A 126439-nucleotide genomic window follows, 5' to 3' on the forward strand; every position below is an offset into this window, starting at 1 on the left:
TGGCTCGCCATATGTATTTTAATGCTACTAGGCATCACTGCTTTGTGCTTGGGCCCTTCCTTTCCACACCTTTCGGGGTGGGGGTTGCAGGCTTTGGGACTACATTTGAAACCTGGTAATTGTCTTTGCCCCATAGAATAAATGCATCAGCTATAGTAGTGTCTAAGGCACTAGACTTAATGGGAGTGAACTGGGCTTCAGACCTCTTCACTGTCATAAAGTAGGGAAGTCGTCTCTCATCTCACCTACTACACAGAGTGTAAAGCTAAAATGCTACTCTATGGTCTTTAAAGTAAAGCTGTGAAACCAATGTAAAATGAGACCAAACTAGTGACTCTATTTTTTGTGAAGAATTAGCACGGGGGCCACATAATGCTGTAGGTGGGAGTTACCTTATTCTGAGCCAGCTGATTGATGCATCTAGTTAAGCTCTGTTGGCCTTGACTAGCAACAAGTTTCCAGGGCCTCTGGTCTCTCCCAGCCCTAGATTTATTTAGTTGAAGATGCCAGGCGTTGCAGCTAGGGCCCTCTTTTTGGTAAAAGGAGTTTGGGTGCACACATTCATCCTAACTCTAGCCTTAAATTGTAGGTGAATGAAAAGAAATGGCAAGATCCTGAGCAGTGGTGGTGTTCTTATGCGCTGTGTTAAGCCGCTTAAGAACGTACAAAGATCCCTGCTGGTTCAGACCAGTGGCCTGTCTAGTGGCCTGTTTCACACAGTCCCCTCCAAATAGGGTATAGAGGCTAAAGTCCTCTCCATCTGTTGTTTGCCAGCAACTGTATTCAGAGGTTTGCTGCCCTGGAATAGGGAAGTTCCTTGTTCTGGTCCTTGTTAGAGATAGGGTACCAAGTTACAAGGAGCATTGTCCTGCCTCAAGACAAGGGCTTGTTCACATAATATGCTTTTGTTCTCCTTGTGAGTAATTTCAACTGTCCCATTTTCAAGTCTGTCTTTGAAAACTTAACAACTCAACTCAGCCCATCATTTTGCAAAGCAGAAAAAATGCCATAAAGAGTCAAACTCCAGAGAATCCAATAGGACAAATGTCCTGTTGACTTGATAGTGATTCTGGCATAATAGTTAGCCAATAAAATGTGATACATTGTACTGCAACATCAGGCTACTTTTATGTTTCTCCAGTTCACCCTACCACTAATATATTGCCCGGGGATTTACCTTGTGTGGCGTTTTACTTCCTTCATGAGACCTGTATTATGCTGCCACTCTTACTTCTTTAGTGTTCCCAAAAGATTTTGCTGCAAGCAAAGGCTCTCGCCTTAGTTCTCTCTTGGTTTGACTTATAGTATAGGAAGGCTTAATTACAAGTGATAGAATAACAGAATGGTGAGCTCATGGGGCTGGCTGTAAAGTGAAAAGGGATCCTTTATTCTAGATAAAACATCTCTCAAGCATAAATAGAGTTGATATTGATGAAGATATGCGTAATGGTTTCAGAGTAATTGAACAGCATCATTCATTCGATTTTTTTCCCACTCTCCCCATGGCAGACTCAGAGTGGAGTAACAACCAGGTTAAAACACATTAAAACATACATAAAACACATAAAATCATACAATGATAAAACTCAGTTCATACAATAAAACTCAAGATGGTGGTTTCCAAAATACAATACCCTCCCCCCCACCCCAGACAGGAGGCTAGCGGGGAGGCACCCTACACCTCAGTCTCAACTATATGCCTGACGGAACAACTGTCTTACAGGCCTGACAAAAGGATAATATGTATGATTGGGCCCAAATTTCCGCAGACAGAATAAGAGTACTAGTTGCACGATAGGTACATGACTACTTCTAATTTACTAAACGGACTTCGTCACAAAGATATAATTTCCCTCAGTTGCCACTTAGGCTAATACAATCCACAAAAAATGAACACGCATACTTCTTTTAGAGCACAGCACTCCATGACTTCTGTCTGTTCCCTCTAAACTCTAAACTGCAGTTCCCTCTGCCCCCTACGGTACAGCTGCCATCCAATTATATCATTCTTCACTCACCCATCGAGTCTCTCTCTCTCTTCCCTTAGAGGCCTGCATTTTAAACCATAGCAAACAGACACTCAAAACCCCACATTAACTAGCAGAAATAAAAAAATATTTACAATGGCAACACATTACATCTTGGTTCAGCATGGCTGGAGTTAATCTTGAAATGGCTGGAGTCTTGAAATCAAAAAGTTAATCTTGAAATGGCTGGAGTCTTGAAATCAAAAAGCAGAGTTGGCTATCAGTCTAACCCTCACCCATCTATGGACTTTGAAGAAGTGTCTTTGGGCATGTGTGGGAAGAGGATGGCAGCAGATTTTCCAGGAAAGGAAGGGACAGTGCAGGATAGGAACAGGTAGCAAAGCTGGACCATCTAAAATAGTTCTGTCATGATTACCTTAGTAGGACAGAAGAAAATGCACATGCTTTCCAGAAAACAACCATAAAATATTTCATGGTCGGTTACAGTAAACCAAAAAATTCTTCCTTGTTTAGCACATTTTTATCTCACCCTTCCTTCAAGAGGCTCGGAGGTGATTCCCATGTCCCCATTTTATCCTCATGACAACCTTGTGAGGTAAGTGAAGTTGGCAGTATGGCTGGTCCAAGGTCACCCAGCAAGCTTCATGGCTGAGTGAGGATTTGAACTCAGGTCTCCAAGATCCTAGTACAACAGTCTGTGCTATGCTGCACTGTATTTCTAAATCCACAGTAAACACAGGGAAAGGGAAACAAAATTTAAAATGCACTGAATAAAGCAAGTTAATTTTATTGTAGCAGTAATTCTGGTCAAATTCTTACATATCTCTACAGTGTTTAGGGTTCTGAGCAGGCACTGGTGTGGTTTCTCTAGGAACCAGAGGCAAGAGTGATATAAGCTGCAGGGAGGGGTGCATACCTTAGAGTTGCAGCACACTGTAAAGTCCGCACTTGGTATAAAACCAAAACAAATGTGTATGACCTCTTAAATGCGAACATTTGTTATGGCATAAACTTTCATGGATTAGAGCACACGTCATCAGATGCATGAAGCATATCTTCATTTGGCAGAGAGTCACAGGTATGAAGAAACTAAACTCTGGAGTTAAAAGCCAGTAAATGCAAGAGGTTTATATATATATATATACATATATACATATATACATATATACATATATACATACATACATATATATATATATATATATATATATATATATATATATATATATATATATATATATATATATATATATATATATATATATATATATATATATATATATAAGGTAAGCATGATAACTATTCATAAAGCATTTAACATGATAATGCAATCCTGTGGAATCTGTAGGGTCTCATCTAGAAAATGTTTGGTAGGGTGACAATCATTCTCTGGGGAATCTGATAATGTGATGTCTACTACTGCTATCATGTATAAACTTTCTTCAACCCAAGCTTAGTAGCATCCAAAGAACCAGGCATGAATGCTACCTGATTTTGTTCATGGGGCAAAGTGTGTTCTTTGGCTTGCCACTGATTTCCCTTGCGGCCATAGAGCAAGCCCTTTGACTTCATGCTTTCCCTGCTCTTGATGGTCTTGTTGCCATGAAGTCAGCCAGGTCTCCCAGGAAAGATGAATATAGTATAGAAGGGCACCCCCCCCCCACACACACACACGCCTCTTTACTGCCACTTTAAAAATCCTTGTGCCTTTTCTTCCTGCCCCCCTTCCCTGTCCCCTGACGAATGATCCATGAAAGCCAGTCCAACTACCTGGCATTTCTCTTTCCTAGCACTAATTCATGGGGGTGGCAGCAGGTCATGCCGACCCAGAGTGTAGCAAAGCACAGGGCTCAACATACCTGCCCAGTGCCTTGGGAAGTCTCCTCCTTTGCCTGCGTTAATCATAAATCCACCCATCTCCTTGGTGACCCAAGCACTTGACTTTGTTTCTTATTCCATGGGACATCACCGAGGTGAGAATCCTTGTTTAGTAGATTGAGAACTGGACTCGTTTGGGGGAATCTGCCTGCCTGCCTGCCTGCCTGCCTTGGAGTGCTGAAGCTGCTGTAGGCAGTGAGGGCCTTGAATTTCAGGAAGGGAGGAGAGCTACTAGAGGGAGCTTTGCTGCTCTTGCAAATGGCCTCACACCTTTTTTTTTCAGCTGCCGAATTCCCTTAGAAATAATAAACAGCTGTCACCTAATCCATGCGCCTTCCACACTCCGCCCATTTTACTTGTAACTTGACTCTCCTGTGGGCCTAAGGTTATTAATAACCTTCCATTGACCTGTATTCTTGATTATTATACTTTAAACCTTACCAGCACAAGGATAAGAGGCACTGAATTATCTGAAATTTCTGATCCACTGGAATAGGGTAAGACCCACTTTCTAGCCTTCGTATCAGGGAGCATTTCCCCAGTTTCCTCTTTTGTTCCTACACTGCACCTGGATCAAACAAGAGCGGGGCAGCTTCCCTGATTAAGGTAAGTGTTTTCCTGGCAACCTCCCCAAAACGTGGAGTTTGCAGACGGAGTGTGCCATGCTTGCCCTGGGTGGGAGGTGCTAGAAAGACTACTCTCAGCCCATTTAATTCTGGGACCACAAATCCTGTTTTTTAGCTTCAAAACCAGAAGATAGCTTTGGATGTTGGACCTGAACAGTGGAAGCAGAAATACTGGTGGGTGGGGAGAAGTAACTTTTAAAGGCATTTTTAAAATCTGAAATAGGCTTCAACTGGGAGAGTAGAAGAAACTACCTGAAATTTACTAAACGCCCCACTGCTCCCCAAAACAGGCATGGGAATCCCCCCCTTTTACCCAGTGGGTGTGACAAGATGGTTAAAGGGACTTTAGATAGTAATGAGTGTGGATTAAGGGATTTTGAATGTGTACGTTTAGGCGCCGTGTGTGCATGGTAGGCTCTAAGCAAAATTCTTGGGATTTCATTCCCAAATCTGGAAAGAGAAATGATGTCATTTGGGTTCAGACCAAACAGGGATAGTTCTAATCCAAGTTCTCAGTTTTTGTATCATTCCACTTGGGAAAACAGTACCAGAAAGCAAGTGTCTCCAAGGAGCGGTGAGACCCAGTAACAGCCATTCCTTCATGTTTTTTGGCTCTGGTTATTCCTTCCCTCCTTTCCCATGGTGGACCTAAAGAAGAGCTACAGTTTTACATTGGAATTGGAAACCATGCATGGGAACTACCTGCGAATTGGCTGCCTGTGGAGACCGTGTTTTCTGCCGCTGCTGCTGCTGCTTGGTCATTGGGGGTGCCCTGGAACAGGTAATGCCCAAACTGCTGGAGTGTGACTACTCCAGGCTCTTAATCCTGTGTGAGGGAGCTGATAAAGCTCATGGAGGGGTGCTGTTTGGGGTGGACTGTAGAGAGAAGACATCTGGTTTGACATCCCATGTGAATTATTTCCTAGAATTGCCTAGAACTCTGACATGCTCACCAGTTCAAAACACAGTGACACTTGCTATAAACAATTAAATGGGTCACATACTAAGAATGCAGGCCAAAGCCATAAAATCTTGTTGCTTTAAAAGTGTGTGTGAGCGAGAGAGGGAGAGAGAGAGAGACTGTTCTGTGTAAATTAAAGCTAGTTTGAAAGCTATAGTCAAGGAAATAATCACAACAAATACTCTGCAGCCTGGAATGTATCCAAGAGCAAGCTTTTGCTGACAAACTCCTCCTCCTCCTCCCAAATCTGAAATTTATCCTCCTAAACTGACTTTTCTTGCCATGCAGAACAATATGTGGTGACGTTATCAGAAGGTTAAAATGCTTTAAAATAAGAATTAAAGGGGGATATCTTTATTCCAATGAACGCTGTTGACAGTTTTGACAGGTAACAGAGTGATACTTTTATCTAGTTTTGCTTGAATCACACTGACAACAGGCAAAATTGAGCTAGGCAAACCATTCCTTGTTTTCATATGTTCCTTGGTAGTCAGTGTGCTTATCACCAGCTCTGTACTAAATATTTTCTTATTACTGTAGGGCGGAAGAAAAGTTAGCGTATAGGATTTCCCTTAGCGGCTGTGTGATGCAGGAGTCATCTTCTGAACTCATTGCCAGCAGACAGCAGTTCACTTCCGTCGAAAGAGAAGGATCTTGGGCTCCAGGGTTGCCTAGCAGAAGTTATAGCTCCAGATCTGACTGAGGAAGAAAAGGTTGAGATGCATTTCTGCTATTCCTTCACATATTCAAAAACCAAACAAGCATCTTGTTGAAGGTTCTGGAGACCTACTTCAATGACCAGGAGAGCATTCTATTCCCTTGCCATGGCTGCTAATGCAACCAAGGCACATTTGAGCTGGGTCCTATCCTAGCACTCACAGGGAGCATTGTTTGTGTAAGCAAATGTTCTTGCCTCTCCTTCCCACTTCAGGTGCGGGGATCACATTTCTAATGCTCTCCGTGTGTGTGTGTTTTTTTAAACCTTCCTGCAGCTATTCCTCAAGAGAACAAACAGTGCTTGATTCCTGTGCAAACATCAGGTGCCTGCTCTTGGAAATATTCCAGGTTGCAAAGTATTAGTTGTGATTATTTTCTTGTCAATTTCATATCATCTATAGTCTACACAGAACCTTCTCTATCACACTGTGCTTGGTAAAACTTCAATTTCTACAAGCAAAAGATACGAACATAGACACAAGGGAAAGCTACTGGGTGAAAATGTAGAAAGAAAGGCACTGCAGTTACATACTAAACCCCCTCACACCCTCTTCAGTTCAGACTACAAACTGTGCTAGGACCACCTATTCCTGTCAAACTGCACTGAAATAGAACAATTAAGTTGAAGTTCTCATTATTTTTTGAAGCCTGTATCCAGAAATATACTCTGTACCAATAGTTTTATTCCAATTTTCTCTCCTTATGCTTGTAATAGGTAAATTTCCCTTACATTTACATTCTCATATTTTAACAGTGTTAAGGAACTAGGACTTTCATCTAAAATCACGACCTTAAGTCTAGAACAAGGCTTAGACTGCAATACAAGATGTTTTAATCCCTCTTCATACTGATGTTGTTTTAAGCCCTTTTTCTTTCTAGTACTCTTTTGTCAGTGGACCCAGAAACAGAATCACAGAGTTGGAAGGGGCCATACAGACCTTCTAGCCCAACCCCCTGCCCAATGCAGGATGAGCCTAAAGCATCCCTGACAAATATTCATTCAGCCTCTTCTTGAAAACTGCCAGTGCAGGGGAGCTCACCACCTCCCTAGGCAGCTGATTCCACCTTTGAACTACTCTGACCGTCCAGCCGGTACCTTTCTGCATGTAATTTAAGCTCGTTGCTTCGAGTCCTACCCTCTGCTGCCAACTGGAACAGCTCCTTGCCGTCCTCCAAATGACAGCCTTTCAAATATTTAAAGAGAGCAATCATGTCCCCCCTCAATCTCCTTTTCTCCAAACTAAACATTCCCAAGGCCCTCAGCCCTTCCTTGTAGGACTCAGTTTCCAGAATCCTGATCATTTTCCTCGCTCTCTTCTGCACCCTCTCGATTTTGTCCACATCCTTTTTGAAGTGGGGCCTCCAGAACTGCACACAATACTCCAGGCGCAGCCTGACCAAGGCAGTATAGAGAGAGACTATGACTTCCTGCGATTCCAATGCAATGGCCCTTTTGATATAACCCAAGACTGAGTTTGCCTTTTTTGCCACCGCATCACACTGACTGCTCATGTTTTGTTTACAGTCCACTCATCCCAAGATCTCTTTCACATACACTACTACCCAGAAGTGTATCCCCTATCCTATATTTGTTCTTCACATTTTTGTGGCCCAGATGTAATACTGTGCACTTATCTATGTTGAATTGCATCCTATTCACAACCACCTGCTTCTCCAGAGTATTCAGGTCTTGTTGAATTTTAACTCTATCTTCTTGGGTGTTTGCCACTCCTTCCAATTTGGTATCATCAACAAATTGAATGAGTTTACCCCTTCATCCAGATCATTGATAAAAATACTGAAAAGTACCGGGCCCAAAACCAAGCCCTGTGGCACCTCACTTGGACACCTTCCTCCAATGTGATGAAACGCCATTGACGACCTCTATTTGGGTGCGGTCCTCTAACCAGTCCTATAGTCCTGTCCACAGTCTTCCAGTTCATCTATTAGAATGTCACAGGGAACCTTATCAAAAGCTTTACTGAAATCCAGGTAAATCATGTCGACAGAGTTCCCACAATCCAGTAAGCTCGTCACTCAATCAAAGAAGGAAACCAGGTTGATCTAAGAAGATCTGTTGGGGACAAAACCATGTTGACTTCCCCGGATCACTAAGCGGTCCTTCAGATGCTTACAGATTGATCCCTTTAAAATCTGCTCTAATATCTTCTCAGCAACAGAAGTCAGACTGACTGGCCTGTAGTTTCCCAGGTCATCCTTCTTCCCTTTCTTAAAGATTGGGATAACATTTGCTCTTCTCCAATCTTGTGGCACATCCTCAGTCCTCCAGGAGGCCTCGAAGATGGTGGACAGAGGCTCTGCAAGTTCTCTAGAAAGTTCTTAGAGCACTCTTGGGTGCACACCATCCGGCCCAGGGAATTTGTATTCGTCCAGTGCAGCCAGGTGCCTCTCCACAACCTGTCTGTCAATGTCAACTAGTCACTCAGGTGTCCTGTCATGTCTTCTACCATCTCTAGATGGGCTCGAGTTCTTCAGGGAGAAAACAGAGGCAAAAAAGTCATTAAGCCTGTCTGCTTAATGACATTATATGGTGCCAGAAGAAGAGAATGGGGTGTGCATGAGATTCTACTGAAAGTAATTTCCTTGCTGTACAGCTAAAATGAAAAGACAAGCCATGAGAGTTACACCCAAAAAAAGTCCAGAAGGGCAGGGTATGGGACTGAGGGGGAGTGGGTAGGGGACTGAAATGGCCTTGGTCACCTAGTGGGATGACCTCCACCAGCGTATGAACAGAGCAAGTGCAACTCTGTGGATTCTCCTGGACATCTCAGTCGCTTTGAGTACCATCAATCATAGTGTTCTTCTGGATGTCTTTCCAGGCGGGAATTGGGAGGCACCATTATGCAGTGGTTCCAGTCCTACCTGGAGAGTATGTTTCAGAAGGTGGTGCTGGGAGACTGCTGCTCTGCCCTTCAACCTGCAGGGTCCCATGAGGCTCTGTTTTAACATCTACATGAAACAGCTGGGTGAAGTCATCTGGAGATTTGGCCTGGGTTGTCACCAATATGCAGATGACACAGCTCTATCTTGTGCTTCCAGCCAATCCCAAGGAGGCTGTCGAAACCCTGAACCAGTGCCTGGAGGCAGTTTTGGAGTGGATGCAGGCTAGTAAACTGAAGCTTAATCCTGACAAGATGATAGTGCTACTGGTGGTGACTGAAAGGCCTGACCTGGGATTTAGGGTGTCATGCATTCTGGCTGGTGGTGTGCTCCTCTTGAAGGAACAGGTCAATCATCTGGGGGTGCTCTAGGACCTAGGCCTGCTGCTGGATAAGCAGGTGGCAGCTGTAAACAATGCAAGTTAAGTAAAGCAGAGCTGTACAGTTAGCACAGCTGTGTGTTTGTGCGCATGCGTGCTGATGAGACAAACTCATGCAGAGTCCACTTACTTTAGTAAAGAAAATTCGTCCAGTGCAGCCAGGTGCCTATCAAAGGGATAGCAGCATCAGATAGAGCAGTATAATGAGTCTTCCTCTCTATAGTAAGCCTCTCTGTAACCTGAGACCAGGAATAAAGGACAGCCTACAAGTCCTTCACTTTTTACAGTAGCTGTGGCCAGGAGTGTCTTCTAGCAGCTTCAACTATATTTCGCGTTTTCCCCGGCATGATCCACAACGTTGCGCCATGGCCCGGCTTCAGGTAAGCCGTGCGGAAACGGCCCTGGTTAGCCAGTTGTGGCCTTTCCTGGACAGCTCTGGTGTACATGCCGTTTTACTGCAATGCACTGTACATTGGGCTGTACTTGAAAAGTGTTTGGAAACATAAATTGGTGCAGAAGGCTGTAGCCAGGATGTTGACTGGAATGGGTCATAGGGACAGCAGCGTAGCATGGGCTAGGGACACCCAGGGCGGGCAGTGGTGCCCCTGACCCCGTGTGTGCATGCACACAAGCTTCAGGCCTGCCAATGATGTCACTTCCAGGAAGTGATGTCATCATGCAGGGGCGTTCCCCCCCCCCAGAGTGCTTCTGCGATTCAGGCCGCTCACCACCCCTTACCACTTCGCCACAGCTGCCTGTGCCGCCACTGGGCACTGAGCTGATGGCAGCTACAAAGAGGTAAGGGGAAGGGGAGGTGAGGGGCCTGAACCACAGGAGCAGGGAGGGGTGAGGAGGCAGGCCACCTGCCACACTGCCAGGGTGCCTGGCTTGCTGGGCACTGAGCTGGCAGCAGCAACGCGGGCAGCTGTGGCGAAGGGGCAGGAAGGTGAGCAGGGAGGGGGGTGGGGAGGCAGGCTGGGAGTGCTCCTGGGGGAGCCATGGACATGGCACCCCCTCAAAATTTTGCACCAAGGGCGGCCGCTCCCCTGGTCCCTCCCCACACTACACCACTGCATAAGGACCATATCCTGGCCTATTTATACTGGTTCCTCATCTGTTTCTAGGCACAATTCATGATTCCGGTGTTGACTTTTAAAGCGCTGTATGGTTTGGGACCAGCATACTCCCTTATGAACCTACTAAACTATTGTGCTGTTCTTCCAAAGGCCTATTTTGAGTGCTCCTGCCTTCCCATATTAGAAAGATGGCAACACAGGAGAAGGCCATCTCAGATGTGACACTGAAACTCTGAAAATCTCTCCCCAGGGAGTCCCATCTCTCTCCTTGTATTGCTGTCTTCTACCAGCGGGTGAAAATTTGTTTCAGTTGGTATTCCCACAGTAATTGCTCCTTTCTGCCCAGTGTTTTAATCATTGTTTTGAAGTTTCTGTATGTGTGCTTTAGCACAAGTATTGTTTTAATGATATGTTTTTGTTAGTTTTAATCATTTTTAAGATGCTATTTTATTTATGTTTTTAAATTGTTAGTGGCGTAGGTGACCCTTATGAAGGCAGAAAGATGAGATACAAAGTTTTAAAAATAAACAAAATAAATATTCCAAGACCATGACCTGGTTCTGTTGTCCCAATCACGTCTTCCCATATAATTTGCTCTTTGCTTTCCCTGCCTACTATCACCTAGGCCACTGTAAAATGTTCCATATTCTTTGGAAATCTGAATCTTGGAAGAAAAGTGCACTGATACATAATTTTGAGTTCACAAACGTAACTGCTCTGGCACAGAATCTGTATTGGGGAAGGCAAGGATGCAGCTTCAGAAAATATATCACTTAAGTCTCTAGTGGTCCAATTCTGCTCTTGTTTCCCTTCAGCTCCTCGGCATCATCCCAGTTGTCTCCCCATGTCTGCATCCATGCCCCGTCCTGTGTTGGGCTTCTGGGAACTACAACGAAGGGGCACAGGATGCACAAGCCGGGAGCATTCTACCCTGGGGCAGGAAGTGCACGTCATAAGCCTGCGTGGGGGAGTGCCAGCAAATGCCCAGGTAGGGGGTGCTTTTGGGATGCACTGTCTGTAGCCCCTTGACCTCATAGCCCCTCCTCTGAATGGATGTATGAGGCAGTTGTTCACCTAGAGCTCTGCTGGAGACCCAGGCTACCTAGTTAATAGTGCACCAAGCAGATGGCATAAGGCCAGGCTCTTCTGTGCCAGGAGAACAATAACACTGGCCTTGCATTGCACTTTCGTATCATAGAGGGACGAGGAGAAATGTTCTTCTAAATCATGTAGCATAGTGGTTGAGTTGCAAATCAGCACTCTGCTGCTTCAAATCCCACTACTACCGTGAGCTCAGTAGGTGACCTTGGGTAAGCCACTCCTCTCAGTCCCAGCTCCCCAGCTGTATTACGGAGATAATAACAACACTGACTTGGTTCACCACTCTGTGCGGGGCACTAATCTGTCTAGAGCAGTATATAAAGACAGTTATTATTATATTAACCAAATTAAGAAGAGCACCCTGGACACCGCTTTGTATTACCACAAGCTCTCAATACCCAGAAGCTGTTTACTGGCTGATTTTACTGCACACCCTAGATCAATGCCCAAGGTAGCTATACTATGCCCCTGGAGTCTAGTCCCTAAACCTCATCCACCATTCATGGAGAAAAGAGTAACACCTTAACAAGGACCCTCTACTTGAACCTATGGATGACTTTCAAATGTGAGGCCAGATGTAGTGGGCAAGGTGCTTTGAAGTGTGCATCCCCCACATCCAGTCGTGTGACCCCTGCCCATCATGGCTCATTGTATCTGAGCTGGCTGACTGGGTCCAGGAGGTAACAGAGACCTCTCTGCAGGAGAGTGCCGTTCTGACCATTTTGAAAAAGGCTGTTGTGAGACCTCTCCTGAAGGAGACTCCCCTGCACCCAAATGATCTAAACAACTACCTCCCAATGGCTGATATTCTGCTCTTGGGCAAGGTGCTTGAGTGGGTGGTGGCTACATAGATTCAGGCAGTCTCAGAGCAGAGAGTTTATCTAGACTCATTTGGATTTGGATACAGGCCTAGCTTTGAGGCAGAAATTGCCTTGGTCCCCCCAACCTTCGCTGGGAGAGTGACAGGGGGAGTTCATCCCTGTGGATTCTCCTAGACCTCTCAGCAGCTTTCGATACCATCAACCATGGTATCCTTCTGGGGAGGCTGCTTGGAAGTAGAGGGCACCAGACATCAGTGGTTCCACTCTTACTTGATCAACCAGTTCCAGAAAGTGGTGCTGGAGTCTGCTGCTCAGCCCTGTGGCATTTATGCTGTGGGGTCTCACAGGCCCCACAGCATAAATCTTACTCCTAGTTTTGGAGACTGTTAATTCATAGGATTGCCATAAATTGGAAGTGACTTGATGACATATAACACAAACACACACTTTTTAACATCTACATGAAACCCCTGGGAAAGGTCATCCGGGGGTTTAGAGTAAAGTGCCACCAATTTGCAGATGACAACCAGTTCTATTTCTTCTTATCAGCTTGGGCTGGTGGAAGTCCTGAACAGGTGCCTGGAGAAGGTAGTGGAATGTATCAGGGTCGTTCCAGACAAGACTGAGGTGGAACTGGTCATTGGGCCAGCCGCTCAGGGACTGTGGAGCCAGTTGGTTTCCAGGCACAGTTCAGAGTACTGGTTCTTACTTTTAAGGTCCTAAGTGGCTTGAGACCTGAAGGACTATCTCCTCCCACCCTCTCCAACCCCCACCAGTTAAGGTCTGCATGTCAAGCCCTGATCCCTGTGCCTCTGCCTTCAAAGGTGAAGTGGGTAGCAACTGGAGACAGAGTATTTTCTGTGGTGGCTCCTCCCAGCTGGAATGCCTTCCCCCTTCTGGCTCCAACTTTACTTTCTTTTTAGCCACTAGGCTAAACGACATCTTTTTACCCAGGCTTTTAATTAAGGGTGTGTCCCCCCCCCCCCAGCTTTTTAATGGCCTGCTTCTGTTTTATGGATCGTTTTTATGCTGGTTACGTCTAATGACTTGTATGTTTTTTTTAATATGGTTGATGCTAGGCGGTGCCCCTCCCCAGTCGGCGTGTGTGTGTGGGGGATAAACTATATGCCCTCCCATGCAGTGTCACCATCCATCTTTCACGTATTGTTCTGGGGGGGGGGAAACTGCTTTATGGAGCATCTAAACTAAATTATGTGCTGCTTTGTTTCCTTGCTCTATATGTATGTATGTATGTATGTATGTATGTATGTAATTTTTAATGATAACATGTAGTATTTTATAATTTTAATGATAGCTAAATGTGTTTTAAGTTGTGTTGTGATCTGCCCTGAGCCCGCTGATTTGGGGAGGGCGGAGTATAAATCCAATAAATTAAATTAAATTAAATTAAATTAATGGCTTGTGGTTTTTAATTGTAAGCTGCCTTGAGCAGGACTTGGAAGAGATAGCATAGAAATATTCTAAATAAAATGTTTCAGGTAACCCTGATTTTGGATTCAGATCCCCTGCACAGAGCTCCCATCTTTGTGCTGCACTCCCAGGAGCCTCTGCATTGGATGCTGCCGTCTCCGCCTGGAAAAAATTGGACCTTTCAGGTGAGGAAGAGAAAGAGGACAGAAGAGTGTGTAAAGAGGGTTGTAGGGTCAGATACTCCTAAGGGATCCCTGCTTATCCCAACGAAGAGGATGGCAACAGTGATGCTGGAGAAAACTGATGCACTGCATAACTGTGCAAATTGTGGTTTGCAGTTTAATCTTGTTTGCCCTCAGGACACTATCATTCCCATTTCGCTGTTGTGGGGGTGAACTGGGGGAGCTGAGAGTCTGTGGGTGTGGTGGCACTTGAACCCAGATCTCCCAGGTCAAAATGCAATGCTATTTATTCTTTGTGCTGCTAGGCCTGAGGGGTCAGAGAAGGATTAGGTCCTCCAGGCTACTCTCTTTATATTCTTCCTTCCTATAGGTTTCCCCTGGTTCCCATGTGTCAGCACTTGGGCCTGTGGCTTCTGCTGAGATCACCTTCCCAGAGACATCAAGGAGTCTGCTGCAATGGGCAAGAAGGGAGCACGGAGGTGTCACCTCATTGGCTGAATACCACGGAGTCAACACCATATACACACACTTAGGAGCTGGTATGGGTTAGAGTTGCAAGTTCCTCACTGGGGGCAGGGGATCTCCCGCTCTCACCCTCCACCCCCTGCTCCCAATTACCTGGCTGGTGGGGGAGATGGCGGGAGAACACACCTCCTGGGGTGCGCTCTCAGGTGGTGCAGTGCGCACCCGTGCTCCACAGCATGCCAAATTGGACCTGTTTGGGTCTAAATTGGCCCTCAGTGAAGCACAGAAGCTCTCCAGGGCCCTCACGGCAGTACTCCTGCGCTCCATAGTGGGCTGATTTTGGCCCCAAACAGGCCGAAATCAGCTTGCTGTGGAGAGCGGTAGCGCTCCCAGGGGTGGCACAAGGCCGTGCATGATGGTGTCACTTCCTGGAAGTGACATCTTCGCACAGCCCAGGACCACACATGCATAGCATGTACACAAAGACATCTAGAAAAGTGAGTGCCAGGTCTCCCGCCTCCCACCCAGAGGGCAAGGGGACCTGGCAACCCTAGTATAGGTGGTGGTGGTTGTTACTAGTCTACCTTTCTCATTGAGGTACAACTGAAAATACACTAGCTAAAACATTCACTGAGCAAAGCACAACAATGAACAACGGTTAAGACATCTACCTTCATTCATACAATGAGGGTACATGTGTGCTCACAGAGAGGAAGTCTGGCCATGGGGTGGTGTGGCAAGATGCTGGCTCTGTAGGAAGAAGGTACGTGTAGTATTTTGCAGTTTCCAGGAGTAAGGAAGAGCTGGCAAAGGGAAGGCTTTTACAGCGAACTAGGCCTAGACTCACTCGGTGTCAGCACAAAAGGGCAAGTAGCACTTTGCTATTGAGGGCAGCCCCCCACCCCACCCCGCCCCGCCCCACCCCGCCCCACCCCGCCTAATGTTTGAAAATGAGCAGATGAGACTAATCTCCGTGTTTGTTTCTGGGCTGCCCCTGTTCCAGTCACTACATACATTTCTCATTCTGCTGTCTTTCCCAGATGGGACTGCACCAACAAGCTGCAAGCTGCGTAGGAATTTTGTAAAGTCTGCACATTTTGCCTCCGAGCGCCGACTCCAACCTCTGCAAATTTGCCTGAATCCTAACCCTCCTCAAGACGTCGAAGTTCACATTATCTTCTCTAAGGGAGCTGCTTCCAGGTGTGCCAGTGCATTGACTTGTGTGTTGAGAGTGTGGTTGAATGATTGAGAAACAGGTTTTAACAGAAGGGAACTTTTGTGAAAGATGGGAGTGGATATTGTAGTGCTGAAGGGAAACTGGGGGCTGGGACTCGGCAGCAGGGGCAGTCTTATCTGTGCAGCAGCCTGGGCAATTGCTTGGGGCCTGGTAACCAAGGTTGCCAGTCTCCAGGTGGGGCCAGGAGATCTCCTGGAATTACAACTGATCTCTAGGCAACAGAGATCAGTTCCCCTGGTGGAAAATGGTGGCTTCGGAGGGTGGACTCTATGGCATTATAACCGGCTGAGCTCTAGCTCTTCCCCAAACCCTGCCCTTCCCAGGCTCCACCCCCAAATCTCCAAGTATTTCCCAACCCAGAGTTTGAAACCTACCAGTAGCTAATGGAGGGGAGGTGTTGGAAGGATAAAGTCAAAATGCAAATTGTTACACATTGTAACAAGTAGGCACTTTGTTCAGAGGTGGCTGCTCTGAACAAAGTATGAGCTGGGGCCCAAGACCCCAGAGTCACTAAGACCCACCACTGTTTAGGACACTAAAAATGGGGATTAAACCCCCTCCTCTCTTTTCATATGAAACTATATAAGCACCTTTTAAAACTGACTCTTGTGCTTTTCTTCAGGCTTCTGAAATCTATTTTGAAAGTTTGAGGGCCAATGTCAGAGCTTTGGGGTTCAAGAAAGCCTGGCAAACAGGAACTCAAGTGCTGGCACAGGCAAGATTACAAGTAAAAACTGAAAGGGATTCGGAGCCAAGCTACAAGTGATGCCTGACACAGGTTGGACACTTGTCAGCTTCCCTCAAGTTCTGATGGGAAATGTAGGCGTCCTTGTCTTGCACCTTGGCTCTCCATTTAATTGAAGTTTACAGAGCAGCAGTCTATGGGAGGGAGAACATGCAGTCGGGAGGGGAGTGCAGGCATCAGGCTCTCACTGGGCGCCCCCCTTCCCCTCCGCTGTGTGTGTGTGTGCGGGGGGGGGGGTTCTGTAAACTTCAATTAAATGGAAAGCCAAGCTGTAAGAGCAGGACGCCTACATTTCCCATCAAAACTTGAGGGAAGCTGACAAATGTCCAACCTCTGTCAGGCGTCACTTGTAGCTTGGCTCTCACTAATGAGGGAATACTAGGCCTTTAATGCTGAGGAAGAAGTCTCTCTGTATTGGGACTGAGGAGCAATGCTTGGGCTGCACAGCTGCCTTTGCTTCTGTGAGTTTTAGTCCTGTGATCTGTGTGAATGAGAATATGTTTTCTCCTAGGGGACTGGCCCATTTGACTGTGGAGCTTCATGCCCTTAGAAGAGCCCCACGTCGGGGTTTGTTCTTGATACTGAAAAGCGAAGGAATTGCCCAATGGATGGTTCATGCACACCATCTCACTGGCCAGCTGCACGTATGGGTATGGACAAGATCTCCTGCTGCAATATGTTTAAACACTCAAAGTCAGGGGCAGATTGGCCTTTAAACTTACAATAAAAGTTCCTGGTGGGTCACTGCCCTTGAGGAGGGCCTCTGGTAGCCAGTAGCCAGGGTCGTAGGGGCCACCCAGCTCAGTCTAGGCCAACAATGCCAAAGATTAGTGTTGGCTGCTTTCACATGCTCAGAATAATGCACTTTCAACCCACTTTCAATGTACTTCAGCAATCATTTGAAAGTGGAATTCCTGTTTCACTCAGGCCATTTCTGCCCGGCCTTAAAGGGACGGCCCACTCACCGAACATGGGCGGCTTTTCTGTTTTTTCAGCGCCTTTTCTGGGAATGCTCTTTCCCATAGTGCCAGAAAAAGTGCTGAAAAATGGAAGCCAAACATCTTGCAGCTGTTTTGAAAATGTAGATGTCTGGAGTGAAGTGGAAAAAGTGCCTGAATTCGATGAGTGGGGCATCCCTTTAAGAACGTGTAGCAATGGCCTCAGTAAAATCAAGCTTCGAATTGCATTCAAAGTGGACTGTTCAGTGTTTGTGAAAATCGCCCCTTTGAGTCACCTACTTCCACTGACAGTAGAGAAGGAAGACTTGAGTATGCAGACATCCATTGCTGCTGGCCAGGACTCAGCAGCCCCCGTGACAACTCAGCCGGGCTTCCTCCTGGGTCTTTTTAATATCCCACTCTGCCCCTGCTTCAGGCCAGCTCATACTGTCTCCCCAGCCAAGAGTGGCTAGTATCTGGAAGGGAACATACACAAGCAGGCAGTGTCCTCCAGCCATCTTCTGTAACATGAACAAATAGCTCCCCTGGTACCAGCTGCTATTTCTTTGGCCTGGTTTCTAGCTGCAGTTTCTAGCTTGCTTTCCACGTTTGCTCAACTGAACAAAAGGAACCCTGGTTATTTGTTCTCGCCCCTTCATCCCACAAGGTTGTCATTCACCTCTCCTCCAGCAATGGAGTTGTATTTATAGGAGTCTGTCTGGATGCTGCTATACTGCTCCTGGAGCATCTTTCCTTTGAGGTGTCTGACCTTCTCCATTTCTGGAAACATAATAGAAATAGCTCTGCTGGATCAGACCAGTGGCCCATCTAATCCAGCATTCTGTCTCACACAACGACCAACCAGTTGCCCCAGAGAGTCAACAAACAGCATAGAGGCCAAGGCCCCCCCCTGATGTTACCTCCTAGCCCCAAGTTTCAGAGGTTTACTGTTTCTAGATAAGGAGGCTCCCTTTACTCACCACATACGTGTCATTTGAGCTTCTTTCCAGGCTTCGCACAAAGTTGTAGTGAGCAGTACAGAAATGGATCTGTCCTTGACTGTGACTCAGCGGACATCCTCTGGGCTGGCTCGTGTCACAGATCCTTTACAGTGGGTGGCAAGGCAGAAGCTACCTGGTTTCACATCCTACACTGAGGCTGAGCATGTGAACAGATTTCTTCTGATTGCTGGGTTGAATGGTAAGTGACGTACAAAGATTCTGAATGGAAATAGGTGGGAAAACTTCACCTGAAGTTCCAAAAGCAGCCACTAATGATTGGTGGCATTGTAGAGCTGTCCTGGGAATTTATACCTCAGCTCCTGCATCATCAAACCTGTTTTCCGTCGTTCTGGCAAAGTTGTGGTCCAATTCAAATGTGCAGGGCAAAAAAATGATTCTTCAAGAGGGCCCAAATAGTCCCTGAAATCTCCTACCACTTTGTGTGTGTGTGTGTTACCCAATATACTGTTGCCCTTAATCTGTTACCCAAACAGGTCTCCTTAATTAGTTGGCGAAATTAGCATCAAAGGAGATGCAATGAGATGAGTTAACTAGGAATCTCCACCTACATATGCCAGGATTGATCCCATAGAGAACTCTCAAGTAAACAGGCATCACAGTTGACCATCTGTTCCTTCCTTGCAGGTGCTGCATCAGACCCTAAGCCATTTGGGCCCATGTTTCTGCCTCCTACCAGATTCACTGAAACTCAGCAGCGCTTACCAGAGGCTGTAACACTGGGCTGGGCGAGGAGGCAGGAATTCTTGGCAGAGGACAGCACTTCGCTTCTCCTACTACCCACAGCCAAAACTGGTACAGAAGGAATGGAATCCATACTGTGTCCTGGGGAACAGAAACCCAGTCATGAGAACAAGGATATTCAGAGTGTGAGTAACTGAACCAAGTACCTCCAGATTGTAGGCCATAAGCTTTCCTTGCTAGTGCAATTTTTGAAGGTTGTAGGGATGGAGGAACAGGGGTGGGGGCAGACATCTAGTCTGTGCAATTAGGGTTACCAATATCTAGGTGGGGCCTGGAGATCTCCCAGAATTACAAACGATCTCCAGACTACAGAAATCAGTTCCCTGGAGAAAACGGCTGTTTTAAAAGGCGGACTCTATGAGCCAAGCTACAAGTGAGGAATGACACTTGCCTGGCAAATGAACAGACTGACGTGTATTCCTCCCTGTGCACTTGCCACTCACTTGCTCTCCACTTGATCAAGTAGAGCGCAAGTGAATGGCAAGTGAACAGGGAGGAGGAATACACGTCAGTCTGTTCATTTGCCAGGCAAGTGTCATTCCTCACTTGTAGCTTGGCTCTATGGCATTATACCCTGCTAAGCTACCTTCTTTCACCAAACTCTCTCCCGTGTTCTAACCCCAGATCCCCAGGAATTTCCCAACCTGGAGTCAGCAGCCTCGCATGCAATCCTACCGTAAGAGGTTGTATAGAGGTATGAAGCTGCTTTGTGTATAGTCAAACCATGGATCTCTCCAGTCCACTACTGCCTACTCTGAGGCAGTAGCAGTGGCTCTCTAATATATCGGGAAAGGGTCTTCCTGAGATCCTTTTTCACTGGAGGTAACAGTAGCATTGAACAGGGTTCTCCCTCTTGGCAGAATTCGGCAAATAAGATTCTTGTCTTCTTCTTCCTGCCCAGACACTTGCCCTTCCTGAGCTAAGTTTGTAAACATTACTTTTTCTTAAGGCAGCGTTCAAGAAATTTTGAGTCAACTGATGGTTACTTTTCTTGATTCTCAGCACTGGGAAGTTCTGCTCAGCAGCCGGTCTCTGATCAAGATCCCCCAAAGCTCTATTCCTAAAGGCCCTCCAAAGGCCTTGCACTTCATCAGTGTCACAGTACAGGCCTCGCCTCTCTCCTGCAGGTTTCCTGTGTCTCACCCTCCTCAACTACTCAGGCATCTCTCCCAGAAGCTACTATGGCCTTCCAGGACCTTCCCTTTCACCTTGGCAATGTCCTGCTCAGCCTTGAGGTCTACAACTCTGAGGCCTTTGCCAAGCAGCCAGGACCCTGTGTGGTCTCAGCTAACAGCCGGGTCTTTGTGGAGGTAAAACTGATGTCGAATCTGCAGGGATTGTCTTCTGATGCAGCTGTTAGGCTCCCCAAATGATCTTGCCGGGAGGAGCATGGGGCCTCAAACCAGGGGATTTGGTGCCTGTGTTGGTCATCGTATCATTCTGTCCTGTTTTAACTGCAGCACACCTCACTGCCACAGTAGATAACTTAGCAATTGTGGTCAAAGGACAGACTGCTAGGATCAGTTTTAGATGGTGTTTAACAAGTGTGTTGGAAGGGTTTGGTTGATGAGCGTGCAGGAATTTGCAAAAATCTGGGGATGGCCGATCTTGAGCATTAGGGTTCCTGTATCTTTCATAGTCTATACCTTTCATAGTCTTGTAGGCAGGGCTTTTTTCTGGGAAAAGAGGTGGTGGAACTCAGTGGGTTGCCCTTGGAGAAAATGGTCACATGGCTGGTAGCCCCAGCCCCTGATCTCCAGACAGAGGGGAGTTGAGATTGCCCTCCGCGCTGCTTGGCGGCACGGAGGGCAATCTCAACTCCCCTCTGTCTGGAGATCAGGGGGTGGGGCTACCAGCCATGTGACCATTTTCAAGAGGTTCCGGAACTCCGTTCCCCAGAGTTCCCCCTGAAAAAAAGCCCTGCTTGTAGGTAAGGGAGTGCTGGGAGATGTATACAATTAGATGACAGGTTGGAACGGCAACCTTCCCTGATCTATTAGCTATGAAAGATGCTGTTCGAAGTTGAGTCATCCCTGCTCTATGCCCTTATTCTAACAAAGGACCTTTCTGCTTCTCAGTCCACTCCTAAACAATGAAACATCCAGTTGTTCAAGAATTCCATGGAAGGCAAGATGGTCCTGAAACATCAGGACAAAACAGATATTGCCACCAGCAAATGGAAGCAAATTATGAACATAAAATCCATACATATAACTGATATATTTAAAAATTAAGCTATCAAAAGAACCTTCTGCTTGTGAGTAATCTAAATAATGAACAACGCACGCTGCCAGGAGGGTGTGTGCTGTGATTCTGTAAGAACAGTATGTGATATTGCTTCAATGGCCAAATTGACTACCTACTTACAAAACAGACCGATAACCAAGTTCTGAGAAAAATGGAAGGATTTCTTCGATTACTTAGGCTAAACTGTAAAGAGTCCACTAGCACCTTTAAATCTAACCAACTTTACTGTAGCATAAGCTTTCGAGAACTGTGGTTCTTGAAAGCTTATGCTACAGTAAAGTTGGTTAGTCTTAAAGGTGCTACTGGACTCTTTACTATTTTGCTACTATAGACTAACATGGCTAACTCCTCTGGATCTTAGGCTAAACTAATTGACACAGAAGCTTAGAGGGAGGGAGGGAAGGAAAAGAAAAGGAGAAATGTTACGTATTTAGGCTTAGGGAAAATAAATATGTTTTGTTTATCAGGCTAAGGAAATTTAAATGTATTGCTTGTTCTACACTCAAAGATGAAAGAATTTACTGAGCGGTATCTATAAGACTTCTGCAGAACTTGGCTTTACAGCCAATGTTAACTTTCGTTTTCAGCTCACTTTTCCTCAATAGCAGCTTCTCTAAACACTGTAGCTATCTTTGCTCATTTTTTCTGTTTCCCTTTCCCTGCTGATTGAGATAGGTAGATATGAGAAAGCGCATGTGGTATACCTTTGATGAATTTGTATTTGACACTCTTTGGCTGTCCCTGGACACATGGACTTCATCCCTTGGCCTCGCTGGTCCCACTGCAGGAGGGTGGGTGGTCAGGATCTAGTAGGGGTGTAGTAGGTCAAGTGCAGAAGAAGCGAGTCAATACTTCTGGTGGGGGAGGGGAATGAGGAAGAATTCTGTGCATTTCAAACCAGATGGTGTTTTCCTCCTCCTAGGCTGCTTTGGCTGCTTACGACTTGTGTCTCGGCTTCACCATCCGGCAGTGCTTCCTCTCTCCCTTCTCAGATGCTTCGTTGTCCTCCCCATATGTGCTGATCCGACATGGCTGCGTAGCTGATACTCGTGTCACTTTGTCAGCGTCTGAGCAAGCAGCCCAGGGCCACATGCTACCTCCAGGATATCAAGAACGCCAGCGGCTGAGTTTTGTGCTCCAACCCCTCTTCAATGACTCCATTCAGTTCCTGCACTGCCATCTGATGCTCTGCAGCAGAGAGCCATGGGACCCCACCAAGCCCAAGGGCCCAATCCCCAAGGTCTCTGACTCGTCACACTAAGGAGTGGCTGCTGATCTCTAAAAGCTGTGGGTTGGCAGGACACAATCCATATCTAGCATCAGTGCTATCAAAGCCTTGCTAATTCAAAAGACAATGTCCTGACTGGAGAGGAATTGGAGAGCCTTGATCCTAGCCTGAAGCGTGATGCCTAGAGGAGATGAGAGTGAAGCTCCATGGATGGGGTTAGGGGGAAAGTTCTCTGGATAGGGTTGGACCCAGAAGCCCTCCTATTAGTTTGAGGTCCATCTGTGATTGTCAAGGAGAAAGGCAGGCATATAAATATTTTAAATAAATGAAGAATGATGAGCGGTATCCAGGGCCAGCCTAGGATGCCTAGTGCTTTCTTGCTCTGGAGGAGGTGGTACTTTTTTTTTTTTTGAAGCAGGTTTTTGTTTCAGTGCCAGTCGGAGAATGAGGCCTGCAAGGGTGGAGAGGAACTGGCCAGTGGACGCTTCCAGCGCACCATCACAAAGCCCATCATAGTGACCGTGGAGATTCCACCCAGAGCTGCTGCTCCTCATCTGAAACCAGGTAGGAGCTTGACGTGAATTCTGGAGTTGAGCAGAGAAAGGGAGGTCTCACAACCTACCGCCTGTTTTCATACTGGGTAGCGTTGACTGTGCTTGTGGTGAGGGGACTCTTTTCCAGTAAAACCAGGTGGAAGAGGCAATGATATGAGAGCCCTCCCCATTGCAGACTAGTAAGTATCCAAGAGCCCCATCTGTACAGAGGCTCATTCATTATTCTGATCCTACCAAGCCTGACTGTCAGACTGTGTCAATGGCCTCGTCTGTCTGCTCTGAGAAGCAAAAGGGCTGTGCAGACAGTAGAATTCAGCCCTCTCTTTCATGTGTGTGTGTGTGTGTGTGTGTGTGTGTGTGTGTGTGTTGTTACTTGCAAATACTCCTGTTTCTTCTCTTGACTTTGCCATCTTTTTCTATAGATCATTACCTGCTCAACCAGCAAGGCAAAACACTGAAGGATGTAAACCACTCACGGAAGACACAGCCTGTCCCAAGTAAGTAACATATGATGCTATCTCACTGGCCTTGTTTCCCTAGGATTGGTTCTAGAGCTGGATCCCATTTTAAATGCTGAGAGAAATAGAATCAAAGCCTCCTGTCTTGTCGTTGCAGCTTCGTATGTGAGTGAATATCTAGAGGGCATGGCACTGCAGCCATTCTCCAAGGGTCAAGGAGGGTCTCTCTCCCTGCTTCTGGAAGACTGCTGGAGCAGGAGCAAGATCCTGGGAATTCAACCTGTTCCAGCCCTGCTTAGAGCATGGACCATCTGCTCCAGCATAGCAAGGAAATTAATTTTCTCCCATCTGTGTGTTCTTCTCAACAGCCATAGCTGCACCACACCTGGAGCTCCCAGCAGTAATTGGCATAGCCTTCTCCGCCTTTATCATTGGCATCTCCCTCACTGGTGGGCTCTGGTTCATTCATTCCCAGACAAGTGGGTGCGAGGTTGCCCACAGTATCACAGGTAATCATTTCTTTTACTTAGGCATCTCAGTTCATGTCTATGTAAACATAGTTAATATAATAGGTTTTCTCAGGTTTTGTCTAGTAATTTGCTTAACTGGAATTGTGGATCATAATACTCTCCTGCTCCTATACCTTTGGTTAAGAGCCATACTGCAACCCCATCAGAGGGCGTTAGCAATTTGCTTCAAGCACAGAAAGCATGGGTGGGTTCTTCTGTTCTGTTCAGTATAACTTCTCCTCTGCCTGCTACAATGAGTTTTATGTAATCGATTCCCTAGAAGCAGGGTTCCAGGCAAGGTCAAGCACAGGGGAACATGGCCTTTAGGTGATCTGTGACTCAGAGGCTTGGACACGGTGGCATGGAAACACCTGTACTTAAAGGCCATGGAGGGGATTTTGTGTCAAGCAAATTCTATGCTTAATATGTTATGGTAAGAAGATATATGTGAACGGTTTCTTTGAATAATTGCTTGTCAAGTCTCTCCCCCACCAATGGAGGACAGATAGACAATCAAACAACAGAGAGACCAAATAGTTAGTTGTGACTAGTAGGGGTGGGGGTTGCACGTGTATTGAGAGGTTGATCCCCATCCATGACCACCTCATTGCTGATTTTTTGTAAACATCATAAATGCATTTTCATGCTTCCTCTGAAATGTATCATCTAGACATTTGCTTGTCTAGAAAACTTAATCAAGATGTCAGAATTATGAAATATATGACCAAACCTTGGTGATTCACACTTCATTGTACACAGCCTTGGGCAGTCAATGTAGGGTACTTCCGAGCTAGTTTAAGTATCTCTGCACCAGAGTTGTTCTAGGATTGCTGGTTTTGTTTTGCCTTTGGAAAGGATATATATCTTTAATTAGAAAAGTATGCATATCTTTACTGAACATATTGAAATGAATAATCTGATTTTTATTCCCCTGTGGAAAAAGTAGGGTTTTTAAAAAATATTTTATTAGGTGAAAATATTAATATATTCAACTTTCAAATATCAACTCAATTATCATTTTCCCCCACCCTTTCCCTCCCCCCCCCCTTTTTCAGGACTTCCAACAGCTTTCCAACCCTATATCTTAATCTATTCCTAATCTATCCCCTTTTTCTGTAACTCATTATATCATATTTACATTCTGCGAAAAAGTAGAATGTGATGGTGGAAGGGAAAACAAATGGGTAGTAACCAGGGCTCATTTTGAGGGGGAACGCACAGGAACGCAGTTCCGGCAGTTCCTCAAAGAGGTCACATGTCAGGTGGCCCCGCCCATCTGACACTCGGCCATTTAGGGCCCATTTCGGCCTGGATCGGGCCTCTGACAGGTGGTGGATCACTGTCCCGCTCAACAGCAGCCCGATCCTGACCATTTGGGGCCCAATTTCACCCCTGAATGGCCAGGATTGGGTCCAAAACAGGCAGGATAGGTGATGTCGGGGGTGTGGCATATGCAAATCAGTTATGCTAATTACACACTTCTGGTGATGACAAGGGGTGTGGCATATGCTAATGAGTTACTCTAATGAGTTGCGCTAATGAGTTCCTCCCGCTCTTTTTCTACGAAATGATCCCTGGTAGTAACCATATTTTATCTCCTCTCTTCACCAGATCCTGAAGAAACAGCAGTTCCGAAGCCTCAGGCTACTTCCTCTGCTCCGACTGTAGCTGGCCCTGCATGTAGTTCTCCACCATAACAGAATTCTGTTGAATGCAGGTATCTGTTTACAGGGGGAATGAAGTTGGGAAATCAAAAGGAGGCAACAGCTTTTTTTTTTAAAAAAAGTTAAATCTATTCCAATAAATGAGACTACTTCTCTTTACCAGAGATTAGCTTGAACACATTTTTAAAATTGAATTTTATACCAAAAACTAAAATTTGGCATAAAGAACAATACATTGTATAATGTACTAAGAATAATTATGTGAAAAGATCATGATGCACTATAAGGAAAGCATGCTGTAAACTACCCATTTGCAATTTCATGGGGGGAGGGATAAGCAATTGGGAAACACCCCCTCCATTCTGACCCAAATGGCTCCCTCCATAATGTTCTAAATTACTGTAGGTTCCAGCAGGCAATTTCCTGTTGTGTCTGTCTCTCCCCCGTTTCCCTTTTCTTTAACTAATGCTCACATGCAGGGCCAGATGTACATATTTTTTGAGTGGGGGCAAAAGTAAATAATGGCGCCCCTTATATTTTTCTTTATATATACATATATGATCAATGTTTTAATACAGATATATAATAAACAACTCTTTTAAACAACAGAATACATTGTGTTGACTCGCTTTGCTGAAAGTCACTGGGGCAAGGCTGCCATGGGTAGGCACACTCCCGAATGCAAGCTGAACTCATCCCAGAGAAAGCCCACCCTGACAAAACTGAAGGACAGCAATACAATCTCCCCACAACCAAAGTGAAGGAAGGGGACAAACATCTAATCAGAGAATCACATCTATTCCTACCAAACCAAACGGAGGGAAGAGACACGGCTGGAACTTAGGCCAACAGAACCAGTGTCATTCACAGCAGCCAGGCACTGGGTTCAGCCAGTGGGGAAACAGCACAGAACAGAACCAAGCAGTATCCAAGCAGAAGCACAAGGCATTCCCTTGCTTCAGTCTGCTTCTGTTGGGTTATGTTGCAGCTGTATGCCTTGCTTCAGTCTGATTTGGGAGGAAAGGATGTGATTCTTTGATGTGGTGTTGGTCTCCTTCCTTCACTTTGGTTGGGGGGGGGGGAATTTCATTCCTGTGCTTCACTTGGGTTCTGTTGGGCTTTCTCTGATATGAGCTCAGCTTGCATTTGAGAATTCTCCCTGGCCATGTCAACCTTGTTCCAATGTGTTTCTGCAATGGGAGTCAGCTTTGACAGTTCACCCTTAGTTTTAGGAGAGCCCACCCTTCACTTTGCTCATTCACACATGCAGATCCTTGCTGTCCCTCCAAGAGAGGAACAGGCCTATGCAAAGCAGCTTCTGGAAGTTTGCTCAGCTGTGGACTCACTGTATGCCCTTGGGCATTTCAACATATCTCAATAGCTGAGAGGAAGTAGAGACCTACCTTGCAGGGTTATTGTGCAAATAAGAACTATTTCAAAAATAAGTCAGCCAGAATGCTCCAGCTGGACTCTCTATACCTGGCATTATTCCGCCTCCAAAAAGCTGCTTCTTGATAGGATGTATGTAGGATGGCTGCCATACAACCCTGGTATTCCCTTCCACTGGAAGTCTGCCAAAACCCAAGAGTCTTCTAGCTGGGCTGATTGCCAATGAGGAGGCAGAATAACAACCAGACTGAGAAACTTTTTGATCACAATTCAGACAGGTAAGGGGGTGGGGCTTGAGGTCTAGAAACTTTCATAGACTTGCTTTCAAGGCTGTTTCCAAAACATTTTTCCAGGTTGGCAATGTGGCAACTAAGTGAGTACCATTATTATGGTTTCCCCCACCCCACCTTTGACCCACTGAACACGTATTGCCTCCTCTGAATCTTTGGGACAGCAAAAGATGAAGGTTTACACAAAAGTCCAAAAAAGAGACTCTTTAAAGAGAGGCTCGCAAAATCCTATCTTTTGAGGTTGCTAAAGAAACAATCAGGAACCCCTTTCCCAAATGGGGGCTTTGAAGATGCAGCTAAGCTGGGGTCTACAAGGAGCTTAGCAAAACGACAAAGAAAGCACTCTGCACATGCACAGAGGCATTCATGTGTTAGGATGTTCCAAAGCCAGTACTGAATAAAGGTTCTGAAAAACAGCCCTGGAGGTCAAAAAAAGTGCAAAGCCAGTTAAAGTGCCCCATAGCAGAAAATGGAGCTGCTCCCAACCTAGGCAGTGGACTCTTATTGGTCTCAAGTACTTAAAAGAGAGGTGCCAGGAAACACGTGCCAAGCCCTATCCTTGAATTTCCCAATTCCGGATATAACTAGGCTGGTTGTGTGATTACTGTAGGACTAAATGCACTTTAAGGGCAACCTAAGGTGGGAGTTTGTTGTTTTGGAGGGAAATTACTTCGGGAGGAGAAGCAGAGAAGAAGCAGAGGGGGGAGAACCTGTGGAAAAGCTTGACTCTTTCCTTGCCTGCCACTCCTCCACTCCAGACAGCCTCTCCACCAAACCCGGCTAGCGAACAGAGCCTCCCAAAGGCAGAGCTGCTGTCCTCCGGAGAGCGAGGGGCGAGTGCTGCTGGCGGCCTCTTTCCCGCCCTCCCTGAGAGCCTGACAACTTCTGCCAAGGCGGCTGACCCACGGGAGAGGCCTGGTCTGGTACTTACCCTGCCCGCCCTGCTCCCACAGCATGTGCTCTGCGTGCATGTGCAGCAGCAGCCACCTCGCTGTCGCTTGCTCTTGGCACGCAGTCGGGCACTCCGTCAAGGAAGAGGGAAAGGGTGGTGGCTGGCTGCCAGGCTTGATCTGCATGTAGAAGCCTCTGTGCTGCCGCCCTCTCTTTGGTGCCGCCTGGGTCAAGTGACCCCCCTGCCTCTCCCCAAGATCCAGCTCAGCTCACAAGGCATCAACATTCTCTGTCTTTTAGCAGGCAGTGACTGTGCTTTGTCCCCATCCGCCACTGGGGGCCGGGGCTTTTAAAATATGTAGTCACATATTTCTGCATACCTGGAGAGTACTCCAAGGATGTCAAGGTTCATCCTGTGTGGGTGGAGACCGCCCGATTCTTTTGAAGCAAAAAGCAAGATCCACTAGCAGCTGTTTCGGGGCAACCTCTGTGAAACTGGCTTTCCTCAGGAACATGCAATGTGTTTTCATGCCATTTCTGTACATTCCAATGAAGCTGAAACACCATGAATCACTTGAACAACTCAGATCTGTTCTTAGAAAATAACCTGATTGAAATGCAGTGTGTTGAAAAGTGGTCCTCTGCAGCTGTTTATATTCCAAATTAAAAGACATTCCAACTTTACTTGTGAAAACATGCTCTACAGTGCAGCATCTATTTGACAGGTTTCCTCAGTGGTCATAGGCTCGAAGATGTGCCAAAAGATGCAGGAAGAGAGGGGGCTAGCAAGCAGGGGACAGGAGAGACGAACAGGCATATGAGGAACAGTGGAAACTCTTTCTTTCTAGCCATGCTGTCTTTTTTTTTTTTTACAGGCTCTTTATTTTTATTGCTGGTGTCTAAATACCCGTTTCAGTGAACCTGCTTATACAAGAGGCTCTCAGGCTGAATCCTCACGGCTTCAGACTTTGCTCCAAGTGTCACCTAGCTGAATCAGTACTTTTTGTCACTCTCCAAGTGTTTGTTTAAATGAGTAAAGCAGGTTGCGGACGGGAGCAGCAAGGAGTTTCTGTTACTTGATGGGGACAACCTGCCTGGAGAAATGTGCCTTCTCCTTCATAGAGTGTCTCGGCCTTGCCGTTCTGCGGAGTGGACATTGTGGAACTCTTCTGCTCCAACCTCTTGCAAAATCAAATTGCATTCCGCTGTTGTATAACAGATTTGACATCACTTTGCTCTTGCCGGCAAGCTTCAATTATGTAATGCCTAGCAGTTACACTTCGCTCTGTTTCAGCACTTTGGGGGAAGAGTTGGTCTTGGCTGATGGTCCTACTAGGAAGTGTGGACAAAAAATTGCCTGATCTGCTTCCTACCTGATTATCTTAGTATGGGATGCAAGTGGTAATTTCAATGCACCTACTAAGTATAGGCTGCTCAATCTGTCAAGGCAATAAAAATCTCTGGGAAAACACAGAATTCAACATTGGCAGACTCTCGTCAGTCACACTGCAAATTGTGTTGCTTTCTATCAAACACCTGTGCAGCACTGTTGTAAAACTGCACAATGCTTCCTTCAGTAGCTGTCACAATGCTACTCCTTCAACACTTCCTGTGTCCTTGTAGATGAGATTCAGCAAGGCAGGATGGTTAATGCCTCTGCTAAAGTCCTTGAGAGGGGTTGCACGGGGACAGAAAACAGCCTCTATGTTTGTATTGTTTAGAAAGCTAGATTCAGCCTTTCTCCTCTGGAATCTATCTGTAGTCCCTGTAGAAAGAGGCCCATTCTACCCATAAACTATACCTCTGTAGCATCAGAAGGGGAATCTCATTTCCGAGCAACTGGTTCACTAGCTTCCTTGGTCAAATTTCCAGCTTTTTTGCATGAGACTTGAACATTATACACCCTTTGCTAAAAAGCTGTGTCAGAGCACCTTCTGAACCTGCTGTAAATCTGCTAAGAACTTTGGTTCTCATAGTCTGTCAGATGATGGGAGTCCTGTGAATGACTGATACCACTGAAAAGCCTTGATCACCGTACCTGCAATCCAGAACTCAATTCATAATGGGAATCTTGTCAAACCTGGCCTTGAGCTAGCTATTATCCTGGGCTCACTGTACTTGTGTATATTAGCATCTCTCTATCCCACCCCTGCTAGGACACACATGTTGGTTTTTTCCCCCAGCAACTTCACCAGCACTCCCTGCTTTATAAAGGCCAGAACTGCAGAGTTATTAAGACAGTGTAAATAGTTTATTGTTTTGTTTTTTGAAAGTACAGATATTTTTGTACAATAGTTTGTTTTAAAATGGGCATGGGCTGGGAAGGATAGAAGTTATATTCCGAGAAGCAGAGAAGGGATACTGATACATAGTTACACGAGAAACAATTTAAGGAACAGTTGGGGCTGTGAGGACAATGCCTTTTACCATTGAAAACAAAAACCCATGGCAACCTGCACTTTCCGTTTGGACAACCAGTAACTTATTGTTTGTCAGTTTTTTGTGTATAGGGCCAAATCTACTTTTGAGGGAAGAGACTGCTCTGTATGCTGCAGGGCCAGCATGGGTTACAGCGCTGTTCCAAAAGCATCACGGAGCATTAAGGGCCTCACCCCTGGCTTCATTTCACTCTTTTGCTTCTGCTTTCAATCACCAAGTATTTCACACAGGCTATTCTCCTACAAGATGACAGCAACCACTTTGACACAATGCAGTTACCGATTGTACTTTGACTGTATGAAGCTGCCTTTGACTAACCACACCACTGATCCGTCTCGTCTGCTGGCACTGGCTCTTTTCCTATCACTTTCTATGTGAGATCCTTTAACTGGAGATGTCAAGAATTGAACGAGGAACCTTCTGAACTGAAAGCATGTGTTCTTTCACCAAGCGACAGATGCGACCTACATTTTTTTCGAGATACATTTCCAACCCAAAGAAAAATAGCTCCCCCCAAACTAACAGGAGTGTAGTGTAATTAGTTGGAGTGTAGTGTACTTAGCTTTAGTCTGTTCATGTCCAAAAAGGCACTGCCTAAACTTAAACAAAAAAGCTCCTGTTCCTTTCTTTAATCTCCTAACCTTGTCCAAGCACATCCTTTCTACCCTTAAGTCCTCGTTACAGTGATTTCTACTATCACCTGTATTTCTATAATGCTAATAGCACTTCCCTCATAATAATCTCATCATGTGGTCAGGGGGAGGGGGGTAAGAAAGCAGCATATTGACACAAGAATACAAGGAAGCTGTTTTGGAGCAGGTCCCATAGGGATTAAATGGGTTTTTTTTCAATTCTTTTAAACATTTGTAAAATGGCTCCTAATTCCCATAGTTAAAAATGGGAATTGATACGGAATAACAATAGGCCTAGGCTCTAAGAGAACTTACAGTAGGTTCTTTCCTGTAGTGAGCTTAGTCTCATTGTGGCTTAGATCCCACTGAAAATTCCCACTAATATAACAAGTTCCATCAGTGTGGCATGATTTTGCCACCTCCCTACCCTTTGCAGCCCCAAATGTCCCCGGAGCTGCTGCTCCGAGAGGGCAGGAGACTAGGTGTGGGGGCAGGGGGGAAATCAGTGAAAACTCAACCCCCTTCTATCAACAGAAATGATCTGCAGAATCCAACCCAATGTTTACCTGTTGGTTATCTGTTGCAATATAAAATGTAGCACTGGCTTCATATACTAACGGGGTGAGTTTAGCTCTTGCCTCACTCGTTGTGTATTTCACAGGTTGTTTGCATTTCTTCAAGCAGCACATTATTAAAAATGGTGATAAACTACTCTGGGACTGGGTATGTATTGGCAACGTCATAAGCACCAGTCAGTATGTACCAACCATAGCCAGCTTTCCCCTGGTTTAAATAATCTGCAGAACTATTATTTCAGAACTCTTTCTCTGGGCAATTAAATGCAAATTTGTGTGGTGGGCAGTGCCGGCACTATCCAATCACCCCCACTACTCTGAAAATGAAATGTCTGCCTCCACCCTACCATTTTTGAGATCGAAAACTAAATAGACTAGGCCTTAGAACACAGACTCTTTTCTTCTAGCCTCACATCTCCCATTCTACTTTGTCCTTTGGGGCATACTACATGTGTATCTTATGCAATGGGACCTGGATTAGAAAGGGCAAGCCCAATTTAGTGAAATTAACAGGGTGTTACCCATGAATATTCACAGTAGTTAATTCAGCATCCCCTGCTTCTACAGAAGTGGGAACTGTGGCACATGAGAAAGGAATGGATGCATTTAGGACACAGAATGGCTAGAAGTCATGTCAGGGCTGGAAGAAGAAAGCATTTCCAACCCCAGCCTAAAACACAGCACCACATTGTTTTCCCTCCACAAAGAAGGGAAAGAACTACTATTAAAGTGCAAATTGAACTGTGCCTGTATCTGTAAAAGAGAGCACGCAGAAACGCACAAGCATAGCCTCCAGCTTATCCTGTCCAGCAGCCTGTGCTGGAGTTAGGCTTTTCTAGGACCCTGACTTTGCCAGACTGGTGGCTCCATCTTTCGCAGTACTCATTTCCTGATGGCACAAAAAACCTGCAGCCATTGGCCACATAAAGTCCAACGGTTACTTGATGACCCTTGCTGTTGAGAATACTGAAGCGACACAAGTATATCCTGAAGAAGTCATAATGAAAGTGGAGGAGAGGTCTGTGCAAACCTATTTTCGATAGAAATAAATATGCTTCTGAGAGTGGAATGTACGTACATGCACATCTCTCTTGCTCTCCTCTAATCTCTGCCTTCTCGGACACACATTATTTCCCCTTACTTCAGAGTGCTAAGTGGCTAAAGTATTTGGCACCTTAGTTTGGAAAACAACACTTGTACAAGAGTATCTTGCAAACAGAAATGAAAGAGAAGAAAGCTCATAAAACTTACTGCCTATAAGAAGAACTGGGTTCACCCTTTACAATCCGTTCCTGCTGCTAATAACATAATCCCAACAATATGATAATTGGCAGAGAACCCCAAGGGGTGTGGTGGCGGCAAAGACCTCTCTGTTTCCTGATGGTATCCAAGTGAACATCTGCTAATGTATGAGATCTGGCAGAGCAGAAAGGCCTTGCTCTGACACCAGCCAGCACACGATGCGCAAGAGAGTTCTTCTGTAACTGGTTTGTCTGGTTCCACATTTTTAGCCAACATAGGCAGTAGTCTGTGTTGTATTCTTTATTTAAATACTATGCTAGTACTATCCAAGTATACACTAGCCCTTTCAAAGCCAATTTAGCTAATGACTACAAGAAAAAAAGAGAACTCTCTTGGCAGTCTTGAGACAGTACTATAATGTATCCATTTCCCCCCTGCTGTCTCGATGTAACTATTTTTAAAAATCGGAAGGTCTCAAACAGAACAACAACACAACAGGGTTGCAGTCATGTGACTAGTTACTGCTGAGTAGTTTGGTACAGGACAATGTTAGCAGTTTTACTTGAGTCAGTTATACTAGAATAAAACTAAGGTAAGGCCTGAGTCAGTAAACTAAATAACGTGTCCTTCACGTTATATTATAATTTCCTAAACTAAAACAGGCTGAGGAAGGAAGTTTGATACTGTCTAGCAAACACATTCGTCTCCCATTTACTCTAGTGTAAATCTGAAACACTAAAGTCAATGGGCTCACTCCATATTTAGAAACAGCAGGGACGAAATCTCTCCCATACGGGTAAGGTTGGAGGCAGCAAGCACTTCACAAACAAATAACAATTGCTAGGAATTATGCACAGACTGGCAAACAGTTTCACAAGCCACCCAAGACTGCAACTAGTAACAAAGAGATGCATCAGGCTGACACAAGCGGATCAAAGCAACAGTGTGGACTGAGCTCCTGCTTGGACCACCTACTATGCTGCTGCTCTCCAGGGCAGATGGAAAAGGGGCAGGGGGAAATCACAGAAATTTGGCAATACAGTGCAGCATAAGTAGATATAGAGTACATCTATTAAAATATGCAAGTTTATACCAAACTGGAACCTTTTCCAGGCATATTTATATAAATACACACATAATGCTTTAGAACCACTCATGTAGTGGATTGTAGGTGGTGAGTGCGGGTTTGTCCTGCTTCTGCGTTGCAAATGCTGGCTTAACCTCACTAGGGAAGTCCAAATTTCAGGAGGTAAAGTGACTAACAAAATTAGCCTTGGGGGAAAAAAAAATCTAAGAATTCCTTCTTCACTACAAACCAAATAAATGGCAAGGCCCATGCCAAGGGCAGGATCATGAAGACTTCTGTCAGAAGTTTGGACGTGTGTGTATCTGATACAGAACATTTGACCTAGCAATGCTGCAAGCTTCAGAAACTATGCAAAACCAACCAGCAAACGGAGACCTGTGTATATATCACTTTGTAACAGCATAGAATAAACAAAGGCAAAAAGTGTTAAGAATATGAGGAAAAGGAAATGTCTGTAACTGGAAATGCTTCCCCTTCTCTGCAGGTAGAAACAGTCTACTTCCCAGTTTGGAACCTAGCTGGACCTATCGGCAAAAGGTTCCCAACAGCTGGAGATCTTGTCTAATAACATCAGCAGAAGTTGGCTACTTCCTCAGCTGACATTCAGGTTCTGCACCCTCAGTTTACCGCAGCCTCTAGCTCCTCTTGCACAGTTTTGCTGTGAAACCCTATCCTTTTCCTAATGTCAGTCAACCCATTCTGAAGAGGAAGCATGACATTTGCAACAATGCACTCAGACACCTTGCAAGCTGAAGTGCTTCATATCAACACACCCTTCAGATATCTCAAATCAGAAGACAACACCACTGAACATCTTTCAATTTGCATAGAGCTGCCTGGCTCTTGCTTCTTTCTCAGAAGAGGCTGGGACCTTGGCCTTCCTGTAGAGTCTGAAAATAGCACCGATTCTTAAGGAAATATTACAGAAGATTGGCTTTACTGATCTCAAACTTTGACTCCATAATTTAAGGGAAAGGGGTCAGAATAAAATGAGCACGCTTTGGCTCTATGCCTTGAAAAATAGAGGAAAGGCTAAGAATATCAGTTGCAGGATGTCTCAAGCTGATGCAAGGCAGTATCGTATGTTCCCAAGTACTTTTCTCTGGTCTGCCCCAGGAGGTGGGATAAGCCATCTGCTGAAAGGACTTCTCTTGGGGTGAACTGAATGAACATCCATTGAATTGCAAAAATTAATCTTACAATGCAGACAACACCCCCTCCCAATTGTCATGATATAATACTATTTCTAGTTGAGGTGAGGATCACTATAAGGAACATTAAAATATTCTTCAATGAGATGATGTTTGGTTGTGGACTTGGGATTCTTTATTCAGTTGGGATATGTCAATTATTCCTGGTGCCCAATGAAAGACAGAAGATAATCTTGTTGAGAAGCTGAAGTTTTCCTCTCCTCCAAGTAAGTAGAAAAAGAGGGGTGTTTCTGCAATGAGCGGTTGGGGGATAGGGGAGAAGCTACATACGATTCCAGCGAAGTCACATTTCCCAAATATGGTATGCATGGACTGGGGACAGCATTTGCTGGGAAAAACCTGTGGGCTCAAGAAGGGTTAACGCCGCTTTTTCTGTGATTCTCTCCTGTAAGTGTTCTTTTCCATATTAGTACATTGAGGCAAAGACAGAGTCAGATTCTCTATATTGGCTTCATACAATGTAATTCCACCCTGAGAATCTGAGTATTTACAGTTTCTAAACAGACAGGGTCAGATGCCTAGGCATCCTGCAATTCCCATCTCTTTGCGTATTAGCTTTGCTAACAAGAAAGTATTCTTCAACCTACCCTCCCAGGCATTTCAAAATGTATCCACCTACTCAAGAAGGAACTTCCTATTGTATCTTTCTTACTCAAATAAGATTTATGTTATGGAGTGCTTTGATTGACTTCAGCTTGTCTGGAGCAGAACAGGATCTAGTTTTTGAAGAGAATACCATAAAGGAGGGGTTATGGAAGAATAGGACATCATCCCATACAATTCCAGGTAAGGAATTATGGAAGAACTGCCACTTACCCTCTGGAATACGACAGCGTCTGAATCCCTTCTTAAAGATGCAAATGGAATTACAGCTCCAGGCAAAAATGAGCCATAAAAAGTACCATGTGTAACAATTCCCTTACTACATTTAAACAGAAAAGATGCTATATCGTTAGCTACAGAAGCAGTTCCATGGCTGCTCCATAAAAGCCCTCAAGATCACTGAACTTAAAGCTTTACGCCAAGCCCCTATAGGGTGCAGGACTGGCAATTACACAGTATAAATAAGTAACATATGCAGGAACAAAAATACAATCTCTCTCTCTCTCTCTCTCTCGCTCTCTCACCAAATCACCTCTTCGGAATTGCACTCTTCACACACAGCCCTCCCTTTCCTCTTCTTGGGCTGAAATGACATGTAAGTATGGAGGCATTCAAGCTTCTTCTCTGTATGCAGAACAGCAGAGTAGAGGGAAACATAAATAAAGGGAAGACTGATCCCTCGTCTCTCTGAGCACAGCAAACAGAGAGAAATTACAACTGGACTGCAGTATATGGAACCAGTGGTCGAGCTGCTTCTGCTGTCCCTTGGAAGTTCTCGAAAGCACGAACCTTTGAGAATGGGAGAAGGTGTGGCAGGAGGGGAGAGGGGGAGAATAAGGATTATACATGGATTTGGATTTTAAATTCCCGTTGACTACAGAGCTAGAAAAAAGGCAGTGCAGACAATGAACAATAGAGATGGTCTGTGTAATGCAGGCCAGCTGTAGAACGGTCCGTCCCCTGTGCCATCCTGGGGGCATGATACTCACTGGGCAGGGGATTCTGAATGCATCTTGTGTGACTGATCCATAACCTCTGTTTCCTCAGCACGATGTGGCCAGAGGACCAAGTGCCTTCCAGATGGAGCTGAGATGTGCAGTCTCTCTCCTCATTTGCTCAGGGCCTCGGTGAAAATTATCTCACCATTAGGTTCAGTGGCAGAGGCAGGGTCCTCTGGATCGCTGTCTGTGGTGCCATCACTCTCCTTGCCAGAGCTTTCAGCACCCCGTAGAAAGCGTGTGTTATGGGGAGATAGTGGGTACAAGACATCCTGCAAAGCACCCACCACCATGGGGCTGGTCAGCAGCTCTTCATCTGAAGAGTGCAGTGAGTCATCATCCACTCCCAGGTGACTAACAATATGGATACCATCAAAGCCCATGGAGTCCTCAAAAGGCTTTGGCCCCTTCATCAGTCGGATCTGCAGGGAGACAGAGAAACGGCAGTAGGGATGTCCATGATGGTAAGTGCAGCATAATGGAACCCATGTAGCTTTCCAATCATTTGGAGTTAAGAATATGGAGAAAAAAACTCATTGCAGACAGGGGAGAAAACACTTTGTGTAAAAAATGCCCTGTCTGCACTAGAATAACTATGAGCAATGAATAAGGTATAACAGATACCTCCCCCAGACAGATGACAGATCAGGAGCTGCATGTGTTAAAACAAAAGATACAATAACATGCACTTGAAACAGCAGCAAATGTGTGTGTATAACTGAATGACTTCCTCCTCCCCTAGGCCTACGTGGAAGAGCAGCGGCAACCTCACTCTTTAGACAGAGATTTGTATGTGGTGTATGAGAAACAGATATAGCTACTTTTAAAATAGAATCAGAAATGTTCCCTAGATCACATAAGTGTGGGGTAGCTGAACCATGTGCCTTCTATCACATCACTTTGCACAATAAAATCAATGATCTCTCTGGGGCAAAGCCAGTGGTGAGAATCCTTGCATTCTCTCCACAGTCGTGTCCTGACTGCTGTTGCAACGGATGCCTACCAACTGGCTTACTCACACCTTAAATACTGACTTCTGATTTTTCTTAAGAAATAAGTAATTATGTAAGCCACAGTCTGTTTTGTCGGCTCTTCAGTTTGAGGCTCTATAAAGGAAAAAGAGACTTCATATAGATGCTAATAAGGGATGCCAGCATATAAGGGACCAGGAACTACGCAATGGAACCATTTCATGGACTTCTCCATTTTTTCTCTCACCAGCTCAGACTCACCTCTGCCTTGAGCTCATCAATCTGGTCCTTCAGTTCTCGAATGTACTGGGAAGAGTCAGAGTTGTTGAGCTGGCCCTGGATCATCCCTTCTTCCCTCTGTGTACAGAAAAGGAGAAGAAGTGAGGAAGAATCGCGTGGCCAGCAGGGATAATGTGAAATTGATTGTGCCTTCCCCCATAATGTGTGTATTACTTCAGTGCATGGATTTGCAAACACACACTGATATTTGTCCAAAACACAAACTATGTTTTGGACAAATTATGTTTTAAAAGCAGCCTGGAGAAAATAAAAAGTGCCCTATGCCTCTGCAGAATGCCCTTGTGCAAGAGTTGGACTTCCTTCAGGCTTTTAGATCTCTGTCAACTGCACTATTGAAGTCATTTCCGGCTTTTAAAAGTCCCTTTGGTAGAGAAGGATTTTAACCTAAGATGAGCAATAAAAATGAGTAAGATGTTATACATGGCATGGTGTGCATTTCCTGTTAATTCACTGGTAGAAGGAGGTTAAAGAATGGAGTAGGCCCCAATAACTGTAACAAAGAACCCCCTCAAAACCAAATAGGTTATTAGTTTTTATTCTTGCTTGACACCTGTAAGTGGGGAAATCAAAAGGAAAAGGGATAAAGAAGGGAGAGGTCTAGAAATGCTTAATACTCAAACCAAGACTCTCTAAAACTAACACAGGAGGACACAAGGCAGAGCTTGTGACTCTCCTAGGAGTTGCTGTACATAGCAGTATCAGCGCCTGCATCTTCTTGTCCTGATTCCTCTCTTTTGTGAGCTTGACTGAAGGTGGAATTAGGTTATTACAGGCCATGTTCCCTGCTTCATAATGTACTACAGTTCATGTAATGTGATGTTATTGCACAATGCATTTCTCCACCTGCCGCTGATATAAGTCATGAGCAGGAAGACAAACTGCACAATGACATCACATCATGCATTACACAGTAGAAGAGAGTCCAAAGAAGAGAAAGCAACGAAGCACAGAGAAGCAGCTGAAGATCTGGGTCTCTTACAAAGTAGACTTCTGACCCAATTGATCATCAGTGTGCATGAAAGAGGTAATTCTGGATTACATACAAAAGTAAGGTTAGAAATTTAACTTTAACCCAGGGGACCCCTATCTTTTTCAGCCTTCAGGCACCTTTGGAATTCTGACACAGGGTGATGAGCGCAACAACAAAATGGCTGCCCCAGGAGGCAGACGCAATCACAGAATGTCAGGGAGTGAGGTCACGCATCACTCCAATAGTAACTCTTCCACATTTCAGGCAGAAGCTATGTTTAACAGGGTGCCTTTTAAAATGAATATATTGTTTTAAAATATTTTCTTGAATACATACAGTTTATCTTCAGTCACACAATGAAGATCCTGCTGCTGAAGCGATTTTTTGAACATCTGCACAACCAATCAGATCTTCAATGATCAGTTAGAAGCACTGCTGGGCAAAAGCCCCACCCACTTTCTAAAAACACTCGGTGGTGGCCAGGAAAGGTGTGGGAGGGAACCATGGCCCCCACAGGCACAATGTTGTGGATCCTTGTCATAGACCATGCTGTGATGCCAGTTTGCATATTCAAATTCAACCTTACTCAATTTATATCAGACATGTTGTCTGATCCTATGTTGTGCGAACATGTTTTTTCGCTCCAAAATTCAGACACAAAAGATGCAGCAAAACACAAAGCCAATACTCTTGGGATTCTGCTGTGGATAAAGTCTGCTCTGCATCCAAGGCAGATCCATTGCTAATTATCCCAGGTGCTGCTAACCTGGATCTCCAGCTCAGCAATCCGCTGCCGCATCTCTGCCACAGCAGCCATGCTGTCAGCTTCTCGCAGGCGCACTGCCATCACCTCTTCTTTACTCTGCAAGAGAAAGTGCAAACTAATGGCAGCAGCCCAGCAGAGTGCAAGCAGGGAGACCAACTATGGGCAAGGACCAGAAAAAGAACTTGCAGTTCCTTATGGAGGCTGAAGGTGCCATGAGATTAGTGATGAGTCACTAAGCTACCAGGGATGCCCAGGGACATACAGAGAGAACTGTGCAAAAACAGGACAGTGACAAAAGCCAAGGACACCTAACGGGTAGGCTTCTCATCCCATCCTCTGAAAAAGCAGGTCTGCCAACTGCAGTGCACCACTGCCTGGTAATTCTAATAGGCCCAAGGAATAATTCTTGTAATGAGAATGGGATTTATAGCTCTCTGGGTTTTGAGCTGCTGCCCTTAGAATTGCAGTCTAGCAAGATTCACCCACTGCCATATATAAGAAGGTAAGGGAACTGGCCCTGCTCAGCTGCATGGTATATCCGATTTCACTCACCTTACATTCAGATTCAGCATGCTTGCGCTTGGTCTCACTCAGTTGGGTCTGCAGCCCCTTGTTCTGTGCTGTGAGGTACTGTACCTTTTCATGCAGCCCAGCACATTCCTGTTCCATACGATTTAGATGGTTGCTATGGATCTGATCCTGGAAACAAGAAATAAAGGTAAGCCGAGGCCCTGGCAGTTCAAGGCTAGAGACTCTATAATGCTGTTGCTGGGTACTGCCCCTTCCCCTCACATCTCAGACATGCACACAAACAGATATTCCACTCCTTCCATACACTTGCACTCATTGTTTGTATGTAAAAAATTAGCTTACACTTACCTGTAACTGACGCTCATCAAGTGGTTACCTATGCAGCCACAAATGGGAGCTATGCATGCACAAGCCAGCCATGAAACATTTGCTAGTTCATCTGAATGCGCATTTGGCAGCTCTAACAACAATTAGAGTAAGGGAGAGTGCCTCACACTCAAATCCCCCCCCCGAATGTTCTGTGTCTGGCCTGCGCACCTGCAGTCTCCATGCAGGACTGCTCAGACACCATGATGATGAACCTGCTACTACCAGGACATTTTCATTTCACTATTGTGTTAAGAAGTGTAACACATTAAAGCTTGACACGCACCTGGGTTTCAAGCTCCACCACCCTCTGACGCAGCTCTCTGACCTCAGCCTGGGCTTGAGTTTCACGCAGACGGAGGCTCATCAACTCATCCTGGAGGTCATTCATAGTGTTCTTGCGGGGAGAGTCCTTCCATCGCCCCCCAGTCCGACACAAATGGGCCTAGAGCAGGAGAGGCAGAACACAAGCATTCCAAGTCCATGCACCGGCATATGGGTATCCCTGCCGTGCATTAGCTTGCCTCATGCTGTTAAGATTTATTTCTACATAGTTTACAGGATCAGCATCTGTAGCCTGTTTAAAAAGGTTACAATGTGCCAGTGACACAGCCGAGTCGATGAATTTACTAACCGTGTCCTGAGATATTGCTATGTGGACAATTATTACAATAGAACATACCTGCCAGTTGTCATTGAGCTCCTTCACCTGCTGCTGCAGCTCCCGGAGAGACTTCATTGCCTCAGACTCCCGCACCTTCATAGCCTTCAGCTCTTCCTGTAGACGAGCCACATTGTTTTCATCTGGCAGCAAGCTGTTCTTCTGCAGAAGAAAAGAAGTTGGGAAAGATTATTAAAACATATTGGCCTGCTCCTGTGCTTAAAATTCGAAATATTGCAAAAAGTAAAATGTACATTTTTAATTAAGCCACAAGCCACAGAAATTCGGGGTAAAAATATCCAACCAACTGATGTGAAAAAAATCATCACAAAGTGATCTTCCCCTGCTGGCTTGTCATGGTTGAATCTTTCTCCTGAAATATACCCTGAAATGATAAAACCAGTAATTATTTGTGTCCTCAAAACCAGTTGTTTTCAAGACTTTCCCCCACGAGATTAGGAAATAGTGATGTAATCTTGGGATATGGGATATTCACGGAAAAAAACTCCTCAAGAAAAAATGATTGAAAAAGTAATCTTGTGACTCTCCCTGGTGTCTCTTGTCCTTGATTGTGTGAATTCAATCTAGTTTCACAATCTTCATTTACGTTCACAACACAGAGCGGCTTGTATTACAGAATCCAGGTTTTTAGGCCTGAGTCACTTCTCTCCCTGGTAGCCCAGGATGCTCTTGGCTGATTCTCAAAACAGGTAAGTTTCCATGCTGGCCCTTTCAGCAGATGTACCTTTTCCATGTCCAGCACTTTGTCCTGCATCTCCTTAAGGGCACTCAGGGTCTCCGACTCTCGCAGGCGTGACTGCTCTAGCTCCGTTTCCAGATGACTCACAAATTCCTCAGAGAAGCGGGGATTTCCCTGCAAGGCATAAGGAAAGTTCACAGCCCCCAGACACTTCGGCGATCCATATATCATGAAATAACAACGCGGCTTCTTTTCTGACTTCTCTGCTGTGGAATACGCTTGGTCTGACCATTAATTATTTTTTGTCCCGCTTTGAACACAGTCCACCTTCCTCATGTTCTGCCTGTTGCTCCTTCAGTGGACTAACTCAGCAGAAGGGACAAAGCTTCTAAGAAAGCCACTGCAATTTCTGCTCGCTGTTTACTCCCTACAAGTTCTGTGTTCCATGCATCCTTTTATTAAACTGTTCAGTCATTTTGCTCCAGAGACTCTTCCCATTCCCAGTCCTGCATTTATTACCTTGTTCATGCTGTCATGAATCTGAACTCCTGAGGAGCAGAAAAGACCTGGCTGATGTTGTCTATTATACAGTCATTTTCTCTTTCTCCACCGCCATCTAAACAATACTAATACACCTCCCCTGATCAACATCAACTCTAGCAGTGCAATGGACTTCGAACAGTGTAACTCTGCTTAGGACTGCATTGCAGGAATCCTCAGCACCTATTCTCTTTTCCACCTCGGATACCTTTTAAGGCCTGCTCCACCACCTGCCCCTTCTCACTCCATTCAAGACACGCCTCCTTCAGTGTTAATGGTGAAACAACACCACTTCCGCTTCCCTTCTCAGCATTTTCCTCTCCTTACAGCAGTCTTCCTACACCTTGCTCACTCTTCTTTCCTATCTTTACCCCCTGAGACAATCTGACTACCCTGATGACCTTTTCCAACCTCCCCACATGGTCTCTTAATGTTGTTCCTACCCAACTTCTGGCTGCCACTTCTCCCAGACAATCAAGGAATCTCTCTCCTCTAGCTCCTGTCTGACTGAATGCCAACAATCCACTGTTTTATCCATTCTCAAAAAGCAATGTCTTGTCCCACCCTCCCACTCCAAGTACTGCCTGATTTCCTTTCCATCAAACTCTATTAACATGCTGTTTACTCCTGTTAAGAGTATCCTTTCTTGACCCCCTACAATCTACATTCTGCCTGTTTTAGTCCACTGACATTGCTCTCATCAGAGTCACTGACAACCTCCTCTGTGCCAGATCCAAAGGTTTGTTGTTTGGACACCACTGATAATTCTCACCCTTCACACCATAGGTTTCTATTGCTCTGTTATTAGTTGGTTCTTTTTCTAACCATCTTATCCCGCATTCAATTATTCAATGTTTCCATATGGAAAAGCTCTTCTTTTGCTTACCCTCCACCTGTTAAAAGTCTGCTAAGGATCTTCCCCATGGCCCTCTTCTATTCTGTCTGTACTCATCGCCTTAGAGCAATTTCATCAAATGTCATGGTTTTCTGTACTGCCTATACACTGACGGCACCCAACTCTCTCCTCCCTTCAACTCCCTCCCTCCCTCCAATTCCATATGTCCAATTGCCTTTCCGGTATTTCTGCTTGGACATCTGACTACCAATCTCAATTTAGTATGCCCAAGATTAAACATCTCATCTTCTCCCCCCCCCCAAGCCTTCCTCTCCTCATACACACTCTGTATCCTTTACCATTATCATCACCCAACCTGCAGAAGAGACATGACACACTACACTTATCTGACTCTTCTCCCTCTTTAGCTTCCCATATTCACTTGATCACAAAACCATGTAACTTCTTTACAGTAATACAAAAATATGGACCTCCATCTCCACTCCTGAAGTCAAAATTCAGCTTCATGACTTTGTAATCTTTCACCTTAACTACTGCAGCCTCCATCTCTCTGGTGTTCTGCTATAGAACCTTGTTTATCAGGCCAAACACACCCCACCTCAGCCCCCCCCCCCCCACACACCCATCTAGGCACTAAAATCATCCATCTCTTTTGTCATTCTGATCCTGTGACATCCTTTATTATATCTGTCTTCCTGTCTGCTCTTAAATCCAGCATGGAATCCCCATCCTTACCTACCAACTCCACAGACTTGCCTCCTCCCATCTTCTGTCCTCCTATCTCAGTACATCCCTTTGATACTCTTATGGATTAAAAATGGTTCAATAGCAGCAAGCAGAGAGTAGGAATAAAATGACAGTTCTCTCAATGGAGGGAAGGTAGCACTGGGGTCCCACAAGGATCAGTCATGGGACTTGCTATTTATTTTGTTCATAAATGATATGGCATTGTGAGTGAGTGAGTGGTGTAGTAGTTAAGTTAGTAGATGATACTAAATTATTCATAATGAGGAAAACCAAGGTGGATTATGAAGAGCTACAGGAGGAGCTCTCTAAACTAAGTGAGTGGGCAAAAACATGGCAAATGAATTCAATGTTGGTAAGGGTAAGGTGATGCATACTGGGAATCCTAACTTTCAGTACATGCGGATGGAGTCCGAATTGGCTGAAACTGAGATTGAAAGCATCTGACAGAGGTCAAAAAAGGCAAACTCTATGCTGAGAATTATTAGGAAAGGAACTGAAAATAAAATGGTCAGTACTGTAATGCCCTTGTATAAAGCTATAGCGCTGCCTTATTTGGAATACTGTGTGCATTTCTCATTGCTGTATCTCAAAAAAGATATCGCAGAGCTAGAAAAGGTACAAAGGAGAGCAACCAAGATGATTAGGGGACTAGAGCAACTTCCGTATCAGGAAATACTGGATAGTCTGGGACTTTTCAGTCTAGGAAAAGACAGCTAAGGGGAATCATGACAGAGGTTTATAAAACTATGCATGGGGTGGAAAAAGTGGATAGAGGGAACTTTTTCTCCCTCTCCCGTAATACTAAAACTGGGGGGCACCTAGTAGAATTGTTGGCAAATAGGTTCAGGACAGACAAAAGGAAGATATAGATTAATTTAAAAGGAGGTTAGACAGATCCATGGAAGGGAGGTCCATCAATGGCTACTAGCCATGGTGACTGAAGTGAGCCTCCATAGCCAGAGGCAGTAAACCCTCTGAATACCAGTGCTGAAAGGCAGAAGCAGGGGAGGGCTTCGACCTCTGTGCCCTGTTTGTTTGGCTCTTCAGGGCAACCAGTTAGCCACTGACTGATACAGTATGCTAGACTAGGAACACTGGCCTGATACGGGAGGCTTGACTTATGTTCTCATCCATTCCTGTGACTTTCACTTCTCCAGTCTACCATGCTCAGCTGTCCAAAGATCTCCCGTGCCTTCAAATGCTCCCCCCTTCTCCCATTCTTCCCCTTATGAACGGAACTACTTCCCAGAATACTTGCATGATCCCACTATTCTTACTTCCTTCAATTCACACCATCAAATCCGCTCTTTCTACGAAGCCCCTGGCACAGCCCCTTTTATTTATGCATGTCCTGCTTTTTGCTCAGATGGGGATCCAAAGCATATTACAGAAATCTCCGTTCCTCCATCTTATCTTCACAACAACCTTATGAAGTAGGTTAGGCTGTGTGTATGTGACTGGCCCAAGGTCATGCAATAATTTTCCGTGACATAATGGGGATTCAAACTTGGATCTCCCAGATACTAGACTACATTACACTGGCTTTCTTAGTCCACCTGCCCCATCAAAACTAAGCCAAACATGTGTTCTTTCGATCAAATACATATTCTTCCTTGTTTATCTACCTCCCTGCACCTGGTAAAAGCACTACATACATTCAGAATGCTGTAAATTCATCATCATCACAACCATCTTATTTGTCTGCACTGGTTTTACAATTTTTAATCCAATAAACCAGATGGTATACAAATCTAGACCAAACTAGATGGGGTGAAGAACTGCAGCTAAGTTTGCAGTCTTCTCTTACTTTGGTTGAAATGCAGCTATGCTGTGTGGCTGTAGGAAAAAAGTGACAAATCTGTTCACCCCGGGTTTTCCCTTTGCCAGCTACTCTCTCATCCATGAGGCAAAAGATCTCATATCTTCCCTATAAAGGGAAAACAGTTTGAGAGGACAATTTTGATCCCCAAACAGCCTGTAAGCAAAGGGTAGCTTCAGGTGGGTAGCCATGTTGGTCTGCAGTAGAAAAGCAAGATCAGAGGATAAACTTTCTCTTTATCAGGTACGTTATTTGTAAGCAAAGGACTAAGCATGCACACAGGCACACACACACCGTTTCTCTAAACAAATGTTTGCTCTAAACAAATCTGTAACCACCCATGATAGTTGCATCTTGGTTTTTAGAACCGTGGGGAGAACACACTTATATAGTTTGGCCATCTGTAACATGCTACAACGGGGCTGAGATTAACCTCATTCCAGGAACAAAATAGTAATTACACAGATAATTTCATTTCTGTAGATCACTTATATTTTTATTAGGCACAAGAATATGTTCTTCTCTATAGCAAATAGAATTATTTTAAAAAACTGAAGAAGGAGAAAGGTGTGGGATTGATAAGACCGGTTTCAGAAAAAGCAACCAACCACAACCCAACTAGTTAACCTGTGCCCCTTTAATCTCCCTCCCCTCTTTACTGTTTCATGTGTCAACATCACCCCTTCACCTGCTGGTCCTGCAGCTGCCGGATAGTACTCTGGGCCTTCTGCAAATTTTCTGTGGCTGAGCAGCACTGTTGCCTCACTACTGCCAGCTCTCGCTTGATGATATAGTTCTCTTCAGCTTCTTGTGCACGGGTGACTTGGCCCTGAACAGAAAACGAAATTAGAAACTATTATGTCAAGCACATCCATATGTTCATGGCAGAGGAAGAATTGTTTGATAATGATATACAAAATTTAGACATTTCTGTTAAGTGTCACCTAGGCTTCCCAAAACACTGCTCCAGGACCAGATATATGTACAGGATTGGGCAAGAATGCTTTACCACCGGATCTCCATTTTGTGATGGGAAGACTGACACTGGTGATTCAGACATTCAGACCTATCTGTGGCAGAATCCTTAACAGAGATGTACCTCATCACAAAGCCTGTGGGGAAGACCATTCACTTGAAAGTGCTCCACTGCTATATCCTCCCTACGCATGCAGAGCCAGCACATCAAGTAGAAAGCTGAAGGCTGAAACTGACAAGATGGTGGGAGAGACATGACTGGTATCTTTAAAAAAACTCAAAGGAACTATCCTAGGCCATCAGGTGGTCATCAGACCACCATAGTCACCCAGGATGATGTGCTTGAAAATTTGCCCCCCCCCCAACTTAGTTGCATGGGGGCCAACAGGAGTGAGACAAGAAAGGTGAAGCAGGTTGAACTTCTGTGCAGTTTCAGTGATCAAAGCCAAAACACACCACCCATACTATGTAATTAGCCCCCCAATGAGAAAAGAGTGTCAGTTTTGACTGCCAAAACCCCATGGGAAGAAGAGCTTAATGCCCTTTGACGACATGGCCCCCATTTGGTGCATGATCGTATGCAGTTTCTATCAGCATTTTAAGAATACTAGGAGAATCCAATTGTAAATTTCCAAGCATCTCAGCTAGTCTTACCCTATGCTAGAATTCTTCTCCCCAACGCACTATACTTTGCATGGGAGTGACAGCTTGATGCAGTAAGTATTTTCAAATGAGCCATCTCCACAAACTCCTGTTGTGATTATCTTTCATACGATTTCTTTTCACACTTTCCTATTAGTCTTCCTTCCCCAGATCCCCAGCCTCTTGCTTCTAAAGCCACCTAAAGAAGTCTCACTCAGTTCTCCTATCTACAAAATCAAGGTTTTAGTTATGTTGCAGAAGAATTAGGAGGCAGTACTCCTACAGTATGGGAAAGATGAGGGCAGATACCTTACAAGGAGGGCAGAAACCAAGATTTCTGAACTCAAATTTCTGAGTTCTTCTAAACATGATGAGATTAGCAACTTAGTAGTAAGGAAATTGTGATTCCTAGAATTTAGGCCCTGGGATATTTACAGGCTTTCTGTCAACACGAGATGCAAATACATAAAATTCAAATTATTTGTATAATGAAGTTTGCCATTGGCCATATATTTGCACAAGGAACTGATGCCCAGACTTCCAAAGTAATTTGCACAAAGTCACAGGAAACCAGTGGCAGAGTGGTAGACTGAATGAGGACAATCCAAATGGCAGAATAACTGGTCACAGACAGGGCGCGTGATTGGCTTTCATGTGATGTTGGGGCAGGGGCCATCTCTATTGAGAGGTCCATGTTGGATCATGTTAGTGGAATCCTTATGTTATCATCACCCTGTGAGATTGAGCACAGCTGCTGCAAGCTGCAATTTTCAACCCCATTTTGGAAAAGGAGTGGGCGGAAGAAAAATCTATTCATGAGTCCATTGACCATTTGGAGCCTATTCCAGAATTCGGAGGGAGTGGGATCTAGAGGGTTAGAGTAACAAAACTAAGAAACAATATCAAGTCTGATCTAGCACTGTGAGAAACGGAATGCAGTCCGTTTAAATGAAGGCTGACAGCTGACTCACAACTGTGAGATGACTACACAAAACCTAGTGCTAGAGAAAGTGGAAAGAATAAAAAATACAGGGATGCTCTTATGGGCAAATTTACATGTTACAGTTACCACGCAATTGTAGCTGCAGCTTGTACACAGAGGCTCACCACACAGCCTCTTAGATTCTTCTTCACAAGATCACAACATCCCAGCGGCAGTATTGTGAAGTTTCCTAAGCTGCTACAAATGAACAGTATCTAAATTATGGTGGCAATTACCATGTGGAATGATTTTTAAAGCACCTGCCATGTTATGGAAGCAAAACGTAAAGTGGAAAACCCACCATTCGAAAGGATGGAATGACTCAGATGAATGGGCACAGAGAGAGGTCCTCAAAAGCACAGCTAGTTTCTGCAGCTTTCCCAAGAATGGTTGATAGACACCAAGTTCTGAAAAGTACAACTTTTATTTATCATATTTGTTTCCCATCTCTTCTCCAAGGACAGAGAAGCTGTTCTGTTCTCAAAGCTAACTTACGAAATAGGCTAAGAAATGCCAACTCGCTCAAGGACACCAAGTAATTTTCATAGAGCTAACAGAGTTGGAGATTTCAACATCAAAAAGAGTCCAGTAGTACCTTTAAGACTAACCAACTTTATTGTAGCATAAGCTTTTGAGAATCACAGTTCTCTTCAGCCTGATTTCAACCTGAGTTTTCTCCTATGTTGAAAGTCAGCACTTCAGCAGCTTCTTCACACTGAATCTCCCATTCAGACCCTTGAATAGGTTTTCCTATTGTGAAATGAACAAAATGATTTCTCTTAGGTCCAATAAGCAATTACTTAGTAACCACTTTGGGCCTACCAGTAGCACCTACAAACTATTTATTTCCATTGGGGAGGTACTGTGTAATTTCTTGTCAAATACTCCTCCAGATCCAGAAAAGTGACTCATTGTCTCATTGAACAAATGAATAGGTTGTGTGGGTGTGAGAGAGAGACAGGGAGAGAGAGAAGGACCTTCCTAGTAAGGATTCATACTTTATGGAAGAACACTGGGATGCCCCATTTCCCTGCACTGCTTACCAAAAAGGGGCAGCATCTTTCACAACTATGTCACTACTGGGCTCCTTAACCCAGGCCAGCTACCTGACTACCCAATAAACACTTTGACCAGGAAGGGAAAGAAATGCCATCTGATGATAAGCCTGAAACACATTTTACTGGCTAACCCACCTCTGTTAGTTTCTTTGCCTTAAAAACCTCAGCAGCAGTTGCCATAAGTCAGCTATGACTTGATGGCACTCTCTACCACACCCATAGTATTCGGAGTCTTACAGTTAAGTTTTTGTCCTTCAGTCTCACCATGACTGATATGTAGTTCAATGGATAAGCTTACTTAAATTTTCCCCACTTCTTGTGAACACAGTGATGAAAATAGTTGGAAGTTTTCCAGTTGTAGGAGAAAGTCAGAACTGGTATGCCAGTTGGTGATTGTCTCCCACTTCCATAATATTTATATTCACATATACACCATCAGGAGGCAACTCACAATGGGCTCAGGCACATAAAGCCCTTCCAGACTTAATATCCATATGATGGAAACAATGTTATAATGCATACTAAGTCAACAGAATACAACAGAAGTAGGCCTGATCTATACACGTTTTGAGAGTTAAGGTATAGCAGACCTAAATGTGTAAGCCCTGTTTGAATATTACATCTAACATATAGACATTATAGGACTAGAAGCGGGACAGGTACAGGAGAACATCAAAGCCTGCATTTTCACTCTGCATTGATTTACACCATTCAAATATGTTCCCATAGGAAGTAGCTGCTAGATACATACAGTATCACACTACTGAAAAGCGTCCACTTCTTGCTGATGCAGTTTGCATTTTCCTTCAAAATAATCAGGTAACTTTCCCCCCCCTCTCCCATAATATGAGCACTTGGGGATACCCAATAAAGTTCATGGGCAATAAATTCAGGGAAGACAAGAGAGATTACTTTGTTACTAAATAATTAAATTGTGGAATTCACTGACAGGGGATCTAGCAATGGCCACAAGCATGGGCGGCTTTAAAAAGAGCATTAGACAGTATCATGGAAGTTAGGTCCATCAGAGGCAGCAGCCCTCAGAATACCAGTGCTAGGGAGCAACATCCTGGGAAGGCCTTGGCACCTATATCCTGTCTGATGGCCCTCCAGCATAACTGGTTGGCCACTGTGTGAAACAGGTTGCTGGACTGGGTAACCACCAGTTTGATCCACCAAGACTCTTCTTATGTTCTCAGATGCACTTCAGTAAGCATCCCTCTACAGGTGACATGTCACACACTGAAATCAACTTGTGTGGAAGGGGAGCTGGCACAAATGTGCTGGGTCTGGCAACACACAATTGTTGGCTCATGAGTGCGGAGTCTACACATACAAAACATGTGTGCACAGGCTCCAGCCCGAGAGAACAGAGCCTACACATGTACACTTCCTTCATGTACAGATTCCATGCTCAAGAACTAACAATCATGGCGTAGGCAATGCCAGCATACTCATGCTTGCTACTGCTCTATGTACATTGGATTTCAATGTGCGCAACGTCATCTGTAGAAAGCTATGTATTGGGGGGGGGGCACAAAGATTTGAACAACCGCAAGGTTAGATGTAAACACTACACTTAAAACACAGAAATGCTGAAGATTAAAATGTATTGTATTGGATATGCTAGTTTGAAATGTAACCTCCATTTAACTGTGTTCTTCTCACTTCCTTTGAAATTGTATAAAATTGGAATCATGGAATATTAAGAGGTGAACCAAATATTCTCCAGCAAACATTTTTGGTGCAAATTCAATATATCTAATTCTCAACATGGCCATATTTGTGGATACTTCAATCTGGAGATTGAAGCCATGGCCAGATAAGACACATTGGCCGTTTCCACATGCTGTTAAAAGCGATGGGTTACTTACTGAATGTTGGCTTTCCCCCCCCCCCACAGATTCCAGACGCCTCCGATTTCAAAGCAGAAGCAGGCAGTTTCACTTTAGTTTGTTCAGCATCTTTTGTGAGAATGGGATTTCCCACTCTTTCCTGTGCCGGGTAAAGGATGCTGAACAAACGAAACCCAAACTGCCTGCTTCCGCTTTGAAATCAGAGGTATCTGGAATCTGTGGAAAAAACCGCCAGCATTCATTAAGTAGCCCATCGCTTTAACAGCATGTGGAAATGGCCATTGTTCTACAAACCTGGAAAAAAGTCCCATGTTTATAGAAAAATCTAAAAATACATTGAGACATTAACCCCCCACAATAACAGAAGCAGTGGTCTGCTAGGTAACCACAACAACATTGGTAGCCTTCATGCCTTGGTTTCTGTCAGGAAAAGGCAGGGGGAACGGGCAAGGCCCTGTCCAAGGATGTTTTGGCCTTTGAGAGAGGACTCATGGGCCTAAAAACCACCACAGGGCAATTTGATACCATGTGATTGAATGACTCAGCCAGGCCCAGCTGCTTGCTATTGTTCAATGGCAGCCACCCCACATAAGCGAGTGTGGAGTAGTGATTAGAGTTTCACACTAGAGTCTGGGAGACCCAGGTCACCCTCTGCCATGAAAACTGAGTGACCATGTGCCAGTTACATATTATCAACATAACCTGTATCATAGGGTTGTTGTAAGGATAAAATGGAGGAGAGGAAAATGGTGTAAGCTGCTTGTGCAGAAGGTGGGTATGAATGAAGTAAATACATATAGTTGAAGATGGGGCAAATAAAAGGTAGGTTGGTGGATGGGTGGGAAGGAGAGAAGAATGCAGGAAAAGGAGAGAGGCTATAGGGGCTTTCAGGGAAGGGAAAGAGGAAATTAGCAGGGGAAGGGGATACAGAGGAAAGTAAGGTGCCCCCCCAAAGTCCTAGCAGGCTTCCCACTGTGTAACTGGGCCCAGCCCAGTGGCATACATCATGCAACTGGTCCATAGTTTTCTGCAAGGGAAGGAAGATGGGAAAGCTGAAGCTGAGATAGTTTGGCTGGTAGATGGGAAGGAGAAAGGGAGCTGGAAAAAGATAGAGGCTATGGGGTCTTTCAGGGAAGGGTCTTTCTCCCATTGTCCTTGCAGGTTTCCCACTTGGACGTACTAGTTGAGTTGAAACAGGAAGCAATGCCACTTGAAAATCCTCTTCCTCCACCAACTTTCTGCAATTTGAAAGGTTCCTCTGGTAGACATATGTGAACACATGTACAACAAAGATAAAGCAGTCTCCTCCTCAACATCACTTACAGTGTGTAATCCACCTTGAATTTCGGTGAGAAAGGCAGACTATAAACAGAATATATAAAGTCAATTTTAAAATCCTCAACCCAGCTGCTGAAGCAAGAACTGACAACGGATAGCTGCCAAAATCAGGTGTAAAAATGTAAACTTGGAGAAGAGGGATTTTTTGATCAACAGGATAACAACATTTAAAGGTTGCCATCCTGCAAATAGGGCCTGGACTTCTCCCAGAATTACAGCTGATCTCCACCCTGCAAGACCAGTTCCCCTGACATCTCCACTGAGCTCCCTGCCCTCAACAAGCACCTTCCCACACCAATCTTCAGGAGCCCCCCAAGATAGAGTTGGCAGATTGAGGTATCTTCCTCCTCTCTCCAATTTTATTTGCATCAAAAAAGCTCACAGGAAAACAGGTCTTGGCCTAATATTGCATGTTCCTGCACTATACTACATATAAATTTTATCAATTGCTTTATGGGTAGAGTTCAGTCATATGGAGATCTAAAAATAATGAGAGAATCAAGAAACTCATGAACTTAACTGGAAGGGTAAAAATATGAGAGTGACCCCTGTACTGTAGTCTATAACAGTTCTTAGTACAGGAAACAAGGGTGATTAAGACAACTAGAAATTGATTAAGGAAGCAGTCATATTCTCTGCCAGCTGGCTGCTTCACACTCTGAGTAAAATAGGTGCACCAAATGTCTTATGTGGCTGGTACTTACTAAACTCTTCTTAGCTTTAGTTTTTGGTTGTGTTCCGTTAAAACCTGAAAGATCTTTCCGACCCAATCATGTTCATGTTTTTATTCAAAGGCCAGCTTTAGTCAATGGTCATGGCATGAGTAAAAGAGCAAAGACTGAGCTGTTAGAGATTTTGCTATCCTTAGTGAGGAGAACTTGGTTCCTAATTGCTCAGCTGGACCTTTTTCTGAATTACCTTAGTGTTCCTGTACCGTAAGATAACTTACACGCTGTTACAAAAATGTTTGATGTTAGCTGTTGAACAAGTCTAATGTTTACTGTTTGCATGATACAAGAAATGTCCTATGACACCCCGCTGTGACAGAACACTGCTGAAAGAACAAGAGCCAAAGGTATTGCAAAGCATTTATTATGCCACCAACGACAGCAGAGCTTTTTAACGGGAGAGAATCTTAACTATCAGGATTTTCCCCCCATGCAAGTATCGTAATTGAATGAGAGTAATGCCAGAGTCACATTTCTGATCTTGATGAAAATTTCTCCTTAAAATACATGGGTTTCTGTTTGCACTTTCATCAATATCAGCTTCATTATATCATATCTACGTATTAGCTACTAAACTAAAACCAAGCCTCATTCTTTTGTATTTAAGGGGAAAGAAAAGGGTCACGTCAGTCCAGGATGATATTTGAAAAAGCTACCTGCAGGAAATTTAAGCAACATACACCATGAACCATGTACTTTGAGAACCATTGTAAGGTGGCTCAGAAATATGCTACTCTTACTGCTCAACAACCTGCTCTGTATTCCTAAACCAATCCATACAAAAGTGTCAGTTTCATCATAGCCAAAGAATGAAGATTTGTAGTATTTTTCAGAATGCTTCTTGAATAAGGAACCTTCATATAACCTAAAGGAACCCCTTTGCTATGACTAGTTTACATTTGCCCTCTCAACAGATACAGTTTGTGTGGTAGCATTTTTAAAAAGTCATGCCTGAAGATCTGCATTTGCATCCCAGCCTTGTCAGATTCATTTTGAAACTGTCAGAAATCTTCCAGCTACAGCCCTGCTGTTTTAATAAACCTTGTCTTCGTTCAAAGCTGTGTCAGATAGACTATCACACTGGATGCCTGCATAAGATCTGTTTGGAAGTGCATTAGGAAATTAGTTGTATTAGGAGAGAAGCTGATTTGAAATAGATACTATAGTGCCATGTTTCTTCCTTCTCACCCTCATCTTCTCCAGAGAACCAGAGAACCAGATCTGCACAGTCACAGAAGACTGAAATCAGTACAGCACTGTATTATAAAATCAGGTAAGACAAGCAAAACAACTGGTTTCATCATTGCAGAGAGTTCTTGCATCTGGTTAAATATTTAACCCATCAGGAGCAAGAAACTCTCAGTGGTGTTAATGAAGAATGTGCCATTGAGTTGCAACTAACTCATGGCAACCCCAGTCATGGGCATTCAAGGCAAGAGAGGAGCAGAGGTGGTTTGCTGTTGCCTTCCTCTGCATGGCAACTAGTGTTTTTTGGTGGTATCCCATTCAAATACTGACTGTGGCCAACCCTGCTTAGTTCCCAAGCTCCAACAAGTTCAGATGCATCTGGCTGCTGTGGTGTTAATAATGACATGAAAAGTCAGACTCTTGCAACCCTTCTTCTTAAATCCCCCAAATAGAATCTGATTTCCATAATCTGATTTCCATAATTATTCTAATTTGGTCCTTAAAACAATCCAGAACTAAGAAAAATAAGTCTCAGAAACATTTATAGGCGAATTAGAAACCAACAGAGAGACATCAAATAGAATTTGTAGGGACTACAGGTGAGCAATTCAGGTTCATTATTCAGTCAAAATTACCAAATTTTAACCTAATTCGGTAAAAATTCGGTTATGCCAAATTTAAGTTTACCAAATTTATTTGGTAAAATTTGGTAAACTTTACGAAGCGCAGTGGAGCTGTTCCTTGTTATTCCTTTGCTAAGGAAAATACTGCTTCCTGCCTTTTTATTCCCTCATGAGAGGGGGGAGTGAGGTAGAGGCAGAAGGGAGAGGGGAGTGGCCAATCTTTGCAGCAGCTTTCCTTTTTTGGCCAACAGGATCCTCAAGAAGGAGAATGTCTTTTTAAAACTGTGACAAGAAGTTAAATACGCTTGCCTCACAGCAGCCCCCATTTTGCTCTGACCTGGAGATTAAGAGATTGACACTGCCTTGCTGCTGCTTACTGTTGCTTCTTTCTCTCTGGAACTCCGGCTGACCTGCTTTGGACTATGACTGCCTAGATCCTGGAGCAAGTGGATTTTTGCTGCTGCCGCCTGCTGAGACCTGCAATATTTCTGCAGCTGCACCTGGAGGCCTTCAACTGACTGAGGCAGCCTGGCTTCAGAGTTGTATACTCACTCACTGGTTTTTTTCTCTTTTGAGGGGGAGGAGGTTGGCCTGGTATCTGAAAGGGATAGAGTTGGGGGGAAAGGGAAAAGGGTTTTTTTCACTTTGCATGTTAAAACCTGCTTCTTTGTTGTGTGTGGGGTGTGTGTGTGTGTGTGTGCTTTGGGTGGGCTTTTGTGCAGGACTTTGATTTCTGGCTTTATATTTATCATTTATTTTGCTGCTTGGTCTTCTGGGGAATTCTTTTGTTTTATTCTGTTGTGGGTGCTGCTTTATTTTCTTGGCACAGTTAGTTGCTGTTAAATTTTGCAGGTTCAGTTGGGGTTCTGTTTGTTGGCACACAGGTCTGGTTTGGTGTTTAATTTTTGTTCTTCTGTTTGGGGTAATTTGGGTTTTTGCTGTGTCAAGGTGCTTTGATTAGGTTTGGGGGGGTGAAGTTGGTTATATTTATTGTTCATTTTGCTGCTTTTTCTGCTAGGGGTGGGTGGGGTTTTTTTTTATCCCGTTGTTGTTTGGAGTTTTATAGATCCGGTTAAGTTCATTAAATTCAACTGTTCGGGGGGGGGGGCTGTTTTCCCCTTTAATGGGCTTGTGTAGGAATTAAGAAGAGTTCAGGTTCCAGTCAAATACTATATATAACTAGACTGCCCATTAGTGCATTTAACCAGGCTTTCCCCCTGCCCACCTCTGGTCCCCTTGGAGTTTGGCTAGGCATATTAGTAGGGTTTTTTTGTCATATTAGGTTTACCTGTAGATTGGGGTTCAGGGATAGCTTTATTCCTAAAGAGGAATTCAGCTGCTTACAAGTGTAGTGCCACTACATGCCTAAATAGGACCTTTTAAAAAGAGATTTGTGTATCCATCTCCAGGTTTAGACCCACAAAAATCAAGCTTTTAGAGTAGGTAGGTAGGTTTTAAAACAAAGTCTCATTTTTGGATAGGTGCTTTGGTAATTTATGAAACAGTGTCAGATTAGTTACTAGTTACTGTAGGTTCCAGGGAGCAGAAAAATGAGTGACAGGAAATCACAGAGGGGCCCTGGGGGAAAGGCAAGGAATAAGACTAGAGAGAAGGGAGGGAGGGAGAAGGCTGAGGCTCTCCCCCAGCAGAGGCCTGCCCCAATGCAGCTGCTGTTCAGCAGCCTGGTTTCTGGTGACAGCAAGAGGGTTCACAAGGCCCTCTTTCCTGAAGCAGCTGCAGAAGTACCACCCTCATCACAGGTACCTGACTCAGGAGCTGGTACTGGGCACTGGCCTGCTGCTGAGGCTCCTCCTCCAGCTGTTGAGACCCAGAAGTGGGAGGAGCAGCAGCATGAGTAGTCTTTTGGGGTGGGCTGGGGGGACATGAGTTTTCTGTTCCTTGTGCTTACCCCTGGGATCCAAAGGATGTTGGAGGAACAGGCGGAGGGGCCCCACCATTGGTGAGACTTCCCCAGTATTCTCTGAGGCCAGCAGAAGGCCTTTCATAGCAAGGTAGGAAGAGAGGATGGTGGAGGAAGAGGAAAAGATTGTGGAAGTGATGACCTCCACATCTCTACCCCTTCACCTTCTGCCATCTTCTTCTGCCCAGCCTAGATACAGTGTGCCTGGTCCAAGCACCTCACAGGAGGCGTCTCCTGGAGTGACTGCAGCTGAAAGCCAATGTGAGCACCCCTTTTCCTCAGCATCTGGGAGCACTTCCAGAAGACAGAGGACCCCTGGTGTGCACAGTAACAGCACTGTAGGGCCCGGATCAGTCAAGGAAGGTATGTGAATCATCTTTCGATAACCAGCCTGAGGAACTGTATGAAGAAACACCCCCAGGTGTTGTTTCTTCAGGGGGAGAGACACACTGGCACCACATGGCTGTCAGCAAGCCAGGAGAGTCATCCATCAACCTCCTCTGGTGCTCTCCCCCTGCTGGACTTCCCTATAAGGAAGGGATGCCAAGCATCTCTAACAGAGATTTTTGGCCCACGTGGCACTAGTGTGCCAAAAGGGGGGGATCTAGAACACATCTAGGTGCTTCACTTGGAAGATCTTGGACATGACCGCTGTAGACGGGCCGCCTTTCTTCTTAGAGGAGTACTTTGGCTTCCAAGGGCTGCTGCAGGAGCTCGCTCCTTGATACACACCCCTGCTCGCACTATGCTGAGCAGGACTGTGATGCCCTCCTTTTACACGGCTGTCAAGAAGCACATGAAGACAGAGTTGTCTCATGCCACTGGGAAAACTGTGCACTTCATGTCAGATATCTGGACCTGCCCTCAGGTGCAGGATGCATACTTCTCACTTACTGCACACTGGTGGCAACCTGGTGACCTACAGGGTGGGGGTGAGATGCCCAGCATCAGGAAGGACAAGATGTAAGACCGCCAGGGTGGCTACTGCAAGGCTTTGCGCCATGCTGAGGTTCTCAATGAGGCACATACGGCAGAGATCTCTGCCATCTTGAAGAGGAAATTAGTGGACTGGGTAGGTGAGAGTGAGGGCATCGTCACCATGGGATTCATGGTTACTAATGATGGCAGAAACATGAAGAAAGTGGCATTGAAAGTGGGCCCACAAACTTCACTTCCTGGTGGATGCGCTTGGTCTGGGTTCCTCAAAGAACCTGCTGAGGACCCTGCAACTCATAAGTTCCAGTGCCTCCTACAGAAATGTTGGCAACTCATGAGTCACCTTTAACACAGCATGAAAGCAATTCATCAACTGGAGAAGCAGGCTAGGAGATGTGCCGGAGCATCACCTAATCACTGACGTTGTCACTCGCTAGAACTTCACCTGTGCCACGCTTGAGCATTTGGTGGAGCAGCAGACTCTTGGAGACCGACACTTGGAGGAAGAAGAGTAAGTTCAGCTGAGAGGATTGGCTCTCCATCACCCAGACAGTGGGGGTCCTGAGGCCTTTCTTATCTAGCATAGTGACCCTGGGTCTGGTCATTCTTCTGGTGTATACGCTTCACAGTACTATGGCCTCCTTCCTGCAGGACATGCGGACCTGGTTCCAGGAGTGCATGTGCTCATGAGAAGGCTGCAGCATGGCAACATGTCCCAGCTGCAGTCTCTCACCGAGGAGTCATACATGTTGGCAACCATTACAACCCGTGCATCAAGTGTACTATTGCCGAGTGGGCCGACTACCTCATCAGCACGAGGGATGCCCTCTGTGTGCAGATTTGGCATAGGCAGTCCAAGAAGGACCTCCTGCCAGCAGGGGGGACGGGGAGGGGCCCAGCTCTGCTGGTCCCTCTCCCGCTCCTTTTTCAGCAGGCTCCCCCCACAGCTAGCGCTGGATGTCCATGAAGACAGAGATGCTCCAGCATGACCTTGGCCCCTCTGGGAACATGAGGCACATGAGCCAGGATTCGGCAGAGGCAATAATCAGGGACTACCTTGCAAAGACCTGCAAGTTGCTTTCCACAGATCCACTGAGCTACTGGGTCAAGAAGGAGGTGGTCCGGTTTGGACCTCTCTCTCTCAAGGCTCAGAAATGCCAATCATGTCCTTCAACAAGCGTGGAGAACAAGCGTGTCTTTTCCTATGCAGGTGACGTTGTCAGCTCGCATTGCACTCGCCTGCTCCTCTGGAGAGTTGGGCAGTTGGTTTTCCTAAGGTCAACATGTGGCTCTTCAGTTTCAAAACTGTGAACTTCCAGAGTGAATGAGGTGAGCCCATCTTGTGGCCTGCATCCTCTGGGAGTCTATGAAGTGAAGAAAAATGCTCTTCCCAAGGCTTAAGTTAGGTAGAAAACCAGCATGAGGACCGTTTATTCAGCTGGCACATCAAATGAACACTAAAATTTGGCAAACCTCCCCCCCCCACACACACACACCGCAAAACCACCAGCCCATGTTAGCACAAATTTCTGCAGACAATTGAGAAAAGAGGCCACAGAAATGTTGGTCTCTTGCATTGGATGGGAAGGTGTTAGGGAAAGCAGAGAATAAGACACACCAGGTGTCACAGAGGAAACCCACAGAAACACCCAAATGAAACTCCTGTCAATTAAACTTAACTTCCCTCATTGCAGGAGTGGGAGGGGCTGGCTGATGATGAAGGCTGCTGCAGAGCTTGTGGCTGGGGACTGCTTGGTTCTATTCTGTGGTGCTCCCCCCACTGGCTGGACCCAGTGCCTGGCTGCGGTGAATTACATTGATTCTGTGGGGCTAATTTGCAAGAGTTCCTCGGTTCAGTTTGGTTTGTGTGGAATGGATATGGATCCCTGGTGTGAAGTTGATCCCCTTATTTCAGTTTGGTTCTGGGGGAGGGTCCATTCTCTTGCTTCAGTTTGCTTCTAGTTGCAAGACTGTCCCTGGCTTTATTTTGGTTTAGGTGATTCTCTGGTGTGATGTTGGTCCTCATAGGAAACAATGGAGAGAGACTAGTCAGCCAGGTCAGGGGGCACTGAGGTTTTCGGGGAGTGTCATTTTGGTTCTCTTGGGCTTCTCCAGGGATAAGCCTGTAAATTCAGGATCCCTGTAAATTCAGTGGATTTTTCTTACAAAATGTGACCGATGGCCCCCTGGCTAGCCATCAGATAGTTTTCCCCATAGGGAATAATAAAGATTGAAGGTGGCTGGGTGCACCTTCTCTGCGGGGACAACCCCCACCCCAGTCCAATCTTCATGAAACTTGGGGGATAGTTAGACAACAGTTAGGAGTGGGTCTCCTGCAAATCTGGTGAAATTTGGTCAAAAAATGACACCACCACCCCGCTCCCCAGGGCACCAGAAATTGCCGAACTGAGTTTACCATAGGAAACAATGGCCACATTTTACTGAATTTGCTTTGTATTACCGAACCAAACTGGAGAATGAGTTCAGTATTCCTCACATTCTGATTTTTTTCCATTTGTTATTACCAAATCAAATCAACCGATTTTTTTTCTTGTGCACACCCCTAATAGGGAGCTTTATTTTTCCTAAATTCATATCCCTGCACTGCTGGATAGAAGCAGATTGCCTGGTGACTCATTAGAGGGGCTAAGGTGGAAATGAAGAAGACTGGGGAACAAAATGGCAAGGGAGAGCTGCTGAAGCACAGTGGTTAAGTGGTTGGACTGCAAATCAGCACTCTGTTGATTTTAATACCACTACTGCCATGAGCTCAGCAGGTGGCCTTGGGTAAGCCACTCCTCTCAGTGCCAGCGCCCCACTTGTATTGCGGGGATAATAACAACGCTGACTTTGTTCACCACTCTAAGTGAGGGACTAATCTATCTAGAAGAGGTATAGAAGTGCAGTTATGTATCATCATCAACCTTGGCTATATAAAATAGGATGGTAGCATCAACCGTATCCCATAATCTAATATCTAAGTGATACAGTTCAAGTGTATAGCCCTAGCCCTTTAAAAACACCTGAAAAGTGAAAGAACCAACATGGGTTAATGTTAGTTCTTCTGGATGGATGTACCAAGCAAACCCAAGCTTTGTAGAAAAACAAGATTGCAAGTGTTTTTTTTTCCTAGACAAGAATGAAATGGAATACCATGAGAGAAGAGTTGGAAATAAAAAGGATGCACCATACCTGGATCAATCTATCTGCCAAGGCAGCACTCTCCTAGAGGAGACACAGAAGAGGAGAATCCAGACAAGGAAGGAAAGAAAAAGAAAGACACAACAGCAAGGTCACACAAACACTCTTGCTATAGCTAGAAGCAGAGGAAAGGAAAGATCCCCATAGAGCCCAAGAAGAAAGCTTCCACTGATCAGCAGCACTCTGTTTACAAGCATATTCTTGTGAGTATCCATAAGGGCAGGTCAATAGGCATGGCTTCTATCTGTAGCATCTATCATATTACCTTTACCCAATGCTGCAATTGCTACAAAGCTGTCTAATTTGATTGTGCATTACCAATTGAAATAATGGAAACCATCTCTACATTTCAGAGGTCACATTTGTGTTGTTTAATGATTTAGGGCACGTGCAGGACAGGCAAACTGCCTATTAATAAGATGCAGCAGAACACCCTGGTGGAGTCTCTCTGGGCAAGCCTCCAAGATCATATAGATATCAGCAGGCACACTATATTAAAATGAGGTCAAGAATGGTCTACGTTTTCTTGTAAAATTTTTAATATTAAACAGAAACATCAAGGTCATTTGAGGTATACAGCACAGCATGGCTGAAAACCAGCAATAAGACTCCACTGCTGCACAACCAAGCTAGCCACAAAGCAGGCTAACTCAGATTGCCCAGAAAGCACCAGTTACTTCTATTCAAGCCCTCAGGGTAACATAATTTTTGTCTGCAATTTTTGCATCTTTCTTTTCCCCTACGTAGTGTTTGCCTTGAGAATGCACTCTTATTCACTTGAGTCCTAGCAATTCCTACAGCAGCCCCCATATCATAGCAAAGGTTAACGACTGGCACTCTGAGTAGTGTTTAGAGTTAACTGGGACAGATGGTTGTGTAAGGCTTCATTTTTGGTAGCCAAAGTAGTCTGGAAGCGGAGGAAATGGATCCTCAAGCGACTGGGTACACTCCTCACCTTCTCCAGGGTTTCAATTCGCTGTTTCAAAAGGCGGTTCTCAGTACGAAGCCTCTGTAAGCAAGACCAAAATTAGCAGGGTCCTAATGGGTATGCATGAGCTTTTAACATCCAGCATGGGAGGCGATGCTGAAATCCTGAGCAATGTGCAGGAGCCATCCGCACAACCAGCTGCTTGAATAACTGGGGTGGTAGGAGCATTACCCCCTCCTCCCCTTCTGGACTGGATCTATAGTTCAATAACAGGAAATTCCTTATGGTTCTAAAATAGATTACATTCCACAAAGCACTCAAGAGGAACGATGACAAACTTGGCTTTTCGCCTGAACTATGAAAAAATTTATAGGACAGAGGACACTGCAGCATTTGAAGAACAGTGAACTACCCACAACAAATAAGAGGAAGCACTATCACATCAGGATTTACAGGCACAACTATGTAAGAGTGATGCAAGAAGTCTTCAGCACAGTGTGAATACTGAACAACACAGGTCACCCTTCAGATGACAATGTTTAAAGGGTTTGGCTCTGAAGCACACAGGCTACAAACTGATGCACTACCTATTGAGAAAAGGAGCACCGGGGACTCTCTTAACTTTTACTCCACATTGCTGAGATGCAGAGAAGGCAAGTATAGGAATGCGATAACATGGAGAGTTTACCTTGATTTCAATCTGTTCTTCCATCTCCCTGTTTTTGATTGCAGTGTACTCCTTCTCTAGTCTGTAACCGAAGAAAACCAGTTAACCCTGTTTCTCCCTACAGAATATCCCAAGTTTGGACATATCCCTGAGGATCAAGCCGTTATGGCACTAGATCCAGCGCAGATCTGCTCCAATTATACAAAAAGCTGTGTGAGAGGTTACAATTTAAGTGCACGCAGCGCAGTAAACGGAACTCTTCCAATATTTCCCACTACTTCCCACATAATTCCAAACAGGAGTGCATGGAGCCTGGTTGAAAGAAAAGGAGAAATTCAGACAATAGACTTTAGTGAGCTAAACACTGGAAGAGACGAGCATTCAGTCTCTCACGGTGGCATGGCCTCTTTGCTCCTTAAATCAGATCCGTGTTTCACCCCTGCTTTCTGTGTGATTTCAGATGATTTGGATGTACACATACAGAGTTGTCACTATCCTGTTTCGCTCACAAGAGACCAGTCGGCACCAGCACTGTACCATTCCCAAAGTTTTTGCTGCTATGCATACATTAAATCACTTGTACCGTTGACTGGATGCTTGTGAACCAAGTGAAGTTGATTTGGATTGCAGCATTTCAAGAGCCATTGCGATACTTTATTACAAATAGGTGAGTGTTCGAGGGGAGGGGAACACTACACATTAGAGGTAAAAATTCATCTGCATTCTTTAGTAGTTAACAGTTTTGACCCCAAACTCTGCTCAGATTTTAGCCCTCTTCAGCTGTGTACCTGATTAATACAGGGTTTTTTTTAAAAAAAAAAATAGCCAGGATCCCTCTTGATTAACTGGCTGGAATTTTAGGTCATGGTATCAGTGGGTGGAGAGGAAGTTGGCAGGCACCCTGTTGTGCCTAGACCCAGTTCATGCTGAGAACTCCTTCCATTCTGAAGGCCATGGGAGGGAGGGGAGGAAACTGCCAGGATCTCTATTGCACCTACATGGATGAAGCCCAGCCTTAAAGAGTGAGTATAAACGGGCACTTCTCACAGTGGAGGGTGGTGAGCAGTGGGGTGCCACAGGGGTCGGTATTGGGTCCAATGCTTTTTAACTTGTTTATTAATGATTTGGAATTGGGATTAAGCAGTGAAGTGGCTAAATTTGCAGATGACACGAAATTGTTCAGGGTGGTGAAAGCCAGAGAGGATTGTGAGGCACTCCAAAGGGATCTGTCGAGGCTAGAAGAGTGGGCATCCATGTGGCAAATGAGGTTCAATGTAGCCAAGTGCAAAGTAATGCACATTGGAACCAAAAATCCAAAATATAAATACAAGTTGATGGGGTCTGAACTGGCGGAGACTGACCAAGAGAGAGATCTTGGAGTCATGATAGATAACTCACTAAAAACGTCAGCACAGTGTGCGACTGCCATAAAAAAGCTAATGCTATGCTAGGGGTTATTAGGAAAGGGATTGAAAACAAATCAGCCGGTATCATAATGCCTCTGTATAAATCGATGGTGAGGCCTCATTTGGAGTACTGTGTACAGTTCTGGTCGCCACACCTTAAAAAAGATATCATAGCACTGGAAAAAGTACAGAGAAGGGCAACTAAAATGATTAAAGGGTTGGAACACTTTCCCTATGAGGAAAGATTGAGGCGCTTGGGGCTCTTTAGCCTGGAGAAAAGACGACTGAGGGGAGACATGATAGAGGTTTACAAGATAATGCACGGGTTAGAGAAGGTAGAGAAAGATGTGTTTTTCTCCCTTTCTCACAATACAAGAACTCGTGGGCACTCTATGAAATTATTGAGCAGTCGGGTTAGAACAGATAGAAGAAAATACTACTTTACACAAAGGGTGATAAACACATGGAATTCGTTGCCACAGGAGGTGGTGGCAGCTACAAGCATTGCCAGCTTCAAGAGGGGACTGGACAAATATATGGAGCAGAGGTCCATCAGTGGCTATTAGCCACAGGAGATAGATGGTATTCTCTTTGTGGGGAGGTGGTGCTCTGTTGTCTTGGTGCTGGAAGGAAGGCAGTGGGAGGGCTTCTGGTGTCCTGGCCTCACTGACAGTCCTTTAGATGGCACTGGATTTCTAGCCACTGTGTGTGACAGAATGTTGGACTGGATGGGCCACTGGCCTGATCCAACATGGCTTTGCTTATGTTCTTATCTGGCTGCTGTGCAAGTCTGGCACTTTATTTCTGGAAGAGGGGGTTATTTTTACCCTTTGCTATCACATCTGGAAGGAGAAAGTGCCAGGAAGACGTTCAGGTCTACGAAAAGTGAAAAATCTAGCCTCCAGTAGTCTGTGGTTTAAGTGCGGTATTTTTGGATGGGTAATATAAACTGTCCTCAGAGCTGTACATGGTAGCAAGGAAGGGTTAAAAATCTTTTAATTAAATCAATGTGCAACATACTCCAAGGTTAGCGTTGTTATCCTCATGACAAGCAACTTCGGTTGCTGTAACACCATGCTTGGAGGTTGTAGCCTGGCACACAGCGTTACCTCTCAGAGGGGTTACCATAGATGAGGGAAAGGGTTCACCTCAGCACCTTTTAACCTCTCCTTGCAGCCTGGGATGATAAACCTATCTCCCAAAAACAATGTTTTAACTTAACCCCCCCAGTTTGTACAAGAAGGATCCCAACTTTCTCAGGCTCTCTATATAATATTTAGACTGCATCAGATTGCAGATCTGAATAGCAACAAGCAAATCCCAGATTCTAAGTCCTTCCTCTCAGACTACTCTTCACAAAGAAGTGGGGAGAAAAACAGAAATTTATTAAGGGCTAAAATAAAATAAGAGTCAGGACAAAGTTACATACATAAATTTCATAGGACTTGGAGGAACTTAGGCACTGAACTTAATACAAATCAAGGTGGGAAAGTCACAAGAAAAACAGTCACAATAAAATGTAATTCCCAATGCATCCATTAAGATTTGTTACCTCCCTCTTCTTCCTCAAAGAGGATAGAAACCCCAAACCAACCCTGCTGCCTCTAAGCAATCTTCCAGAAACTGAACAAAAACACACTCCCCCATTATGACCAGTACTCTCTGGCCACAGAATCTTCACCAGGTAGCGTTTTCTTTCTTTTAAGCTACATAGAGGACTTTTGGGGCTAATTTCTCAGATGTTTTGAAGTTACAACAATATCCTCAGACACACTCAAGGGCAATTGTTTTCTTACTATCCTACTTCAAGTCAGGAATGTTTAATATAATCTTGAACACAACCTAATTTTCCTCTAAAGATTTTGGGCCATCTTCCTAAATTTCAAACATGATGATCAAATACATCCATAAAATTGGCTGCACAGAAGTTTCTTAGCAGCTGAGAAAACAGTTTCATTGGAAACAAATACTCTTAAGCATTTATTACCTGTAAGAATTGGGGACATTAGCTGTGAGGACACTACTTATAGAAGCAAGGCGAGTTAAGACTTAGTAATCTTATTTCATTCTTTTTTTGAATGCTGGTAACTAATATTAGTCAGGGATTTTCTTTTTTTCCAAACATTGTTTTCCTCCTAATCACCCACATAGATTGTACAATTGATAATTCTTACACAGAAGTAATAGTTTAGTTTTACTGATTAGCCATATATATGATTTTCTTAAGTTATGATTTAATTATGTATAATTGTAAAAGGATTAAACATTGATGGAGGATGCATAACATAATGACCATGCACAGGACTGTATATTCAGCTGGTCTTGTGACATGGGCAGGGAAGGGATGCTATTAGGAGGTGGTGTTCAGCCTCAGGCTGCTTCCACAAAGATGTTCTGCACCATTCTCAGGTGCATCCATACAACATTGTCCTCCTTTAACCTTGCTTCTATGTCTTCCCCCCACTTTGCTATGATCAATCTCAACTCTGATTTGGTACAATCTTTTGAGAAAAATCACAGTGAAACTACCTTTCTCTACATTATGTGGGTATGAAGGTAGGTATGCATTTATTAAGAGGAAGAATACAGAAAATGATTGCTGTGTTGAATTAACCCCATTTAGTATATGAGATTCACAACTTTTGATTATACTGACTGCAGCTGCGCCTGGAACTGCAGGTATCAGTCATGGTACAGATGTTTCCCTCAAACTATCTGGTAAGAAGACTGCAGCTTCTATCTGCCACCAATTAAAGAAAACCCTTCTGATAAGAGAAGTCCCTCTGATGCAGCTGTTGGAGACTCTTCCAACACAACCCAATCGCTGAAGGAAGCACAAGTAGCTTGCTGATCCTCCCCATCAGTTTTGCCTAACTCAGAAGTCTCCAGCATTAGCCATGAAGGAGGAAAGCTCAAAAACCTACCTCTTCATTTTTTTAGGGTTGTATTTCACCTGGTAGGCCTTTAAGATCAGCTTATCAGGGCAGCTGTCAAACTGATGAGGAATCACTTTCTGAAAATACTGTGAAAAAAGGCAATAGTTACAATTCACGATGAATCTAGGACACAACCCCTACCAGCAAACCCCTTTCTGATGCCCTGCTTTATTGTTCTACTCTTTCCCTCAATCATTCTTAAGTCAACTAGCTTAAAAAGGAAGGGAAAGCATGGAAGCAACTAGTCTTTCTTCAGACCTGCTTCTTCCAATGACCAGCCTTTGGATCTAGCTTTTAGCTACAGTCTATGTTACAGCATTATGATCAGTCATCTTCTGCAAGAGAAGGGGTGGATAAAACAGTACATTCATTACTGCAAGGCAATAAAACTTCTGAACAAGGTGCTTCTCATTCCTGTGAGCTACTTTTCAAGCAGTTGCTACTACACACCTCTTATCTCCTGCCCAATCTACATACAGTCCACACTCTGAGCAATGTTTTGCTCAGAATAGCAAGAAGTATCTGATCTATGCACAAGTGCACCAGTCTGAACATGCTCAGATGGAAAAGCTGTTATGATAAAATTACACTGAAGTTGCTGGGAAATGTCAATGTCTCATAGCCTCCTCTTCGTGAAGTCAACTGATGCCCAACCTCCACCAGCACAGGAATGTTATACTCTCCAGTCACCCATAGGAAAAAAAATGACCTGTTAAACAGACTTTTAAAATACGTAATAATATTTATACAGTAAAATTTATTTTACTAGCTTTTCAATCCTTCAGTATTTTTGCATATATTATCACTGCAATCCTGAAAGTTGGAAGCACGAATGAGTCTTTCAAGTTTCTACTCACTAGGAGTGAAAAGCAGTTACCTCGGCTAAACAGGCAAATAGATAAGCCAGCCCACATCTCTTGCCATTGGCTAACCCCTCAAATCACTCCCAATAACCACCACAGTGCTGCTCTACCTCTGCCTGAGGAAACAGGGGATTCCAATTGCCTTTTCAAGTTTCAAAGCTACTTCTAAAGTTTCATTTGCTCATTTTACTTTGGGAATTACTGTATGAGGGAGAACAGAGGTGTGGAATAACTAGAACGAGAGGCTGACAAGGCTGTCAGGATGTTCTTCTCAGTGGGTTGGCACCTGCTGTCAGTGAAAGGTGCTGATAGCCGCAGACCACAATCCCTTCTTCCGCAGAGAAAGTGGATTCCTGGGACCACAGGACATAGGCAGACTAATAATTACTTAGGGCCGGAGGCTGCAGTGGAGAGGAGAAGGTGAAACTGCCAATCCTCCCTCTTCTGTCACCGCTCTGGGCTTGTAGCCAGTTTTAATTTCATTTACAGCCCAACTACTGATTTCTATTAAAAAGCTTTTTCAAACTCAGTAGCCAGGGGGGGCGTTTCACTGACAGTCAGCTGGATCATACGCATATTCACTTAGAAGTAAGTCCCAATGGTTTAGTGGGGCCTATTCCTAAGTAAATATGCAAGCACTGATTATAGAGATTTTAATTCTTTTACGTTTAAATAACTGTTGTCCTTTTATTAATACAGTTGGTATAAGATCCAATTAGTCTGGAATTTTCTTATTACAGGCAATATTGCAGGGGGATGGAAATTTGCATCTGGCTAGTAGAAAATAAGACGGCTACCAAGTCTCACCATAATTTATGGATGCCTGGTGGACAAGGCAGCCAGACTGCACCCTTAGTATATATGGTATTTACATTCTGTCACATAATGGAGACACAGCCAACTACCTTTCTCAAACCAGAAAAAAAATCAAAGCAGCAATGACTGAGAATGCTTCTTCATACCTCTAATACTCTGTATATGCTAGAAAACTGGGGTCCAGAGTCAAACAAATGAATGGCAGACAGACTTCAAACCTCACCCCATCATCATTTTGGAAATGTGCCTTTGCCTTCAGAGACCAAATATGCCTAAATGAGTTACAGAGGGATCTTAGAAAAACATACTATATTCCAAGACCAAACCTCAACCTGCCTGTATTTTCATTTTCTCTCCCACTCACCTCCACTTCAATGCAGCAGTTTGAAACAGAGAAGTTTGAAGCAGAGATTGAACATGTGTACCTAGTAACATTTAGCAAGTCTACCTCCAGTCACACAGTGCACTGTAGAGCTGACCTGTGACATCCCCTCCATGTCCAGCTGCACAAGTTCAGCCTGATTGAATTGCAGGAGAGCCATCCCAACACGGAAGATTATCTCCAATCCCTGTAAGAAGTCAGCAAAATTTAGATGGACTCCACCCCAAATGGCATTTGATGGATTTTCAGCAGCTGTTAAAGCAGCCATTTCATATGCTAAGGGAGAAAGCAAATGAAGCTAGAGGCCCTCTTACAAAGAGGGAAAGATCATTTGTCTTCTGCACAAAGTCACTTATCCAACTGTGCACACAACCCAGGGAGTGTCTGGTTCACCAGACAGCCTCATCCGACAGGCGGCTTTGGGAATCTACTTAGCTAGCTAGCATATCAGCAGAGTATCACTGACTGCTGGCCGAGCAATTTATGGCACCAGAGTGATCTGCCCTGGAATTTGCCTAACTCGCACAACTTTCGATAGTTATTTCTGCCAAATTCCTATGCACAGTTCTGGTTATTTAATAGCGTACTGGAACTGAGAAGAAATCTGTTTTCAATGAGATTTATTCAAAAATTTTTTTTGCCATCCCCTGTATCTGCAAAAATCAACCTATATCACATAAGGCTACAGAATAGTTTTGTTTTAAGTACCCATTAATTATTCCTCTATCCCAAATCTGCCAGCAGATATGTGGAGACCTGGATTAAAACACACACCCCGTTTTCCTACATCCCACCCCCATTCTACTCCCCTGATTTTTTTCCAGCTTTTGCAATTGGAAATTTGGGGGAGAACCTAAGGAATATACTCTTTTGGGATGAGTTAAACCCTATTATTAATTTAGAATGTGCAGAATAAACACTTATGTAGGACAATCTACACCATTAAGTAATGATAATTCCTGTCTATATAACCCATTTTCAACCATAATACCAGAATTCAGGGGCACCAATGAAATTGTTGGCATATAGGTGCAGGACAGAGAAAATACTTCTTCACTCATCTGTGGAATTCACTGCCAGTGAAGGCAGTGATAGTCATGAGCATAAATCGCCTTAAAAGGGAGTTAGGCAGATTCATAGAAAAGCAGGTCCACCAATGGCTACTAGTCATGGGGACTGAAGGGAGCCTCCATCTACAAAGCAGCAAACCTCTGAATATCAGTGGTGGAAGGCAGCAACAGGGGAGCGCCTCAGCCTCTATGCCATGTTTTTTTTTATGGCTCTGTAGGACAACTCATTGGCCACTGTGTGAAACAGTACGCTGGACTGGATGGATCACCATTCTGATGCAGCAGTTTGAATGAGATCAATTTTGTCCACAATTAATATTTCTATAATAAGTATGATATTCTGTTGATTGGATTGATGTATTCAGTATTATAAACTTCAGCTGTATATTCACATATGCTGCTGTTATGAGGTATCTGCCCAAACATCTATTACAAAATCTGTATTTGTTTTTAACATTTTTTCTTGCCTCCCAGATTGCAAAAATGTGTGCTAAGACAGCGTAAGGTGCAGCAGTTTACACCTCTCTTATGTACTGGCATATACTTTTATTTTCATAAATGCTAAATAGTTAGCATATCAAACTGTACTATATTATAAATGAGGAATCTTATGTTAATGCAGCAAAATAGGTTTAGTCTTGATACAAAAGGATTGCATGTGTTTCCCTATATATTCCACCCTCCCACTCCGCCAAGCTCAGGGACAAAAAAACCTCAGAAATACCAGCTTCTTTCTATGGCTTCAAAATTCCTGAAAGTTTAACTTCTAATACTGGGTCAACTAAAAAGGTATTTCTGCTCTCTGTCATGCTGTGCCCCACTCTAAGACTTAGATCATACACTTTACCTCATACATGAAGATATCGAATACTCGAGTGGCCACAGGTAGTGGAAAGGTGGTAAGGAAGAGAGTGAGAAACCAAGACGAAGCATACATAGATGTTAAGAAGCTTTGAGAGCGGAAATGGATGTTCAGTTCAGGCAGCTGCTCCTGAAAAGGCAGAGGGCACAGTCCTTACAATCACAAGAGATTCTAGTCTCCCTCCAATGTAATGAGAACTCAGAGCCTTGGTCAAGAAGACTTCTAAAGGTAAAATATAAAAACTGGCATCCCTAACTTTTCCCCAAAGCAATATGCTCTTATACTTTAGCCTTCAGCATTTGTAAAAAAACCAAGTGAAATTATGCACAAAGTAAATATCTAAAACAAACAATGCACAGCTTCACATGAAACCCAACACCTGTAGATTTCTTTTTGATCTGGCTTCATTTACCTGAAGCATATACTCAAACTGGTAGATGCAGAGTCCCAGCTCAGCCATGGTGGGTTTGAACAGCTCCCGTAATCTATACTCCTGCATCAGCCGTACAAACACACAGAAAGCCTCTTCCTCCGGCATCTAAAGTTCAGATAAGATAGTTGCATCAGCTTCTCCAAAGCCCACTGAGGGATAAAAGCAAAATTCTCCTTTATCAAAAACCAAGTTCTGAAGATGCTTTAACATTAAGATGTAGCTATGAATTCTACTTCAATAGAGAATGTAATGATCACCACATAACAGAAGTGTGCAAAAAGGTGTCAGCTAATCAAAAGGCTATTATAGGCTATATACACAATACAAATAAGCTTCACCTAGCTTGATATAAGAAACATTACTTTGCAATAGAATAATTATACTGTTTTGCATGTAGATAAGTTTGGGTGTATTACTATGGGGAGTTTTAGTATTTTTTACTGTGGGTTTAAATGCAGGCCTCTGAGGAAAGAAGGGGGGGCTGGATGGGTGAATGGATACGGTGGAAGCAAAAATCTTTTGAGAAGCAGCAATATATAGATCACACAAACAGGGCAAAATGCCACAGGTGCGCTAGCGGTGGGATTCAAACCACAAAGGAAAGGTGTTCTCTAGGTAAAAGCCTGGGCAAAGTAGAGAACACTGTGGGTAGGGAGAAAAAAGGAGTATCGGTTGTGACCAGAACCCTCCTGAGGTAAAAGTTTAAGGCAATGTAAGGAGGAGCTGAATTAAAGATCCAAGGCAGGTTGAGAACAAAAACAGAAACATTGCAATAACAATGATGAGTTTTCCAGCAAGGTTTCTCCCATGTCATTTACTCACTTTATACTGGAATGTACACATTAGTCCAGTTTTAAGTAACCTACTTCTCCTGAAATTATACATTCATTACCATATCCATAAATATCTTCATTCTTTGATGTCCTTAATTCAAAACAGTGATTGATTCTGAACAAACCTCTGAAACGTCCAGCTGATATTTCCTTTACAGTTTAAGGAACTCAATTAAAATAAAATTGTGCACTTAATGCAAACTACATTCTTGTAGCCTGGGCCAAAAAAAAAGTCTGCAGAATTCAATCCTATAATGAGATGAATATTTCAAATTCCCAGCACCAGCATTAAATACCTAAATGTTGGGCATTTTTCTAGTTCTATCTCTAACTTTAAAAATTCAAGAATATGAAAAGCTTTAGTGAAACAGAAGAATACTAACAGAAAGCACTTCTACCACAGCAGTTGTAACCAAAGCAATAAATAAAATCTGCAAAAATTCAACAAAACACTAACAGCAACATTCAAGTAACCAACAGATTTATAATCAGCATCTTACAAAGAATATAACGAGCATAGAATTGGGGCTGGGGGAGAGATAAGCACTTGGGTTCCATCAGACATTTGGCTTCATATTACACAAACCTGCATCAAAAGCAGTCCAACGATGAATGCGCTGCCCTGGCAGTATCCAACCTCACGGTCCACTAGAGAGTAAGCCTGAAAGAGACAGAAATATTAAGCAAAAGGACATCTAGATCAGTACGGTATAGAGCTGACACCTAGGATTATGAGGAGAGGATTATGAGGCACACATGGAACTCAAAAAGATTTGCTCAATCAGCCTGCAGCCAACTCATTACCAAATAAGTATTAAATAAGAAAGGGGCAAATCTAGAAAATGTGCAAGACATAAGTCATGGTTGGCATCTGGTACAGTACCATGTGATGGAAGGTAGGACAGGAATATACAAGCCTGATGGACTTAAGCCCTGTTTATAAGGTGCTGCAGTGAAAACACAGATATGGATGGAATAACATCAAAAGGAAAAGCACAGTAGTGCCTACTTGGTAGAAGGCAGGCCTGACAGGAGAAAGTTACCACGTTCAGGAATTAGATGGCACATGGCAGGTAGTTAAATTGGAACCTGAGAGATTGTGCAAGGCTGAGAATAGACATGCAGTTTGCAAGCAAGCAGTGTTATCTCTACTGCCTACATGAAACCAAGTTATGTGCTCCTGGAAATAAGGAAGAGGAATAAAGCAATTGCAAGGCAGCTTGTAAGTACCAAAGAGCTGCAAAAATTTATAGAAAGTAACCACCCTAAGGTTATGTTGTACCTGAAGCTATGGCAAGTGAAGCTTAACTCTATAATCTATTTTTGTAGAATTGAGAACTTTAAGTCCCATGTATACAGCCCTTAAAGAAGGTGATAGTACCCTGAAATACCTCTGCAGCATCTCAGCTGCAGCAAGAGAAGTTTTCGGTGCTAATACATAGCACTTCTGTTCAGTTGTAAGTAAGACTATACTCAAATAGAAGTTGTTGCATTAACAATATACCTTAATACAATCAAAATTCATCAAGTCATGGTGCAATGCTATGCACAGTTACTCCACTCTAAGACCACTGATTTTAACTGTCGCAGATAGGAGTAACAATGCATACAATCACACTATTAGATGAGAATGGTATGGCCAGTAAAGAAAAGCATTTTTCTTTAAAGAAAGAAGTCCGTCTTCACATATTTAGAACCAAACACACTAAACACAGTCTGTGTGTATATAGTATGTAAAATGGCCTTATTACTTGCAGTGAAGTCAAATGTTATCTCTAGTTCTCAAGGCACAGTTGTACAAATCATAGGATTTCTCAGAAAGAGAAGCCTGAACTCATTTCAAGGTCTCAGGCTAAAGAGAATCCTTTTCTTTCCTTCCTTTTGCAGACCCCATTTAGTTTAGTAATATTAATAATTAGTCATAGTCATTATTAATTGGTAATATCACTAATATTAGTATAGTAACATTAAGTTTCTCTCAAGTCGTAAGTTTCCTTCTAAAGCTACAGGACTGGACTGATAAATATCCTCCAATTCTGATTGTAAAAGGAAGGCGGTAAACAGCACCACTTCTCTTCAGGCTGCTTTGTGACTGAATATCTAAGTAAAGAAAAGCAATGCAATCTAAATACCCTATGCTGTCCCCAGAATTTATAACCTCAGCCATGACAAGAAATTCAAGTCTTAACCATTCAGCACAGCCTCAAGATTCTAAAGAGCTGGTAAGAGAAGCGCACAGAAGCCAGCTTTTGTTTTTCAGGTATTCTAACAATATTACTGATGTAGAAGACAACAAAATCCAGCTCACCCTTAGTGCTAGAATCATCCCATCCAGGAATAAGATGGATGTCCAAGTTTTCAGGAGACAGACAGCAGACTGTTATTTTCTCTAACTGAACAGTACTACTGTAATCACCTCATTGTGTGCAGGTAGCCTTGGAGGACCAACACACAGTGAAATTCCATTGCCACCAGCCTTTCAGCAATAAATGGGGGGAAGCAAAGAAGAGATACAGTGACAGCTGCAGACACCACTGCATGTTGGACCACCTTCAGACAGCCCAGTTCAATGTGGATCCCATCAAAGCAACAGAATAAAAAATCATCATGCAGTGGAAAAGGTCATCTATATGCCTCCTGGAACTCATGCAAGAATTCTTAACATTGAAAGAGTCAAGTGCAGTAGGCAAAGAACAATGAGGCATTATCAGTGACCACTTACTGCTTATGAACGTCAGCAGCTCTCTATGCAGTTCTACATAGTCAATGCATGAGACTGGCAGAAAGAACAACCAGCTACATTGAATAGCTCTGACTGAAAGGATTTGCATTTGTTGCAAGTCTAACTTGTTTTTGTTTCTGTAACTCCCTCTGTTACAATTCATTTCCATTATTTGATCGATAACAGCTTTAAGATGATAAAAAGTATTTATTCAAATAAACTATCCTTCTACTTCTTCACTCACTACATGAAAGCTGACAAGTTATGTGGTTTTAATTACATCTCCAAGTCTATTTCCAAATACAGCACCATTCTAGTTCACTTTGTACACCACCCTGGGTGGTATGAACAACCATAGCAAGACATGGTTCTTATGAATTCTGATCAACTAGAAAGCTGACCAGAAGTTGTGCCACAAGTTAAATTCATGAAAAAGTCCTCGATCCACACATAAAGGTTTAAAATTAAATAATTATCAATGCAAATTTATGAGGGATGCCTACTTGCCTTCATGACGTTAAAGAGAACTTCTTGGCCCAGACTATCCTGTCCCTTGAAGAATTCATGCTCAGGGTATGTCCTGGCAATGTCCCTCCTGATCAGCTTTTCACAAGGAGAGGACATCTTGAGTAGCTCTGAATACTGATTCTTTACAGGCATATCTGTGGCACTGCACAGAAGTTGCCAAACAATGGCTCGGAAGTGGTGGGGGATTCCTTTTCTTATAAGCTCCTGAGAAAAAGCACAGCATGAAAAAATGACATCATGGAACAGTCCTTTTTATACTTTGTACCCCAAGAAAAATACTAATTTTATACCTCTGGCATGAGCTAGAGCATAGGCCAGATATGATACAACCATCCCAAAAAAAGTTCTCACAATCACAGCGTATTAAAGCCAGCGAGCCCCTGAATATTGACTTTTCTGCATACTGAAGCTTTTGATACTTTAACCAGCCAGCTATTGGAATTGGATTTGTTTTATACCCAGTTCCTTGCCTCTGAACACTTGCACCATAGTTTTCTGTGTACTTCTTTCTCCTGCCTTCCACTACTTTCCCCGACAAAAGCACATGTTCTATTACTGCTATTACTGCAATATAGGAATATAGAGCTGGGAAAAGATTACAGGCAAGTTATTCAAGTACATGAGTGGGGGGTGGGAGGAATATACCACCCTCCAAGGATAGCTATGTTCTTCACCTTTAGTAGCTTTTCCTTCTTTTTCCGCCATTCTTCCCATTCATTGACAATTCGCCCCCACAAGATCCAAGTATCTTCCTCAAGATGACTCAAATTGGAAGAGGCAGAAGAACTGGAGACTAAAGATGACCCACTGTTTCTTCGAGAACCATTCATGGAACGCATGGATTTGGAATCTGCCTCAAGAAGCCTGGAAGATTCCAACCAGTTAGTACCTTTCTTATCAACTCTACAAATGGATTAGACTTCAAACCCACCATAGAGATTTCCTTAAACAGAATTATCTCCAAATTAGGCTTCTCAAGTAAGGAGGTAATTTCATATGGGCAGACACGTATACACAGAGCTACTAACTGAAGATGAAACAGAAGTCATTTTGCACTCAAAACTTTGTGAGATGCAAGCACTTCTCATAGCTTCCACCTCTGATGGAGAGGAGGAGCTTTGTCATTATTTACATAAAACATAATAAAGATTCTTGGTCTCATTACAAAAGCCACTAAACAGAACATTCCACCAAAGCACATATTCTTTATTAGATAAACTGTTTAAGGTTCTATGTCAAATAGCAAAAATGTATAAAAGTCTTTAGTTAGGTGAGGAATGATCTTCTGATGTCCTCATGCGCTACTTGGAGTCTCCATTTCTAATTTAACTCCTCTCTTCAGAACTGAGCATTTCTACTACTAGACCAGAAAATTGAGGCAAATTGGATTCTGTTGCTTTTACAAGTTATTTTAGTGTAATTACACTGCTAAGTTATTTTATAGAGCTTAAGTCATCGTTATATAAATAAAAAAAACAAGGAAACTTGTTCACTAACTACAACGTAGTAGAATTCTTCAGATAATGAGTCCTTCTTAACCTTGGACAATCTATTGCTGACTTTTCACCTCACTTCACAGAACACTTATAGCTCAAGTACCTATAATAAAATGGACATGTAAATAAAACTGAGGCAAAAAAATCTATTGCACATGAAAGTGAACATGAAGTACTCTCCTACTTGGAAGTGCCCTGCTGCTGCTGCTCCACCTGCTGACACTCGCCCTTCTATGGGTCTGCTCTAGAGTGTGCGTGTGTGTGTGCGTGTGTTATTGTGATTGAGGAAAACTCAGTGGATCTATGGTTTAGATTGAAGGGGACTAATGGTCGATGCTGTTTTTGTTAAGTGCAAAAATAGCTACCCCAGAGCCTTGTTTCCCTACTCCAACCCCCAAAAAGAATAGTGTGTATTTGCATATTTGCAGTCAATGCATACACAACAGACTGAAACTCATGAAAATGAAATAGATCAGTTCTGAGCTCACACCAGCCAACCCAGAACAAATGAGTACTGGAATGGAATGATTCTGGAACCAAAATGGAAATTTTCTTGGCATATACCCAAAGTTATATCATCCTGGGCATGGAATATGGCAAAATTGTATCCAACTTGGGTAATACAGCAAGTATCCTATATGTATATATGTGCACCTGAATCTGCAATTAAGCAGCATTGGAATTCAGAGCATCCCTCACCTGTTTTGTTCTTCCAGCTTTGCCAATAGCTCCAGCTCATCTGGGCTCAGGTTCTCAGAATCTGACGTGGGGGAGCATGCAGGCATTGAGTTGACAGAAGAGAGTGCATCATGGGATGAAGAGTCTGGGCTGACTGCTGGACTTGCCATCTCAGGCAGTCTGAGAATAGTGGGGGTGTTCATTCAAAGTCTTCAGAATGAGTTTTCAGGAAGGTCAGAGTATCACCTAAATAAAAGGAGGCAACAGTGTTTTCAAAATACTCCCTTTTTCTTTTCTGCACTGGAGTAACTGATGGCTCAAAGAGAAGCATATAGATCAGCATTGTTTTTAACAGCCAGTCAGATGCCACAGGAGGTTAAACAGGACATGAAGACACTATTCAGAAGGAAAGAAAGAATTTAATTGATATCCAGCTGTTCTGGATATCTGAGAAGACTTGAATCTCCCAACAATCCTTTGAGGTAGAAGACTCAAGGGAAATCTGAACTTGGGTTTTGCCACACTCCACGCACAGTATTCTTGCCTCTGAACATCATAAGCAGGCAAGATAAAATAAAGATCCACAATTTTCTGCCTTTTACACCATAAATCCATCAAGAGCTACACATTCAGCTTCTGCACAAACGGAATACTCAAGTCTACCTTAGATTCTCTTCTCCAAAATCATATCCACGTGATCCTTCTTAGTTTATGTTTTTTGTTTCCTCTACCTCAGCTGGAAAACTGGCTTCTCTTCTGTTTTAAGGGCTGTTAAGAACAGAAGAGAGACCAGCACAGTGTCAGCTTTTCTACACTGTGTACCTACAGAATTTAGAAGCCAATCAAATCACCTCTGATTTCTCTCAAGACCTCTGAATGAACAAGAATTGGCAGGGGGGGGGCGGCCAAAGAAGGGCATGTAATAACGCCTTGACTATGGGATCATTCCAGGCATGCTAGTTCCTACCTAGCAACTACCCTTTAATCCAGATGGAACAGACCAAGTCTTTACTATGCATTAAAATATTCAGGCTTGAATTCCTAAATCTTCTTTCAGCTTGTGTCCCTTTGTCCTTTCTGGAGGTGGTCCTCCATTAAGGACCATGTTCCTCAAGCAGTAGGTGCTTTTCAGCTAACTGAAAGACCCTGATCTTGGGTGAACAGCTAAAGGAACTTGTGCTGAAGAAGGCTGTCTTTGCAATGGGAAAGGGTGTTGCAGAACCAGAAGCAAACATTAGGACCTAAGCTTTAGAAATACATAATCAAAAAACTCAGATTTTCAGTAATTCAGAAATCAAGTAATTTTGTCTCCCCAGTAGGACCGAATACACAACCATACAGCTTTTCTAAAAATGTGAGCAGGCAAATGCCCGAACATTTTCTCAGCCACTGATGAGAAAGGTAGCATCGGGCTGATTACTGATCCTGTATCTTATTGCCCAAGGAGAAGGATGCACCCCATTCTCACCCTCCATATAACCAAGTAGCAAGTGACTTTAAGGTTAAAAATTGAGAAAAGGTAACCTCAGACTTTCATATAACATATTGTTCAATGCCAAGCCAAGTCTGCAAGTCTACTGATCACCCCTATGCCAGAAGAAGAGGGAGCACACAACAATCCCAGTCAAGTATGGATAAAGCTTCATCCTCTCCAGCGTTTCACTACTCTGCTTACAAGCAGTAGCTTTACTACTAGTTTATGATCACACATTCTTTCTATGCGTGCATGGGTCTTTCACGAGCCCTTGATCTCTGATGTATGAATCTATATCTTGAGATCTGTTGAATATGATGGGTCAACACAATCTGAGCACAGGAAAAATTGCACAGATCTCACTGTGAGTTAACAATGCAGGACCTTTCTTTATCATCATATGCAAAATGGGCATCCAGCAGTATTTATTTACTTACTATATTTCTATACTATTTTTCCTTGCTACTAAAAGCAGTTTACAATTTAAAAAAATACATTAGTTATATCCCTTCACCTCATTTCTAATATTAGTCCCAGTATTACTTGCCACGAGGTACATATATCTGAGAAAGATACAGGTTCTGTCACTGAGTGATAGATAGGTTTGGAGCATCTACATTTGCTCATTTTATTAGGAACAGAGACAAGTAAAAGTTTACTAAAGTTTTGATCAATCAATAATCTTGAAACAACAGCAACATCTGTGGTCACAAGGGCTGATCAGAATATCACAAAAATGTAGGCAGGGAAGAGGAAAAGAGTAGCAATGTGAAAAAGCAAGCTGTTTCCACCACAATACTGCAGTATCAGTATGAAAAGTTGCTTGTCTGGATACTCCCTCAGGAGGTCAGCAGTACTTGATGAATAAATTAATATTACAGGCAAGAAGTTAGGTAGGGACAGACCCTCCTCAGGCTTGTTACCAAAAAGTACTCTGAAGAATACTAGGAAAGTTATAACAACAAACAGCTGAAAATTTAAAAGCATATTACCTTCCATATGATGGTGCAGCATTTGTAAAATGTTAATTTCTGATAGAAGGCCCAAGCACAAGATGTATAGTATTTATTTTACTGCATTTATATCCCATATTTCTTCCCAATGGTGACCATTCTCCTCTCCTCTTATCATCACAACAACCCTGAGAGGTAGGTTAGACTGAAATTATGCAACTGGCCCAAGATCATCCAACAAGCTTCCATGACAGAGTGGGGATTTGTACTCGGGACTCCCAGAATCTAGTTCAACACTCTAATCACTACACCATACTGGCTTTCTAGTATAGGCTGAAATGACCATGCTTTGCCAACTGGAGAAGTAATTCACTTTTTGAAAGCTATACAGAGCATCAGAAGAGGTTTAACTAATTAAATAGTTTCAACCATGTACCTCTATATGTATGCCAAATGTTTAGTTTAGAAGGCAGACTACCACCCACATAACAAATCTATGATGGCAGGCATGACAAACCAGAGCAAATTTGGGGACAAGAGGATTTTAACGCTAAATTCACTTGAACGGAACATTTCAAAGGTACTCCAAAGATTATAATTTCCTGACTCTTCAGAAGATGGCAGTTGAAGTAGTGGCTCCAGGGAAGAATCAGTATGAAAATCAACTTTAAGAAGTAGCTGGACTTTGTCAAACTACACTGACATCTGTATATAACAGCTAGATTAATTCTGATTTGTCCGTTCCTCATCCCAAGATCTTTCAGAGTGCGAGCACACAACTGGCATCTATACCAATAGCTCACCCACTACCCTTCTGCATACCCCACCATATCCAATCATACCTGCTATTGTCATTCAGCATCTGAAATCACTCCACTCTCCAAGATGTAAGGACAGATGGGCTCACATTCTAGGAGCAGTGACTCACGTAAGTTCATACCCTACCACAGATCTTATAGGTGCTACTGGACTCTTGCTCTTTTCCACTGCTACAGACTAAAACAGCTACCCATCTTGAAATAGCTCACGAATAATTCAAGACAATGTTTCTTCTGTGAAAAAAGCTTTTTTAAAAAAGATTATACTATTTTCTTTTACTTGACAAAGTTGTTGTACTAAAACTCAGGGCTTCATTAAAGTACCTTATTCTGCAGATGAAAAGATATTTCCCGAAGAGATTATCTATTCAACTCTTTCTCCTGACATTCTTGCAAAGAAACTTACAATCCTTCTTCTCTTTTTAAAAAGTAATTTTTCAAGTTATCGTGTTTATGAATGCAGAGGATGAAGAATGCCCATGATGCCTGAAATATTCAAAGACAACGTACCACGCTTTCCGGTAATAAAGTCTCTTAACTTACTGAAACACTGTTTCAGTATTTTGGATTGTTAGTGTTTCATCAGACCAACTGGCATAATATTTCAAGCATATCTACGTTAGAATCCAAATGCTTGAGTTGGCTAATAACATTTGTATTACCTTAATGTCTGATCACCTACGTCAAAAACTGATGCTAATTTACAGATTATTAACCTGGCAATAGGATACTGCAGCAAAAAAAGCTGCCTCCAGACTTTGTTTCACCATTTCCCCTGCAATTTCTGCCACTTTTGTTAGCAACCTTCTTTCAGTCTTTAAATCCAAGGTCAAACGTATTGGTGAATGTGGAGAAAGAGAAGCATGGTAAACAAATCACATTATGTGAAAGGTTGAATGGGAAAAGGCAGTAGAATCTTTATCATAAATATGTACTGTTTTATGAACTGGTACAACTTTATCTATGCAAACATAGCTCCAAGTCACAGCTATACAGTTTCCAGCATCTCAGGCGTGCTCTACACATGCCACACAATGACATGTAGAGTGTTGAGATAGTAGACTGGATTGTACCATGATAGGCTGCAGGTGAAATGTATTTTTTTAAACGTTTCCTTTAATAGTTCCCTAAAAATAGGAAACGGCATGCGAAGGGCTATGCTAGAATCTCTAACAAGTAACTGACATCTGCAGTACATTTTAAAGGTAAACTCATGTCAGAGGCACGAGCATCTTGGTGCAAGACGAGGGACAAGAGCACAAGGGCTCATGGCTCTTAGCCTGGGGCACACAGCTGGGGTCCATCAACTGCAGAAGAAGCCTCCCCTCCCCACTATAGGAGAGTGAAAGCTCCAAAAGCTATGTACCTGGAGACCACGAACAACTAGCACAGAAATATCACCTGATGGACAACATAAATGTCAATACATCACAGCTGTAGCCCTGAGCTCTTGTACGATTCTCTGTGGTCACTAGCATGTTGAATGTGAGGTATTTGTGGTGCATCTTCGTGGTTTTGGGGACAATATCTATTTAGAACAGGATGTATGGTGAATGCTCTATTCCAATGCAGATGGGGGCAGGTACATCTGGGGGTAGGATTTATCAAAGATGGCCTCTATCAGGCAGGGATGCTCGCTGCCTAGCTAATCTCCATAGCACCCTGACAGCTGATGATGCAGGCACTCGTGCACCTTGGCTAATAGAATACAATACCAGATCAGTGAGGAACAAAACTGTAGACCTCTATGGAATGTTGCAGGAGGAAGGAAATTGACCTGGTTTGCACAACAGACATGTGGTTGGAGAAAATGATATGGTATGTATGTCCCAAATCATTCTGCCTGGTTATGCACCCCTTCACCAACCCTGAACAGGTAACCAGGGAGAAGAGTTTGCTATTATCCTCCATGAGGCATTTAAATTGCACAGACTTCCAGAAGAAACCATAGCTGGCATTGACTGTATGCACTTTACATTGGGAACTAAGGATAGATTAGGTATCCTGCTTGTTTACCAGCTGACTAGTTCCCCAGTAAGTTGACAGAGGTTCTCTCAGATGAGAGAGACAGGATCCTGGCACTGGTGAAAGCCATATTTGTACACTGGATCCTTGTCCATCTTGGCTGCTAAAATCATGTACAGACCACAGAAATCAGCCCTTGATGGCTATCAAGAAACAGTCACTAACTCAAGGCACCTTCACCCAATGACTCACAGTGGCGGTTATCTGCACACTACTTAAAAAATCATTCCAAAACAAAAATGAGTCCAATCAAAGAGCACTTTCTAGACAACATGACAAAACAGTAGTATACCAACTGCAGGTCTTCTTAGATAACTCTTGTGCTCTAAGCCCAGCCCTTTTCAGTCTGGTTTCAAACCTGGCTGTAGAACAGACACAGCTCTGGTCTGTTGATGACCTCCATTTGAATGGAGACAAAGGCCATGCTCCTCCTGGATCTACCTGCAGCCCATACAGTAGATCATGCCATCCTGCTAAGGTGTTTGGAGGCAGAAGTAGGTATTGGGGATGTGCACTGGATTGGTTTAAATTATTCCTCATAGAACAGATGCAAAGTGTTGCTTCTGGAGACCAGTTATCTTTAATGCAGGAATTATCTTGCAGGGTTCCACAGAGCACAATCTTATCCCCCATGTTATTCAACCTCTATGTAAAGCCTTTAGGAGAAATCATTCATAGCTATAGAATCGGATGTTATCAATATACAAATGACTCCTTGCTCTATATCTCATTACCCAAACCCCTGGCAATGCAGTCATTGCCTAAATGCGGAGGTCAAATGGCTGAAAGCAAACAAATTGAAACTGAACCCAAACAAAGCAGAAGTGATTTGAAGGATATTATGCTTCCCACTTTGAAGGATATTATGCTTCCCACTTTTGATGTGATCCAGTTGATCCTTGCAGACTTTGTTAAGAGTCTAGGGGTTATACTGGATCAAGCACTGCTACTAGAAAAGCAAGTTAATGCAGCAACAACAAAAAAAGCTTTCTTCCCACTCAGTCTAACCTGGAAGATGGCCCCCTACCAATCTGGCCACCTGGATCCACAACATGGTAACATCAAGACTAGACTACTGTAATACACTCTACATAGGTCTCCACGCAAAGTCAGCTCAGAGACTCTAGTTGGTGCAGAGTGCCAAAGCTTGATTATTATCAGGAGCTAGAAAGAGCTTGCATATTACATCTATTCTACAGTCACTCCACTAGCTACCCGTCAGTTACAGGGCTGAATTCAAGGTTTTGGCTATCACATATAAAGCCTTTGCTCCTCATATCTACAGGTCCGCCTTTTCCCCTATGCTCTACCACAGCAGCTTCACTCATCTGAACAGGGCTTTTTGCAGGTGTCACCTTGCAAACGGGCAAAATCAACAGCTACCTGTACATGCCCATTCTGTTCTCTCCCTGTCTTATGAAATGGCCTGCCTGAAGAGGTCTGGAAGCCCCCTACTCTCCTGGCTTTCTTCAAACTAAGCAAAACTGAACTATTCAGGGGAGCTTTTTTATACAAGTAATAGGGCTGTGCTGTAAAGAAATGGTTCAGAGAGAAGCTTTCGTAAAGGGATATACTACTGTGTATTGTCTGTTGCTGCAGATATGCTCTTACTGGAGAGTTTCCACTTCATTTAGTATTTCATGTTAAATTGCTTGTGTTTTGTTTGAACTCTGTAGCAGATTTCTGATTGTTTTCAACTTTCTGCAATCCATACCCTAATGTATTGTTTATTGAATGCCCCAGCTAATAATCATATTCACACTGTGTGATCCGCCTTGAGTATCAGCAAGAAAGGCAGACTACAAATAATGTTAAAAATACAAATAAACCCTGATGTGCTAATTTTTAATTTGCAGGGAGCCTTTCAACACAGGTTATCATTAAAAATATGACTCGCTGTGATTCAGCTCATTCTATTCCCTCAGATTTATAGCACTTCATTCTGCTTCATGTCTAAACTAGAATTCAGTCTTGACTCTGATTCACACGAAGCTCACACTATAGACAGACTTTCAGCTAAACAAGAAGTGAACTGTTATTCTGCAGCATAGTAGGAACTGTTCCCAAAGGGGAGGAAAGCCTGAAAAGGCATCAACAAAGACATGTGATTTTAGGCATTATACAACCAGCACAACATGACCATACATGGCTTTATATTTATACATAACACATGTAATTGTGGAAAACACAAACATTAGTTGCTGTCCACCAGCTCAAAAAAGCTGTCTGCTCTGCTATCACAAATGTTAAATACTAGAAGCTACAGACAAAATCAGATTATATTCAAACTTCTATTAGCCCACAGAAAATTTAACTGATGATAGGAGATTTTTGTCACGCTGTCCAGAAGATGAAACTAGGCAAAGCTTCCTTGTCCTCCGCTCCAAGCCTCAAGTGCTTAGTAGTAAACCTTTTTGGTATAAATGAGAAAGCTAGGATGAAACCCTACTTGTAATCCAAAACAGAGAAATTATGGCAGAACAAGCAACCATAAATGTGTGACTTCTCCATCACAAACGGTTGACTTTGTTTCCTTTTTTTAAAAAAAGGAGCATGACACACAATGTGTACTTCACCAAAAAAAATTTACACACACACACCCAACAATTACAGACATCATAGCCCTGCTTTCCCACCCTACCCTCCACAGGAGAGAAAAGAGATCAACTTTTACTAAAGCTAACTTGAAAAACTTGGTCCTTTTGATTTTACAAGAAGTCATAGAAACCGCCTCTTTATAAAGAAAATATTCATCTGGTAACTTGTACATAGTTTTGTCAGAGACTAGGCTAAAGTTGCAGGCATTTAGCTCTGTTTCTTTCCTAGTTGGAACCAAAAATAGGAACTTTTTGTGGTTCTAAATACAGGGAGCACCAGAACTCAGCCTCAATTGTTTTGTTTCTTCCTTAAGTTACTAGAACAGTTGAAGCTGAAGTGTCATAACTAAAAGAAAAGCATACTCTTCTCTTATTTTGGACCGTTTCTGTTCAAGGCATGGAATAAGGTTGTATCTAGGGATACATTTCTGGAAACTTAATCTATACAAGTTCCCTCCCTTTACATAAAAGAGTGAAACAGATTCAACAATTACTTTCTTGAGTCTAACTTTATCACTTTAGCATAAAATGCTTGGATTCAGAGTAGAAATTCAATGAGTACAAGGGGAGTTTTTTGCTGGTTCTCTCCCCCGCGACAGCAGACCTTGGACTCCCCCCCCCTTCTGTTCTTGGGTGTATCCTGTGCCCGTAGGAGCAACATTATACTAGCAGGTTTTCTGGTGATTCCAAGTCATCATTTATAACTTAACAGAATTTGACAAATTACAGGTGCAGGGTCACCATGGGGTCTAGAAATTTCACTGTGGCATCTAGTATTTTTAGCAATGGTTTTATTGTACTGTCTCAATGAGAACAACAAAGTTCATTTTTAATTTCACATCAGAATGTTATGTTGTATGGCATAAAAACACATGTGCATGAAGTTCTTATCACTGCTTGTCTATATGTTAACCTTACACTATTCAATGAAGGTGCATTAATTGATTTCTTAACCAGTTGCTTTCTATACTTGCTAACATAGTCAATTAAATAGAACTTTTAAAGCAATAACGGAATTATCAAAAATACTGGAGAAGTAAGGCTGGAACTAGTTTTTTGTTGCAGCAGTGACAGGCAGGGCTACTCCTATATTTATGGACAACACCCCTGTCATAGATTGAATAAAATTAAAAGAAACTGGCGAAGACTGACCAAGAGAGAGATCTTGGAGTCGTGGTGGATAACTCACTGAAAATGTCGATACAGTGTGCGACGGCAATAAAAAAGGCCAATGCTATGCTGGGGATTATTAGGAAGGGAACTGAAAACAAATCAGCTAGTATCATGATGCCCCTGTATAAATCAATGGTACGGCCTCATTTGGAATACTGTTTACAATTCTGGTCACCACACCTCAAAAAAGATATTATAGCACTGGAAAAAGTGCAGAAAAGGGCAATTAGAATGATTAAAGGGATCGAACACTTCCCCTATGAAGAAAGGTTAAAGCGCTTGGGGCTCTTTAGCTTGGAGAAACTATGACTGAGGAGTGACATGATAGAGGTTTACAAGATTATGCATGGGATAGAGAAGGCAGAGAAAGAAGTATTTTTCTCCCCTTCTCACAATACAAGAACTTGTGGGCACTCAAAGAAATTGCTGAGCAGTCGAGTTAGAACAGATAAAAGGAAGTACTTCTTCACCCAAAGGGTGATTAACACATGGAATTCACTGCCTCAGGAGGTGGCGGCAGCTTCAAGCATAGACAGCTTCAAGAGGGGATTGGATAAACATATGGAGCAGAGGTCCATCAGTGGCTATTAGCCACAAAGTATAGATGGAACTCTTTGTCTAGGGCAGTGATGCTCTGTATTCTTGGTGTTTAGGGGAGCATTCACTGGGAGGGCTTCTAGTGTCCCTTCTCCACTGGCAGACCTCCTGAGGACACCTGGTTTTTGGCCACTGTGTGACACAGAGTGTTGGACTGGATGGGCCATTGGCCCAATCCAACATGGCTTCTTTTATGTTCTTATGTTCTTATGTTCATAGAAAATATGGTAATTAATATAAGAAATTTGGAAGACTGAAACATGAGTCTGGGTCTTAAAATTTTGGGCTGATTCCTAGACCAAAAAGAAGTTTATCAAGTCCTGACTTAGTACAATATAATATGCCATTTGACATAATTCTGAAATGTAAATGAAATGTAAATTTCTTAGGTTTTTTTAGTTTCTATAAAAAAAGAATAACAAAAAACACTAAAATATAGAAAAAAGAAAACTACGTAAGCTAAAATAAGACTTCTGATTTTCTCTACAACAAATATCAATATCATTACAAAATTTTCTTACTCTACAAAGAAAAGCTCTTTTTTCTATTGTCCAAATTCTTTATTCATCAAACCCATAAATCATCAAATCATTATTATTTATTTCTTGCAAAATGTCTATATGAGGTTTCCAATCAGCAATAAACAAACTTATTGTCTTTTCTCTAATCAATGAAGTAAGTTTAACCATCACTGTAAGTTACAGCACTTTCACCAACCATTCCTCTATTATAGGCCGTATCAGAATCTCCCACTTTCGTGCATATAATAATCTCACTGCCGTTGTAATATATAAAAACAAAGTTCCATTACTTTTTTCCACCTGAGTGTCCATTAATCCCCAAAGAAAAGATTCTGGTTTCAATTGTATATTAATCTTTAAAATCTTTTGAATTAATAATTAAATCTGTATCCAATTTTTTTTGCTTTCTTACATGTCCATCACATATGGTAAAATATTCCTTCATGTTGTTCACATTTCCAACATAAGATCAAAGTACCTTTTATACATTTTGGTCAATATCTCTGGAGACATATACCAATGGCATATCATCTTACAAAAATTCTCTTTAAGACTAGAACTTGATGTAAATTTCAGCCCTTTTAACCACATTTTCCCACTGTTCCATTCATATAATATATCCCATTTTTAGCCCATTTAATCATAGATCATTTTACTTGCTCTTCCTCAGTCTCCCATTTCAACAAAAGTTTATACATTTTGGCAATAACATGTTCCTCATTTATACTTAGTTTTGACTCAAATTCGGTCTTGGATTGCTCAAAGTTGCAATGCCTTTTATGTACTTTAAACATTTCTAAAATATGCAAATAAGAAAACCATTGACAATTGTCAAAACTTATTTTATATTCACCTTTTGAAAATTCTAACATATCACAGTATGTTAATCATTTATACATACTTGTCATTTCTCTTCTAAAGTGAGCTTCTTGTGGTGATAGCCACAAAGGTATAAATGTATATGCATTATTTTTATACAAGTAAAATTGTGCATACACACAATATGAGAAACAGCTACAAACTGCTGTAGCCTGTAATACATTGTCACATGTATCTTAGCTTTTGCCCTCAGAGGTAGGAAAAATAAAAGTTGAAAACTGAAAATAATTTCTCTAATAACCAAAAGGTTCTATTAGTCTGGCAGAAATTGTCTCAGTTACAATAGGACTATCAGCATATTTATATATTGTTTATGAAAGTAGTCACATTTAAACAATATATCTTTGAATATATGTTATGCGTCTCATATACATAGGAATCAGTTTCTGATACTGTATATTTTATAATGAGTAAAACTTCTGTCTTAAAAAAGAATTTCATTCATGCCAAAAGAGAAAATACTTCTCAGTTTTCTTTTCAGTGCTTCCTAAAATTTCCAGGGGGAAACTCTTCAGGAAAAAGCTCCCTCCTCATTTTTGTTTCCAGGACTTTGCATCATTCTGCTTAGGCATGGGTATGCATTACTATCATAAATGGCAAAGCATATATGGATTCTTAGAAATAAAGAAAGGATTGCAAGGTTAAGATCCAAGTAAAGCTACCAACTTTGGACTCTTAAACAAATATCGTGACTATTTCAACGTTTGTCCTCCGATAGGACCTACTTCAGATGTGTTTAATGCAATTCAAGATTATACATGAGGCAGGCATGCACACAGCCTGGATTACCAGTAACACAGTAAGCTGCATCAGTAAGAAATGTCATGGTATTTCTACATGTATTGTTGCACCTGGAAGTGACCTCAGGAAGGTAAGACATTAAAAGTAGGTTTGAGGCCATACACACAGCTTGGCAAAGGGAAATGGTTTCCTGAAACGATTGTGAGAAAGGCAGCAGCTGTCATTCATCACATCTAACTATATGGGTCAGGTGCTGTACCTAATCTCAGAATAAAGCACAATATTGAATGCATATATATTTTGTATTAGACAGACAAATTTTAGCCTGAGTTTTCTTGCTGCAATGTGAAATATGCCTAAAAGCAATCAGCTTTATATCAACCATCATATTACTTTAAGTACATTATCAGAATTAGATGCTTTGTGGTATGTTTGAATGTATGATACTGTGACCACCAATACATACAATGCTCCCTTAAAAGTGTAATCACAATAACTCCATTGTTGCTACATACTAGAATTGATATTAAAACTTCAACAATGTCTACGAACTACTGTTCAAACCCCATTGGAAAAGCATACATATAAGTAGTCAAGGAATGTAACCAAGGCAGAATTATTTTTGCTACTCTGTGTGTACTAAAATATCAAAAACTATAAAGGATGCATTACAAAAAAAAAATAACTGAACAGATTACAGACATCACATAAATCACAAAAACACACTCTGCCCAGATTCAGTCTCCACAGATAAAAACATTCAAGTGGGCTTCTAAAATGTGTAGATTAGCAGGGACCAAAGGAACTGAATTTTAAGTCAACTTGGAAATCTAGTTGGTCTTTAAGGTGGACTTGAATCTTGTTCCTAAGAACTTAATTATGTACTAATCTGTGTCTCCACAGAGATACCAGAAAGAACTATTGGCTATACAACAAACTCTCATACCAAGTATCTGATCTAAATAAGCTAGTCAGATTCAATGCCATCCACTATATGACAACTATATGTCTCAGTAGAATTTTAAAAGAGAAGAATTTCAACATTTATTTTTAAACTCTCAAGTGATTCAAATACCATTCCTCCTCAAAAACTCCAAATGCAAATATTCAGAGGACCAACACACCTGATAAAGTAGTGATACCCACAAACTAGTGTTTGTGGGTATCACTACTTGTGGTATGCAGGTAACTATGTAGGGATTTCTTGTGGTATGCAGGTAACTATGTAGGGAAGGTCTATAGAAACTGGTTTAAATTAATGTCACACAAACAATCAATATAAGTACGTGAGCTTGTAACCATTCGAGGGCTTGAGTTCTAAAGAACTGAGCACATTCTAATTCAGTGATTTTACATGGGAAGAAAGGAGATACAAGACAGTTCCTTCATCAGGCTTTAACTCTATACTCCTTTTTCTCATCTTCATCCTATGAATGCATCTTGATTGTGCCCAACATGCAGGAAGAAAGTGGAAGATGCCATAATGAACGCATTGTGGGTAACCAGAAGAACTCTTCCCCCCTCCCACAGATACAATGAAGGCACTGTTTGGAACTGGACATAAGGTTCCACTTGCATGGAGAGTGTAGATTTTGATAACATGTCAGCCCTTCCTGATCTAGTAATGACATGAAACCATCATAAATCACATGCTCGTTTTGCTGTACAGACTACTCTTAAGCATTCCAACACATTGCAATGCAGCACTGAACTCAATCCACGATTCAAGAATCTTTAAGGACGTGGTGAGCAATGCTGAGTGCAGATACTTTCATCCAGGTATAATGACTATATTAAGGCCAATGAACAGTGGTATCTCCACATAAACATCTAAAAATATCTCAAGCAGCCCAACAACTTCAAACAGTTCACCTACCACTCAATGAATGATTCCTGCAGAGAGGAGCAAGGAAAAAATGTAATAGTATAAAGACTGTTAGTAATGAAATACAAACAATAGTTTCAGCCCTGTATGTAGTTATTATCTCCTCCTATATTCAAGGTTGCACAGGAAGCTGTTTAGCATACTGAAGCATAAAGATATTTTACACTCAAACTACTACATCACACAGTGAACCCATGTCTAAGAGAGGAAATAAATCACAAAATGCTTTTGAGGACACAGTTATTATATGAGACGTTCTCCAAAATTAAAATGTTTGGGGGGGGGGACGAAACTTGCCCTTTTAGTAATTTTAATTACATATTTCAAATAAGTTGCTTTTTTTGAATGGCATTCAATTATAATAAATTCCTTTATCTATTCAATAACTGCTTTTAGACAGATAGGACTTCGTAATTTTTCATGCTTTGTGTCACAACTACCAAGGTATAAAACACCAATTACTATAGCTATGAAGAACTCAAGCCATAATTTCCTATCTGAGAGAATATATAAAAGCATTAATTCATATAAAACAACCTTTCAAGTAGGACACTATTCTCAGATCAGTAGCTAGTGAAAACTGCAATCCAGTCTGTAAACCCAATTTAGCAGTGCCACTGGAATGTACTTGATTAACGGACACACAAATGCCAAGAATAATTGAATATCAGTGGTGTATGTGGTAGTGAGTTTGACCTGTATCCTTCATACAGCATTGGGCTCTACGAATGTCAAAGGTATTTTAACAAGCTTTTAGTTTCTAAAACGCTTCTATACTCAAGGTACACTACACTTCAAGAAGGAAATCACTTCCAATTTTCAGTCTGTGATGTGGCTTCTAATTGCTGACATCAAGAGGTTAATATTAAGTCTGAATGGCATTTCAAGGATGAGATTCCAATCAATCATTCACTTCTACTCCTGAAGACTTACAGCCTAGACCAGACAGCAATACTAACTTATCAGTATGCGTTTATTTTTTTAAAAGTGAGACAGAAAGAAAGATAAGGCCATCTGAACAGTTACTTTTGGCTATGACTCTAGTAAGAACCCACAAACAGGCCAATTATGAGACCATACCAGCAAAGTAAGTAATAGTTTTTCAACACTACTAATGATACGTAGCTCTATATTAGTACCTGAGTAGTTAATTGTCCTAAAAGGCAAGTGGGATTTTTCTCCTCCCAGCAGAGAAATGCTGCAGCAAAAGGCTTCTACCTCCACGCACAGATTAATTCTTCCTTCGAGGGAGACTGCTTGGAAACAGTTCTCCTGTCATATAGGTGAGCAACAATAGTCTGCCAACTGGAGGGGGGGGGAACCCTCATAGTACTAGAAAACTTTCCACTCATACTTGATGATATGTAGGCAACAAGAACATCAGTGATTTCTATATGGACCAACATAAAAAAGACAGTATGGACTTGGGTTCCAAAAGTTAGCACTATTTCAACATTGTTTCACATTTACTATTGAGCTAATATGAACTGGGTCATTCAGAACTCAACTCAAAACCAATACAGTCATAGGAAACCATTTCACACTCTGCAATACTAGCCATTTTGGGCAAATCGATTATACCAGTATTAACACTCAAATCAACTATCTGTGGTAATCCTTCCATGAAAAGAAGCCTGAGCTGCGCTGTATAGACATTTTAATCAAGAAGAAGCATGTGTTTTAGATTTCTGTTCTGGTTACAGAACTTAGCAAAAAACAGCACAATTAAAAAAAACCTTTGCACTGTAATGACTGAGCAATGAGACACCGCCTTTCAGGTGCATTTAATTAGATCTTGAAATATTAATGCTATCAGAAATGTCTAAAAAAATCTGCATTCATATATTGGAGAGAAGAGATATAGGAAAACGTTCTGGAGAAAATATGGTGGAAAGAATAAACATGGAACATTTCCTGGGATCAGCACCTGTCGATCCCATTCCAGGGAAATGAAAAATGGAAAAGGAAAGGTTCTTTTCAGCAAAGAAAAGAATCATTCTGGCTAGCAGCCTAGATTTTGTTTTCTTCAGCCCATAAGATGCTGATAACATCTCCTAAAACAGAAATGCCCCCTTCATAAAGAAGACTACCAACCAGCATCCTTAGCACCAAAAGCTCTAGCAGATAGGAGATGAAAATGCTTTCTCTCATTGGACAGTGAAGATGCAAGCGATCAGTGATCTCCAAGAACAACAATGTGAAATGAGACTGCTCACAGATGTTATTTTTTTCACAGGCCAAGAGCATCCCTTTCTCCAATGTATGTTACTTCTCTTCATGGATGATGACACCAATGTTTAGAAAGTCTTTACTGAAGCAATGAACTCAGCATGAACTAACTCATCTTGGAAAGCTGGATTCAAACCTCAAAGAGCTGTGAACACACTGGGTGCCCTCAGGCCTGGCACCCAACCTGAAAAATCATAATGAGCACACCATACATCAAAGAAATAAATACAGGGTGCAAACCACTTTGTACATTTCAAGTGTTGTAAGTAGTAGGTGCCGCTTGCCAAAGGGAAGAGAAAGAAACCACTGCTTAGTTGGTGGAGAGCAGCAGAACGGCAGTTACTACTTCCACTCATTACAACATACCTGCATGGTGCAGGAAGGGAACCACTTCTCTTCCTAATCGATGGGATATGACTGTTCATTCATTTATTCATTCATTGGGAATGTGCAAGGAAATACTGGGGAAGGAAACCATGTCTGCCTTGCCTTTAGAAGAAGGGCATGACCCAGAGAAGCTTCGGGTGCCATACACCTTGCTATACCAAGTGGAAGGATACAAAAGTTTTAACACATTCGGCAATGGAGGCCAAAGAAGAGGTGGGGCCGAGGAAAAGGCAGCACAGGCCCTGAGCGCAGGAAGGAGCAGGGGGAAACCGAGGTGGACCCCGGTGGCTCTCTCTCTCCCTCTCCCGGGAATGGGGTGGAGGGGAGAAGAGTTCCCTACGGAAGGCGAAAAGGGACCTGCCTCCGTTACAGGCGGAACCAGAAGGGGACAATCAGCGACAATCTAGAGGGGCGCCAGGAAGCAGAGCCACCCCCACCCCTCGGCACAGATTGTTCCTCGCGCTATTTGGCGAGAAGAAGCCGGGTTGCCTCGCCGGGGCGAAGGGATCTCCCGTGGGGCGGCTTGCCTGCCGAGAGCCGCCCTCCCCTACCTGTGCGACCGGCGCTCCCATCCCGGCTCCTTCTCCTCAGGGAGGCGGGAGACCTGCGCCTCCGGGCCCGGCCTCGGCGGCAGCCGCCTCCCTCCCTATCAACGCATGTAGCAAGGCGGAGAGACCCACGCCGGGAACCGCAGCAGCCATGGAGCCGCTGCGGGGGAGGGGGGGAGCGGCGAAGGAGGAGCCGCTGTCCCCTCCCTCCTTCCTCAGCAACCTCGGCCGACTGAGGCAAAGACTGACAGACGGCGAGCCCCTACCCTTCTCCACACCCTCTCCCTTCACTGGCCAATACCTTACCGGCAATGCGCAATCGAAGCCCGCCCTTCTAGCCACATCCTCCAATCACAACGCACGTCTCTTCAAGGAACCGGATTCCTCATCTTTCCTCCACCCGCCGCCGCCGCTGGCAGCCCAGGGAGATCGCAAGGAAGCGAGTTGCGGCCACAAGCGCCCGCAAGAGAGGAAGGAAGCTGGGAAGGGGGCGGGACTGCCGAGCCCGTGCGTCTCATTTGCACCAATAGGCCACAGGAAAGAACTAACAGGCAGCAATGTCGACGGCCGAGCGCGGCGAAGGGGCCGCTCCCGTTCGCGGCTGGGGCCAATGCGAAGCGCCAGAGAACTGCGGGTTTTTGTCGGCTTGCCTCTGATAGGAAGCAACGCAATACTGGCAAGAGAGGATGAATCCGCTGCTCTCCAACCCGCTTCTTCCGAGGCTCAATCATTGGATTGCGGTCATATCATATCTGGTAGCATCAGGCGTTTGCAGGACCTGTCCCAATGACAGGAACAAGCAGCCAATGAGATTTAATCAGGCCAGCACGCTTACTCCTTCATACAAGCGACCCAGAAGCAGCTTTCAGAGGACTCCTTTTCCATTCCTGTGCATTGATTGGCATGGTGCGTTATGAAAATGGTTTGTGTAAACCGCAACACACAAACTGCTGAGCGGTCGGATATACGTGCTGTAGCACAAATCGATCTTACGTTATACTCCAGAAAATGGGAGGAAAAGAACATAAGAGCGCTGCCGGACAAGATCGCTAGGACAGCCGGGCTGGAGCAGCCCAAGGACAGCAGGCCTTCTAGTGCAGCATCCACTAAAACAAATGACAAGAATGCCCAGTGGAAACGACGCAAGATGCCTGAAGGCCCATTGGATATAATGGGAGCAGGAATGCCAATTGACTTGTATGGGCTCCTTTCAAATACATTACAGCACATAAAAGGTGCAAAGAAAATGCGGAAGGAATTGAGAGAAACTTGCTCTGGGCCTGGAATGACAGCCCAGAATGCCCTCCTGAACAATTCTGAACAATTTTACACAGTTTGTGAAACTCCAGGAACACTGGGAGCCTCCCTGACCCCAGGCAGGCCAGTCCACAGGGCAGGGGCCACAGAAGGCATATCTACAGGCAGTTGTTGACCCTATCAATTTTCAGGGTGGTTCCTGCAGAAGGCCCTGCTCAGATCAGTGAAGTTGTCATGGCAGAACATAGGTGGAGATGCAGTTTTGCAGACAAGAGGATCCAAGACCATGATGGGTTTTATATGATAAAACAGGAGAGAAAAATGTAGGAAGCTTTATAGGTGTGATACTCTGTCATTTTGTCCTGAATCTACTGCCCATTATTATTTGATGCCCCCAATTTTAATTTTCAGGGAGAGAGTGAAAAGTTCTCTGTATCCTCTTTCTCCATACAATGCATGGTTTTATAAACCTCATCATGCACACCTCTCTTTGATTGTCTTTTTTGAAATGAAAAGCCCTGAACTCTTTAGTCTTAGCTCTTAGGGAACACCTGGGCTACTGTTTGAGGTTCCTGATTGAAGCTCATTTTAAAATCTCCAGTATGAAATTATGCTAAGATTGAGGAGGGTCTGTGCTCAGCGATTTTTTTGAGTAGATTGTTTCAGGATTTCACTCCTAAAACTATTAAAAACTTCCTTCTAATTGATATCCTAGATATATTAAATAATTCCTCTTATAGTTTGTTCTTCTTATTCCCAAATTACACCTTTGCTTTCTTACACTTAGAGTGCAAGCCTATTTTGATACACACTTTGCACTCCCCTGGTGGAAGTCCAGGGTTAGTACTGCATGGGATTGCCAGGCACCCTCTAGGAGATCCTTCCCCTTCCTTTCCTGCTGCTGCCAGTGCAAACAGCAGGATAAAAATAATTTTTAACAATAGCCATTGGTCAATTGCATGTTGTTTTTGAGGAAAATTCTGACGTGACATCAGTCCTCTCTAGGAGTCGCCAGAAACACTGTGGTTTTACCATGAAATTGTTTCCAACAATTCCTAGAGAGGCCAGCAGCACCCCTCATTTCCCTACCCTCAGGTCCCCCCTGCCCATTCCTGACAACACTAGTACTGCATGACATTTCCTTTAGATAAAACCCTGGACAAATGGTGACTTTACAGTTTCTGTTATATTCAAGAATATATAACAGAATACACTGAAAATATAGATGTTTCTGTAACAAACAACAAAACTGCTCAGACTGCATCAGATAGATTCTGAAAGAGCAGCAATATGAACACTGCTCAGCCCCTAGCTTACTTCCAGTCTGTGATGAATGGGCAAAGGTCCTGTCAACAATCCTCTGTATTCCTGTTTGATGTGTGTGTAGCATTAGTAGCAGCCAATCACAGCTTATGGATGGCTGAAGGAGCCAGATGTGAGGGGGAAGTGAGACAGAAAAACCTGTTACACTTGTCAGGTTCTGTCAGATAGGGCTTGCATACCTCAGAGAGCTCTTAGATCTGCAAGTAAACACCTACTGATGGTCCCTGACCCCAGGGAGGCTCAGCTGGCCTCGACTAGGGCCAGGGCATTTTCTGTCCTGGCCCCAACCTGGTGGAACTCTGTTGGAAGATACTTGTGTCTGCCAAGATCTTGTATCTTTTCGGCAGGCCTATAAGACAAAGATGTTCCGCCAGGCATATGGTTGAGGCCAGCACTGGATCCATCTAATTAGCCTCCCTGCCGGTCTCCTGCCAGTGGGGGGGGGAGCATATGGTCCATCTGCCTCCCCATTCTTGAGGAGTTAGAGGTTCACCAACCCACACCTCCACCTTTTTCTTCCCTTGTGTACGGTGGGCAGGGAAAGGGGGAAGGGTGCACCACCTGGAATGTTGAGATCCATGTTGGTACTGAGTTGTATTTTACTGGTTTTATTTGTTGAAATTTATCTATGATTGTAACCCGCCCTGAGCCTGCTTGTGGGGAGGACGGGCTAAAAATCCAGTCAACCAATAATCAGAGTGTGAGGTTTGAGAGATCCTGTCTCAGGAGACTTAGTATGCCTCAGAGCTGGTTTGACAGTAAGCAAGTTAAAACAGTTAATATTTTCGGAATGAGATTGGATTTGTTTTTTCAGAGTAGGAACAAAGAAATCCTTCTCAGGAGACTTTGTATGTCTCCAAGGCTGGCTTTCATGATAAAATAAACTAATTTGAGTGAACAATTAAAAGAGGAGGTATAGTGGGCTAAATTATTGAGAGATTCTTGTGGTTGGGAAAAGGCCAAAGATTCTCCTAAGGAATCAAAGGTTGGCTGATAGCTGCTCTCTGCACTCCTACCTTATTATAAACGATATAACTTAGTGAGTGCAGAAAATGCAATGTGTTATATAGAGTTTTAGGCATCTTTACTGAACACCCTTATTCCATCCAATAAAGTTAGTAAAAGTTACAGGTTTTTTCCTGTTTACCTCAAGTCTCATTTGGAATTTCTGCTGGGAAGACTAACGTGGTAGAAGGAAAACTCTTCCTTTGGTGCAAGAAGGGACAATAAGGTAATCCCAAAGGGGGAGGTAGAAAAACAGAATTTATTTAAAATCAGGACATGAGGAAGAAGCTCTCAGGCCCCTTGCTCTTGACTTGGAAGCACAAGCCATGATGGACTAAGTGAAAACTTACTTGTTCTGTCTGGTATTCCCACAGTGATTGCTCCTTTCTGCCCTTTTAAAATTGTTATTTTAAAGTATGTCATTGTATGTGTATTTTAACTTAGTTTTAATAGTTTTAAGATGTGTTTTTTTTAATTAAATACGTTTTTAAACTGTTAGCGAGCTGCCTTGGTGACCCTGATGAGGGCAGAAAGGCAGGGTATAAATTTTGCTAATAAATAACTAAATGAACCAGAAGAAATAGAGAATGGCTTGCAAGTACGTTCTTTCACATCCATCATTAAACAAGCTGACTTCTTTCAGTCTCTAAATAATTATTAACAGACAGTACAATCTTGTACGGAACAGAAGCTAAACACTTTGCCAAGCTACAGTATATATCTTTTTATTTCACAAAGGGCTTTCATAAAGTTCTATGTGACATTCTCATAAATAAATTATACAAATATAGATGAACAAACATTGTCATGAGGATGGACTGAAATATTAGTCATTAAGGAAAATGTAAGTCAGATGAGGAATGAGGGCGTTAACCAGTGGCTATCTACAAAGGTTTGTCTTTGGTCATCTTCATGAATAACAACAATCAATAGACTCTTCCTCATATTTGCTTACGATCCCAAACTCAGAAGAACTTCAAATGCTTGTAGGATATGCAATTAAAATTCAAAATGACATGGTTAATGATAGAGCAAACTCTAAGGAATATAATAAAATGCAACAATGAAGTACACGAATTATTAACTGAAGAAAACTAGTGAGGCTTTGAAAGAAGCAGCAAGGCACTGGAGTTATAATAAATCACAATGTGAATATATGAATCAGCAGTGAGAGCCCATTACAAAAAAAACAAATGTCATCTGGGTTGCATGACAAAAGCCTATGCCAAACAATAAAAGTAATAGTTCCTTTCTGCTCTGTGCTGGTTTAACCATTAGCTGTAATGATGTGTCTAGTTGTGGCAATCATGGTATAAGAAAGAAGTCAGCAAGAGGATAAATGCTGCCGCCCTAAGCTGGTCTACTCACAATCGAACTAAAGTGTACTCAATGGGGCTTACTCCCAGGAAAGCATTCTTAGGATTGCACTGTCAGAGTCACAAAGCTTGGGATACATAATAGAAAGATGAACTTACAGAAGCAGTTCCAGAGGGATCACCTTGTTAGTCTGTAACACAAAAGATAAAACAGAAATCCAATAGCACTTTAAAGAATAACACAATTTATTCTATCCCAAGGTTTTGTCACTCAGAGCTCCCTTCATTAGATGCATGAAGCGTCCATCCAAAATGTACATTTAACTGCTTTGGATGGACACACTCTGCATATGAGGACGTGAGCTCTGAAGCTTATACTGGAATAAATATTTAAGTAGGTTTGCCAGCAGGCCTGAAGAAAAATGTCCTGTCCCTTTAATAGAAACTTAGTGTGTGGAAAGGTCAGCTGAAACTTTTCATGGCATGGACGCAAATAATCTCCCATTAAACCTCTGTTAAAGGGACGTGGCATTTTTTCCCCCTCCAGGCAGATGGCAACCCTGTCTTTAAGATCCAACTGAACTTTTGTTTTACAAAAAACTGAAAGAAAAGGACTGCAGGTTTTACAATATCTAAGAAGGTGGCATAAAGGAGCAAAACAGTGCATGGTTGCATCATTCTAAGTTCCCTGACTTAAATGGATTCAGGTGAGAGCCAGTGTCAAATTAGGATCTGGGAGATCTGGGTTTAAAATCCTATTCTTCTGTGGTAACTTGCTAGGTGACCTTGGGCCAGTTACATACCCTCAGCCTAACTTACCTCACAGGGTTGTTGTGAGGATAAAATGGAGGAGAGGAGAATGAAGTAAGCTGCTTTGGGTCCCCATCGGGGAGAAAAGTGGAGAATCAAATGAAGTTAAATAAATAAGTAAATTTTAAAAGGTGTAACGTGACTGGAGATTGCACTGTAACTCTTTCATCAAGTCATGGGATGGAAGGATAATCCAAGATTGCACGGCAGCAAAGCAAAGAAGAGGGATTATGCGGTCGCTAGGTGACTTGAACCCTTGCTCCCGGCACTGTGATCTTTGGTGCCGTGTCAAGCATCTTCTGTAATCTAGGTAATGCCCATCAAAAGCAAAGTTCACATACACGTGCAAAACTTAACGAGGGCAAGAAAACCGGAAATCTACAATTGTGGCTGTTAGGGATGTTTCTATCTCATCACAGAGTGATTATTGTTGTAATCAGGGCTTTTTTCCAGCTGGAACGCAGTGGGACGGAGTTCCGGCACCTCTTGAAAATGGTCACATGGCTGGTGTCCCCGCCCCCTGATCTCCAGACAGAGGGGAGTTTAGATTGCCCTCCGCGCCGCTGGAACTTTGCTTTTGATGGGCATTACCTAGAAAAGACTTTGGCTTTTAACTCATTCTCCAGCAGAAGGTTGCCAACTAACCAGGGGGAAACAAACCGTGCTTGACGAAGCTGAAGTTGGTTCCCAGTTCCCAGTTCCTTATTCGCAGTTCCTTATTCCTTATTCGTTATTCGCAAAGCGGCAAAGCCAAAGAAAAATATTGTGGGAAACTGAAAAGCTACAACTCCAAAATGAAGTTTGCAGGGGCACATATTATACACCTCCATATTAATAAGACTCAGCACTCTAAGGGGACCTATACTGGGTCGTCCTACAAAACCCACATCTTGAGTAAACAGCTTCAAAACAGGATGTCCCCAGAACAATTCAATAAGAAGAAAAAAAATTTTGATCACCCCAAATCACACACCCCTGAACTCCAGAGACTGTCCCCTACAAGAGGACATGTGCTGGTGCTGATCCAGTCTCTGGTTCTGGACCTAAGTCCTCGAATGAGGCCTCTCTCCAAGAACCCAGTATTAAACATGGCTTTGAATAAGGAAGTGGTGAAAATATAAGCCCTCTGAAACCCAAAACAATCTTTGGATCACCCCAAATCACACACCCCTGAACTCCAGAGACTATCCCCTACAAGAGGACATGTGCTGGTGCTGATCCAGTCTCTGGTTCTGGACCTAAGTCCTCGAATGAGGCCTCTCTCCAAGCACCCAGTATTAGACATGGCTTTGAATAAGGAAGTGGTGAAAATATAAGCCCTCTGAAACCCAAAACAATCTTTGGATCACCCCAAATCACACACCCCTGAACTGCAGAGACTGTCCCCTACAAGAGGACATGTGCTGGTGCTGATCCAGTCTCTGGTTCTGGACCTAAGTCCTCAAATGTGGCCTCCCTCCAAGCACCCTGTATTAGACATGGCTTTGAATAAGGAAGTGGTGAAAATATAAGCCCTCTGAAACCCAAAAAAAACTTTGGATCACCCCAAGTCACACACCCGTGAATTCCAAAGACTGTCCCCTACAAGAGGACATGTGCTGGTGCTGATCTAGTCTCTGGTTCTGGACCTAAGGCCACGAATGTGGCCTCTCTCCAAGAAGCCTGTATTAGACATGGCTTTGAATAAGGAAGCGGTGAAACTATAAGTCCTCTGAAACCCAAAAAAATCTTTGGATCACTCCAAATCACACACCCCTGAACTCCAGAGACTGTCCCCTACAAGAGGACATGTGCTGGTGCTGATCCAGTCTCTGGTTCTGGACCTAAGTCCTCGAATGAGGCCTCTCTCCAAGCACCCAATATTAGACATGGCTTTGAATATGGAAGTGGGGAAAATATAAGCCCTCTGAAACCCAAAACAATCTTTGGATCACCCCAAATCACACACCCCTGAACTGCAGAGACTGTCCCCTACAAGAGGACATGTGCTGGTGCTGATCCAGTCTCTGGTTCTGGACCTAAGGCCGCGAATGTGGCCTCTCTTCAAGCACCCAGTATTAGACATGGCTTTGAATAAGGAAGTGGTGAAAATATAAGCCCTCTGAAACCCAAAAAAATCTTTGGATCACCCCAAATCACACACCCCTGAACTGCAGAGACTGTCCCCTACAAGAGGACATGTGCTGGTGCTGATCCAGTCTCTGGTTCTGGACCTAAGTCCTCGAATGTGGCCCCCCTCCAAGCACCCTGTATTAGATATGGCTTTGAATAAGGAAGTGGTGGTAATATAAGCTCTCTGAAACCCAAAACAATCTTTGGATCACCCCAAATCACACACCCCTGAACTCCAGAGACTGTCCCCTACAAGAGGACATGTGCTGGTGCAGATCCAGTCTCTGGTTCTGGACCTAAGCCCTACTATGTGGCCTCCCTCGAAGCACCCTGTATTAGACATGGCTTTGAATAAGCAAGTGGTAAAAATACAAGCCCTCTGAAACCCAAAAAAATCTTTGGATCACCCCAAATCACACACCCCTGAACTCCAGAGACTGTCCCCTACAAGAGGGCATGTGCTGGTGCTGATCCAATCTCTGGTTCTGGACCTAAGTCCTCGAATGTGGCCTCCCTCCAAGCACCTTATATTAGACTTGGCTTTGAATAAGGAAGTGGTGAAAATATAAGCCCTCTGAAACCCCCAAAAAAATTTGGATCACCCCAAATCACACACCCCTGAATTTCAGAGACTGTCCCCTACAAGAGGACATGTGCTGGTGCTGATCCAGTCTCTGGTTCTGGACCTAAGTCCTCGAATGAGGCCTCTCTCCAAGCACCCAGTATTAGACATGGCTTTGAATATGGAAGTGTGAAAATATAAGCCCTCTGAAACCCAAAACAATCTTTGGATCACCCCAAATCACATACCCCTGAACTCCAGAGACTGTCCCCTACAAGAGGACATGTGCTGGTGCTGATCCAGTCTCTGATTCTGGACCTAAGCCCTACTATGTGCCCTCCCTTGAAGCACCCTGTATTAGACATGGCTTTGAATAAGGAAGTGGTGAAAATATAAGCCCTCTGAAACCCAAAACAATCTTTGGATCACGCCAAATCACGCACCCCTGAACTCCAGAGACTGTCCCCTACAAGAGGACATGTGCTGGTGCTGATCCAGTCTCTGGTTCTGGACCTAAGTCCTCGAATGTGGCCTCTCTCCAAGCACCCAGTATTAGACATGGCTTTGAATAAGGAAGTGGTGAAAATATAACGCCGCGAATGTGGCCTCTCTCCAAGCACCCAGTATTAGACGTGGCTTTGAATATGGAAGCGGTGAAAATATAAGCCCTCTGAAACCCAAAAAAATCTTTGGATCACCCCAAATCACACACCACTGAACTCCAGAGACTGTCCCCTACAAGAGGACATGTGCTGGTGGTGATCCAGTCTCTGGTTCTGGACTTAAGGCCTCGAATGTGGCCTCCCTCCAAGCACCGTGTATTAGACATGGCTTTGAATAAGGAAGTGGTGGTAATATAAGCTCTCTGAAACCCAAAACAATCTTTGGATCACCCCAAATCACACACCCCTGAACTGCAGAGACTGTCCCCTACAAGAGGACATGTGCTGGTGCTGATCTAGTCTCTGGTTCTGGACCTAAGTCCTCGAATGAGGCCCAAATCACATACCCCTGAACTCCAGAGACTGTCCCCTACAAGAGGACATGTGCTGGTGCTGATCCAGTCTCTGGTTCTGGAACTAAGTCCTCGAATGTGGCCTCACTCCAAGCACCCTGTATTAGAAATGGCTTTGAATAAGGAAGTGGTGAAAATATAAGCCCTATGAAACCCAAAACGATCTTTGGATCACTCCAAATCACGCACCCCTGAACTCCAGAGACTGTCCCCTACAAGAGGACATGTGCTGGTGCTGATCCAGTCTCTGGTTCTGGACCTAAGGCCTCGAATGTGGCCTCCCTCCAAGCACCCTGTATTAGACATGGCTTTGAATAAGGAAGTGGTGGTAATATAAGCTCTCTGAAACCCAAAACAATCTTTGGATCACCCCAAATCACACACCCCTGAACTGCAGAGACTGTCCCCTACAAGAGGACATGTGCTGGTGCTGATCTAGTCTCTGGTTCTGGACCTAAGTCCTCGAATGAGGCCCAAATCACACACCCCTGAACTCCAGAGACTGTCCCCTACAAGAGGACATGTGCTGGTGCTGATCCAGTCTCTGGTTCTGGAACTAAGTCCTCGAATGTGGCCTCACACCAAGCACCCTGTATTAGACATGGCTTTGAATAAGGAAGTGGTGAAAATATAAGCCCTATGAAACCCAAAACGATCTTTGGATCACTCCAAATCACGCACCCCTGAACTGCAGAGACTGTCCCCTACAAGAGGACATGTGCTGGTGCTGATCCAGTCTCTGGTTCTGGACCTAAGTCCTCGAATGTGGCCTCCCTCCAAGCACCCTGTATTAGACATGGCTTTGAATACGGAAGTGGTGAAAATATAAGCCCTCTGAAACCCAAAACAATCTTTGGATCACCCCGAATCACACACCCATGAACTCCAGAGACTGTCCCCTACAAGAGGACATGTGCTGGTGCTGATCAGGTCTCTGGTTCTGGACCTAAGGCCGCGAATGTGGCCTCTCTCCAAGCACCCAGTATTAGACATGGCTTTGAATAAGGAAGCTGTGAAAATATAAGCCCTCTGAAACCCAAAACAATCTTTGGATCACCCCAAATCACACACCCCTGAACTCCAGAGACTGTCCCCAACAAGAGGACATGTGCTGGTGCTGATCCAGTCTCTGTTTCTGGACCTAAGGCCTCAAATGTGGCCTCTTTCCAAGCACCCAGTATTAGACATGGCTTTGAATATGGAAGTGGGGAAAATATAAGCCCTCTGAAACCCAAAACGATCTTTGAATCACTCCAAATCACGCACCCCTGAACTGCAGAGACTGTCCCCTACAAGAGGACATGTGCTGGTGCTGATCCAGTCTCTGGTTCTAGACCTAAGTCCTCGAATGAGGCCTCTCTCCAAGCACCCAGTATTAGACATGGCTTTGAATAAGGAAGTGGTGAAAATATAAGCCCTCTGAAACCCAAAAAAATCTTTGGATCACCCCAAATCACACACCCCTGAACTCCAGAGACTATCCCCTACAAGAGGACATATGCTGGTGCTGATCCAGTCTCTGGTTCTGAACCTAAGTCCTCGAATGAGGCCTCTCTCCAAGCACCCAGTATTAGACATGGCTTTGAATACGGAAGTGGTGAAAATATAAGCCTTCTGAAACCCAAAACAATCTTTGGATCACCCCGAATCACACACCCCTGAACTACAGAGACTGTCCCCTACAAGAGGACATGTGCTGGTGCTGATCCAGTCTCTGGTTCTGGACCTAAGTCCTCGAATGAGGCCTCTCTCCAAGCACCCAGTATTAGACATGGCTTTGAATAAGGAAGTGGTGAAAATATAAGCCCTCTGAAACCCAAAAAAATCTTTGGATCACCCCAAATCACACACCCCTGAACTCCAGAGACTGTCCCCTACAAGAGGACATATGCTGGTGCTGATCCAGTCTCTGGTTCTGGACCTAAGTCCTCGAATGAGGCCTCTCTCCAAGCACCCAGTATTAGACATGGCTTTGAATACGGAAGTGGTGAAAATATAAGCCTTCTGAAACCCAAAACAATCTTTGGATCACCCCGAATCACACACCCCTGAACTCCAGAGACTGTCCCCTACAAGAGGACATATGCTGGTGCTGATCCAGTCTCTGGTTCTGGACCTAAGTCCTCGAATGAGGCCTCTCTCCAAGCACCCAGTATTAGACATGGCTTTGAATACGGAAGTGGTGAAAATATAAGCCTTCTGAAACCCAAAACAATCTTTGGATCACCCCGAATCACACACCCCTGAACTCCAGAGACTGTCCCCTACAAGAGGACATGTGCTGGTGCTGATCCAGTCTCTGGTTCGGGACCTAAGGTCGCGAATGTGGCCTCTCTCCAAGCACCCAGTATTAGACATGGCTTTGAATACGGAAGTGGTGAAAATATAAGCCCTCTGAAACCCAAAAAAAACTTTGGATCACCCCAAGTCACACACCCGTGAATTCCAAAGACTGTCCCCTACAAGAGGACATGTGCTGGTGCTGATCTAGTCTCTGGTTCTGGACCTAAGGCCACGAATGTGGCCTCTCTCCAAGAAGCCTGTATTAGACATGGCTTTGAATAAGGAAGCGGTGAAACTATAAGTCCTCTGAAACCCAAAAAAATCTTTGGATCACTCCAAATCACACACCCCTGAACTCCAGAGACTGTCCCCTACAAGAGGACATGTGCTGGTGCTGATCCAGTCTCTGGTTCTGGACCTAAGTCCTCGAATGAGGCCTCTCTCCAAGCACCCAATATTAGACATGGCTTTGAATATGGAAGTGGGGAAAATATAAGCCCTCTGAAACCCAAAACAATCTTTGGATCACCCCAAATCACACACCCCTGAACTGCAGAGACTGTCCCCTACAAGAGGACATGTGCTGGTGCTGATCCAGTCTCTGGTTCTGGACCTAAGGCCGCGAATGTGGCCTCTCTTCAAGCACCCAGTATTAGACATGGCTTTGAATAAGGAAGTGGTGAAAATATAAGCCCTCTGAAACCCAAAAAAATCTTTGGATCACCCCAAATCACACACCCCTGAACTGCAGAGACTGTCCCCTACAAGAGGACATGTGCTGGTGCTGATCCAGTCTCTGGTTCTGGACCTAAGTCCTCGAATGTGGCCCCCCTCCAAGCACCCTGTATTAGATATGGCTTTGAATAAGGAAGTGGTGGTAATATAAGCTCTCTGAAACCCAAAACAATCTTTGGATCACCCCAAATCACACACCCCTGAACTCCAGAGACTGTCCCCTACAAGAGGACATGTGCTGGTGCTGATCCAGTCTCTGGTTCTGGACCTAAGCCCTACTATGTGGCCTCCCTCGAAGCACCCTGTATTAGACATGGCTTTGAATAAGCAAGTGGTAAAAATACAAGCCCTCTGAAACCCAAAAAAATCTTTGGATCACCCCAAATCACACACCCCTGAACTCCAGAGACTGTCCCCTACAAGAGGGCATGTGCTGGTGCTGATCCAATCTCTGGTTCTGGACCTAAGTCCTCGAATGTGGCCTCCCTCCAAGCACCTTATATTAGACTTGGCTTTGAATAAGGAAGTGGTGAAAATATAAGCCCTCTGAAACCCCCCAAAAAATTTGGATCACCCCAAATCACACACCCCTGAATTTCAGAGACTGTCCCCTACAAGAGGACATGTGCTGGTGCTGATCCAGTCTCTGGTTCTGGACCTAAGTCCTCGAATGAGGCCTCTCTCCAAGCACCCAGTATTAGACATGGCTTTGAATATGGAAGTGTGAAAATATAAGCCCTCTGAAACCCAAAACAATCTTTGGATCACCCCAAATCACATACCCCTGAACTCCAGAGACTGTCCCCTACAAGAGGACATGTGCTGGTGCTGATCCAGTCTCTGATTCTGGACCTAAGCCCTACTATGTGCCCTCCCTTGAAGCACCCTGTATTAGACATGGCTTTGAATAAGGAAGTGGTGAAAATATAAGCCCTCTGAAACCCAAAACAATCTTTGGATCACGCCAAATCACGCACCCCTGAACTCCAGAGACTGTCCCCTACAAGAGGACATGTGCTGGTGCTGATCCAGTCTCTGGTTCTGGACCTAAGTCCTCGAATGTGGCCTCTCTCCAAGCACCCAGTATTAGACATGGCTTTGAATAAGGAAGTGGTGAAAATATAACGCCGCGAATGTGGCCTCTCTCCAAGCACCCAGTATTAGACGTGGCTTTGAATATGGAAGCGGTGAAAATATAAGCCCTCTGAAACCCAAAAAAATCTTTGGATCACCCCAAATCACACACCACTGAACTCCAGAGACTGTCCCCTACAAGAGGACATGTGCTGGTGGTGATCCAGTCTCTGGTTCTGGACCTAAGGCCTCGAATGTGGCCTCCCTCCAAGCACCGTGTATTAGACATGGCTTTGAATAAGGAAGTGTTGGTAATATAAGCTCTCTGAAACCCAAAACAATCTTTGGATCACCCCAAATCACACACCCCTGAACTGCAGAGACTGTCCCCTACAAGAGGACATGTGCTGGTGCTGATCTAGTCTCTGGTTCTGGACCTAAGTCCTCGAATGAGGCCCAAATCACATACCCCTGAACTCCAGAGACTGTCCCCTACAAGAGGACATGTGCTGGTGCTGATCCAGTCTCTGGTTCTGGAACTAAGTCCTCGAATGTGGCCTCACTCCAAGCACCCTGTATTAGAAATGGCTTTGAATAAGGAAGTGGTGAAAATATAAGCCCTATGAAACCCAAAACGATCTTTGGATCACTCCAAATCACGCACCCCTGAACTCCTGAGACTGTCCCCTACAAGAGGACATGTGCTGGTGCTGATCCAGTCTCTGGTTCTGGACCTAAGGCCTCGAATGTGGCCTCCCTCCAAGCACCCTGTATTAGACATGGCTTTGAATAAGGAAGTGGTGGTAATATAAGCTCTCTGAAACCCAAAACAATCTTTGGATCACCCCAAATCACACACCCCTGAACTGCAGAGACTGTCCCCTACAAGAGGACATGTGCTGGTGCTGATCTAGTCTCTGGTTCTGGACCTAAGTCCTCGAATGAGGCCCAAATCACACACCCCTGAACTCCAGAGACTGTCCCCTACAAGAGGACATGTGCTGGTGCTGATCCAGTCTCTGGTTCTGGAACTAAGTCCTCGAATGTGGCCTCACACCAAGCACCCTGTATTAGACATGGCTTTGAATAAGGAAGTGGTGAAAATATAAGCCCTATGAAACCCAAAACGATCTTTGGATCACTCCAAATCACGCACCCCTGAACTGCAGAGACTGTCCCCTACAAGAGGACATGTGCTGGTGCTGATCCAGTCTCTGGTTCTGGACCTAAGTCCTCGAATGTGGCCTCCCTCCAAGCACCCTGTATTAGACATGGCTTTGAATACGGAAGTGGTGAAAATATAAGCCCTCTGAAACCCAAAACAATCTTTGGATCACCCCGAATCACACACCCATGAACTCCAGAGACTGTCCCCTACAAGAGGACATGTGCTGGTGCTGATCAGGTCTCTGGTTCTGGACCTAAGGCCGCGAATGTGGCCTCTCTCCAAGCACCCAGTATTAGACATGGCTTTGAATAAGGAAGCTGTGAAAATATAAGCCCTCTGAAACCCAAAACAATCTTTGGATCACCCCAAATCACACACCCCTGAACTCCAGAGACTGTCCCCAACAAGAGGACATGTGCTGGTGCTGATCCAGTCTCTGTTTCTGGACCTAAGGCCTCAAATGTGGCCTCTTTCCAAGCACCCAGTATTAGACATGGCTTTGAATATGGAAGTGGGGAAAATATAAGCCCTCTGAAACCCAAAACGATCTTTGAATCACTCCAAATCACGCACCCCTGAACTGCAGAGACTGTCCCCTACAAGAGGACATGTGCTGGTGCTGATCCAGTCTCTGGTTCTAGACCTAAGTCCTCGAATGAGGCCTCTCTCCAAGCACCCAGTATTAGACATGGCTTTGAATACGGAAGTGGTGAAAATATAAGCCTTCTGAAACCCAAAACAATCTTTGGATCACCCCGAATCACACACCCCTGAACTGCAGAGACTGTCCCCTACAAGAGGACATGTGCTGGTGCTGATCCAGTCTCTGGTTCTGGACCTAAGTCCTCGAATGAGGCCTCTCTCCAAGCACCCAGTATTAGACATGGCTTTGAATAAGGAAGTGGTGAAAATATAAGCCCTCTGAAACCCAAAAAAATCTTTGGATCACCCCAAATCACACACCCCTGAACTGCAGAGACTGTCCCCTACAAGAGGACATATGCTGGTGCTGATCCAGTCTCTGGTTCTGAACCTAAGTCCTCGAATGAGGCCCAAATCACACACCACTGAACTCCAGAGACTGTCCCCTACAAGAGGACATGTGCTGGTGCTGATCCAGTCTCTGGTTCTGGACCTAAGTCCTCGAATGTGGCCTCCCTCCAAGCACCCTGTATTAGACATGGCTTTGAATAAGGAAGTGGTGGTAATATAAGCTCTCTGAAACCCAAAACAATCTTTGGATCACCCCAAATCACACACCCCTGAACTGCAGAGACTGTCCCCTACAAGAGGACATGTGCTGGTGCTGATCTAGTCTCTGGTTCTGGACCTAAGTCCTCGAATGAGGCCCAAATCACACACCCCTGAACTCCAGAGACTGTCCCCTACAAGAGGACATGTGCTGGTGCTGATCCAGTCTCTGGTTCTGGAACTAAGTCCTCGAATGTGGCCTCACACCAAGCACCCTGTATTAGACATGGCTTTGAATAAGGAAGTGGTGAAAATATAAGCCCTATGAAACCCAAAACGATCTTTGGATCACTCCAAATCACGCACCCCTGAACTGCAGAGACTGTCCCCTACAAGAGGACATGTGCTGGTGCTGATCCAGTCTCTGGTTCTGGACCTAAGTCCTCGAATGTGGCCTCCCTCCAAGCACCCTGTATTAGACATGGCTTTGAATACGGAAGTGGTGAAAATATAAGCCCTCTGAAACCCAAAACAATCTTTGGATCACCCCGAATCACACACCCATGAACTCCAGAGACTGTCCCCTACAAGAGGACATGTGCTGGTGCTGATCAGGTCTCTGGTTCTGGACCTAAGGCCGCGAATGTGGCCTCTCTCCAAGCACCCAGTATTAGACATGGCTTTGAATAAGGAAGCTGTGAAAATATAAGCCCTCTGAAACCCAAAACAATCTTTGGATCACCCCAAATCACACACCCCTGAACTCCAGAGACTGTCCCCAACAAGAGGACATGTGCTGGTGCTGATCCAGTCTCTGTTTCTGGACCTAAGGCCTCAAATGTGGCCTCTTTCCAAGCACCCAGTATTAGACATGGCTTTGAATATGGAAGTGGGGAAAATATAAGCCCTCTGAAACCCAAAACGATCTTTGAATCACTCCAAATCACGCACCCCTGAACTGCAGAGACTGTCCCCTACAAGAGGACATGTGCTGGTGCTGATCCAGTCTCTGGTTCTAGACCTAAGTCCTCGAATGAGGCCTCTCTCCAAGCACCCAGTATTAGACATGGCTTTGAATAAGGAAGTGGTGAAAATATAAGCCCTCTGAAACCCAAAAAAATCTTTGGATCACCCCAAATCACACACCCCTGAACTCCAGAGACTATCCCCTACAAGAGGACATATGCTGGTGCTGATCCAGTCTCTGGTTCTGAACCTAAGTCCTCGAATGAGGCCTCTCTCCAAGCACCCAGTATTAGACATGGCTTTGAATACGGAAGTGGTGAAAATATAAGCCTTCTGAAACCCAAAACAATCTTTGGATCACCCCGAATCACACACCCCTGAACTGCAGAGACTGTCCCCTACAAGAGGACATGTGCTGGTGCTGATCCAGTCTCTGGTTCTGGACCTAAGTCCTCGAATGAGGCCTCTCTCCAAGCACCCAGTATTAGACATGGCTTTGAATAAGGAAGTGGGGAAAATATAAGCCCTCTGAAACCCAAAAAAATCTTTGGATCACCCCAAATCACACACCCCTGAACTCCAGAGACTGTCCCCTACAAGAGGACATATGCTGGTGCTGATCCAGTCTCTGGTTCTGGACCTAAGTCCTCGAATGAGGCCTCTCTCCAAGCACCCAGTATTAGACATGGCTTTGAATACGGAAGTGGTGAAAATATAAGCCTTCTGAAACCCAAAACAATCTTTGGATCACCCCGAATCACACACCCCTGAACTCCAGAGACTGTCCCCTACAAGAGGACATATGCTGGTGCTGATCCAGTCTCTGGTTCTGGACCTAAGTCCTCGAATGAGGCCTCTCTCCAAGCACCCAGTATTAGACATGGCTTTGAATACGGAAGTGGTGAAAATATAAGCCTTCTGAAACCCAAAACAATCTTTGGATCACCCCGAATCACACACCCCTGAACTCCAGAGACTGTCCCCTACAAGAGGACATGTGCTGGTGCTGATCCAGTCTCTGGTTCGGGACCTAAGGTCGCGAATGTGGCCTCTCTCCAAGCACCCAGTATTAGACATGGCTTTGAATACGGAAGTGGTGAAAATATAAGCCCTCTGAAACCCAAAACGATCTTTGGATCACTCCAAATCACACACCCCTGAACTGCAGAGACTGTCCCCTACAAGAGGACATGTGCTGGTGCTGATCCAGTCTCTGGTTCTGGACCTAAGTCCTCAAATGTGGCCTCCCTCCAAGCACCCTGTATTAGACATGGCTTTGAATACGGAAGTGGTGAAAATATAAGCCTTCTGAAACCCACAACAATCTTTGGATCCCCCCGAATCACACACCCCTGAACTCCAGAGACTGTCCCCTACAAGAGGACATGTGCTGGTGCTGATCCAGTCTCTGGTTCTGGACCTAAGGCCGCGAATGTGGCCTCTCTCCAAGCACCCAGTATTAGACGTGGCTTTGAATAAGGAAGCGGTGAAAATATAAGCCCTCTGAAACCCAAAAAATTCTTTGGATCACCCCAAATCACACACCACTGAACTCCAGAGACTGTCCCCTACAAGAAGACATGTGCTGGTGCTGATCCAGTCTCTGGTTCTGGACCTAAGGCCTCGAATGTGGCCTCCCTCCAAGCACCCTGTATTAGACATGGCTTTGAATAAGGAAGTGGTGGTAATATAAGCTCTCTGAAACCCAAAACAATCTTTGGATCACCCCAAATCACACACTCCTGAACTGCAGAGACTGTCCCCTACAAGAGGACATGTGCTGGTGCTGATCCAGTCTCTGGTTCTGGACCTAAGACCTCGAATGTGGCCTCACTCCAAGCACCCTGTATTAGACATGGCTTTGAATAAGGAAGTGGTGAAAATATAAGCCCTATGAAACCCAAAACCATCTTTGGATCACTCCAAATCACGCACCCCTGAACTGCAGAGACTGTCCCCTACAAGAGGAAATGTGCTGGTGCTGATCCAGTCTCTGGTTCTGGACCTAAGTCCTAGAATGTGGCCTCCCTCCAAGCACCCTGTATTAGACATGGCTTTGAATACGGAAGTGGTGAAAATATAATCCCTCTGAAACGCAAAACAATCTTTGGATCACCCCGAATCACACACCCATGAACTCCAGAGACTGTCCCCTACAAGAGGACATGTGCTGGTGCTGATCAGGTCTCTGGTTCTGGACCTAATGCCGCGAATGTGGCCTCTCTCCAAGCACCCAGTATTAGACATGGCTTTGAATAAGGAAGCTGTGAAAATATAAGCCCTCTGAAACCCAAAACAATCTTTGTATCACTCCAAATCACACACCCCTGAACTGCAGAGACTATCCCCTACAAGAGGACATGTGCTGGTGCTGATCCAGTCTCTGGTTCTGGACCTAAGGCCTCAAATGTGGCCTCTTTCCAAGCACCCAGTATTAGACATGGCTATGAATATGGAAGTGGGGAAAATATAAGCCCTCTGAAACCCAAAACGATCTTTGTATCACTCCAAATCACGCACCCCTGAACTGCAGAGACTGTCCCCTACAAGAGGACATGTGCTGGTGCTGATCCAGTCTCTAGTTCTGGACCTAAGTCCTCGAATGAGGCCTCTCTTCAAGCACCCAGTATTAGACATGGCTTTGAATACGGAAGTGGTGAAAATATAAGCCTTCTGAAACCCACAACAATCTTTGGATCCCCCCGAATCACACACCCCTGAACTCCAGAGACTGTCCCCTACAAGAGGACATGTGCTGGTGCTGATCCAGTCTCTGGTTCTGGACCTAAGGCCGCGAATGTGGCCTCTCTCCAAGCACCCAGTATTAGACGTGGCTTTGAATAAGGAAGCGGTGAAAATATAAGCCCTCTGAAACCCAAAAAATTCTTTGGATCACCCCGAATCACACACCCCTGAACTCCAGAGACTGTCCCCTACAAGAGGACATGTGCTGGTGCTGATCCAGTCTCTGGTTCGGGACCTAAGGTCGCGAATGTGGCCTCTCTCCAAGCACCCAGTATTAGACATGGCTTTGAATACGGAAGTGGTGAAAATATAAGCCCTCTGAAACCCAAAACGATCTTTGGATCACTCCAAATCACACACCCCTGAACTGCAGAGACTGTCCCCTACAAGAGGACATGTGCTGGTGCTGATCCAGTCTCTGGTTCTGGACCTAAGTCCTCAAATGTGGCCTCCCTCCAAGCACCCTGTATTAGACATGGCTTTGAATACGGAAGTGGTGAAAATATAAGCCTTCTGAAACCCACAACAATCTTTGGATCCCCCCGAATCACACACCCCTGAACTCCAGAGACTGTCCCCTACAAGAGGACATGTGCTGGTGCTGATCCAGTCTCTGGTTCTGGACCTAAGGCCGCGAATGTGGCCTCTCTCCAAGCACCCAGTATTAGACGTGGCTTTGAATAAGGAAGCGGTGAAAATATAAGCCCTCTGAAACCCAAAAAATTCTTTGGATCACCCCAAATCACACACCACTGAACTCCAGAGACTGTCCCCTACAAGAAGACATGTGCTGGTGCTGATCCAGTCTCTGGTTCTGGACCTAAGGCCTCGAATGTGGCCTCCCTCCAAGCACCCTGTATTAGACATGGCTTTGAATAAGGAAGTGGTGGTAATATAAGCTCTCTGAAACCCAAAACAATCTTTGGATCACCCCAAATCACACACTCCTGAACTGCAGAGACTGTCCCCTACAAGAGGACATGTGCTGGTGCTGATCTAGTCTCTGGTTCTGGACCTAAGTCCTCGAATGAGGCCCAAATCACACACCCCTGAACTCCAGAGACTGTCCCCTACAAGAGGACATGTGCTGGTGCTGATCCAGTCTCTGGTTCTGGACCTAAGACCTCGAATGTGGCCTCACTCCAAGCACCCTGTATTAGACATGGCTTTGAATAAGGAAGTGGTGAAAATATAAGCCCTATGAAACCCAAAACCATCTTTGGATCACTCCAAATCACGCACCCCTGAACTGCAGAGACTGTCCCCTACAAGAGGAAATGTGCTGGTGCTGATCCAGTCTCTGGTTCTGGACCTAAGTCCTAGAATGTGGCCTCCCTCCAAGCACCCTGTATTAGACATGGCTTTGAATACGGAAGTGGTGAAAATATAATCCCTCTGAAACGCAAAACAATCTTTGGATCACCCCGAATCACACACCCATGAACTCCAGAGACTGTCCCCTACAAGAGGACATGTGCTGGTGCTGATCAGGTCTCTGGTTCTGGACCTAATGCCGCGAATGTGGCCTCTCTCCAAGCACCCAGTATTAGACATGGCTTTGAATAAGGAAGCTGTGAAAATATAAGCCCTCTGAAACCCAAAACAATCTTTGTATCACTCCAAATCACACACCCCTGAACTGCAGAGACTATCCCCTACAAGAGGACATGTGCTGGTGCTGATCCAGTCTCTGGTTCTGGACCTAAGGCCTCAAATGTGGCCTCTTTCCAAGCACCCAGTATTAGACATGGCTATGAATATGGAAGTGGGGAAAATATAAGCCCTCTGAAACCCAAAACGATCTTTGTATCACTCCAAATCACGCACCCCTGAACTGCAGAGACTGTCCCCTACAAGAGGACATGTGCTGGTGCTGATCCAGTCTCTAGTTCTGGACCTAAGTCCTCGAATGAGGCCTCTCTTCAAGCACCCAGTATTAGACATGGCTTTGAATACGGAAGTGGTGAAAATATAAGCCTTCTGAAACCCACAACAATCTTTGGATCCCCCCGAATCACACACCCCTGAACTCCAGAGACTGTCCCCTACAAGAGGACATGTGCTGGTGCTGATCCAGTCTCTGGTTCTGGACCTAAGGCCGCGAATGTGGCCTCTCTCCAAGCACCCAGTATTAGACGTGGCTTTGAATAAGGAAGCGGTGAAAATATAAGCCCTCTGAAACCCAAAAAATTCTTTGGATCACCCCAAATCACACACCACTGAACTCCAGAGACTGTCCCCTACAAGAGGACATGTGCTGGTGCTGATCCAGTCTCTGGTTCGGGACCTAAGGCCTCGAATGTGGCCTCCCTCCAAGCACCCTGTATTAGACATGGCTTTGAATAAGGAAGTGGTGGTAATATAAGCTCTCTGAAACCCAAAACAATCTTTGGATCACGCCAAATCACACACCCGTGAACTCCAGAGACTGTCCCCTACAAGAGGACATGTGCTGGTGCTGATCTAGTCTCTGGTTCTGGACCTAAGTCCTCGAATGAGGCCCAAATCACACACCCCTGAACTCCAGAGACTGTCCCCTACAAGAGGACATGTGCTGGTGCTGATCCAGTCTCTGGTTCTGGACCTAAGTCCTCGAATGTGGCCTCACTCCAAGCACCCTGTATTAGACATGGCTTTGAATAAGGAAGTGGTGAAAATATAAGCCCTATGAAACCCAAAACGATCTTTGGATCACTCCAAATCACGCACCCCTGAACTGCAGAGACTGTCCCCTACAAGAGGACATGTGCTGGTGCTGATCCAGTCTCTGGTTCTGGACCTAAGTCCTCGAATGTGGCCTCCCTCCAAGCACCCTGTATTAGACATGGCTTGAATACGGAAGTGGTGAAAATATAAGCCCTCTGAAACCCAAAACAATCTTTGGATCACCCCGAATCACACACCCCTGAACTCCAGAGACTGTCCCCTACAAGAGGACATGTGCTGGTGCTGATCAGGTCTCTGGTTCTGGACCTAAGGCCGCGAATGTGGCCTCTCTCCAAGCACCCAGTATTAGACATGGCTTTGAATAAGGAAGCTGTGAAAATATAAGCCCTCTGAAACCCAAAACGATCTTTGTATCACTCCAAATCACGCACCCCTGAACTGCAGAGACTGTCCCCTACAAGAGGACATGTGCTGGTGCTGATCCAGTCTCTGGTTCTGGACCTAAGTCCTCGAATGAGGCCTCTCTCCAAGCACCCAGTATTAGACATGGCTTTGAATAAGGAAGTGGTGAAAATATAAGCCCTCTGAAACCCAAAAAAATCTTTGGATCACCCCAAATCACACATCCCTGAACTCCAGAGACTGTCCCCTACAAGAGGACATATGCTGGTGCTGATCCAGTCTCTGGTTCTGGACCTAAGTCCTCGAATGAGGCCTCTCTCCAAGCACCCAGTATTAGACATGGCTTTGAATACGGAAGTGGTGAAAATATAAGCCTTCTGAAACCCAAAACAATCTTTGGATCACCCCGAATCACACACCCCTGAACTCCACAGACTGTCCCCTACAAGAGGACATATGCTGGTGCTGATCCAGTCTCTGGTTCTGGACCTAAGGCCTCAAATGTGGCCTCCCTCCAAGCACCCTGTATTAGACATGGCTTTGAATATGGAAGTGGGGAAAATATAAGCCCTCTGAAACCCAAAAAAATCTTTGGATCACCCCAAATCACACACCCCTGAACTCCAGAGACTGTCCCCTACAAGAGGGCATGTGATGGTGCTGATCCAGTCTCTGGTTCTGGACCTAAGGCCTCAAATGTGGCCTCTTTCCAAGCACCCTATAATAGACATGGCTTTGAATATGGAAGTGGGGAAAATATAAGCCCTCTGAAACCCAAAACAATCTTTGGATCACGCCAAATCACACACCCCTGAACTCCAGAGACTGTCCCCTACAAGAGGACATGTGCTGGTGCTTATCCAGTCTCTGGTTCTGGACCTAAGGCCTCAAATGTGGCCTCTTTCCAAGCTCCCAGTATTAGACATGGCTATGAATATGGAAGTGGGGAAAATATAAGCCCTCTGAAACCCAAAACAATCTTTGGATCACTCCAAATCATGCACCCCTGAACTGCAGAGACTGTCCCCTACAAGAGGACATGTGCTGGTGCTGATCCAGTCTCTGGTTCTAGACCTAAGTCCTCGAATGAGGCCTCTCTCCAAGCAGACAGTATTAGACATGGCTTTGAATAAGGAAGTGGTGAAAATATAAGCCTTCTGAAACCCAAAACAATCTTTGGATCACCCCGAATCACACACCCCTGAACTGCAGGGACTGTCCCCTACAAGAGGACATGTGCTGGTGCTGATCCAGTCTCTGGTTCTGGACCTAAGGTCGCGAATGTGGCCTCTCTCCAAGCACCCAGTATTAGACATGGCTTCGAATAAGGAAGTGGTGAAAATATAAGCCCTCTGAAACCCAAAACTATCTTTGGATCACCCCAAATCACACACCCCTGAACTCCAGAGACTGTCCCCTACAAGAGGACATGTGCTGGTGCTGATCCAGTCTCTGGTTCTGGACCTAAGGCCTCAAATGTGGCCTCCCTCCAAGCACCCTGTATTAGACATGGCTTTGAATATGGAAGTGGGGAAAATATAAGCCCTCTGAAACCCAAAACAATCTTTGGATCACCCCGAATCACACACCCCTGAACTCCAGAGACTCTCCCCTACAAAAGGACATGTGCTGGTGCTGATCTAGTCTCTGGTTCTGGACCTAAGGCCGCGAATGTGGCCTCTCTCCAACCACCCAGTATTAGACATGGCTTTGAATAAGGAAGCGGTGAAAATATAAGCCCTCTGAAACCCAAAACAATCTTTGGATCACCCCAAATCACACACCCCTGAACTCCAGAGACTGTCCCCTACAAGAGAACATGTGCTGGTGCTGATCCAGTCTCTGGTTCTGGACCTAAAGCCTCGAATGTGGCCCCCTTCCAAGCACACTGTATTACATATGGCTTTGAATAAGGAAGTGGTGGTAATATAAGCTCTCTGAAACCCAAAACAATCTTTGGATCACCCCAAATCACACACCCCTGAACTGCAGAGACTGTCCCCTACAAGAGGACATGTGCTGGTGCTGATCTAGTCTCTGGTTCTGGACCTAAGTCCTCGAATGAGGCCTCTCTCTAAGCACCCAGTATTAGACTTGGCTTTGAATAAGGAAGCGGTGAAAATATAAGCCCTCTGAAACCCAAAAAAATCTTTGGATCACCCCAAATCACACACCCCTGAACTCCAGAGACTGTCCCCTACAAGAGGGCATGTGATGGTGCTGATCCAGTCTCTGGTTCTGGACCTAAGGCCTCAAATGTGGCCTCTTTCCAAGCACCCTATAATAGACATGGCTTTGAATATGGAAGTGGGGAAAATATAAGCCCTCTGAAACCCAAAACAATCTTTGGATCACGCCAAATCACACACCCCTGAACTCCAGAGACTGTCCCCTACAAGAGGACATGTGCTGGTGCTTATCCAGTCTCTGGTTCTGGACCTAAGGCCTCAAATGTGGCCTCTTTCCAAGCTCCCAGTATTAGACATGGCTATGAATATGGAAGTGGGGAAAATATAAGCCCTCTGAAACCCAAAACAATCTTTGGATCACTCCAAATCATGCACCCCTGAACTGCAGAGACTGTCCCCTACAAGAGGACATGTGCTGGTGCTGATCCAGTCTCTGGTTCTAGACCTAAGTCCTCGAATGAGGCCTCTCTCCAAGCAGACAGTATTAGACATGGCTTTGAATAAGGAAGTGGTGAAAATATAAGACTTCTGAAACCCAAAACAATCTTTGGATCACCCCGAATCTCACACCCCTGAACTGCAGGGACTGTCCCCTACAAGAGGACATGTGCTGGTGCTGATCCAGTCTCTGGTTCTGGACCTAAGGCCTCAAATGTGGCCTCCCTCCAAGCACCCTGTATTAGACATGGCTTTGAATATGGAAGTGGGGAAAATATAAGCCCTCTGAAACCCAAAACAATCTTTGGATCACCCCGAATCACACACCCCTGAACTCCAGAGACTGTCCCCTACAAGAGGACATGTGCTGGTGCTGATCCAGTCTCTGGTTCTGGACCTAAGGTCGCGAATGTGGCCTCTCTCCAAGCACCCAGTATTAGACTTGGCTTTGAATAAGGAAGCGGTGAAAATATAAGCCCTCTGAAACCCAAAACAATCTTTGGATCACCCCAAATCACACACCCCTGAACTCCAGAGACTGTCCCCTACAAGAGAACATGTGCTGGTGCTGATCCAGTCTCTGGTTCTGGACCTAAGGCCTCAAATGTGGCCTCCCTCCAAGCACCCTGTATTAGACATGGCTTTGAATATGGAAGTGGGGGAAAATATAAGCCCTCTGAAACCCAAAACAATCTTTGGATCACCCCGAATCACACACCCCTGAACTCCAGAGACTCTCCCCTACAAAAGGACATGTGCTGGTGCTGATCTAGTCTCTGGTTCTGGACCTAAGGCCGCGAATGTGGCCTCTCTCCAACCACCCAGTATTAGACATGGCTTTGAATAAGAAAGCGGTGAAAATATAAGCCCTCTGAAACCCAAAACAATCTTTGGATCACCCCAAATCACACACCCCTGAACTCCAGAGACTGTCCCCTACAAGAGGACATGTGCTGGTGCTGATCCAGTCTCTGGTTCTGGACCTAAAGCCTCGAATGTGGCCCCCTTCCAAGCACACTGTATTACATATGGCTTTGAATAAGGAAGTGGTGGTAATATAAGCTCTCTGAAACCCAAAACAATCTTTGGATCACCCCAAATCACACACCCCTGAACTGCAGAGACTGTCCCCTACAAGAGGACATGTGCTGGTGCTGATCTAGTCTCTGGTTCTGGACCTAAGTCCTCGAATGAGGCCTCTCTCTAAGCACCCAGTATTAGACTTGGCTTTGAATAAGGAAGCGGTGAAAATATAAGCCCTCTGAAACCCAAAAAAATCTTTGGATAACCCCAAATCACACACCCCTGAACTCCAGAGACTGTCCCCTACAAGAGGGCATGTGATGGTGCTGATCCAGTCTCTGGTTCTGGACCTAAGGCCTCAAATGTGGCCTCTTTCCAAGCACCCTATAATAGACATGGCTTTGAATATGGAAGTGGGGAAAATATAAGCCCTCTGAAACCCAAAACAATCTTTGGATCACGCCAAATCACACACCCCTGAACTGCAGAGACTGTCCCCTACAAGAGGACATGTGCTGGTGCTTATCCAGTCTCTGGTTCTGGACCTAAGGCCTCAAATGTGGCCTCTTTCCAAGCTCCCAGTATTAGACATGGCTATGAATATGGAAGTGGGGAAAATATAAGCCCTCTGAAACCCAAAACAATCTTTGGATCACTCCAAATCATGCACCCCTGAACTGCAGAGACTGTCCCCTACAAGAGGACATGTGCTGGTGCTGATCCAGTCTCTGGTTCTAGACCTAAGTCCTCGAATGAGGCCTCTCTCCAAGCAGACAGTATTAGACATGGCTTTGAATAAGGAAGTGGTGAAAATATAAGCCTTCTGAAACCCAAAACAATCTTTGGATCACCCCGAATCACACACCCCTGAACTCCAGGGACTGTCCCCTACAAGAGGACATGTGCTGGTGCTGATCCAGTCTCTGGTTCTGGACCTAAGGTCGCGAATGTGGCCTCTCTCCAAGCACCCAGTATTAGACTTGGCTTTGAATAAGGAAGCGGTGAAAATATAAGCCCTCTGAAACCCAAAAAAATCTTTGGATCACCCCAAATCACACACCCCTGAACTCCAGAGACTGTCCCCTACAAGAGGACATGTGCTGGTGCTGATCCAGTCTCTGGTTCTGGACCTAAGGCCTCAAATGTGGCCTCCCTCCAAGCACCCTGTATTAGACATGGCTTTGAATATGGAAGTGGGGAAAATATAAGCCCTCTGAAACCCAAAACAATCTTTGGATCACCCCGAATCACACACCCCTGAACTCCAGAGACTCTCCCCTACAAAAGGACATGTGCTGGTGCTGATCTAGTCTCTGGTTCTGGACCTAAGGCCGCGAATGTGGCCTCTCTCCAACCACCCAGTATTAGACATGGCTTTGAATAAGAAAGCGGTGAAAATATAAGCCCTCTGAAACCCAAAACAATCTTTGGATCACCCCAAATCACACACCCCTGAACTCTAGAGACTGTCCCCTACAAGAGGACATGTGCTGGTGCTGATCCAGTCTCTGGTTCTGGACCTAAAGCCTCGAATGTGGCCCCCTTCCAAGCACACTGTATTACATATGGCTTTGAATAAGGAAGTGGTGGTAATATAAGCTCTCTGAAACCCAAAACAATCTTTGGATCACCCCAAATCACACACCCCTGAACTGCAGAGACTGTCCCCTACAAGAGGACATGTGCTGGTGCTGATCTAGTCTCTGGTTCTGGACCTAAGTCCTCGAATGAGGCCTCTCTCTAAGCACCCAGTATTAGACTTGGCTTTGAATAAGGAAGCGGTGAAAATATAAGCCCTCTGAAACCCAAAAAAATCTTTGGATCACCCCAAATCACACACCCCTGAACTCCAGAGACTGTCCCCTACAAGAGGGCATGTGATGGTGCTGATCCAGTCTCTGGTTCTGGACCTAAGGCCTCAAATTTGGCCTCTTTCCAAGCACCCTATAATAGACATGGCTTTGAATATGGAAGTGGGGAAAATATAAGCCCTCTGAAACCCAAAACAATCTTTGGATCACGCCAAATCACACACCCCTGAACTCCAGAGACTGTCCCCTACAAGAGGACATGTGCTGGTGCTTATCCAGTCTCTGGTTCTGGACCTAAGGCCTCAAATGTGGCCTCTTTCCAAGCTCCCAGTATTAGACATGGCTATGAATATGGAAGTGGGGAAAATATAAGCCCTCTGAAACCCAAAACAATCTTTGGATCACTCCAAATCATGCACCCCTGAACTGCAGAGACTGTCCCCTACAAGAGGACATGTGCTGGTGCTGATCCAGTCTCTGGTTCTAGACCTAAGTCCTCGAATGAGGCCTCTCTCCAAGCAGACAGTATTAGACATGGCTTTGAATAAGGAAGCGGTGAAAATATAAGCCCTCTGAAACCCAAAACAATCTTTGGATCACCCCAAATCACACACCCCTGAACTCCAGAGACTGTCCCCTACAAGAGGACATGTGCTGGTGCTGATCCAGTCTCTGGTTCTGGACCTAAGTCCTCAAATGTGGCCTCTCTCCAAGCACCCAGTATTAGACATGGCTTTGAATAAGGAAGTGGTGAAAATATAAGCCTTCTGAAACCCAAAACAATCTTTGGATCACCCCGAATCAAGCACCCCTGAACTCCAGAGACTGTCCCCTACAAGAGGACATGTGCTGGTGCTGATCCAGTCTCTGGTTCTGGACCTAAGGCCGCGAATGTGGCCTCTCTCCAAGCACCCAGTATGAGACTTGGCTTTGAATAAGGAAGCGGTGAAAATATAAGCCCTCTGAAACCCAAAAAAATGTTTGGATCACCCCGAATCACACACCCCTGAACTCCAGAGACTGTCCCCTACAAGAGGACATGTGCTGGTGCTGATCCAGTCTCTGGTTCTGGACCTAAGGCCTCAAATGTGGCCTCTTTCCAAGCACCCTATATTAGACATGGCTTTGAATATGGAAGTGGGGAAAATATAAGCCCTCTGAAACCCAAAACAATCTTTGGATCACCCCAAATCACACACCCCTGAACTCCAGAGACTGTCCCCTACAAGAGGACATGTGCTGGTGCTGATCCAGTCTCTGGTTCTGGACCAAAGGCCTCAAATGCGGCCTCTTTCCAAGCACCCTATATTAGACATGGCTTTGAATAAGGAAGCGGTGAAAATATAAGCCCTCTGAAACCCAAAACAATCTTTGGATCACCCCAAATCACACACCCCTGAACTCCAGAGACTGTCCCCTACAAGAGGACATGTGCTGGTGCTGATCCAGTCTCTGGTTCTGGACCTAAGGCCTCAAATGTGGCCTCTTTCCAAGCACCCAGTATTAGACATGGCTTTGAATAAGGAAGTGGTGAAAATATAAGCCCTCTGAAACCCAAAAAAATCTTTGGATCACTCCAAATCACACACCACTGAACTCCAGAGACTGTCCCCTACAAGAAGACATGTGCTGGTGCTGATCCAGTCTCTGGTTCTGGACCTAAGGCCTCGAATGTGGCCTCCCTCCAAGCACCCTGTATTAGACATGGCTTTGAATAAGGAAGTGGTGGTAATATAAGCTCTCTGAAACCCAAAACAATCTTTGGATCACCCCAAATCACACACCCCTGAACTGCAGAGACTGTCCCCTACAAGAGGACATGTGCTGGTGCTGATCTAGTCTCTGGTTCTGGACCTAAGTCCTCGAATGAGGCCCAAATCACACACCCCTGAACTCCAGAGACTGTCCCCTACAAGAGGACATGTGCTGGTGCTGATCCAGTCTCTGGTTCTGGACCTAAGTCCTCGAATGTGGCCTCACTCCAAGCACCCTGTATTAGACATGGCTTTGAATAAGGAAGTGGTGAAAATATAAGCCCTATGAAACCCAAAACCATCTTTGGATCACTCCAAATCACGCACCCCTGAACTGCAGAGACTGTCCCCTACAAGAGGAAATGTGCTGGTGCTGATCCAGTCTCTGGTTCTGGACCTAAGTCCTAGAATGTGGCCTCCCTCCAAGCACCCTGTATTAGACATGGCTTTGAATACGGAAGTGGTGAAAATATAATCCCTCTGAAACCCAAAACAATCTTTGGATCACCCCGAATCACACACCCCTGAACTCCAGAGACTGTCCCCTACAAGAGGACATGTGCTGGTGCTGATCAGGTCTCTGGTTCTGGACCTAATGCCGCGAATGTGGCCTCTCTCCAAGCACCCAGTATTAGACGTGGCTTTGAATAAGGAAGCGGTGAAAATATAAGTCCTCTGAAACCCAAAAAATTCTTTGGATCACCCCAAATCACACACCACTGAACTCCAGAGACTGTCCCCTACAAGAGGACATGTGCTGGTGCTGATCCAGTCTCTGGTTCGGGACCTAAGGCCTCGAATGTGGCCTCCCTCCAAGCACCCTGTATTAGACATGGCTTTGAATAAGGAAGTGGTGGTAATATAAGCTCTCTGAAACCCAAAACAATCTTTGGATCACGCCAAATCACACACCCGTGAACTCCAGAGACTGTCCCCTACAAGAGGACATGTGCTGGTGCTGATCTAGTCTCTGGTTCTGGACCTAAGTCCTCGAATGAGGCCCAAATCACACACCCCTGAACTCCAGAGACTGTCCCCTACAAGAGGACATGTGCTGGTGCTGATCCAGTCTCTGGTTCTGGACCTAAGTCCTCGAATGTGGCCTCACTCCAAGCACCCTGTATTAGACATGGCTTTGAATAAGGAAGTGGTGAAAATATAAGCCCTATGAAACCCAAAACGATCTTTGGATCACTCCAAATCACGCACCCCTGAACTGCAGAGACTGTCCCCTACGAGAGGACA

General features: G+C 44.2%; 2 protein-coding genes across 6 annotated transcripts; one reads left to right on the plus strand and one right to left on the minus strand.

Moving 5' to 3' along the window:
• Positions 1-4356: 4356 nt before the first annotated feature.
• Positions 4357-29920, plus strand: LOC129328596 (transforming growth factor beta receptor type 3-like). 3 transcript variants are annotated; one of them, XM_054977765.1, is made up of 16 exons: positions 4357-4472; positions 5147-5273; positions 11342-11514; positions 13948-14064; positions 14432-14600; positions 15567-15726; positions 17020-17158; positions 18457-18646; positions 19093-19334; positions 20337-20519; positions 22379-22696; positions 23116-23248; positions 23661-23735; positions 24065-24205; positions 25817-25922; positions 29315-29920. In XM_054977765.1, exons 2-15 carry the CDS (start codon positions 5180-5182, stop codon positions 25900-25902), a joined length of 2220 nt encoding a protein of 739 aa, XP_054833740.1. In that variant the 5' UTR covers positions 4357-4472; positions 5147-5179; the 3' UTR covers positions 25903-25922; positions 29315-29920. The 3 variants fall into 3 exon arrangements, with proteins under 3 accessions (XP_054833740.1, XP_054833739.1, XP_054833741.1); XM_054977764.1 differs by lacking the exon at positions 4357-4472 and having other exon boundaries at positions 5060-5273; XM_054977766.1 differs by lacking the exons at positions 4357-4472; positions 22379-22696 and having other exon boundaries at positions 5060-5273.
• A 748-nt stretch (positions 29921-30668) lies between these two features.
• Positions 30669-95548, minus strand: EVI5L (ecotropic viral integration site 5 like). 3 transcript variants are annotated; one of them, XM_054976066.1, is made up of 20 exons: positions 95352-95548; positions 78543-78767; positions 77022-77211; positions 76327-76551; positions 73684-73758; positions 72244-72369; positions 71817-71960; positions 69997-70086; positions 67827-67924; positions 63518-63578; positions 62857-62910; positions 61893-61925; positions 47142-47282; positions 42537-42665; positions 41813-41953; positions 41417-41575; positions 40786-40932; positions 40234-40329; positions 38459-38554; positions 30669-37648 (listed from the first exon to the last, which is right to left on the minus strand). In XM_054976066.1, exons 2-20 carry the CDS (start codon positions 78722-78724, stop codon positions 37337-37339), a joined length of 2499 nt encoding a protein of 832 aa, XP_054832041.1. In that variant the 5' UTR covers positions 78725-78767; positions 95352-95548; the 3' UTR covers positions 30669-37336. The 3 variants fall into 3 exon arrangements, with proteins under 3 accessions (XP_054832041.1, XP_054832043.1, XP_054832044.1); XM_054976068.1 differs by lacking the exon at positions 61893-61925; XM_054976069.1 differs by lacking the exons at positions 61893-61925; positions 62857-62910.
• Between the last annotated feature and the right edge of the window lie 30891 nt (positions 95549-126439).

This window comes from Eublepharis macularius, chromosome 4 (assembly GCF_028583425.1).
Source record: "Eublepharis macularius isolate TG4126 chromosome 4, MPM_Emac_v1.0, whole genome shotgun sequence".
Lineage (NCBI taxonomy): Eukaryota > Metazoa > Chordata > Lepidosauria > Squamata > Eublepharidae > Eublepharis > Eublepharis macularius.

Excerpts from the sequence above, each read along its gene's own strand:
- LOC129328596 (XM_054977764.1), top strand. The coding sequence starts at position 5,132 with ATGGTGGACCTAAAGAAGAGCTACAGTTTTACATTGGAATTGGAAACC. Across the intron at positions 23,736-24,064 it reads GAAGACACAGCCTGTCCCAA|CCATAGCTGCACCACACCTG; the intron begins GTAAGTAACATA and ends TCTTCTCAACAG. Across the intron at positions 24,206-25,816 it reads GGTTGCCCACAGTATCACAG|ATCCTGAAGAAACAGCAGTT; the intron begins GTAATCATTTCT and ends TCTCTTCACCAG.
- EVI5L (XM_054976066.1), bottom strand. The coding sequence starts at position 78,724 with ATGAACACCCCCACTATTCTCAGACTGCCTGAGATGGCAAGTCCAGCA. Across the intron at positions 77,212-78,542 it reads AAGCTGGAAGAACAAAACAG|GCTTCTTGAGGCAGATTCCA; the intron begins GTGAGGGATGCT and ends GGAATCTTCCAG. Across the intron at positions 40,330-40,785 it reads ATGCTGAATCTGAATGTAAG|AGTAAAGAAGAGGTGATGGC; the intron begins GTGAGTGAAATC and ends TTTCTCTTGCAG.